This window comes from Denticeps clupeoides, chromosome 14 (genome assembly GCF_900700375.1).
Source record: "Denticeps clupeoides chromosome 14, fDenClu1.1, whole genome shotgun sequence".
Classification (NCBI taxonomy): domain Eukaryota; kingdom Metazoa; phylum Chordata; class Actinopteri; order Clupeiformes; family Denticipitidae; genus Denticeps; species Denticeps clupeoides.
In genome coordinates, this window is record NC_041720.1 from 1,607,237 (window position 1) to 1,742,236 (window position 135,000).

Consider the following 135,000-nt stretch of genomic DNA (forward strand, 5'->3'; position numbering starts at 1 on the left):
GGATAGATGAGGCGGGTGAGCAAACTGGGTGGAAAAAAAATTACATCTGTTAGAGGTCAGGCTGACATTGTGTGACAAACATATATTTAAAGAAACTCAATATGTAGATTTTGGAATTTTCCTTTCCCCAGGTTTATTTTGGGGCTCTTACTAATATTAGAATTTACATGTTGTCACGACTACGGACTTACGGGGGGAAGGAAGCGCAGAGGTCTGACATGTTGGGAAGGGGGTTTTATTATACAATAAACAATAACACAAAATAAAGACTGGCTCGGTGGCCGAAAACGATTTAACTTAAATACAGACAAACTAAAACTAACCCGTAGGCGTGTGGCGATTGCCAGAACTCAAATTACAAACACTGTTACAAAAACTGAAGTTCACTAAAATCCCGGAGACCTAGAAGGGGCGGAAACATCCGGCATTTATGGGGCGTCAGGATTTGAGTCAGGTGTGGAGCCCAGCTGCAGGCAATCCTGACACATGTGGTCAATACCTGAACACCACATATACATAAGTTGACAATTTTTGCCAAATCAGCTCAAGCATTAGAAGACTAATAAAAGAATAATAATTACAATATATGTTGAACAAAATACCACATCAGAAAAAAAACGAATGAAAACGACAAAGCAAAACACACAAAACATAATATGACACATTTAAATTTACACCATCTGGCAGGCGCTCTTATCCAGAGTGACTTACAGAAGTGGTTTTAAAATGTCCATCATTGTAATCCCTCATTTGGCTCAATAGGAACCAATCTGCAAATACTAATAATATATACAACCACACACACACACACACCACTGAGGTCCCCTTGATGAAGGTACCGTTCCTACACAATGATTATCACTGCTTAACAGATCTACCTGACAATGGGTGGGATTTCTTTTAGGTAGCAAGTGAAGCTGATGTGCTGGGAGCAGAAAAATAGGGCTGTATTATTATGACTGTTTGACAGGTGGGGTCAAAGCATCTCCAAATTGCAGCTCTTGTGGGATTTTTCTCAGTCTGCAGGACATGATATAAAATGTTATAAAATTTAAGAAGTATGCTGTGTTCCACCACATTTTGCACCAATTTTTCCAGAAACTTTATCGCGTGACCTGGCTACAACCCTTTAGGTTCTACGCTTTATTTAACCTGCACACCTTGTACAGCACACACTAAAAAATAAAATCTCAGTTATAACCGTCAGTGGGTCACCTAGATGACAACTAGGTCCAGAGGAAACTTAATAGAGCAATCTATTAAAAAATATCCACATTTCCAAAGAATTAATTGCAATTTGTTCTTACGACAAAAACATATTGGGTCAGTTAATTATCTTCCAAAGCATCTCCTGACAAAAGCATTATATTTTGTAATCATAATAATACAATCTGTATTATTTTTTAGTGTATTTTAAATCATTTTACTCTTGTTAGGACTGCCAATTGATAAAAAGGGGCTTAAAATTGATTCATCATGACTAATTGTTAAGCCTAAAGTCTGTTAAAATATTTAAAGCTGTTACAGAAAGAGAGGTACACTTGCATGTAAATATTGAAGACATCAGTGAGGTGACTATGTGCACTGCCACGAATGATGCAATTTTGCTTAATTCGGTTGGGTTTATTGCCGTGTTGACGAAAACGAGGACGAAAATGGCTGGTTGTCGCTCCTGTGCTCCCTGCATGGCAGACACGCCCACCATCGAGCATTAACAAAGCTTAGCAGTGCACATTTAGCAGTGATTTACCAAGTTCATTTGTAATATAAAATAATTGTAATGTATAAATTTGCTTTATAAGGAGTATAATAAATATGGAATTAAGAGAATTAATCAAAAATTAGGTTTGTTTTTTTCCATGGGACAGAATAGTATTTCTTAAACATGTACAGAATGTTTTTATATTTAATGTCCTTGTTAATGAGATGGAATAACTGACGTGTCTCGTGAAGTGGCTCGTGAGACCTGCTGAGGCTCGGGTGGAACCAGCTGTCAAGACTCTGTAGCAGAGACCCTTCAGGTTTTAAACTATTTAATACCTGCAGGGGCTATGGCTCATGGAGAAGAAACAGACCAGAAAAAAGACGCACGGAAATGCGTTCCTCCCCCCACCGCATCTCGAATTACCGCCCGCCTTGCTTCAATCCGCTTCAATTTCTCCAACTGAAGGTGACACCGTTCTCCGTTTATAATCACAGGCTGTATTGAAGTGCAGCTGTTGGAATTGTGCCTGGGATCAATTCCAGCTATTCGCAGGAACCCGTGTAGAGCAGCCCACTTCCTACCAGCAGACTGCCAAGCTGCTTATTTATTTCTGAATCAATCACCGCCTTCTTCAAGGGAATCCCCAGGTGTTCTCCGGATGCTTGTTTAGGATCTCCTCGTGGACCTTTTGGTCTCCTCCTAGACCCAGATGTGCCTGTGATGGGCCTCCAAAGACCCCGTGAAGTTTCTCAGAGACGCAGCTCTCAGAGAGAAGAAAAAGTTTGGTCCCCCTTTACATAATTCTGGCTACATGAACAAACCAGAGTACAATTTTGTTTTACTACAATTTTATTACAATTAGTTTGCTCTATTTATATAAGTGGAACGTTATAAATCATCTTTTTTGTTTTAAGTGGATTGTGTTTTAAACCCTCCACCCCAACATGAATTTGCTAATAATCTATAAATTTCTAATACATTTCAAAAAACGAGAACAAATTCCCTTTCTCCACACACATTATCATGAAAAGAAGGAAATTTAGGGTTTATTACATCATTCATGTTGGTTTGTATTTGTACAGTAACAGTACATACATACATACATACATGTGTATATATATATATATATATATATATACACACAACACACACACCTACTACACACACAACACACACACACCACACACTTTTTTCTTGCTAGGACAATACCTTTCATAGGAGGCCTTGGCGGATTTGTACTTTTTCTTCCTACTCGGCTAGTCAACAAAAGCTATGCTCATATCCCTCCTTGCTGAAACCTCATTAAAATGCGCCTCTGCTTATTCAGGTAGAAACAGAGACATTGTTGTATTTTTACATGGCCGCTGTTCACTCGGGGCAACACTAGACGCTTGACTCGATGCCTGAGTTGCCCATGTGCCGCCGCACAACGTTGCGAACGGGTCAGCGTGCAGGTACTGTAAACATGAAACAGCACAATGTTCTCTCTGAAGCTCCGTCTGTGGTGAATTGCATTAGTTACAGGTCTGTATAGAAGTCATGAACATAATTTCTTCGTACTTTGCTTCCAAAATGGTCAGAAAAGAGCTGCAAAGGGCTCTGCGAGTTTGAGTCTGATCACCATACAATACCGAACCTTAACTTGAAAGTTCGTGTTTTGCATGTATGCTTGCACAAAATGTAAAAAAACTACCTTCTGATACTGAAGTGGTGGCAGCTTTGAACAATTTGAGTTCACGTCTGTGGTGAAGTCACTCTACAGTCGTAGATTCTCCAGGGATCGCACCAATAACAGGGTTGAGAGGGTCAGCTCCATCAGTGGAGGGGCATCGCCAGTCCCTTTCATCAAAAATCGCTTTCCGTCTGATGGCCAAACACGAGACGAACCTGGATTGTTTTGTCCATGTTGACTGAGGTCGCTGGATATGGCTGTTAACGGATGGAAAGTGGAATTCCAGTGGAATGTTGTGTTCACTAATGTAGGTCTGTCATTTTAAAATGATCATTAATTATTAGAAAACTCCATTGCGATAATCTTCACACCACTGATGAACTGATGCACAGTACGATTACTGAAGCAATAAAACTGGTCTTCTTTCGGCTAAGTTGCATGGAGATAGTTTCGTGTTAAGATTAAAAATAAATATAACACCATTCACAAATGTATTTCCTCGACACAAAAGTCAGTGCAGTTAGATTTATTCACAAACCGAGTAAACCTGCATTTACAAACCACCATATATATTTATGATTTCCCTTACATTTATTTCCCTGATGGGTGCTCTATTCACAAATGTTGGTTTTTTTTTAGGCCAATCAAATGTTCTCCAGAGTTTACAGCCAATCACATCAACTGAAGAGCAAGGTCTCTGGAAGGAACTGCGAAAACACAAGTTTCATTCAAATGAATTGGGGGAAAATTCATAAATATAACATTAATATAACACTTTGCCTGCTGTCCTCGCTAAGGTGTCGACCTTCTCAGATCAATCTAGCTTGGGTCAACCTCGGGGTCCAGAGAGGAAATTGTGGAGCATGCGCAGAGCACCTATGGAGGCACAAATGCTTGACAGTGAAAACTTCCGAATTTTTAAAAAATGCAATGAAAATGAAGCGATGGCATCACAGCGACATGTCAGAAATAAGATGCACACTTGACCATCGCAGGACACCTACATGTGTTCTGCAGGCACAATATTAAAGGGGAATATTACAAGCCGTGACTGATCAGGACCCAATAATCGGGTGACCAGTGTCACCAGAGCATCACAGCACGGTCACATTCGTTACATTCTCCGACTCGGTGCAGGTTTCTGGCAGACAAACTCGTTTACATGTAGTCTAAAAGTCCTTTTTTTTATAAATCTATAATGCTTCCATTGTCACACTTGAAGGAGTGAACTTTAACGATAGACGATGAGTTGTTAGCCGACAGGGACTAGAAGCAGAAGGGCAGGTGATTATTAGACACACACTCAGACAGACGGACAGAGGGTGAGGTGGGCTTCAGACGCCAGGAGCGTTACATCAGTTGTACATTAAGACTACATTGCTTGTTCCTAAAAATACAGTTGCTGAAATTGTGCCAATAAATGAGCTCGTCTTCTGTCCAAATACGACAGAACATCCAGAAAAGGTTTTAAAAAAAATAAAAAAAAATGGAAAAAATGCGTAGGCAGTAAGAGTTCGCCGTGTACAACGCCAACCAACTGTCGCTAGTTATGTTCCGTTCGGATGAGTGTTTAAACGGGAAACCAGCATCGCATTTCATGCCTAATTCTGTCTGTGAAAGACTGGCTGATCATTATTTGCCATCATTACTATTGTGGGCAGAAGAGCTGTTTCTCGTCCAGTGCCCCCATCACAACCTCTAGTTCTCGGACTCCTTCAAGAACACCCGCCTGTCAATCACCGCAGCCCGGCTTGATCATCACATTGTGAGTGAAGTTAACCTTCCTGACCTCATCTCCCTCAAATCCGCCCGCGCTTTGTTCGAACTCTGTGGGAGGAGTCCGCTTGTAGAAAGAGGAAAGTCTGACCATGTTCACGTCCAGCAGAAGCATCCTGGGAAATAAGTCTCTGCTCTCTGTTGTTATTGGAGTTCTCTCGTCTTATGACCTCAGGTACATGAAATCTTGACATCTTCAGAAAAAATTGTGTGTATGGGGTCAAATACCAATTAATAAGACAGTCAGTGAAGCAAGCATGCACCGTGATTGGCAGAGAGGGATTTCATTAAATTTCATTCTGCCTCATTTGCTGCATTTTACTGGTCGCTGTGTAAAATGACAAACATCCAACGTTGCTTAGCAACAATACAAACAGTTGAATGGAGGCGCACGTTGAACTGGCACTGATTCGTAAATTTGGCATAAAAAATAATCAAGAGCAATGAAAAAGTGGTAACATTCCCTAACTCAAAGCAGCAAAATTCCGGGTGTTTTTATCAATGGTTTTAAGTGATTTATTATGAACAGGAGGAGCTGCACAAACAATGCAGGACTTCCGATGCTCATCGGGCTCATCAGATTTTAAGATCATTGGCCACCATCATGAGAACAATGAACATGACAGGACTGCATGGAGAAATGCATGATGATGATCATTTTAGAGGAGTCCTGGCAAATTGGAAAATGTTGGGGCATCTGTCTGTGAGCCAAACCTCAGTAGAAAGTGGGTCATGCAGCAAGACAATGACCGAAAGCTCACAAGTCACTCTACCAAAGACTGCTTCAAGAAGACGTAAGTTAATTTTCAGGATTTACAATTTCAGCGTTTATCAGACGCCCTTATCCAGAGCGACTCACAGTCAGTGGGGTTGAACCTGGGACTTTGTGCTCATCTGGTTCAGAGGCAAGTGTAAATCTTTCTAAAGACGTATAATGGAACAATCACAGCTGGTAAAACACAAGTCAAAAGTTCAGACACCCTTCGTCATTTATGGCTTTTGCATTTTTTACATTTGAGGTTCTTCTCTCCACTTTTCATGATGACAATAGTGATGAAAGCAGCCACTTTCTCCTCATACAACATAAGTATAAGTGAGGTGATACACAGCAGCACAGCACACAGTGCACACAGTGAAATTTGTCCTCTGCATTTAACCCATCACCCTGAGTGAGCAGTGGGCGGCCATGACAGGCGCCCGGGGAGCAGTGTGTGGGGACGGTGTTTTGCTCAGTAGCACCTCAGTGGCACCTTGGCGGATCGGGATTCGAACCGGCAACCTTCTGATTACGGGGCTGCTTAACTGCTAGGCCACCACTGACCCCCGCTAGGCCACCACTGCCATGTACTTAATATGTTTCTTGCATTGGACGGCTCCATCGTCGTCTCCATAACCACCACAGAGTAGGTGCGTCCAAACTTTTAACTGGTTGTGTGTGGTGCCAAACGCAGCATCCAGCGTGCAGCTTGTGCACATCTGCAATTATCATTAAACACTTTGTATCTTCCTTGTTTTATGCATTTAATTATGTAAATCTTGTGGACATCAAGGCCCACGCTCAAGCTGAAATGCTGTGAGTGAACAACATATGCATCTGTTATCTTCCGCTTCCCGGTTATCACTGATCCGTCCCACATGGTGATTTTAGGGAAATTTTCCTCCTAACCCTAACCCCGCTGAATGCATTTAGAATACACCACGCTCTCATCAGTGAAGGTAATTAGAAGACTGTGCTGAGTGACTTTGAAGAACAGCCAGCAGGCCAGCTTACACAAATCAGTCCCATCCAGCAGGACGTCTGTGTTCCAGCCAGCCTGGAGTGGTACTGCTAGCCCTACATGCACAGGGGGACGCCACATGAATAACGCGCTGGAAGTAGAGCTGCGGATCTCAGCCCGAGCTCGCGTGGTAACACAATCTTCTGGCCTATAGTACCTATCCTTCCATGTGATTCGATTCTTGGAAATTAGTTTTGGCCACCGTCGTCAGGTGATGCGTTTTAACCGTCGTGATAGGGATGCGAAGGAGGTGAAACGGTGCACGTTTCTTTCCCTCGTAGTCTAGCACTCGTGTCGGGTTGGGTCGGATTCTGTCAGGCTCGGAAGTGCAGGTTGCACCATTGTTGACTTTTTGTGCCTTTGACTATGTCAAGATGCACATGGTTCATTTTGGCCCACTGTGTAACATATTAGCCACAGTCCAATCTTCCCGGCATGCATATAAAATATATATTAATTTCACAGTCGCAGAAATGGTGCTGCACGTGTGGAATGGATTTTATATTGTGCACCCAGCACGGTTTCTGCTCATCCCGGGTCCCACGTCGGCCAGCCAGGAAATGTTTGTGGACACATATTGCCTTACGTGGAGCGAGCTGCAGTATGTGAAATGGAGCAGGTGAGGGTTAGTGGTCCGTCCCACCGGGATGAAAGGTGTAAATAAATAACGCCGCTGACTGGGTGGAGACGCCAGCAGCTTTGCCCTCTGAAAGTGCATTAAGAGCTTGCTGCTGTCAGCGTCCATTACCGCAGTCACTACGAACAAAAGTCCACTTCTTAAAACGTTCCAATCATATTAATAGAACAAAAAAAATACATCACATATGCTTTACATTTGGAATTTATTTTCAACTCTGTTTGTATCGTGGTTTCCAGGCACAAGATTTATTCAATGAAGTTCGTGCAAAGAAGCTCTCAGAACAGATGCAGTGTTGAGTTAACTTAATTCAAATATGACACCTATTTCCACACATTTGAATGATGCTATTTGAAACTAAATATACCAAATAGAAGCGTCCTATTTGCCTGCCTTAGTTTCAAACAGCATCATTCAAATGTGTGGAAATAGGTGCAGGACCTTTTAAACAAAGCAGTGTAATGCAGAGGGACCCAAGTGCAGATTAACAGTGACTTTCTTTACACTCAACCAAAACAGGTACCAACTAAATAACACACGGGATGTGGCTAATCGTTTTAAATCGCTTTTCAAACGAGCCTAACTGCACCGGAGCTGTAAAGAGCGATGATTACAGGTCTCACGATTCGATTTGATTCATTATTGCGATTATCAATGCCTCGATGATCGATGCATCATCCATTTCTCCAAATGTGTTTTTAAAAAAGCTCAGTGAGATGAGTTAAGTCCTGGTCACGTGCTTTCCTCCACTTCTACAGAGTCTTGTGCTACAACATTTTGTTTAGAGGTACAAAGTAAACTAAGTTCGGGAACCAATCAATGTGGCACTTTTCTTTCTTTATGAAGGCATCTCGAAGTGCAGCAAACCATACACTGTGTTGGCATGCCTAATAATAAAATTGTTAATAGCATGAATTTGTTGACATAAAAATGTGATTCCTGGATTGTTGCAAAGTGACAAAGGCCACAAACGTTTCGTTAAATTTGAAGGCGGTACAATGTGTCAATCAAATCAAATTGCACCACCTTCAAATTTAACGAAATGTTCTGATTTTATATATGTGTGTATATGATACAGTTTTTGTGTTTGGTTTACTGTACTTTTTAACATTTGGATGTGGGCGTGTCTGCCATGCACGGAACACAGGAGCAGCAGCCAGTAAACCTGACAGATTGTCCAACATGTTTGTAATCGTGAAATTGGCTGCCTCACTTTCTGCCCCAAGCAACAGACCCACAGGAATTGATCACACTTAATTGTAAATGAATGGAATGACAGCCCTAATAATAATACAATTATGGAGATAAAAGCTTGAGAATGGTTATGGTGGTGGAATAAGACGGGCGCAGGGGCGCCTCGTCTCTGTGTGGAGAGACTCATGAAATGGGATTGTGCCTGTCTTTCCGTGCACTAATGACGTCTGGGTCTGTGTTACAGTCCGAGCACGTCAGCCTCCCCTGCATTAGCATAACCTCCTCATCAATTTAACAGTAGCTGCCTGGAACCTTACGACCTTCTCTAATGGTGGAGTATTCAGCACTCAGAACACCATACAACCATATATGATATGACCATATATTTAATAACAACAATAAAGTAGTCTTTTATTGAGACACCTCCACAGATGTTATAAAGAGCTAACAAATTTGTACAATATTACTGTTGTACTGTACTGTCACAGGAGGTACCAAATAAATGGTTTTTAAACATACCTTGGCCTAAACATCATTATTAATATCTAATATCAAATAAATATGTTCTTAGTTGATGGTAAATATAACTAAAAAAGCTGTACTGTTAATGTGTTAATATATGTTATAGTAGTAATTACATGTTAAAAAGACGTAAGTGAAAAATGAACAATTGTCATTATTATTTCAGAATTATTATTACAGACCAGAACTATGCAGAAGAGTGTGCACAGGGCAAGAAGCATATCAGATACATGTTATAAGCGGTCAGGTTCTGCTTGTTATTAGGTACTGCTTTAATCATTTATAGGCCTTTTATTCAGATTTTTATTTTTTGTAGTTTCTGCGAGATGTAACTCTACTGAAAAGTCTAAAGACCCCAGTTCTGGCACTGGTTTTATAATAAAGATCACTGACTCCAAATGGTCGTCTCCCTCTTACACGGAGGCTCTGAGCTTATTTTGCTGCTCTGCTTAATGAATTAGGAGTTTTTTTTTTTTTGAGCCAGTCCACTCACACACTTCCCACTCACCACCTGTTGATGTCAGGAAGCCCTCCAGGACATCTTCTATTATGCATATGTGTGTGTGTATAGTGTGTGTGTGTGTGTGTGTGTGTGTGTGTGTGTGTGTGTTTTTGCATCATACTCTTGATGTGCTATATAAAAGCAGTCACCGGTTGATCGTGCTGTTCAAACACTCACCTCCCATCTGTTTGAATATCAATACAAATATGCTATATTCAAACTTGTTATAATTACCCGCTGCACACCACACTCCTTACCGTCAAAAATCCAAATTAAACGCCTCTTTTTTTCTATTTCACCGAGCCTCGTTTTTCTCTCATTCTGTCGCACTTGCTGTCTCTTGGAACGTGGGGAGCTTTTCCCGTGGTGTAAAGTACAAAAAAAACGTATCAATATGCCAAAAGACAACCTTCTTTATACACAACACGTTCCATAGAGATTACAATGACATCTTATTTTATGACCTGTGTCTAGAGCAACTCACAATGGTACATTTAATGTAAAAAAAAATTATAATAAATAAAGTGTTTGATACTACAGTACAGGCCAAAGTTTGGACAACCTTCTCATTCAATGTGTTTTCCTTTATTTTCATGACCATTTACGTTGGTAGATTCTCACTGAAGGCATCAAAACACATGTGGAGTTCTGTACTTAACAAAAAAAGGTGAAATAAGTGAAAACATGTTTTATATTCTAGTTTCTTGCTCTGATTACTGCTTTGCGCACTCTTGGCATTCTCTCGATGAGCTTCAAGAGGTCGTCACCTGAAATGCTTCTCCAACAGTCTTGAAGGAGTTCCCAGAGGTGTTTAGCACTTGTTGGTCCAGCTCACCCCAAACCATCTGGATTGGGTTCAGGTCCGGTGACTGTGGAGGTCAGGTCTCCACTTTTTGTTAAGTACATAACTCCACATGTGTTCATTCATAGTTTTGATGCCTTCAGTGAGAATCTACCCACGTAAATGGTCATGAATATAAAGAAAACCTGTTGAATGAGAAGGTGGTCCAAACTTTTGGTCTGTACTGTATGTATTGACAACAAAGCAACATAAAACATCCATAATTTGCTAAAGCTAATTTTACTTCGTTACCTCTGTGTTTTCTAGCAGCTAATTTTGTTCCACACCTGGTCCACAGGTGGCGCTACAAAGCCGAATCAAGTTTGTCCACGTGTCCCACACGACCCCTGCAGCTGGGCACATGCGACGCTTGACTTTATCTGCAGTTTAAAGCCACATAGACCATACATTTACACATGAACATCAACGTCAGCCATACCTGCTCTGATCGGTTAAATGAATGTGTTCTCCATCCAAGGATCCCTGAAATGACAAGACAAATGAGTCTCCGCCGAGGGAGGGATTGGTGTGAGCCGCTCGATTAATTAACCATGCAGAATTCGCTCGTTAAAAGTGGGCTAATGCTTCATTTAGCATTGGCGGGAATCCATTCTTCAGAAAGGCCTGGGCATGAAAACGTGTCCCTGTGTCCTTTGTTCGCTGGCTAATGAGTGATATAAGTACAGATATGCAGTGGCATTTATTTAATTGAATTCATGCCGCCATCCGGCGCTCGCGTTCCGTTGTTAAGAATTTCCGTAATAATCCGGGACGGATTGGGTCATTACGGCTATTTTTAGCTCACCAGAAATCATACTTTTTCAACTCGGAGGGAGGATTTTTTCCTCAAGTGGAGGAAGTTGAGGAAACGAGCGGCTGCCAAACGCCCGTGCATTAAAAATGAATCAATATTTAGACAGACATTTGCTGAAATGTTTCACACGGTGACCGACTTTTCTCAGCCTGTCACTTTAACGTTGACATTTTTTCTATTTAAAGCAGTGAAGAGCCGTTAATATTTTACAGCCCAGCAGTGTACGATGCATATTAGGAATTGAATTTAAATGGCCACGCGGGACCCTCGTAGCCAAAGAGCCCCTTGTCTTCGTGTAGGTTTTTTTTGCAGTTCGGGACGCAGCTGTGGGTCGGGTTCAGAAGTGATGTATTATGGATGTGCGGTAGATGTTCCGGCGTCTCATACTTGGAAGTGACCTTCCAGAATATCCGCCGTAATACATTTTAATTTGACTTCGCTAATCCCCGCTGTCGACAACCAACACCTTGGCAAAGTGTTCCCTTTCAATATTAAAGTGGATGCACATGTGCTTCACCAACCCAAAAGCTTTCAGACAGAGAGGGTCAGCGAACTACTTTCAGAAATATTACGTTCATGCAGTTCATAAAGTCCTAGACCAAGAGCGTGTCCATTCAGAAAGGTCTAGGAAAAATTCTGGTTTATAACTCATGAACAGGGGATTTTGAGGGACGTTTGTGGTGGTCAGGTGTGTGCATGGAGAAGACCCCCCTACGGTAATGTGCTGTTGCGCACGGTTTTATTTATTGAAAACCAAGTTTGTGAGTCTGTTTAAGAGCAGAGGATTCTGAATTTTAACTGGAAGAGGATTAAGACAGAGTATGTGTCAGAGCAAGGGACCGTCTACAAACTTCAGCAAGCTGTGCAAAAAGAGTCACATACCAATAAAACACAAGGCTGGGCTTAAGAAATATAGATTTTTTTATATCACTGGTATTTATTGTTTCTTTTTTTTTTACAAATTACAATATACAATATACAGTAAATAAAATTAAAAAAAGGAGGGACCAGGCCTGCTTTGATTCGATGGCCATTGAAAACCATTCCCATGCATATTTAACCATGCATTTCTTTCAGCTCAGCAAAACCGAAATGAAGGGAAAATGTTGTTCTGCAGGCCTAAATGGCTATAAATCCCATTAGCTTGAACATAATAATAATAATTAAACCACTTCTTACATCCTGTTGATGTTTGTATTTTATTTCTTTCTTTTTTGCACGACTTGCCCGGCAGAATTATGGCTCGGCCTGCCCCCGTTCTCGCAGGTGCCGAGCCTCCTTTTATAAACCCTCTCCTCCGGACTGCGAGGCGCTGCGCGGCGGCGAGAATGATTGCGGGCCAACAACACGTTGGCAGGTGCCACTTTGAAGGAGATTTTATTGTATGCCGAGAGTATGGTGTGACTCTTCTCTCGGCAGCGGAGATGATGAAAATAGACACGAGTGCGGGCAGAGTGTCTGACTGGGGGAGAGAAAAGGAGAATGTTTGGGAAATATTGGTAAAATCCCGCCCCCTTTTCTTTATCGGTGGTGAATTTTGATGAAACGTCACCTCAGCGATCGCCGGTACAGAGTGAATGTCAGCTCCTTACTGTGAAGCATGAATGACACGACCCATGTTTCTGAGGGACTGACCCCACACGCTGTGCCTTCAATTTTCACCCTCCTGGACTTCCAGTGGCACCGTGAACCCTCCCCCAGCCACAAAAGATCGTCCTTTAAATCGAAGCCAGCCTTTCAGACACAGAAAATTCCAGAAAATCGGAAGAATGAGCCACATCAGAGACTTTAGATTGATAGTTAACATGGAATAAGAGTAAGTGACGTTTGTGCAGCATCAATCCCCAATAAAAACAACCGTTTTTTGAACCTGAACCGGGCATGAAATAGCCGTAGAACATGACAGGCCGATTCGTGTTTTTGTTGATTGCATATTGCGGAGGTCCTTCCATGCATTTTAGCGCATTCGTTTAAATATCATTGCTCGAGCAACAGCGATGAGCAGCTGTTCTTCAAATTGCATCCTTCAGGAACAGCTGGATTAGAGATTCGTTTCGCTGCAGAAAATGACTTTGCCGCGGTGCACCGTGTTGTTCGGTGCAGTAGAAAATGGTGACATTTGTGAGGCGGTCCGGCCTGCCGCTCCCTCGCTGCAGAAGAATGAAGATCCCGTCGCTGACACGTTTTTGAACCTGCGCCGCATGAATAAAACATTGCGCGTCACCACCCGGGCTCCTGCCTTGCGGAGGACTGCGCTTTCCGCCGCGAGAACTTTTATTCTTTCCTCCGACTTGCAAATCCCAGGAATGCACATGCATCAAATCGTCCTTTCCGCTCCGAGGTCCTTATTGTGCTCGTCCGGTTTGCACGCGGTTTATGTATTATTTACTCATTTATTTGTTCCATAATGAGCCTAAAATCTACCTGAAGGGAACTTGCTGCAGTGGCATCATCTCACGGCGCCGCGTGCGATCAGCCTGAGAGTCGAGGTCATGCAGCGAGTGCGTTTTTCATTTCCCATCTCACGAGGAGGCAGGAGATTAGAAGCGAAATGCATTTTTTACACTGGATCCAGTCCTGGGCCTCTGATGCCCCTCCCTGGGTCCCGGGCCTCTCCCCCCCCCGTCTGTCGGAGACGCTGCACGTAAAAGGACGTTCTGGGAGTCAGGATTAGCGCGGGGCCTCGCTGCGAGGACTTCCGAGCTGAAGATGCGGAGGATTTGTCTCACCAGGCCGCCGGCGTGGGGCTCAGCCTACCTGACGCATGCTCCTTTATCTGAGGAACTCCAGACGGGGCCGATTAGCGATGCCGGCGCGTGAAGAATGCAACAGAGGACTTTTCACGGCCCAATGCATCTGCCATTAATTATTCTGCCAGTTTCAGGACGAACCTTGACTGTATTGAAAAAAAACGCCATTTCTGTCTGCCTGCTAATTGAAAAGAAATGCGAAACACTGCGAATTTCCATTTTAATTAAAAAGTGTGACGTCGCTACGCCCCGTGCTGTTTGTTCAGATAACTTGCTTACTCAGCGACACCCCCCCACCCAACTCCTGTGAACTGTGCGAATGGAAATCCGTTTAGCGTCGCATGATGCGCAGAATTCGTCTTCAAGCTTGAGTACGGTCTACGGGGGGGATCCATGGTTACGTGGAATACTTCTCATCAAGTGTAAATCGAGCAAAAATCCCTCGGCGCGTTGCCAAAGTCGGAGCCTGGCGTCAGTTAGCCCCAACACAGGTGCTGAAGCCAAGTACTTTACTTATTCACGCTTTTCATTTATTATCCCGCTCAGCATGACATGGTCAAGGCTGCCAATCACTTCGTTACCATCTTATGAAACGAAATGAAATTTTGCACATTTTTTAAACAATTCTTTAGATTAGAAAGAAAAAGATGGAGAAATAGTCAATATGAGAAGGTCATTGTGGAAAATGTGTTTGCTAATTTAAACACACCCGTGACTGGCAGACCGGAAATTACAGAGCGTTGGTGCCAGAGCTGTGATTTTCCACTGTGGGATGCAGCCAATTGGGAACATTTTGCAAATGTCAGAACTAAATAATAAAAGCACTGATCACCAGTCAATCAATCAATCAATCAGTTTTTATTTATATAGAGGTTTTCGGCACAAAGCACCTCGCATTTAAAAACATCGGTCAGGGTGCCTAGCCAGCGAGCAAACTGCGACAGTGACAGAAATGAAGGTATATAGAGGTTGCTGCAGTCCTGTTATGTATATGATGCATGCTATTGAGGTTTTATATTAGAGTTCGTTTATTTATGTGTTTGATAGCAAACGTGGTTCTGAAATGGACCAATTGCAGTTATGATATCTGCTGGAGTAGATAGTAGACAGGAACTTGTGCTCAACGTTGCCAGATTGGGTGGTTTTGGAGTTAATATTTCAATATTCAGTATTTTGAGTAAGTAATCAAAGAGTTTTTTTTGTTTTTTTTTTAAGATTTTGGGCTGAAACCATCGTATATCTGGCAACACTGATTGTGCAACACCTGGGTGTATGGACAGGAGGGGGTTTAAATTGTCCATCATGGTCAATCTATGACCCAAATTTCTTTGATTAAAACATCATGTTTATAGCTTATAATACATTTATAATACTTTTTTTTTCACGCCTAGATGTCAAGTTCACTTTTTTAATGACGATGGTGTGATGATGGCGTAATTATGTATCAAAGCGTGCAGGTAAAATGAAAGCCTGCGCTTTTCTCTGCGGTTTCCATGCGAACCCTGATTTGCAACAAAATCCACACCCGTTTCGGAAGGAAATTATATTATAATTACAATAATGATTTGATCAAATGGCATAATTTTGTGCCTGCATGTTCCCTTCCTAATTCCCAACACGGCGTGGCGTAACGCGGAGTGTTCATTAAAAAAATGGGACCCCAGTCGGTCGTGCGTGGACATGGCCCCCGTCTCTGCGGGCGAGTAATGAGGGCCGCAGTATAAAGTCCTGCCACTCCAGTCGACGCCGCAGAGAAGCATATGAGTCGGGTAAAGAAAGAGAAAGAGAAAATGAAAACGTGGCCAGGTTTTATCCGCTCTGCTGTCCAGGCAGGTGTGATATGCGCTACGAAAATGAAATTACAGGCCTTGTCTGGTGTTGTTACCTTCCTTATTTGTTTCAGTCTTGTTGCTGTCAGTGTTGGTCTTTTCCCCCGAGAATAGAATATTTTATTGCGCTTAAGGTGCCAAGCGGACCTTCCTGGAAATGTGATGAATATGGATCCTGACACGTTCTGTTACTAATCTGCAATTTCAAGCGTCTGGTAATAATGAGAGTGAAAAAGCCATGGTGGTCTTGAGACAAGTGTGCTCTTGGAAATGTGCAACGAATGGCTAATTTTGGAAGAAATTGATCATATTCATGTTGAGAGCTGTCACACTGACCTGGACCTTCCGGGTTTGAGTATCAGCCTGGCCGTTTCCATGTTGCGCTTCTCTACCTAGGCTTTCCTTCAGGTTATGTAGGTCTTCGGACATGCAGGTTACATACAGTGACCAGATTTAAGTTTGAGAAAACGCCCGGGTCGGGGGTGATGACTAGTGTGAGTGGGTTGTTAGGGGTACTTTGACTACAGCGAGCGGGCAGGAAAACCAATCAGCTATCGGGAATAGGCGTGAAGGATGCCCATGACGTGATGAATGCTTTAGCAGCTTGGAAAAGAGGAAGTCTGGTCACCCTAGGTTATTAAATTTGTGATGCTGGATGAACCCTTGACTTTCACTCAAACCAGCCCACGTTGCCTTGAATAGAAGAGTGGCACCATCATGTCCTAGCAGAAGGAACGAAACGCTCAAAGTCCTTGTCACTTCAGATTTTGCACTTATTCATTCATTTTTTTGGTGCCAGCTGAGACCTGACTTTTCATTTTGGGAAATAAAGCTACCTGCTGTGATTGCTCCCCACTAGTCTGGCCTGAACAGGAGTGGACGTACGTACCAGCTGAGTGGTTCTAATGCATCACGGTGATCCGAGCTCGGCACTGGGCATCCCAGGATTTTACCCATCAAAAGGGAACGCATGTCCTGCCACGTTTCATATCTGCACATCTGTGGACGCATGTGGGTGTGAGTGCGCATTTTGTCCGCCCGAGGAGAGGTGGATGCGGTAAACTGTAAGTAATGGAAGATGTCTCGGCCCTTTTAGAAGCGATATTGCCACTGGGCATTTGCTGCACACTCGTCGGTGCTCCTCAGTTCAATCTTCTCGGCTCGTTCGCAGTGTTTGTTCTCACGTCTGATGTAGGTGACATTTAAAGAACTACTGTGTATTTCACAAAAAATTGATTTGGTCAGAAATTGCCTGCGAGTCCCCTAACTGTGTCACGAGCAAATATTCAGCAACGATTAAGTGATGTGACATTAAATTGACGCTCATGAACATTCATGATTTAATATCAAAAATTTTGAAACGTACAAAATTGTTATCTTTAATTTTTTTTCTAATAAATTGTGATTAACTCCAGAGTCGGAATCAGGTTAAGATTATTACTTCTGTCATCTGCAATTACACGATTATCATTCTCAGCACAACGGAGAGAACAGACCTCATCTCTGGTTCCATTAAGGGCTTTTATAAATGTAATAAGAGGAAACACAACATGAGAAGCTAACAATTATTCATGTTTTAAAAACTTTACATGTTAATAACAGTTAAAAAAAATTCCAATCACTTGATCAGTGATGTCATGTGAACCTATGATTGATCAAGACACAGAAAAATTAATAAATTACCAGTTTCTTTTTGATGGATTTTTTATTAGATCTTTTTAGATGTATGAAATAAGTCAGACATGACACCCACTTTCATATCTATGTCAGGGTTGGAGAAGGTGGAACATAAGCACAGCACCTGGACAGGGTGCCAATCCATCCTGCACACCAGACTAGGAGGAGAGCTGGGGAATCTCGTGCTGAGCGACAGCTGTGCCATGGTGCCTGTCCACGTTCATATTCTTCCCTCAGGAAAGTGTTATAATAAGTTGTTGATAATGCAGCCCAAGGGTTCATCCTTGCTTATGCCCAAAGATCGCTAGGAGACTCCAGCTCCAGCTTCCTCCGAAGCCTGACCTGACAAACCGAAACAGGCTCGTGGTAAAGACAGTAGATGGGTGGAATTACGTAACGTTGCGGAATGAAATTTCCCTTTATTGGTGTCATTGAAGTGACCTGGACCTCCTCTGAGATGTTGAGCGTCTTGTGTCATTGGTGAGTTAAGCGATTAATGAGGAAAAAAGAACAACAGCAATCAGACGATCGCAGAAGCCAAACATCTCTGAGTTGCTTTGCATATTTAACTGTTGGGACTCACGGCTGGCAGCGTCGACGCCCTGCCTGGGTGTGATAAGCCTTCTTCTGCAGTCACTCCTGGTCCTGTACAAACCGACGGCAGTGGACCACAGTTCCAGGGGCAAAGCAATGATCATGGGAGCCAATATTCAAGCATTTAAACCCGTATTGGCTTTCATCTTCGACCTTTTATTATAAATTTTTATCTTTCGGGGGTGGGGTGTTGGTTCTGAAGGACAAAAAAAATCCATATTAACAAATTCAACACATTTAACCTTTTTAAAATAAAACCAGATATAAACTCCTTTTTTGTAGGTGTGATGTTTTATTTACAAAGTTTCGAAAGGAGAGGAGCGTGATTGACAGCTCTCATACACCCTACCTCCTCATCCTTAATGATTTAAGTCCCCTGGACAATGTCAACAGGCCGAACAGGCGTGATCAGTCTTATATAACTTCTCTGAATTCTCCCGCTAAGTCCCAGAAGGCGAGAAAGCCTTGTGCCTAATTAGGCCCACGGTCCTCGGCCTGTCACTACGTACCCATGAGTCACAGCAGAAAACATGTTAACTTAACCCCACTGGGACCCTCCTTCTCAGTTGAACGCGTTCCCGTATAACTCGAAATGAAATCGGCAGCCAAACAAACTCCTGGTTTTCATATTTGGTCGTAATTGCTTTAATTATATTAGCAGTATTCACCAATTCACAAGTTGGCGCTTGTGACGCTGTTTGAAAAGGTCTTCTCCAGCGACCGAAAAAACAAATACATAAAATAAAAGTATATAAATATTGAAAAAAGGATATAAATAGATTATAAAATACTGAAAAAATAAAAATACAATTCTAGACAGTTTTGTTTTATATTAAATTCATTTTAATACCAGCAACAGCGGTATTAAGGAGCGGTTTAAAGAAGCAGCCCCATAATCATAATCCCGGTCCGCCAATGTGCCACTGAGGTGCCACTGAGCAAAGCACCGTCCCCACACACTGCTCCCCGGGTGCCTGTCATGGCTGCCCACTGCTCACCAAGGGTGATGGTTAAACACACCTGTGTCACGGTGTGCTGTGCTGCAGTGTATCACTTCACTTTCACTTTCAACTGAGTGACCTGTTCAGCGCAAAAGTAAATGGTTCATATTTTTCTGTTTGTTAATTTATTTATTTATCAATCTCTCATTATTTAATGATTAAAAATTCAATTGAATTTTAAAATAATTGAGAATAATTTTTTATGTCAGCAGAAATACTGTGTTTCAGTTGTATGCCTGAATGAACAAATCCTATACTGGCATAATCATCATCATCCTCATCATCATTAGACCTCATGTAGGAGCTTGAAGTATGGTGTGAAGTTATGACTTGCTGATCCCCGGCCTCCCTCTTCCCATTCCAGCTGTCCTGGGATGTTACCTGTTGATGCCCACCATGGGTGATGCCCATCGTTCTGCCCTCCCTGGTCCTTCACTCTGCAACAATGGAACCCAGTACCACGCACGTCTGCGAATACGTTCTGCTTGTTTACAGCTTGTTTGGTTTCTCGGCCCCAGATGGTCTCTTTCCTGCCGCTTTTTTCTGTGTTATTTATTCCCCCCATATTTGCAAGTGGATATTTAATATGATTTAATATATGATTCATTCAGACGTGAGGTATCTGTATAAATCAAGGCGCTTGTTGATCTACTTTAACCTTGTCATGCCATTACCTGCATTTCTTACAACACATATATTGTTGTGCCGGTTGCTTGCTAATTAGCATCCTGAGCTAAATTGCTCATTTTGCAGAATAATAGGGGCATTCTCTACGGTCTGACAAGTGAAATAACTAAACATGCGCTCCGTGGCCAGGGAAGTCTCCCGGCATAACTCATATTTAATTTTCTGCCGGAGGAAGGGATGCTTGTTTTCTCAGAGTTATCAGTGAAACGTTTGCCCCTTCGGCACAGAACTCATTTGGCCTTTAATGCATTACGAGAGCGTGCTGCTCAAGACGAGTCCCGATGCTGTTGCCCTTCTTTAAAGGTTGTGATGACTGGAGTTCCTGTGTTAGACAAACTTTAATGCCAACTTTTTATTTATTTATATATATATATATATATTCTGTACCCACACACACTGGGTACAGAAAGTATTCAGTATTTTCACTCTTTGATGTATTGCAGCCATTTTTAAAATCATTTAAGTAATTTGTTTTCCTCATTAATGTACACACAGCACCCCATATTAACCGAAAAACACAGAATTGTTCACATTTTTGCTGATTTATTAACAAAGAAAAACTGAAATATCACATTGTCCTAAGTATTCGGACCTGTGACTGATATATTTAACTCAGGTTCTGTCCATTTCTTCTGATCGTCCTTGAGATGTTTCTACACCTTCATTTGATTCCAGCTGTGTTTGATTATAGTGGTTGGACTTGATTAGGAAGCCACACCCTGTCTATATAAGACCTTACAGCTCACAATGCATGTCTGAGCAAATGAGAATCATGAGGTCAAAGGACCTGCCTGAAGAACTCAGTGACAGAATAGTGGATAGGCGCAGATCTGGCCAAGGATACGAAACCATTAAGGTTCCTAAGATCACAGTGGCCTCCATATTCTTTAAATGGAAGACGTCTGGGACGACCAGAACCCTTCCTAGAGCTGGCCATCCAGGGGAGAAGAGCATCACTGTGCCTGAGCTCCAGAGATGCAGTCGGGAGATGGGAAAAGGTGTTTTTTTTTTTATTCCCCGACCCAGGCCTTCATTCAGCAGCGGTGAGTTCCCCTGACGGGATTGAGTTCAGATTCAGAAGCGGGATGCTAAATGCATGCACCTGGCCGATAAAGAATAAAGGAATATTGATTTGTGAGTAAAATCGCATTGCGTCCTGTAGGCGGCTACTTCTCTTTCACCGACAAGATGAAGAAAGCTCTCCTGCAACGTGAGGGCAGCTGATCAGAGACGACTTAAAAATGCGGTGAACATCAAAGTTCCTGGCCTTCATCTCAGCCCTGAATAGGTCCGGCCATATCTGGATCTATTACACTTCAGCAGCCAATTAACATTTAAGTGTTGTTGCTCTGTTATTGTTCCTTTCGTCAGAAATTCCCATTTTTGATGCCGAGAGGATCGGGAGTAGATGAATAAGGCTCCTTTATTGCAGAAATAGTGTACTGTATTATGCATGGGGGGGTGGGCAGCATGACGCGACGATGCAGGGCTCTTCTGAAATGTCTATTTTTGCCTCCACAAAGATCAAATGTCGGAAGCCATCAGTCGGGACAAAGAAGCTGATTTTTCAGCGGCTGTGCCATCAGCTGATGAAGCGAGATCAATAGCGACAGAGATGTACGGGGACAGGAGCTCTTCATAATGGTGGCTTCTGCCCATCAAGTTATCTTGAGTGCAGGCAGCGGCTGCATGTTTTTAGGAAAACACCCCCCCCCCCCCCCCCCCCTTCAATTCACCCTCTGGGTGAGTGGTGCCAAAGCCTTACAAGTCCATGTCTTCACAACATGAGGCCGATGCACGCCTTCAGAAATGTAATAAAGCTTTTACATTGATGACGGTGCCTGGTGCCAAGACTTGTTCTTCCAGCCCATCCCGCAAATGTTCCATCAGTCTGAGATGTTCCTCCATCCATTTCTCTACAATGTACAAGGGTCTGTTGTCCCGCTGAAAGACAGCTACCGTGGAGGAGTCTAGGTGGTCTGAAACTATCTTTAGGTCAAAGCACCCAAGGTTTCTGTGCATTCTGAGCAGATCCAGGTTTGTCGGTATCCATTTTTCCTGTTTCAGTACAAGGACTGACAGTTTATAGCACATGTGCCACTGAACATAGAGAATACACTTTGTTTTGCTTTTATATCTTTATTAATTTTGAAGGCTTTTTAACACAAACATCAAACGCGAACATCAAAAGTGAGGCAATTATAGAGATTCTTGGTGACCAAGATGAATACTGTGCTTATTTTCTTGATGTCAGGACTTTCAGCTAAAAGTTCTTCTTCCACCTGAGCATTTTGCTGACTTCTTCTCTTCATTTTGAAAATGTTTACTCTGCACTTAGCCCGGTTTGTGTGAAGATGGCCATTTCACGTCTGTGCCGAATGGTGAATAGAATTTCGTAACGCGGAGCAGAGGCTGGTCAATCATATCATAATTGGCTTCTTTCTCTCTTTCTCTCTTTCTTTCTTTCTTTCTACAAAAGACGGAGCACTTTTTCCCAACCTTTCTCACATCGGCCTGCCGGATTGTTATTTAGGGAGCACGGTTTTGAAGGCACTCATTATTGTAATTTGAATCCACTGATTACTCTGGCAAATCTTAACCGCGGTGGTCTGCATGCATTTCTGAACGGAACGACTTCTTCTCTACAGAAGAATATGGTGAACCGACTGTAGGTAAAATGAGATATGTGCTCTATTCTTTATCAAGCTCATTTCGTGTCGATCATTGTGTACATGAAAAACTAAGCCCTGCTTATTCCGCTAAGGTGTAATGTCACCTGTTTGGTTGTGGGCCAATTTTAGAAAGGTTTTTCATGTATGCCGGTTTTATCTGTGTGATTCACCATGCCAGCATCTGCCATCTGCACTTCACTACGAAGTCTGCGGAGTCTGCATTTTCAACTCATAGTTGTGTATTAACAGCAGTCTGCATTAAAACAATTTATACATTCAGTCTCCTTCATACACAACTCTACAAGGAGATGAGTGACAGCCTTCAAATAAAGATATTTACAGCAATAGAAAATATTACACAACACTTATAACATCACAGATGATAGTAAAACATTTGTTGGTCAAAAAATGTACACAAATTCCTGTTTTGGTGCTGCAGGTGCATTATGAATTCCATAAAACATTGTTACATAATTTTATTATAGGAAATAATTATAATATTTGCAAGAAATGATTATCCAAAACATTCAGAAAAATTGACAAACTAGTTGTATATACATTATATAACCTTTTTAATTAATCAAAAAGTATTTTCTGCTTTATTTACACTTGCAATAAAAATAGAGGAATACATTCAGTTAGTAATAATCACATCCTGTGGTTTTCATGGCTCTGTAGAATTTTCACTTCATCTTTGGCAAAACAGGATAAATAATACATTGTGGCGGGGAAAAGAACGATAATGGATTGGCATATTTTCTTATTAAGGAATTAATTCATTTATAAGCCATTTATTTATTCAAATTAGCCGACATAAAAATTTGGGGGGCTTTCCTCTCAAACAAGTTAATATACACGTTAAAATAGCTCTTGGAGACCATAAGGGAGCGACATGAGACCATAAACATGTTTTAAAAAAATGTAAATACGACTTAACACATTCAGGTGTTTAAAGGGGAAGCTTGAATGAGGAAGTAGTCTTCTGAATAAATGGACGATTTCCCCAAAACTACACTGACTAGTTGGCTCCAATTTACGGACGTAAACAGTGTGAATGGAGCTTCCAATAGAGTTTGATACTAAAATGATGACCACTCGTTTGCTTGGAACATTTTGTCACAGTAATCCCGATATCACACAAAGGCAACAGTAATTAAGCAGGTCCATCAAGTTGTACGTCCTTAAATGTCACTGAGAGTTTGTCCTTTTTAATCACCTACATGTCACTAGTGTGGGACCTATGAGGAACTAACTGTCTTAACGCTTTGTTCTGTGCCTTAGAATTTACAGAGCACAGGGATAATTATCTGGACATTTACTGTTTTGAGTTTATTTATGTGCTTCTAGAATAAATTGGGCACCAGATGGGGAGTAATTTATATACACACTGGATCATTTCCTTAAAACTTTAAAGGGATAAAAAAAGAATAAAACAACAACAATATAATTTATCTAAATGTGTGCTCAGAATTATTATTTGAAGAAATGTTTTTTTGTGTAAAACTTTTAAAATAATGCTTAATAATTAAAGCCTTCAGGACACAAATCTCAGAGGTCTATACATTCACACTAATGAAGGTTTTCAAATAAAACGCATATTGGTGTGCCAAATAGCGCAATAATTTCTTTAAAGAGCCTGCTATAAACACTTTAGCAGTCCAATGGGAAACTATAAAAGGGAAGTTTGTGAACAAATTGGCTCGATTTTGGCTTGGAGAGCAGTTAAAGGTTAAAAGATGAGAAGATGAAAGGACAAAAGGGAAGAGTGAAATCATTGTTAAATTACTTAATTTTGTAAAATTGGTTGAACATTTAGATTATTAAAGATTTAGTATGCATATTGGCTTATTAATGCTAATGTTCTAGCATATAATCTTAACGTCAACGATGTTAACATCAGCAATGCTGATGTTAACAATGCTCATGAAGCAGGTCCACTATGTTACGTCACATTAAATTTTGTGACATTTCGACCATGTACAGAAATTAGCATGTTAACATGCTAACATCAAAAATGCTAACGAGACATGACCACAAAGCGTCATTTGAAATTTGGGGACGTTTGGGACATTTTTCTTACTTGCAAGACTGAAAATGTGACCATTGTTGCTTTGTAAAATGGGTTTCAATAAATGTGACATTAGAGGAATAAAAAGGAGGAGTGGAGGATAGAGGGCTGAGTCAAAGAAGGTTAGCTGTAGTTGTATGAATAAAAGTAAAATATACAGTGCTAAGAAGTGTAAAAAAAAAGTGCAGGACAGTGTTCTGCAGTGTTTAACAATGACAATCACTTCACTTTCAAAGTCATGTGTGGAATCGCTTAAAAAATCACAAGCACACTTCTGTACTATGGGCTGGATAAAGGTTTGGACAACGTGCGATGAAAACGGAAGGAGTAGAAGACCAAGATTTTGGCTTTCCAGGCCAAAATAATTAGTGTGTGATGACTGGGCATCTCTTGATTCTGATTGGGTTTTCACCCTCTTTAAATAGTCTTTGTATGGAGTGGTTGGAATAGTATGTCAATGACTTCAGGTAATCAATAAAGCAATATTCATTTAAAGAAAATGCTCCCTGTCATTGTTCTCAGAGAAAAAAAAAAATAATACAAAAAACATTTATATTTCTCAAGAAATGAGAAATCTGTTTCAACCAAAATGCACACACACACACACACACACACACACACACACATATATACATAATATGTGTGTGTGTAAGTTTGTACAATGTAGATGTATATAACATATGTGAAATGATCATTCCAAGGATTCCCAAGAACACACACTCGCACACTGCTTTACAAGCTCAATGAATTCAATTGTATTAAGTAGGGAGTAAATGGTAAACTAAGGTAAGTAATAATACTGCTAGAGGTTGTTTTTTTTTATTCTATTTGATGCTCCAAATTGCATCTGTGAAAAACCAAACTCATCTGATGACCTACGGGGCAACTGCAAGCCACAATAATCAGCATGTCAGTCTGACACTCTGGCTGTTTAAGCACTTACGATATTCAGCAGCTCGGTCTTCCATGATGAGACAGATGAAGGGATGGAAGATGGAGAATGGAGACATCAGATTGGATATGCAAATACCCGCCTGTGCATCAGAAGCCCAGGTTGCTTGTGGGATTGATAAAGGTGGAGCGAACGTATAATGGCTGACAGGTGGGTAACACCGAAGCGCGCTTTGTTTAGCCGTGAAGATTGCTCTGAGGCAGTTCATTAGAGCCGCTTGGCGCACGGCGTCTTCCTTTTTAAATGGGCGGGTCACTTATGGATCATTGAGTAGATATTTAATCAAGGAAGTGCAACAGACCCTTTTCACACATCCGGGATTCGAAAAAGGATGGAGGGAAGTGTTCAAACATGCAGGGAGAAAAGCGTAGCCATATTATTTTCCCCGCAGGAGCTGGAGGAGCTACAACTAGCGAACCAGCAAGATGTTCACCTTTGTGGTCATACATGAACATACGTGAACATGAACAGAAAAATTTTTTTTTTTCATATTAATTACGTAGAAACTTTAAGAAATTTTAAAAAATCATTTCCACTGTTTGGTGTATGAATTTGGTGTCCTGTACAGTTCTATTTAATATTACTAGCAGACAATGTAGAACAATTCATAATCTGAGGTATTTATCCGGATGCGTTCTTGCCACCATGGTTTGCGTTTCGAGTATCCTAGTTTGTATTCAGTTCACGGCGTGCGATTTCGCCAATTGCCAATTTTGTGACTTTCTTTATATGCACTTTTATATCAGATTTATTTTTCCAAACACCTGCAACAATTTGGTTATTGAGGCTTTCAGATGTCAATCGAGGATAGTCAGTCCCAACAAGATGTCTTTTGGGGTCTGAAGTTGTCTTCAAGTCAGTTTGGGCGAAATGTGCATGACCTTCTGAAGTCACCAGCCGAAGCTTGGCACCAAATGCAATGTCAGGACGGATTGTGCATCAGTGTCCCCAGCCTAGAGAGACACCTCCTGCCTGGTGCCGTGACCGTTGGCTGCGGGGGGGTTCTTCTTGATGGAGGTCATGCGGACGGCGGAGGTGCTCTGGAGGAAGCTAGCGTTGCGCTCGTGGTACGGCTTCCTCTGGCACCGCAGCTGGCTGTTGAAGTGTCTTCGGAAGCTCTCGCTCAACATGTACAGAGCGAAGGGGTTGACGCAAGAGCTGGAGAAGCTCAGCACGCGGGCCAGCAGCGTGATGATGAAGTGGGACAGGGACGAGTCGATGTGGCGGTAGTTGAAGGAGCGGTACATGTAGAGCACGTGGTTGGGGAACCAGCACAGCGCGAAAAGGCCCACGAAGACCAGGACTATCTTGGCGAGCCGCTTCCGTGTCTCCATCTTAGGAATATAAACGAGAAATGAGCATCAGTCAGGTTCGCTGGAGCATGCAGTCCATTTACAGTCATCATGCCACAGCTACTCAGGACAGTGCAGAAACTGTCTAGGAGACCGAATACAACTGCACCGTAAAAAACCTGTTCTGCTAACTAAGAAGAACAAGGCAACTTATCTCACTCCAAGTTTTGAGTAAAGTCAACTTTAAGTAATAAATCAAGTAAACAAATCGAATTTAGTTGTAAATACTTAAACATTTAAGTTCTTATAACATAGCAACAGTTAATTAAACTCAACCTATTGAGTTAACGCAATTAAAATGTATTTACCGAAACTGCATACATGTGTTTAACATAGTTTAACTTAGTTAAAGTACTAAACATAGTTAACTACTAAATTCATTGCACTAGTGGTGCCCCTGGTGGGGCAGTGGTGACCTAGCGGTTAAGGAATCGGCCCCGTAATCAGAAGGTTGCCGATTCGAATCCCGATCCGCCAAGGTGCCACTGAGGTGCCACTGAGCAAAGCACCAAATTGGCATCAGTATTGGATCAATACCAGCACACTGATTTCGATATTTTCACTCTTCTATTTCTGTACCACGTTCCAACTGAAGGTTAATGTGCCAGTAGAAATACTGCTCCTCACACATCATTGTTACTCAAAGAACGAGATAGCTCCAGCCTCTTTGGTGCCTTAGGCAAGCACCAACCCTGCCCCGCCCTGAAATTCTCATGGCGCTGCAAAACACACACTTTTTGTTATATTTTCCAATCACATTTATCTTATGTATAAAGTATCTGTATCAGTATCAGTACATCCCTAGTTTTGTCACATCTCTGCAATATCAGATTTGCTATTATTTTATTTATAATAGCAGATGCTAGCAACAATTAATAACCTCCAACAAATAATTATCCTCCACAAATGAGTACACAGGCCACTTCACCATCAGGTGATTTGAATTTGTGTAGTATCGCCCCAGAGCATTCTGGGAAGCTCCGTCAGCAACTCGTAACTTGGTATCTTTTCTAAACTCTTCTCAATTACAAAGTGCTTCTCAATTATTTTCTGTTACGCCCCCCCCCCCAGGAAGAAGTAAACATTTTCTACCTCCCCCACCTGCCGCCAACATTTTACCCATAAGCGGTGTAAAAAACAGTGTTTTTTTCTTGCAGCAATTTTTTTTTTTTTTACTGTTATTTTTGCAGGTGTTGTCCTCTTGTAAGTCGCTTTGGATAAAAGTGTCTGCCAAGTAAAGTAAAGTAAAGTAAAGTAAAGTAAAGTAAAGTAAAGTAAAGTAAAAATGAACCTGTTATTGGCCCTGTTGGCATGCCGTAGTGGTCTCATGGGAAAGTTCCGTTATCATTATTGTTATTATTACTACTACTTAATAGGCTTTGCTTTGCAGGTAAATTCATGTGGGCTTGTACCTTTTTTTTATCTTCCTCCGTTTGTGGCGAGAAATGGCTTAAAATGACCGCCAATAGCTTTGCACTGAAACATTTGCGTAAAATCATCAAAAGAATGCTTGTTTGATAACCATTTTATGCAAATTGTCTTAATTGACTTCTGAAATGTACTCTAATTAACTAACTTTTTGCAAGTGACACACCAGCATCAGCGCGAGCATCTCCCTCCTCTCTTATGGCCTTTCGACCTGGAATCTTTCCCCGCATCCGTCTCGGCAGCTCGATTAGAATTCAAAAAGCACAACACCGTTTCCAGTCGTGCCGAACACTGACAAGAGCCGCGGGACTTATGGAAAGGGCTAGAACCTCGGCGTCTGGATAAACTCAGCCCAAAAAAATAACCATCCATATCCGCCCGACCTCCGGGCACCGCGGGAATCTTTCCGGCACAAATGAACTTTGGCCATCACCGGATGTTAACGGGTGAAGGTCATTACGCACTTTTAACAGCTTTAGACCGTTTGGTCCACTCCTCTCTGCAATGTTGCTTCCTTGGTGTTATTTAACCAGTGTGAGTAAAATCATCAAAAGAATGCTTGTTTGATAACCATTTTATGCAAATTGTCTTAATTGACTTCTGAAATGTACTCTAATTAACTAACTTTTTGCAAGTGGATAGAACATTATTAACAATGTTCTTAACCATATCAAAGCTCATTAATCACAAGGGTCATAATTGAAATCATTAAAACTGTTGAGGACTTCTTCACTGCATCACAGAGGGAATTATTTCTTTCCATTCCCAGTGGCTATTCAGCGGGGCCTTCAGCAACTTCAATAAATTCATCATTCAGTAACCAAAGAGAGAGAGAGAGAGAGAGAGAGAGAGAGAGAGATTATATATATCTCAACACTGATCAAAAGAGTGTATCTTCTGTGTTGCTAATGGCAACCATTGCAAGATAATGTCCCAGCTCACTCATTGAGAGCAAAGCTCCAGCATACATATAAACAAAATCATGTCTCATTCATCAGAATACTAAGAATATAGTGGCGTTTCTGCGCTTTTGTTTTGCAAGGAGGTTCGACACCTCCATTTTACATGTGTTTGTCGGACGGCATTTCAGCATTTGGCGGCCCTCCCCCGAGCCAAAGGTGCGAGGCGCCGGCCGCCGGGACCGCCTGCTCTCTTTGTCTTCCCCAGACGGGAGACACCGGGGGCGTGACGTCAGAAACAACAGGTTCTGATTGGTCTGTGACAGCTTCCTGTAGGTCAGGTGTATAAAGGATTGTTCACTTGTGGTCGGGGACTTTTTCATTTTCTTTTCTATCGGGAGCTAAGGGAAATGTTCCCATCAGTACCTGAGTCTTTCCTATTTGACCTATTTTTCTTGTGGCTTTTCTCTCTCTATCTCTCCCTTTACTCTTCCTTTTCATTTTGGTTTTTCTCTGTAACATTGGTACTTTACAATATTCACATGTAACTACAATAATAATTTACTGGTGTTAATAAATTAGAAACTTTTCATCCTTTTAACCTCTATTGTGCCACGCCTCTTTCTGCCAGGTAACATCAAGTTGGAGTGGTTTGAATGCAGTGCTTTTGTGTGTAGCGAGAGAGAGAGAGTTTTTTACTCTATTCTCCCCAGTTTTACACATGTTATCCTGTTAAACATCTATACCATTTTTGTTGCACTCCATTTAGCCCCTGGCACCCGAGAAGCTTCTACAAATCACACAAATTATTTAATATTCAATTACAGTGCTATGCGCGAATATATTATTCATGCACATTTTGGCACGCTGACCTTGTTCGCATTCATTTCACACTCCGGCTGTTGTCGTTGTTGCAGAAATCGGACAACAGTGTCAAGGCCTATAACAACTCAAATTGCTCCCCGAGACAATGAGGTGCGAGTGACTGTTCGAAACCAGCCACCACGGTAGTCTAGGGCCAATCGTCTTTAAAGTCAGCAGCCAAGCTTTTAAAAGACTCGGGGAAAATGTCCCAGGTATTAAAGCAGCGCCATGTTCGCCGCATGAGACGTCCAGGAGATTCTCTTAACCGGGTGGCATCAGGTCTAGGAATGAGCTCTTCCCCTCCAGGGCATTGTGAGCCTCCATCCTGCCACTTGAATCACTGCTGACAATCTCGAGTGTCTAATTAACCAAGGGTTGGGGCACTTCAGGATCAGAGACCCCGTGCTGTGGAAAAAAAATCCATGAATCACAGAGCACAGACCGACCTTCAGAGGTATCTGATACCCATCAGGCAGGCAGTGTTAATGTTATGGCTCATCAGTGTACGCAATAGTATAATTTTACATTTACAATTTACATTTAAAGCATTTGGCAGACGCCCTTATCCAGAGCGACTTACAACGTGCTTCCATGTCACCATGGATGAAGAGATCAGTTCTGGTTCACTAGGACCCCAACTATGAATACAATCTTTTTATTCACTCTGTTCTAGTTTCTATACAGAAGTCAGACAAGAAGAAAGTTACAAGTTCATCTAAATCTTCTCTAAAGAGGAAGGTCTTGAGCTGCCGTGTGAAGGTGCTCGGTGACTGAGCTGGAAGACGGAGAAGAGTCTAGATGAACGTCTTCCTCGTACCTTCAGAGATGGAGGGACCAGGCGAGCAGTACTGGAGGCTCGGAGTATACGAGGTGCAGTGCGAGGTGTAATAAGGGCTGTGAGGTAGGATGGTGCTACTCCATGTTTGGCTTTGTAGGCCAGCATCAGTATTTAGAACCTGATGCCTGCAGCTACTGGGAGCCAGTGGAGGGAACGTAGCAGAGGGGCGGTGTGGGAGAACTTGGGAAAGTTGAAGATCAGTCGTGCTGCTGCATCTTGTATTAGTTGTAGAGGTCGGATGGTACATAGTGGTAGACCAGCTAGAAGGGAGTTACAGTAATCCAGTCATGAGATTACTAAGGACTGAACCAGTAGTTGGGTGGCCTGGGTTGACGGATTCGTCTGCTAATTTTAAAATTACACTCTCGTAAATTAATCCCCTATAAAACACACTTAACCCAGTGTTACTAGTCTTTTAGTGTCACATTTATAGAGTATACGTCTCGCTGCAGTAACCTCCACAAGCAAGAATATGTAGGTATATACGCATTTTTTCCTCCGGCGGATGGTTGTGCACTGAAGCCTAAGAGCAACATACAGTTCCAAGCTTCGCAACAGCAGCACGGCAACCGAGTGCCGCCTGCACTCTGCCGTCACACCAGCAGACAGCAGCCTAGGGCGGTTTTGTCCCTTCTCCAAATGCCTGTGTAGAACACACTGCAGCCTCTGAGTTGTCACCCTGAGAAGAATTCAGACCATTTTCACTAGCAACTCTTGACCTGATGCATAATGGCGATGTCTCGGAAACATCCGAGAGCTGAAAAGCTTTCTGGTAAAGTGGTAATTCAACCAGTCGTTCTTCCTCCAACATGCACATCTTAGCCAGCTGCAGCTGTAACGTTGCACAGTGGACTAAACCACAAGCTAGTTGAGGTTGAGAAGGTAGTAGCCTAGTGGGTAACACACTCGCCTATGAACCAGAAGACCCGGGTTTGAATCCCACTTACTACCATTGTGTCCCTGAGCAAGACACTTAACCCTGAGTGTCTCCAGGGGGGGACTGTCCCTGTAACTACTGATTGTAAGTCGCTCTGGATAAGGTTGTCTGATAAATGCTGTAAATGTAAAATGTAAATGAGAAGGAGATTATAGTTTTTGCTTAGTTAATTAATGACAATTAAACACAAACTGGCCATCGCCGGGGTCCTTGTTCTGTTTCTGCATTAGTTTTGCCACATTTCACAGCGTTGTTTCGTACGTTGGTTAATGTGCAATGATTGCTAATCGCAACCCGTTAGCTTCATATCGGCAATTGTCCAGACTGTTTTGAAGCCAACAACCTAGATAAAGGAGGAAGAAGTTATTTCTGTTTGATTTCTGCATTAGTTTTACTCCATTTTCACAGCAGAAGTGGAAGAACCCTGTAGCTAGCCCGCAAGCCACCATTTTGGCTGCTCGTTCTCCACTCATTAAGGGGGGGGGGGCCTGGAAACATTTGCCACATTACGGACATCCTTCACCTATTCACCCCCACTTGCGCCAATGCATCGGTTCTGTGCCCGCTCGCGCTAGTGGAGTCATTGCTATTCACGGGAAAGATGTCGCTCCACTGAAAACGTCTTGAACTCGGTTTGGCGAACGCTTTTAAGACACGTCTTTTAATCCTTTTTAATACCGAGTCTCCGCCCTCCACTCTGACCAATCACTAGCGCCTCAGACCCCAACAGATCCATTTTAATGGATGTAACGCAACTGCAGTTGCTTCATGGATCTTGTTTAGTAATGAATGAGGAAAAATTCACCACTTGCTTAAACGCAACGTTATTATTTGGTATAAATAATGTTGGTGGGGTCACTGCTGAAAAAAAGGCCCATTTGGCCGTAACCGCATCGGAATGGTAACCCAGCAATGAACAGCATCGCAGACTGTGGACGAGGCTACTCTACGAGCAAATTATTTACATTTACATTTACAGCATTTACCAGACGCCCTTATCCAGAGTGACTTACAATCAGTAGTTACAGGGACAGTCTCCCCCTGGAGACACTCAGGGTTAAGTGTCTTGCTCAGGGACACGATGGTAGTAAGTGGGATTTGAACCTGGGTCTTCTGGTTCACAGGTGAGTGTCTTACCCACTAGGCTACTACCACCAAATTATAGTGGCTCTCATGCAAAATGTAGCTTCCTGTCAGTCTGTGTGGAACATCCTTCCAACATTTTGACACGTTTTTTTTTGCCTCCGCTGTGGGCAAATCGTACAAAATTTCAGCGGAACACTCCGTGGGGCATGTTTCAAGTAGTCGGCATTAACATTTATAAGGAGCTCGGAGTTATTTTATGACAAAAAAAAGAAAAAGAAAGAAGCCGGCGTCACCTGTCGTTTTGAATGCTCGCTGATCTCCCCTGGCATGTCATGGGCGCTCTTGATCAGCGTCCTGGCGATGTGATAATAGTAGACAGAGATGATTCCCAGAGGGATGAGGAAATAGACCAGGAATATCAACACGGAGTGGATTTTGGGATGCATCTCGTTCGAGAGGGGGTAGGGTACACATGCGGTGAAGGTCACGTTCTTGTCCTGGATGTGGACAACCTGGGAAAAGATGGCTTCAGGCACAGCCAGCAGGACCGAGACCAGCCATATGGACACAGCTTTCAGGCAAGTCCACAGCACAGCACTGGAGGTCTGGATGTCCATGGGGTTCACGATTGCTTTATATCTGAAATAAATAAAATACTGCCCATTAAATCCGAGCCAGATACCGATCCACAAACACCAGTGACGTCACCTTCTCCCAATTTCCTTGAATCAGATGTCCTTGACTCAATATATTATGTAATTTTTTTTCGGTAATTGAATAACGCCCACATGTTCGCTCTGATGAGCGCTGGCATTTCAGACACAAACTAGCAAATTGGCCACAAATTGGATCATTGCTGTTCTGTCCATCTGTATCAAACAAATCTGTCTATCTGTCCACATATTTTACATAGGTTTGTTGTAGATTCTTATTTCCTATTAGCTCTGTGTGTTAAAGTTATTTAAAAAAATGCATCGTCAAAGTGCATATTCCAAGTAAGGCAGTTGGTCTGAGGTCATATATATTTTAAGTAATAAATATGCTGTGGAACTGGGACATTTTGAATGAAATGTGTCCAAACACATTGAAAACTGGAGGGTTAAAGCAAAAGGCATTTCTTGGCTATAAAGGACATTACATTATCCAAGACCTTCCTCTTTAGAGAATATTTAGATGAACTTGTAACCTTCTTCTCGTCTGACTTCTGTATAGAAACTAGAACAGAGTGAATAAAAAGATTGTATTCATAGTTGGGGGTCCTAGTGAACCAGAACTGACCACTTCATCCATGGTGACATGGAAGCACGTTGTAAGTCGCTCTGGATACGGCCGTCTGCCAAATGCTGTAAATGTATTGAAATTTTCCATCTTTCAAAAGGTACGAAAAAAAAAAAAAAAAACTACGGACATAAAGTAAAATAAAATTCGATTGTTATCTATTTTCCAAGCCCGCAGAAGCCGCAGTGTACGGATTAAAAAGCCACGAGTTGCCGACCCCTGGCCTCAATCAATAGATTTTTCATGATCTCCCCCTGTCTATGCAAGGGGGCGGAGGACTCGTGTATTATGAAGTGCCGGTGTACAGAAATGCATCCCTCCATGTGAGAACAATACGTCCTAGGTGTCCCAGAAAGGCCTGTCTCGCGGACAGCCGTCATTAATGTGTAAAGAGGGTGATGACGGCTGAAGGGCCGACGGGGCCAGCGGGCAGGCGGGCAGGGGGGCGCCCGGTGAATCGTGTCGGAGAAAGCGGTCTACATTCGACCCCATTTGTGGGAATAAAGCGGCCAATCGTCCCCGTGCAGATATTCCTCCATGACAATCCGCCTCTGGAGGCGGCCCTTAACATTCCAAGCAGCGGGAGGACGTCGCCCTCAGCCAAGCACAATGCCCCCACACTGCGGCACGGAAATCAACTCCATTCCGTTTCGGACCAGGGGCCAGGCCGCCGCTAATAAGACGAAAGTCCTACGGCGCCAATGCACGGGCCGGCATACAAATGGGCCATTTTCACCACTCCTGGAGACACGCCGGCGTCAGCGCGAGCATCTCCCTCCTCTCTCATGGCCTTTCCACCTGGAATCTTTCCCCGCATCCGTCTCGGCAGCTCGATTAGAATTCAAAAAGCACAACGCCGTTTCCAGTCGTGCCGAACACGGACAAGAGCCGCGGGACTTATGGAAAGGGCTAGAACCTCGGCGTCTGGATAAACTCAGCCCCAAAAAAATAACCATCCATATCCGCCCGACCTCCGGGCACCGCGGGAATCTTTCCGGCACAAATGAACTTTGGCCATCACCGGATGTTAACGGGTGAAGGTCATTACGCACTTTTAACAGCTCCATTTAGACCGTTTGGTCCACTCCTCTCTGCAATGTTGCAATGTTGCTTCCTTGGTGTTATTTAACCAGCTTTTTTTTTTTTTTTTTTTACTTTCATTCGCGTCTCCATCTCACTCACATTCCCTCTCATTTAAATTAATTAACAAGGTCTCCTCAGCACACAGAGGTCCATTTCTTCACCACGGACGAAGACAAGTTCAGGAAACGTAATGAACCTACAACATCTTCTAGTTCCCTAATTCAACAACTAATTTACATTTTACATTTACGGCATTTACCAGACGCCCTTATCCAGAGCGACTTACAGTCAGTAGTTACAGGGACAGTCCCCCCCTGGGGACACTCAGGGTTAAGTGTCCTGCTCAGGGACACGATGGTGGTAAGTGGGGTTCGAACCTGGGTTACCACACATTCTCGTTTGCGTGCATTTCTGTACCTGTCGGCGCTCAGGGCGGTGAGGGTGAAGACCGACACGCCGACCGACGTCAGCTGGATGACCGGGATCAGCTTGCACGCCACCGTCCCGAAGATCCACTCCTCGAAGAAGTACCTGAAGGCGTCCACGGGGACGCAGGTGACCAGGAGCAGCAGGTCCCCCGCGGCCAGGCTGGAGATGAAGATGTTGGGCACGCTGCGCATGGCGCTGTTGCTGATGAAGATCTTCACCAGCGTGATGTTGCCCAGCAGACCCACCGTGATGATGACCACGTACGCGGAGAGGATCACGTAGCGCATGACGAGGTCCGTGCCGCCGTCCGGCTCCGGCTCGTCCGCGAACTTGTCCAACTCCGCCGGGTCTTCTGGGAAGGACGAGTTGCCTGGCGTGGCGTCCATGGTTTAAAAGAAAGAAAAAGAGAGAAAGAAAGGAAGAAAGGAAGGAAGGAAGGATCGGGATCGGAATCTGGAGCTGCTGGCGAGGCGCTGTCCGCCCGGCAAGTGCTGAAATGCGGAGACGCGCAACTTCACTGGCGGCTGGAGCAGGAGGCGGCGAGAGTAAAGCGTGTTGCACACACACACACACACTGACACACACACACACACACTGACACACACATTCAAACACGCACACACACACACACTCACACACACACACTGACACACACATTCACACACGCACACTCACTCACGCGCACACATTCACACACACACACACACTCACACACACACACACACACTGACACACACATTCACACACGCACACTCACTCACGCGCACACATTCACACACACACACACACACTGACACACACATTCAAACACGCACACACACACATTCACACACGCACACTCACTCACGCACACACATTCACACACGCTCACTCACACACACACACACACACACTCACACACGCCAGACCTGTTACTGGCCAGCATGCACACTGACCTCATATTAACCCTTTATGTCGGACAGAGAGCGCTGTAAACGGGTGGTAGTAGCCTAGCGGGTAACACACTCGCCTGTGATCCAGAAGACCCAGGTTCAAACCCCACTTACTACCATCGTGTCCCCGAGCAGGACACTTAACCCTGAGTGTCTCCAGGGGGGGACTGTCCCTGTAACTACTGACTGTAAGTCGCTCTGGATAAGGGCGCCTGGTAAACGCTGTAAATGTAAATGTCTGCATGAACATACAACGCTGATAACTTGTCAGAACGTCTTCATCGCCTTCTTCATCTTCTTCTTCTTCTTTTGTTTGCATGAAACACGTTGACGCTTGGTGACATAATGAGCGCAGGTGGTCCGGGGCCCCAAAAAGACGGGTGGCCCTCGAGATTCTGTGCGCATCTGACGACCGATGATCCGCACTGGACGTTTAAACCGGGAAAAAGATCGGAAAGGTGGAGTTGGCGCCACCAAACAAGGGACCGTCGACAAATCACTGCCATCTACGTAAAACGTTTACGGACTGCATTCTGATGTGCTGAAATGCTGATGTCACATAATGCAAATAAATCTGCTAATCAAGTGGAGATATTGATTTTAGTTTATTTTTTGAATTTTCTGTGAATTCAGGCAAATCCATTGATCACCTCAAGCATTTGGTGACAAATTAAAATCCCTAGAACAGCCTGCCCTGGAGATGGCCCAGGTTGGGTTTGATGAAAGGACCTCTGAAATCCCTTTTGCCCGGGGATTGAGGGATTTGTGAAGGGAAGATGTTGTTAGGATGAAACATACGGCACGAACAAGACCCAGAACAAGAGTGGAAACGATTTCATGCGTCTCGGTGAGACAGCATTCAGTGAAAAATAAAAACCCAGCGTTGGTCCCCATCGGTCTGATGGCAACGTGTGCACTGCGCACCACGGTGCTTTGGAGACGCTGGTCTGGAGCGAGAGGAGGAAATCCGATAAATACATAATCAGAGAAGTTGAAGAAACAGAGACTCCATGCTGGTTCAGCTCAGGGTTAGGTAAATGGCATTTGACCCCCTTTGATATGTAAATGTTTCCTCAGTGACATCTACTGCTAAATGCAATGTCCCAGCAGGCTTAGGATGAAGTCTGAGGACTTTACTGTCACAAAAGTGTCTTTGATAATTGACAGTATTATCTAAAAGATGCTGTTTTACTGGGACAGTGCCATTCTGTACCTGTACTCGCAGGTTCTTTTTTGTACCATAGTCGTCTGTACCATTTAACATACAATTGTGTACCTGTCATGACTGGAATTTAAAATTATATTTACATCAGCCACTTTGTGGAAAATTGGTCAGATCCACTAGCCATTCTGATTTTGGTGTCCCGGTACGTTTCTGTACATTTTTATTTCGTTTGCTCTTAGTTCACACCAAGAGGAAGACTCTTGATAATAAGAAGCTTTTTTGTATGGCTTTAACAATGCCTTTGTCCCTAGGTAGTTGTCAAAAAAAAATAATATATATATATATTAATATATGCATATTAATTTGTATTTAATAGTTTTATTTAATATGAATTTATTTTTGTCTTGTTTATAAACTATGTATCTATAGATCTATCACGTCAGACAGCGTCATCAGAGACGCTCTTTTTTCAGTTCGATTTGCGTGTGACGAAGCGCCACCAGACCACGTGGTTCTGCCCCGCAGCGGAGTCGCAGCCCGGGCCACCGCGGGCGACCCGACCCGTTCGTGCCTGGAGAAACGTTCCAGGCGGAGGAGCAGCGATCCGACTTCTGAGTGCGAGGGGGGGATGAACAACACTCCGCCTGGACTGCGGTTGGTGTGTGGACTTCCTTTTAATTCGCCATTAATTACACCGTTATTAATCTACATAATGTGCAGGATCCGAGCGGGTTAGAACGTAACTCTGCATTTCATAAAGGTACAAAACCAAATAGCGTATGATTACAGAATAAAAAGTTTTAAAATGTCCTTAAGAAACGTCACTTTTTAAAGCATTGGTGCATTTTGGCATAAAGTAGCATGTTTCTATTTGTTAATATGTCAAGATGTAATATTTATATGACTTTATCTTGTTTTTTGTACGTATATGTGTATATGTTATTTTAAAAACTGTATAGGGTTATTATAGGCCTGCCCTGGTTCTGTTTGTCACGTGTCCACCGTCCCCCCCTCGGCCCATTGTGTTTTACATGCTTTTTCGCTGACTGGGGCATTGCAGACCGGCCACATGCCCCCGCGCTTTTGTTTTTCCCCTTTTCTGTTTCCTTTTTGCGCCGAGTGAGTAAATTGATAAAAGAGAAAAAAATGCCTTGACAAGGGCTTTCCACAGCCGAGGCCGTTAGGACACGCAGGGTCGGGCTATAGGCGGCCTTTGGCCGGTGCCAGCAGACTGGTGCCATGTTGGCCTACAGTCACACTGGGACGGCAGTGGTGAGGTCCTCCCTGACTCTCAGTGAAATGGAACAGAAAACCTTTTTTTTATCACCATGCAAAAGTTTGATTGTCGCGGAGAAATGGTGCCAAGGTTAATACTTTTTCAAGGCCCACGGCCCAAAAAACTAGTTATAATTTCTATACAATATAATGTTTAATCAAGATTCCGTCTATAAATAATAAACGGGTGGGTAGTAGCCAGAAGTCCCAGGTTCAAACCCCACTTACTACCATTGTGTCCCTGAGCAAGACACTTAACCCTGAGTGTCCCCAGGGGGGGACTGTCCCTGTAACTACTGACTGTAAGTCACTCTGGATAAGGGCGCCTGGTAAAATGTAAGTAACCCTCCGTGGCCCGGACCTCAGGGTCCGTGATGAATTTCTCGCTCTTTTTTTCTCAGCTCAGGCCTCCGACAGTGACAGGCCAGTTCCACACGCTGTTCTTCGGCTCCGTGCGCATGTTCTTCCTCGGCGTCCTGGGGTTCGCCGTGTATGGCAATGAGGCCCTGCATTTCAGCTGCGACCCGGACAGGAGGGAGTTAAACCTCTACTGCTACAACCAGTTCAGACCCATAACGCCTCAGGTGACCACACCCGTCGCGACGTGACATTTCCACGGCTCTGCCCGACCATCGTCACCCAGGCTGTTCCTCCTCCTCCTCCTCCTCCTCCAGGTATTCTGGGCGCTGCAGCTGGTAACCGTCTTGGTCCCCGGCGCCGCCTTCCACCTGTACGCCGCCTGCAAGAACATCGACCAGGAGGAGATCCTCCAGCGGGCGGTGTACACCGTGTTCTACATCATCTCGGTGGTGCTGCGCATCATCCTGGAGATCGTCGCGTTCTGGCTGCAGAGCCACCTGTTCGGGTTCCGGGTGCCGGCCCTGTACGCGTGCGACGCCGGCGCCCTGGGCCCGGCCCTCGCCGCCGCCAGGTGCATGGTGCCGGAGCACTTCGAGAAGACCGTCTTCCTCAGCGCCATGTACACCTTCACCGTCATCACCGTGCTCCTCTGCGTGGCCGAGGTTTTCGAGGTACTGCACCGGCGGCTGGGCTACTCAACCAACCAGTGACCAGCACCGGCGAGAAGAACCACGTACCTCCGCGTTTCTCGGCGTCACCACGTCCATTAACGGCGGTCCAACATCCGGACGTCCAAGACATTCATCCAGTTTCAGTGGGCGGGATCCTTTCTTTTTAGCTCCTTTTTATTACCTCTTTCACTTCCTGTGTCTTCAAGGTCCTATCAGGCATCCATCCATCATTTGTAATTATTTCCAGCGAAACGTATCATCTCAGGTACAATACGGCCTTCTGTATATGCGTGTTATACGGTTACTGTGAATTTAGGGTGATTCAGAGCTCTTTTTGACGCCGAGGAGCGCACTGGCAAACAATCGACCTACAACCACACGGCCAGTGTCACGACTGGGGGCGCGCCTGACATCAGGGCTCCAGCCGTGGGGGCAGGAGGGGCTAATTGGGGACGTGGCTGGAGCCGGGTTCGATGTGGACCCTGCGACTTAGGTGTTTTCCGTTGTTTTCACTTCTGGCAATCGCCACACGCCTGTTTTTGGCCCTCGTGCCGGCTTTGTTTCCTTATATTAATAAATCATTGTTACCAGTATGTCCCGCCTCTGCGCTTCATTCCCCCGTCAGCTCGCGGACGCGAGAGCCACGTTTCACGTTGTACGTGCGCAACGGTTCTGTATTGATGAAGTCGTTTAGGGGAAATTAACCGCGGGTTTTTTCTTCTTGCAGAAAGCGGTGATTTTCAATTACATCGCACTCAAGACTTTTGAGCTTCATTTACGTACTTTTTATGACCACCTTACATGCTTTGGAAACAGCTTTGTGTATCATACTTCCTAAGTTGCATTTTATGAAGCTACGTGGTAGGAGCAATTTCCCCCCTTTTTGTAATGGCTCTTTAATCTGTATAATTAAAACCACATTTGTTATTATGTGAGTTATTCACTTGAATCGCTTGTTTGAACTGATCTGTAGCACCTACTGTAAAAATGTATAATTATAAGGTATCATTTCTGTTAAATTTATCTTTATTTTCTTGTATGTTTCTGCAGTCATGACTCCTCCTTCAGAATCAGAATATCTTTATTGTGATTGTAAGAAGTACAACTGAATTAGGTGCCGTCCCTGAGCCGGGGAGGTATCTTAAATGCTGTGTTTAAAAGCTACAACTAGAATATATCCAAAATACAATACATTGTACAACATGATATTTAACATTCTTTAAAGAAAATTGCCCAAAATGTGAATGAGCATTAAAATGCACAACATGTTTTGTATATGTAATAAAGTATTTCAACATTATTTGAAGGCTTCAGAATGTGTGAGATAAAATACAGCTGAAGGTCCAAAGTCTGGCCTAGATATATATAGTAAAAATATTGTAAAAAGGTCTCTTAATTAATCTATTATAAAATGAATGACTTAAAAATAAAAAATAAAATCTTCATTCGTTCCAGGGACAGAAAACGTCCTGCTGTTCCGCCCCAGGCCTCTAGGTGTCACCAGAGCGACTCGCGACGTGACGCGCCCGGGAATGCGGAAGAGAGGCGCGCAACGCGGGTTTGTTTTGCTCCGATGGTGACACCAAAAGCCCCGTTTCCTCCGCCGCAGTGAAAGCTCCAGCCGCAGGCCGAGTACAAGTTCGCCATGGCCGCCCCTGCGCAGCTGAAGGCCATCCAGCACCACCTGAGAACGGCCCAGGAACACGAGAAGAGGGACCCGGTCGTGGCCTACTACTGTGAGTGTGCGCTTTCCGTTGCTAGCATGCTAACGTGCTACAACAACATTTAAACAAGAGAATAAAACGTAATAATTTACAATGACTTAATGTTACGGGTCTTTTCGCGTGTCCCCGATTTTATACAGTGTTTCCATGTTGAGAGACGCTTCTCTTTTGCAGAGTTACAGAGTTATAGTGTAATATATCGTATATATGAGGTGGTGTCCTTATGTGGGCGGTTTAAACTCGAGCTAAATTACGCGATTTTACGAAAACTGGGTCCACGCCCTTTACTTTATTGACCGTAAACTCAGCTGCAGCTTTCCCTCTTATTACTCGGTAAAGTTTTAATCCGAATTGAAGTCCAAAAGTTCAAGACTAAAACCAGCCAATTAACCTGAACCCCCCAATGTTAAATAATGGAATATATGACGATGAATACTGTCGCCTGTAGGCTCCTGTTGGGGTGTTGTGTGTGTGTGTGTGTGTGTATCGCCCGTAGGGTCCTGTTGGGGTGTTTTGTGTGTTTGTGTGTGTGTGTGTGTGTGTCGCCCGTAGGGTCCTGTTGGGGTGTTTTGTGTGTTTGTGTGTGTGTGTGTGTGTCGCCCGTAGCGTCCTGTTGGGGTATTTTGTGTGAGTGTGTGTGTGTGTGTCGCCTGTAGGGTCCTGTTGGGGTGTTTTGTGTGTGTGTGTGTGTGTGTGTGTGTGTGTCGCCTGTAGGGTCCTGTTGGGGTGTTTTGTGTGTGTGTGTGTGTGTGTGTGTGTGTGTGTGTCGCCTGTAGGGTCCTGTTGGGGTGTTTTGTGTGTGTGTGTGTCACCTGTAGGGTCCTGTTGGGGTGTTTTGAGTGTGTGTGTGTGTGTCGCCTGTAGGGTCCTGTTGGGGTGTTTTGTGTGTGTGTGTGTGTCGCCTGTAGGGTCCTGTTGGAGTGTTTTTTGTGTGTCGACCGTAGGGTCCTGTTGGGGTGTGTGTGTGTGTGTGTTTGTGTGTCTGTGTGTGTGTGTGAAATTATATATAAATCTTTTTTTTATTAAAAAATACTAGGGCTGCACGATTTGGGGAAAAAGACATATTGCAATTATTGAGATCAATATTGCGATATGTGATTGCGATATGATAAAGGACACTTGCTTTTATATCAATGAAAAGTCGCTTACAAATGACTAATAGTGAAATGTTCAATTTCAAAGTGAAGCATACAAACTACTTATAACAACTTGAAATGCCCAGTGCTTTCAAAATACAATATTCTACTAAATTAAATAATTCCAAAAAAGTCTTTACTTAAAAAAACATTACTATCGAACTGTAAGGCTAAACAACTGTTTTGATTAAATTTGGCCATTATAAAATCCTGTATTATAGTTCTTACGTTTAACCAAAACGTTGTTTGGAGGCTGACTTGAACACAGGGATGCATAGCTTTGCTAGCTTAGCTAAGGTTATGATTTGTAAACTGAGGTGAATTTCTTTAGGAAACCTTCAAAGTTTGAAAAAAATTAACTTAACAGCTAAGAACAGTCTAAATAGTTAATGCCTACGTTTAGCCAAAACGTTGTTTGTAGGCTGACTTGAACACAGGAATGCATAGCTTCGCTAGCTTAGCCTAGCTAAGCTAAGGTTAAGACTTATAAACGGGATTTTATAATGGCCAAATATATTCAAAACAATTGTCCAGCCTTACCTATGAAATGTATTCCCCTGGGATCTGGTTTGGAGTGTACAGCGGTTTGTACAGCCTCAAGCAGCACAAGAGTGAGGCATTTTTATGCACTTCTCTCCATAGACATGTATATGCTTCACGCCACAGCAGAGCCTATCGCAATATGGCGGCAACGTTGACGTACGTGTACCCATATGTCTGTGAGTCATGAATCTGAGGTCTCCATTGAACCGAATCGAAAGTCATGTGACCAAACACGTCACATTTAAATCGCAGATTTTTGCGTTCATTTAATTGCACAGACTGACATCGCGATTACGATTGTGATTAGATTAATCGTGCAGCACTAAAAAATACTATTAAGTTGTCCAAAATACTATTAAGTTGTAGGGTCCGGGTGAGGGGTGGGGGTGTGTGTGTGTGTCGCCCGTAGGGTCCGGTTGGGGGGTGTGTGTGTCGCCCGTGTGTTGCCATCAGCCGTCATTGTTTATGTGGGTGCCGCTTAACATTGGTTTTTATTTTGCAGACATAGTGCGGACAGCGCAATATCGGAACAATATTTTCCAAGAAGAAGATGTCATTTTCAAGCATCATTGTAAAGATTTATAATTAGACTTGTTTATTATTATTATTTTATGGGTGTTTTTATATCATGAGACATCCGCACTGTGGACGGGCGTAACTGGGATTTTATTCTGTCCCTGATTGTGGAGCCTGTGGTTCTGTGGTTCTGCTTGTTGGTGACAGAAAACAAAAATATTTTTGTCGTGCTTAATATCCTGTCTTAATTTTCCAAGCGCATTTCTAAGTCACTGCAAATTGCAAATGGCATCTGAGAGCGAGCCTCTAGACAAAATGCAATCCATTTCTGATTTGAGCACATATCTCTATCATCAGAAAACTCAGGAATTATTATTAGCAACGCTTTTTGCCGCTAAACCCAAACAAACACGACCCATTTTAAAATGTGGGTTTTAAAGGTCTCATAATTTATTTCCACTTTTATATCGGAGTTAGTTGGTCCCCTAATTCTGTATCTGAAGTCTCTTGGTGGAGAATTTCAGCCACTTTGATCCAGTCCCACGGTGAGATTTCCCAGGACGCGCCGTCTCACCGTCTGTAGCTTTAAATGCTAATGAGGAGGAGAGAGGCGGGACCAGGAGGAGACCATCCACCAACCACAATGTTTGGTGCAGACAGGAAGTTGTGTCTGCGTTTTTAAAGAAAAAATAAAATGAACCAGCTGGTTCTTCAGAGTCTCGCGTGATTGAACTAAAAAAAAAATGAGACACTGCAGCTCAGCATACGGTTCACACAACAAAATGTGTCCTCTGCTTTTGACCCGTCACCATGCCAGGCGCTTTGCTCAGTGGCATCGCGGCGGCTCGAAATTTGAACCGACAACCTTCCTTAACCGCTCCTGCCCCAAAGTGAGCGTCCCGCAAGCCGGATTTTACGTCCAATCACCAAGCGACCTCAATGCTTCACAGCCATGACGCTCAGTGGAGACGGTTTTAGGGGAGGGGCGGGATATTCTCTGGGTGGACAAAGCATGAGACGTCATAAGGGGACAAATTCCAGATGAGCCACCGCTCTCTGGACGGTGAAGCAGAATGACGAAAACTCTCTTTACACCGATCGCCATTTCTAGCCGCTGCAGGACCACAGACAGGCTCGGGGACCTCGTATTAATGTCGTATTAAGTCCCATTTTCATGTCAGGGGACCTTTAATATTAGTGAGGGATCACCTCACTTCTTCAGGGCTGGTGTGACTCTACCCCTGCATCTCTGGTCCCACTCGGTCATGTATTTCGGCTTTTTGAATTTGCCAGCCGACGCACCGCCGGTCCGTAGCCACGCCGATAGCTTCCAGTTACAGCGTTCATGTGGCGTCCCTCATTAAGTCTATCAGGGCTCAAAATCTATAGAAACCGAACGAGAATAGCTGGTGTCTTCCTCTTGTAAGTCGCTTTGGATAAAAGCATCTGCTAAGTAAAGTAGAGTAAAGTAAAGTAAGTCATCACAGATTACTGACACGAACGGTATTTGGCGGGGTTCTGTACGCCAGACAAGCTGCTAAGGGCCACGCTTCCTTTTTCCCCGTTTTAGGGACGTTCACGGCGGCTCCAGGTATTATGGGGAGAACTTCACTATTGGTCTCCTGTTTCTATGACAACGATTGCTGTAAGCTCCTCCGGCGGCGGCCGGCTAACGTCCAGATCCGTCCTGCAGCGTCGCTTTTCATCATGATTGTATAGGCCGTGTGCGTGCATTGTTCTCATTGGTATTTATTTTTGTACTCTGTACAAAATTCGGTATGCCACTGGAGGTCAGCGTAGACGCTGCTTTCGCCGGGTAACGTGACTGGCCGAGGGAGGCAACAGCACAGCCCGGGTTCAAGTTCAAGTCTGTTCTGCACCGTTGTGTCCTGGAACGGCATCTGCTGACTTGGCCATTTCCTTACCTCCTCATGTGGTTATTCATAGATAATAATAATTACAATATTTATACCACCAACAGACCTCAGGACATTAGAATGGATGATAAGTGTTTCGTTTTTTTTTTTGTTTTTTTTTTGTCATTAGTGAGCAGTGTGCGGAGACAGTACCTTCGTCAAGGGGACCTCAGTGGCACCTCGATGGTTACGAGTCAGCTTCCGTACCCGCTAGGCCATCACTGCCTCACTGTTAAATGTTAATTGATCAATACAACAAGAGTATGGGTGGTAGTAGCCTAGCGGGTAACAAACTCGCCTATAAGAAGACCCAGGTTCAAATCCCACTTAACACCATCGTGTCCCTGAGCAAGACACTTAACCCCATTGTGTCTCCAGAGGGGGGACTGTCCCTGTAACTACTGGTTGTACTGCAAGATAGAAACTCCATAGAATTGAGTATTACATATTTTTGTTTCTATATACATTACAGCGCTGCTTGTTCTGTGCATCGAATATTGCGAGCTTTTGCAATAATTTCCACCTTCAGTTCCAGTGCAGTTTTCCACTCTGCATTTCAAAAGAGGGAGAAGAAGACAGTTCTGAAGCCATGAAAGAAACAATTATCCTGAAAAACTGAAGCTGTAGCGCTGCTATAAAAGCTGTGGCAGATGGCCACACGAAATGGCACTTTTCTTTCCCCCTCTTGTGTTTCTGTCTGTCGAATCGGAGAAAGGACGTGCTTTTAAACTGTCTCCTTACATTACCTGTCCCCAGCCCGTCGCGTCGGGTGACATTCCCCTCTGAGGTCCAGATGTTGGCCTAGTTGCAGGCGCGTCACACCCCGCGAGATCACGTGATGTAGATCTCTTATTATGGCCCAGCGGCATGAAGCGCTGACAACGCACAAACTACAGATCCCATAATGCAGCGCTTCAGTTGCCCTGCCGAGTCCAATCTTTACACCGCGGCATAATAATATGTATATATAAAGTGATCTCGCAGGATGTTGCCGGTTCGAATCCTGAACAGGCATGGTGCCACCGAGGTCCCCTTGATGAAGGTACCGTCCCCACACGCTGCTCCCCGGCCGCCTGTCATGGTGCCCACTGCTCGCCAAGGGTGACGGTTAAATACAGAGGACACGTTTCACCGTGTCACCGTGTGCTGTTCTGCAATGTTTCACAGTCACGTCACTTTTATCTTCTCGGCTTTAGAACGCTCTGCTGGTTGACATCAGCGGCTGAGGAGCCACTCCTGGTCGTGCTGGCTGCTGCGTGGGGACGGCCAGGACGCTGTAAGCCTCCTCGCTCGACGTGTTCCTTCTCTCCCGCTCCCTGGACGCCGTCCAGTCTCCCTGTTCGGGCGCCGCTGCATAATGCCGTCCTTGTAGTGGCGAAGGCGGAGCGCGGGTTGGCATTCCTGAATATACAATCCCCCCCTGCATACGCCGGTGAAGCCCTCGGCCATGCCCCCGACTGAAGATCTGGCCGTTGTTGTTCCATCAAAATCCACTGGTTTTTGCCCGTCAACCGAATTGGCTTCCAACCATCACCAGTTGTTAATAGAGTTCGACTCTATTAAACAACCGCATTTATTTCTTAATCACATTACATGTCAATGTCCTTCTGCACACAAGGAAAAACTCCACACAAATGAAGAAAAATTGGAGCGAGAAAAAAGGTGGGAAGGAGTGATAGAGAGAGGGACGCCCTTCCAGGGTAGAGTGCAGGGTCTGTGATGAAAGAAAAATGACCGCTTTACTCGTCCACGTGAAGATCCCCGGAACTGTAGGCGCTACGGTGTCGGTGGCCGAAGCAGAACAACAGAAGTACAATCTCCTTTTTTCCCTCTTCTTGGTTGGCCCACTTCCGCCTGTACCCCACATTTCCTCGTTCAATTGTGCACTGTAAAAATCTTTTTTTGCCTGTGGCCAAAGCCCTTTTCCCCCCCTCGAGCGCAGCGGATTCTGTTTTTTATTCCTTATTATTTTCCCTGGTGCATTATGAATGGCTCCAGTGTTGCATTGTTTCATATGGGGAAAATTTGAATGTTAAGCAGCATGGGCGTCACGGCGTCAACAAAGGAGCACTTTGTGACCGTCCTCTATGATCTTCTCTGACGGCCATCAGATCCCAGCAAATTGGTCCCAGTGGCCGAGGAAGTGGTCCCGTCTTAAAGCAACTGCGCCTGGGACCACTGTACGAAGACGGTACACTGTACGAAGACTGTACTTTTCCAAAGATGGCTTCACTTCATAACGGAGATGATGATGAGGCGCTCAGCAGAATCCCTGCTTGTAATGAAATATGACACAAAACTCTCACTTGATTCAATTACTATTATCGGTGGATATTACATGAATCTGCATAATGTATTATGACTATTATTATTATTATTTGTTAAATGAATTCAATAATTTAATTGTACAATAAAACATAACTGAGATTATTATTACTTTCAAGCACATTTTAACACAAAGCCTAGCAAACTATCCGAAAAAGTAGTGTGAAAGGTCTTATTTATTAAATGCCTCATTATAGAAAAGAAGTTGCAGTTATTGGGGATGACTTTGATCATGGCTCAACCAATCAGCTTGGATATGAATAAGTCATGCTTCTCGTAACGGTGTGTACGTAACACCAATGTTCTTATTGCTTATAACACTTAGCACAATATTTTGATTAATGGTTAACACTTAAAACCAATAAATATTCATAGATTGTTGTTATAATGATTTCTAGATAAATTTTGGGACATTTTGTACGAACATTTTGTTTAGCTTTAGCTTAACCCAAGGTCTCTTGGGGCTTTTATTTTCTGTTGTCATTTGAATGCAGCCGGTGATATGGCAGAGAGTGGAGTTGTTTTCCCCCGGGGCCATTCCTCCACTCTTGTCAGTCCTGAACCTGTGGCCAAAGTTGTTGTTGTTCCCCAGGCCGCCACCATCTTTGGGACACTTGTCATATACACAGCGTAACAAACATCCCCATTTCTCAACTTTCTCACATAGCGTCATATTTAAATTGATTGGTGCACATTCCACAACTCTTCTCAGGGTCAGGATCACTCCAGGTTTCAGTTGATTTGCTTTTGCCGAGATGTCAGATCTTCTCTCTCTTAGACCCTTTAAACCAGCTTTAAATGCCCCTCCATGCATGTTTCTCGCCTCACTCAGCCCTGCCTGGCGATGCTTGATTTTCTCTCGTCCCGTAGGAAGATGTAATTGGCCGCTCATTGTGCTTTACAGCTTAATGGCCTAAAAAATCATTTTGGTGAGTGATTTGAAAGGCAAAAATGTTCCCCCGCCTTACAAATGCTACATGTGACATTTGCAAATCGCACAAAAGTGGATGTGTTTGCGCCATAAAAAGCGAAAGCACCATTGATGCTTTTTTTTTTGTTTGTTTGGTAGAGTATTCATCAAGTTCTGTACGGCATTAAAAGGCACTGTCTCACACTGCAGAAGGGACTTTGACCCACTCCTTCAGATCTCCAGCTCCTCCATGGATTTCTATTGGGTTTTTCTACTGATAGCTCTACACTTGACAAAATCTACCTTTGACATACCACACGATTATTAGTCTTACACAATCCTACACTACCTTTCCAGAGGAGACAGGTACAAAGGTGGACTAGAAGCACGCTGTAGTTTCGCACCTGGTTGAACTTTGTCTGCTGCGCACCGTGGCGTATTTTCGTGCGGGAATGGAGGAAAAGCTGATCTTACCAGTCTCTTGAGAGTCCAGAAATCTACAACACGACATTATCAACCGGGGAAACCACACCTATTTTTTTGGCAACCGGCCAAACGACAAGTGCATCACGTTGAGCTAAACTTGCAAGTTGTTAAGAAGTGAAGTCTTAACACACTAATTTTTTCTACTCGTTGTAGCAAATTAAAGCATCCACATATGTGAAAACATCATGTGTAGTAATGTAGAAAAGTTCTGATGCATTGATGAACATAATCGAGTCGAATTGTGAGACCTGTGAAGGTTCAGACCTCTAACGTCCATCCTCTCCTTAATACGGTACAGTTGTAGTCCCCCCACAGAGCATGACGTTACGCCCCATGCTTCATGGGTGGGATGGTGTTCTTGGGATTGTACTCAGCCTTCTCTTTCCTCATAAAGCAGCGACCGGAGTTCATACCAAAACATTTTATTCTCACCTGACCGTTAGACCTTCTCCTTGCCTCATCGGTATCATACAGATGGCCTTTGAGTTTGGTCATCTTGAGTTTCTTCTATTTTCTAATAATTATGCCAACAGTTGTTTCTTCTCACCAACCTGTTTGCCTGTTGTGCTGTAGCCCGTCCCAGTCTTGTGCAGGTCTACAATTTTATCCCTGGTGTCCTTAGACAGCTCTTTGGTCAGAGTCATAGAGCATAGGAGGGCTTCTTAAAGACCAAATTATTATCAAATGCTTATTTCCTGAAATAAAATACATATTCTTTCAATATTTTCTCTTTCACAGTATCAAATCTTTTTAATTTTCAGCCATGTTTTCTTTTTATTATTTCTACATGGCCATTTGGAAGTGGATCAGCATGAGATCTCACCCTGGTTCTGATGAGGATAACTCGGGGCTAAGTGAGCTTTAAAGCAGGATCTTCTTCTAATTTCCTCTGGGAACGTTGCCATCAGCCTGCATGCGATTGTTAAAGTGTGGGAGGTGAAAGGTGCGATCTTCATTAGCAAAGGACGTCCGCTCGGGGGCCATGCCGACTCGCCTGTCCGCCCCTTCCTGAACGCTCCGTCAGCTTAATGGCCTTGAATGGTCGTCCTGTCTCAGAATTAAGAGCCGTCTGAGGCGCCAGGTGGGAATTCCGAGCCGTTCGTTACTGTTCTGTCGTGTTGTCCGAGCGACAGGAATTTTTTTTTTCCCCATTTCGTGAAGTCTCACTGCTGCATTGTGGGATTGTGAGGGGTTGAAATTGGAGTCGAGTTCAGCTCCTTGGCGGCTGATACGATTAACGGCCAGACAATAGTAACAATGCTAATATTTGCACTACCTTTTTACCTCAAAAGGATCAAATCATTTTTGAGGACATAATCAGAAGGTTGCTGGTTCGAATCCCGATCTGCCAAGGTGCCACTGAGGTGCCACTGAGCAAAGCACCGTCCCCACACACTGCTCCCCGGGCACCTGTCATGGCCGCCCACTGCTCACTCAGGGTGATGGGTTAGATGCAGAGGACAAATTTCACTGTGTGCACTGTGTGCTGTGCTGCTGTGTATCACGTGTGACAATCACTTCACTTTCACTTCACTTGACTTCTATTCTTTTTTTGCCGAGTATTTGCCTGGCCTGTCCACCAGTGAAGGAAAAAAGTGAAAGATCCCAAATCACCATGCCGGTGTTCACGTCCCCTCGGTTGTGTCAGAACGGCACTGCCTCGCGTTGATTAGGTGACTTAAAGGCCCCTCAAAGGCCCATTTGGTGAACCTTGATGCACAGATACACATGGCAGGATTTATTTGTGCGCTGGAATGTTTTAAACATGGCCGTGCCCAGCGAAACTGATTTAAACCTGAAGTTTTTTTTTTTTTTTATATAATCTAATCTGATCGCACATTTCCTGGCCTGCTTCACAGTTGCTTTTCTAACGGTCCTTTTCTTCCCCTCTTCTGTTTATGTGCCCTCGCAGGTCGGCTTTACGCCATGCAGACGGGTATGAAACTGGACAGCAAGACCCCGGAATGTCGGAAGTTCCTTGTCAAACTCATGGATCAGTTGGAATCGGTGAGAGATCTAACCTCCTCTTTCTCCCACCGCGGCGTTGGCTTTATAGAAATGTTTGTGTAATAATGATATTCTATAGAGGGGCAGCATGGGCGTCCTCTATAGAGGAGCATGTTTGACTACATCATTGCATCATGTGGTCAGTCAGGTTAGAATATGGTGGGAAAAGGTGGGAATTTGTCTTCGCAACTTCACCCCCAACCAAGTACTGTGCATACATGAAGGTGGCAAAGTCTGTATTTTAAGTGCCTACTTTATTTATGGTAGTAAGTAAAATTCTAGTAATTTTGATGTAGTAAATGTTTCAATCAACCACAACCAGAAAAGGAAAATGTATCATTTATAGTTTAAAAGCAAATCGTTGAATAGGTTGTCCTTCAGCGTTTTTGTTGGTTCCGGATCCGGCTGCGTGGGACTCTTTGTTGGAGTTCAGGCTGAAAGGGCGATTCAAGCGCAGGCGTGGACGCGTGTCACATCTGTAGCGGTGATTGAGCGTCCGACCTGCGTGTCCAAACACTCCCTTATCTGGACGTGTTGGCCTCCACGCCGGGTGCAAGGACGGGAGCGGGACGCTTTGTTCTGCACGCGTCCCCGTACGCCACTTTAGTGAGCGAGTATTATTTCATTTTTGTAGATTTACAGTAAATACGGTAACTGCACGTCATAAGGAACTGCTCTGCCTTTAGGTCTGGTGTGTGTGTGTGTGTGTGTGTGTGTGTGTGCGCCCTTGTTTGTCCTCTTTGCCCAATGTTTGCACTTGCAGATGAGGGGCGATTTGTGTGCGTCTCTGCCCTCTTCTGAATTAGAAACGGACAAATGTCCCCTCGCACGTCTGTTGCGTAAGAAACATTATTCACAATCTGTCCGGGGGACCGAGCGACTGATTTAAAAAAAAAAAAAAAATCTATTAATAATTTTAAGATTACACAAATATATTTGTGCAAGTGGCGAACACAACCCATGAAATGGAGGCTTTTTTTGGCCTCTCAGGAAGCAGCCACTGAGTTACAGTTCGCGTTTATGCCGACGGATTTTTATAGACCAATTAAGGGGAACTCAAGAGACCCCCGAGTCCAGCTTTTACTGTAACGGTCCTGCCATTCATTAAATGTCATAGCAACAGGAAGCCGACGGGCGCATCCGGCTGAAAGGTCTTCGAAACGGGGCAGGTCGGGGTTAACGTGACCTTCGCACTTTCGGTGCCGAGTCGCTTTTACGCCTGTATCAGCAAGAAACGCCGCTGAAAGCTTCAACTCTTTCAAAACCACTTTTTTTTTTTTTTTTTTTAACATGCATATAGTTTTTGTGCCTCTCAGGTCAAACGTTTTTGAAACGCTCAAAGTTGCGTCACAGCCGTTCATTACTACAAGTGGACGAGTGCATCTGGACCATTACAGCCCGAACTCTGCCCCCCGCGGCTCCCTGTCGGGGTTAAACCTGCCTCGCTTCTGCTTCTGTAGGAGTTTAATAGGTCTGCTCCGCGTCCTTCGTAATTAACGGCACTAGACGAACGCACAAGAGCAGTTCCTTCTTCTCCAATTTAGTTTTTCTTTTGAATGCGCCATTGCAGAAAACTTGTCTCAGAAACTAAGGAGCAGAATAACATCGTCAGAAAGTTCATTTTGTTGTCAGACTTTTAATCAGGAAGATGATACCTCTGTAAGTGCAACATTCACAATGCAAGGCATTTCCCACCTTTACAAATGACAGAAATGACGTTCGTTTTAGCCCGGTTTCCGCAGATCCCTAAAGTCCTAAATTAGATTTTTTACTAAATTAAGGCCTTAAATATCAGTAAAAGTGGCTAGTAATCCTTAGAGAGCCCACTGACTTTGGTCTAGCGGGTGCCACTGAGGTGCCCCAGGGGCCTTTCAGCGCTGCCCACTGCTCACTGGGGGTGATGGGTTAAAATCACTCAAAGGCAATTTGGAAGGGAAAATAAATATATCAAATAATAGCGTATTACCCAAGATAAAATGCAATTAATATTCAGAACGTGATGTACAGGTAATTTACTCACGCCGTGGCGTAAAATATTGCGCGACAGCCCTGTGTAACGCAATTAGATTTAAAGTTTGAAAAAACGTTCATCAATTTTTTTTTGTCTGTCACTTGTGATTGTGATTATATTGATACTGTATAGTGCATCCATAAATGTGTTGTCTCTCGAGCATGTAGAATGGCGATGTTGTAGACTGCCGCGGCACGTCGATGGCCAATTGTGTGTTCTGAGGTTCTCTTAAGCAAATCGAGACGATCCTGAGTAAAGTCGGAAGACCCAAACAAAACGACTTGGTTGTACTTTAAGGGTTACGCAATCCCTGCCTTGTTCCGCGTAGCGTTTGGGCGCTTCACCGTGTCCTCGCCTTCGACCTCGGCAGCGTTTTTGAAGCACAAGCGGCGCCCTGTGCCGCGTACGGCCCGGGGTTTCATTAAAAAATGCGAACAGTGAGCCCATTCAGCCGGCCCCGGGGTCCACCTGCCGAAATGTAACCAAGTATTATTTGCTTTACTGATTTTACAAGGAAACCCGAGGCGGCCCACCAGACCCGAACATCTCGCCGAGAGCTCCTCGCTCCGCTGCAGTGGACTGGTGGAGTGTGCAGGGTTTTTTTTTTTTTTTTTTTTTTTTTTTTTTGGGTGTCTTCCACCGCAAACAGTCCTCCGGTAACTTGGTGCCTAGTGGCAGAGCAAAGGTCAATTATGGGCATGAGAACGTGAGAACGGCCTTCGTATCTCCTCATTTGGTGGTGGTTCTGGAAACCAGAACCCTCATCCACAAGCGCCTGGAGCCTGTACATCAGGGTGTTATTGATTATGCGGGCGACCCTCAGAAGGCACCCAGTGCGCCCAAATCCATCGATCTCAAGGGTGCCGCGGAGCGCAGGCGAAGGGAATCGGTGGGTCACCGTGGAAATCATGCGGCGGCGGTTCATCGTCATTTTAACGGCTCGCATTGTTATTCATTTCACATTTATTCTGTATTCCGAGGCTTCTGCAGTTTTTTTTTTTTTTTTTTTTTTGGGCATAGTTAATATACTTTTTTTAAACTGCTTTTACCACCGGCCTCGGCCCCTTTTGCAGATGAAGAAGGAGCTGAGCGACAACGACTCCATCTCGCAGGAGCTCGTGGGCAACGCCCACATCGAGAACTACGCCTTGAAGATGTTCCTGTACGCCGACAACGAAGACCGGTCGGAGCGCTTCCACAAGTAAGCAGAGGACTGACGGTGAAAATGCCTTGATAGACGTCCGAGTCGTTCACTTTAATGTAATTATGGGTAATTATGATTGTTTCGTGGTATTTTGCTTTCTTTGCGCTTAAATTGTTGTTTGAATTTCAATGAACAAATGCCACCTTTTTTTTTTCTTTTTTTTTATGCCCCGATTTCCAGTGTGTTACCTCAATATAAACCGAAATTTTATGACTCAGTCCAGCCAGAACCTCGACTTCAACGCCAATGACATTTCCACGCCGGTTCCACTACGTCAGCCCTGCCCGATCACCGCCTCCCCTCGCCGAACCGTGACGCCAAATAATCGGCAAGCTGCCCTCGCACATGAAGGCCGGCTAGCGGCGGCTAAAATTAGCCACAAAGGCCTTTCTGTGCGAGGGTATTGCCCGGGAGAGGGATTAGCCAGGTGTAGCGTTACCCGGCCCGCCGCCATAATGGGAGTGTTGTGGGCCGCCGACGTCAGCCGGCCAGAGTCGGGGACCTCCCGCGCTCGCCGTCTTCCAGGGATTTCTGGAATGGCGCGGTCTCCGTGAGTAGACAAAAACCACGGGCCAGGCGTTTTCAAAATGGCATTCGTGCGCCGAGCGTTTCCTTGGCCGAGCGGCAGGAAAAAGCAACATGTGACTTTTATTTGATCCTGTTTAAGAACATCTCGCTTAAATTCGTGTCCTTCGCGTGCAGGAAAGACAGCTGGTCCGACTTCTTCAAAAATTCCTGCCAAGGGACTTATTTGCACCACCACCATAAAGCATATGTGTATTTTATATAAAACGCCAATACAGTGAACCAATGGTATCACAATTCTAATAAAAGATTTTTACTGTTTTTTTTAACAATGCAAAAAAGTAGTATAATTCTACTACATTATTATTATTGACGCCATCTGAACGATTGGCATCTTTAATGAAAACGAGGACCCGCTTCCCCGTGGTTCTGACCGTACGCGTGCCAACCGCCAGTATCCGCCGTTCGCTCCGCTTCAGTCGCCGTTCGCCTCAAGCCCGCCTTCGCGGGCGCGTTTTATTGCTCGGCGCACAATATTCCGTTTGTGCGACGTGTTCTGCACACCTAGCCAGTTCCAGCTCCACTGACCCGCGGTTTTATTGGCCCACTTTTATTTCCCGGAATACGACGACGTCACGTATTGGTACGACATGGTAGGCTAATACCATGCGCTGGTAGTAGCCTAGCGGGTAACACACTCGACTATGAACCAGAGGACCCGGGTTCAAACCCCACTTACTACCATCATGTCCCTGAGCAAGACACTTAACCCTGAGTGTCTCCAGGGGGGAACTGTCCCTGTAACTACTGACTGTAAGTCGCTCTGGATAAGGGCGTCTGGTAAATGCCGTAAATGTAATGATGTAAATGACTGGAACGTTGAGCGGCGAAAAGGAGTTTTCAACTTCGTGCGATCGATTATTGATGTTTCCAGTGACCTCGTCCACGTTCCGAGTTGAAAAACAAAGGCCCTGTTCACACTTCACGATTACGGGAAGCGAAGGTAGCGTTCCTAGCCTGCGCGGGGGGGGATAAAACAACACGCCCGGCCACGATTTACGAGAAACAAAACCTGTACAAACAGACGGAACGTTTCGCGGAGCGTCGAGGGCGGAGTCCGCGCCTCGAACACGAAACTTTCTCTCGCTTGATATTTTTTTGGGGAAAAAAAAAACCCGTCGCCCCAGAGGCCTTTCATGGTTGGCGAGGTCCCGCGTGACACGTCGCCCCCTCTTTAAGGCCGCCGGAAAGCCGGGGCTTTTGGGGGGTATTACTGTTCCCGCGAGCAGCAGGGGGCGGTCTGCTTTTTTACGACGTGTTTCTCGCTCCCGTCGCGATCTCAGGTACTTTTATCACGTCCACGTGCGCTCCTGTTTACGCCCCGGCGGACTCCTCCCACCCGAAGTGACGCTTGTGCTGTGTCCCCCCCCCCGCAGGAACATGATCAAGTCGTTCTACACGGCCAGCCTGCTGTTCGACGTGCTCACGGTGTTTGGCGAACTGTCGGACGAGGTAAGTCGCCAGGCCCCTTCGGGACCGGGCTCTCCCACCCCCGTCCCCCGCCCCCCCCGCCCCCCTCTGTAACACATCTGACAGCGTTTACGTTGGGTCCTGCGGCGCAGCACGTTTCCAAAGGGCCTCCAGAAATTGGATCCTCGTGCTCATCCTCCGGCAGACGTGACACGGAGGCGAACGGGGGAAAGCGGGACGATTCAGCGGTGGACGTGGGGGGGGAACAGGCAGAGCTTGCCTGGAAACTGCGCGTCACGCTGGCCCCCCGACGTTCCCTCGCTCCCTCCCAGATGGCTCCTGCTCTGCCGAGAAAAGTGACCCGTGTCACCGGAACGGACAATGTTTCATTGAGTCGCCCGCTGTCCCTCCGGGGAGGCCATTTCCCTACTCTAGACGCCTCATTGGGCAGATTTCTAGCACTCCGCCTTCCCACAATGGGCCCACTGAATAGCCCCCTTACAAGCAAGACGCGCCACAAAGGATCCGGCCATATTGGATTACTGGTAGAAAGGGGACGTTTCAGCCGCTAAACTTCTTCTTTCTTCCCTTCATCTCGCACTCTCTCTTGCGAGGATGAATGGAATGGACGGGGAAAGGAAACGCACGGTCGTATTCCGCCAAGTGCTTTTCGGTGCCACCACGGCCACCGGCGGCCATTAACTTGTCCTGTAGATGAGCGATTATTGCAATGCTAATATTTGGTCTTGTGCAGCAATTCATCGAGACCTGAAATGCCGGAGAGTTGCGGCTGAGGAGCGAGGTTCTTGTAGGTGCTCGCTGCACTTAATTGTGACTAATTCTTATGGCATACTGCATTATTAACACAGGAATTAAAACGGAGTGCAAATTGCTTACTTTCTCAGTGGGAATTTCCAACGTCTCATACGGTGGTCCCATCACGTGAGATCTTTAAATGGCCAAAGCCTCTTTCACACGCGTCAAAGAGTTTAACTGTGCGTTGGTGGCCGGTTTTAGTCATGACCGATCGCTCTTCAATCGATTCATAGCAATAATTATTGTCATTCCAGCACTTTCCGTGGCGTGCGGAAGGGCCGCAGTGTCAATATTTGGGAACGTGATGCGTCGCTGGCCGACTCGCCATTCGGCTGCGGGCGCCTGTCAGCCCCTAATCTCTGCTCTCCTTTGTGTTGGCCGGGGGCCGCGTTAATTGCTCCGCCTTATCTTCATCTCTAGAACGTCCAGCACAGGAAGTACGCGAGGTGGAAGGCGACCTACATCCACAACTGCATGAAGAACGGCGAAACGCCTCAGGCCGGCCCGATCGGAATGGAGGGGGAAATGTATGGTAGGTGCTGATACAATATCTGGAGTTTGAAAGCCACTTCCTGCTGCCCCGGCATCGCCGTGCAAAGGTTAGCACATTGTGAGCCCTTATCGGCTCTGCTGCCATCGCTGGGTCTTTACGGACCTTCTAATGATGTGAAGGCGGTTGACCGCTGGCCCAGGCGGCGCGGCAGTTCGGGAAGCGATGCTGATGCGGTTAATGACGATGTCGTATCGATAGACGTCCGTTTGATCATGTAACTTAATCGCTTTTTCTACCATTCGTCAACACTTGTTCCAAAGAAGGGGCGCTTTCAGTCCCAATGTGATTCGCTGAGCCAGGTGGACTTGTAATATTAGCGATTCATCGTTGTTTTTAATTCTCGGTGCATGGAATGAATAATAATTCAGGTTTACGTTTTATATACTTGGGTGCGACGAGCAGAAGAAGTGGACGCAACGCAGGCACAGGCACCTCGCTCCGATTAGATCACTCCAGTCCGCGGGTCGCGCGCCGAACATCTGCCGGGCGTGTTGTGGTTAACCCCCGACCCCGGCACGTCGGAAGTCGGCACGTCATCGCCGGGCTCGTCCCCGGGGACGCAGACACGCATCTGACACAAAAAACGCAATGCACCCCGTTTCCCCGTGCGACTTGGACAGGCGTCGTTTCGCCGAAGTATGAAACCCCGACGTGCCTAATTGGAGGGACCGGTGACGGCACGCCAGGACCGGGATCTTGTCGTCATATCTGCGAGCTTGGCCAAGTCTGTCAGGCCCGATCTCTCCGGGGTCCTTTACGGGAAAAAGCAGAACTGTTCCAGCATTACTTTCACCGCAGTCGGCCTGAAATCCGATATAAAGTGACGTGATTGTCACTTGTGATACACAGCAGCACAGCACACGGTGCACACAGTGAAATTTGTCCTCTGCATTTAACCCATCACCCTGAGTGAGCAGTGGGCGGCCATGACAGGCGCCCGGGGAGCAGCGTGTGGGGACGGTGCTTTGCTCAGTGGCACCTCGGCAGATCGGGATTCGAACCGGCAACGTCATGCGTTTCATATGTTTGAAATGACTTCGCCCCACCCTTGTTATTTCACCTTGCGGGGTTTTGGAAACGAGGCGCTGAGACTGCCAGACAAATGCCGAAATGGCCGGGTTCTGTGCCAGTTTTCCTTTTCCCACGTTCAGCCGATGCGAGCGGACATAATGTACTTATTGTAACAGAACACCTTTTCTAAATGAAACGAATGAAAGACCGCCATGTCGCTTTCCTTGGACCACTTGACGGCGGTCCAGGAACAAGGAGCAGGATAAAAGTCCATTAATAGACTTGTAGGGAGTCATCAAAGCAGTAAAAAAGGACTACGTTTTAGCCATTGCGTCCATGTTTCATCTATTTATTTTACTCCCAACGTCCCTACGTCAGAATGAAAATGCTATTGTGCAACTTTAAATAAAAGATATATATATATATTATTATTATTTTTTTATTTTATTTTTTTTGCAACTCTTCAAATTTGCCGAGCTTTTAAGCGCATCGTGCCAGCGCGACCTCCCCTCGCGCTGCAACTTGCAGTCCGGGCATGGAGAGGCTGACTCACTTCTCCTCCAGCGGCGTCCCGGCTCCATCATAATTAGCGATCTGCTTCGCTGGAACGCAATTTAAAAACCACATTTCTGAAAATGTGCGTACCCTGGCCAGGTGTGGTGCACCGTGAAGCTGGTCTGCCACGGAATTGGTTTGTTTCATATGAGAGGGCGGCCTATTTTAGTTAAAGTTAAAGTGTTAAAGTGTTAAAGTGAAGTGATTGTCACATGTGATACACAGCAGCACAGCACACGGTGCACACAGTGAAATCTCTCCTCTGCATTTAACCATCACCCTTGGTGAGTAGTGGGCGGCCATGACAGGCGCCCGGGGAGCAGCGTGTGGGGACGGTGCTTTGCTCAGTGGCACCTGGGCGGATCGGGGTTCGAACCAGCAACCTTCTGATTACGGGGCCGCTTCCTTAACCGCTAGGCCTTTAGCCTGTGAAGGTCCCTGCTGGACCCAGCTTGACTCGCTGCTGTTCCCTTGTTCACCCGCAGACGACGAGTTCGGGATGGAAGGCGGGGCGTCCTCTCAGGTCCAGCCCCAGCCCTCCGTCCATGGGAAGGACCAGGGACCGGGCTCTGCTCCGCCCTCGGGCTTCAACAACATCCAGATTCCGCCTGGCGCTCACGCTCCGGCCAACACCCCCGCGGAGATTCCTCCTCACGCAGGTACCGCGCGTTGCCACCTGATCCCGGGAGACAAATTCCATTTTATCCTACATTTAATATACTGTGATTTCAGTGATCAACATTTTAAAAAGTAATTTTGTGTGTAATGAGAATATTTGAAGGTTGGGCTGCTATTTTTGGCAAAAAAATTAAAAAACTATCGTGACCATTTTGGCCTGAATTTTAGTCACAATAATTTAAAACGATTAGATACTCTGTGAACTTACAAACATATTTATTGAATCAGACTTGAGCCATTTTAACATTTTTCATTTAGTACATCACATTAAAACACAGAATTTATCATATGTGGGCTGTGACAAAACAAGTAATTACAGTATTTATCACTCTTATGTTATCTAAATGAACCGAATCGCTCTTCTTGCTCTCGTCGTAATGAGAAGCCCGTCACAAAACAAGAGTCTGCTGTCTAATAGATTTTTTTGGCGGTTTGATTGTTATTGTGAACCTCGTGAACCCATTAACTCCTAAAAATGGGTTTCTCCTCCGTGGCCCCTCCGGGTTTCCGGCGTTCCCAGCTCTACCTTCATAAAGACCAGAGAGCACCTCTGATAAGCGGCCTGCTATCCCTCTGTGTTTACGGAGCTGGCCTCCAGACGCGGAGGAAATGACTAATCCTCAAGGAGGGGCTCCAGACCCCCGACTCGTAACGTACCGTAGCGTCGGTAGACCTGTGTGTTTATTTAATTTATTTTTTGGGGGGGGTTGTGTCGCTGTAGATCACAGTAAACCGGTACCTGCTCCCAGAGCGATGCCTGCCGTGGACCCGTCTCTTCTGAACGCCAACCAGGAGGGTAAGACCCCGCCCATCCCAGAAGAACACACCCCGTTACCACAAAACCCCATGCAGGGAGATGCATGCGGCCTGGGAATGTCTCCGCTCTGAAATGGGGCATAAAGAGGGGCTGGGGGGGAAAATGGAACCCTGATGTTTACCCCCCAAAAAAAATAAAATTGCGGCCAAAGCTGGAATACTCTCCAACTCTGCAAGATGAAAAGACAACCATTGGGTTGATAATCGAGGTTTCGCTTTAATGCAACTTAAATAGATATTAATTAGCAGTGGGTATGTTCACATCATTATGAATCATTCTGTTAACTTGTTAGAGCGAACTCTTTACTCAGTATACGTATGAAAAAGTTACATTTTACATTCACGCTCTAGACAAAAAAAGTGCAATATTGCAGATGGTGCCAAATACGATATTTTGTAAAAAGGGTTTTCCGATTATCTTATTTTCATGCCAACATGGCTTTATGTGAATGAAAAAGTAATATTTTACATTCACGCTCTAGACAAAAAAAACTGCGCTATTGTAAGTGGTGCCAAGAACGATCTTTTGTAAGTAGGGTTTTTCGATTGTCTATTTTCATGCCAATATGAAATTATATAAATGAAAAAAGTCATATTTTACATTCATGCTCTGTACTTAAAAACTGCACTACTGTAGATGGTGCCAAGTACGATATTTTGTAAAAAGGGTTTTTTCGATTTATCTTATTTTCATGCCAAAATGGCATTATATGAATGAGGAAAAGTAGTTAAGCAGACCATGCGGGTGGTCTATTCCCAGGCAGGATCTCCCATATCAGGATGGCATGCATAAACGTTCTGAAAATATTCCAACCCAGAATGAACACGGCGTCCGTTGCGGTAGTTTTATGTTTTTCTCACAACCCACAGCTACAGAGCTTGCTTGTGGCATCTGGTTTAAGTTAGCGTACGTGTGGAGAACGTGGCGAAACCCTGTCATTTGACTTGGTCGGTGGCAAAGAGGTGTCCCGTCTAGCGAGGGGCTCGGCGCGATTCCCTCGCCACAACGGCGGTCTTGGAAAAGCGGTGGAGATGAAATATTATTTTCCAATTAAGAAGCGTTTATCAGTTGGTCTGATACATTTGGGCTTTTACGGTTTGGCGCACGGCCTGTGAAATAGTTCGTTCGACCTACTCGCTCCAAAGGGAGATGAACGTGGAGGCGCTGGTCTAGACAGATCCTCAAATTCCGTTGACATACGCAGAACGTGTTTTCTGTTAAGATTAGACGGAACTGGAGAGTCGCTCTGGCTCCGGCTCAGGCAAACAGTGACCTAATAGGGTGGAGTCGCGAAAACCACCGATACGGTCCCGATGTCACCGATGCTCTTCTCTCGGGCTCCGCAGGTGACGTCAGGCTCACGCCGGAGGACTTCACCCGGGCTCAGAAGTACTGCAAGTACGCGGGCAGCGCCCTCCAGTACGAAGACGTCGGCACCGCCGTCCAGAACCTGCAGAAGGCCCTCAAGCTGCTCACCACCGGCAAAGAATGAGACCCTGAGCCCCTCGGCCGAGTAGAACCCCGAATCAACAAGGACGTCTGTTCCCGCTTCCGTACACGGTTCCTTTTTTCTAGAACGTGCGTTAGGGCTAGCTAGCCGAGTAACAACTTACAATTTCACGTACACGGCTCTTCCCGACCGCTTCACGTTTCCCCGCCTCATCCTTTTCTTTTGTGCTCTGATTGTCGAGTCGAAAACGGAATCACTTTTGTCGGACGAAGTTTCGGGGGAAAATTTTAGAGGTGTGAGGGTTTTTTTTTTATTTTTTATTTTTGTGCAAAACAATTAAAAGCAAAATCAACGTGTGTGCTGGATGAAAGCGAATGCAATGTTCCTTCTGTAGTCTGTCTGACATGATGCAATTTAAAATGCATTTTTTATTTTTTTTATTTTTATTTATAGTCATATTTGTTGGGTTTTAACTTTATAAATCAGAAAGAACATTTTTAATGCAAGCCTTGTGTGTGTGTGTGTGTCTTTTTGTGCCTTTTTCTTCCATGTTGTATGTTTACATTTTTCCTTTATCATCAAAAGAAATGCCAAACGTGCCAAAATCACGCAATCACGTTGCACAGATGGCTTTGGGTATTCAAAATATGCTCGGTTTATTTAACTAAATGAACTTGACCTTCCGGAACACTCTCGACCGCTTCGCCGTGGTCGCTGCGGGTAGTTAAAAGCCGGGATTTATTAAAATGACCAGATGCTGAGAGGTATTATTATAGTGTTTTTTTTTTTTAAACAACCTTTTACAAAATCATTTTGCAGGAAAATGGAATTTGATGAAATTAGAACGTGAGTTCTCTCCATTTCCAGATGTTCGGTTAGCTCGCGTAATGCTTCAGGCCCACCTTTTTGGAGAGCCTTATCTCTGGCCTGCCTGGGACATCTGCATTTGCCTGAATCCTTTCCTTCCTCCTCGCTGAACGCACATGGAAAATCTCCCCACCTTCACCTTCACCCAACCGCAGGATCACCTGGCGCCGGGGGCACAATAAAGCCACCAGGCGTGAAGGCTGGTCCTTGCCGAGATGCTCATCAAGCCCGGCCTGCCCCTGTAGGACACACCTAAGACGAGATGTTGGCGAGGAACCTCACGGAGCTCCGCCAGAAAGAGATCTAAAGGAATGTTTTCAGGGTTTGCGTGGTTCTAGATCGGTTGCCGCGTGGATTGTGAAGGACCGTGGGGTTTGGGGGCGGGGCTCGGCCGCGGGGGCGCGCAGCGGTGGCGCGCCGCCGAGTCGAGGAGCAGCTCCGCCGTCGGATCCAGCATCTTCTGTCGAGTCGCGACGCGCCTTCCACCGACAATTATTACACACGAAGACAAAGAAAAACTTTTACATTTTGTTTTTCTTTTCACACTCACGCTGTTGTTTTACTCAGCGGTTCGTCGGGCGGAGAAGTTCTTGGGGTTTTTTTGCGCAGGACGGACGCCGAGCGACGAGATAATGGTTCTCCGAGGAGACGTGCTGCAGTAAAAACGATGTAAGTAAAGAAAAAAAAAACTCTTCTGCTCATGGAACGTTTTAAAAGTGCAGCAATATTTCAACTTTAACCCCAGAAAGTGCGTTTTTTTTTTTTTTTTTTGGGGGGGGGGTGGTGTCCCCCTTTCTGAACTTGCTGCTGCTCATGTTAAGAAAGACCCCTCTGTCTCTTTATCTCCAACTTTGAAAGCGGAAAAAAGTCTGCGATTCCCACACAGGGAATGGCCACCAGGTTTTGGGGGCTCCCGAACCCCTCTACCTGCAGGGCTCTGGTGAGGAACTCCGTCCTGAATGTTCAGTGTTTTTTTTTTTTTTTGTCGGGAATGCCGGCAGAAAAGAGCTGCGGGGTCCATGAATCGGGCTCTTCATGCCGCTGACCCCGCAGAGAGGCCGATATGCATGATCATTTCCATACTTCCAGGGGTGAAGATCATTCCCAACAATGCTCCGGCTCTTCTCGGAGGAGGGGGTTCTCATTTCTGCAGCAGCCGTGTACTTATTCGGTGAAGCACAGCGAGGCCTGCGATTCCGGATAAAAATTGACCGTGAGGCGGCCAAACTCTGATCTGTTGGGGCCTCCAGTCTTCCGTCTGGGGGTTGAGGGTTTAATTCAGCCAACAGAACAGGATCGTCGCAACATGAAACGCCTTCATGCTTCCAAAATTTCATTTTTAGAACCTCACTGGAGACCTTCAAAGTGAAGCTGTGTAGTGGAAGTAGCCTGGTGCCTTCAAACCTGGAGACCACAAAGACCCGGGTTCGAACCCCACTTACTACCATCGTGTCCCTGAGCAGGACACGTCACCCTGAGTGTCTCTAGGGGGGGACTGTCCCCATCACTACTGACTGTAAGTCGCTCTGGCTAAGGGCGCCTGGTTAGTGCCGTAAATGTCTGGTGTCGTATCTGAGGCCCACGAAACTCAAGATCTTTTGGGGTGTAGTAACCTAGTGGGGTAACACACTCGCCTATGAACCAGAAGACCCAGGTTCAAACCCCACTTACTACCATCGTGTCCCTGAGCAAGACACTTAACCCTGAGTGTCTCCAGGGGGCGGCTGTCCCTGTAACTACTGATTGTAAGTCGCTCTGGATAAGGGGGCGTCTGGTAAATGCTGGAAATGTAAATGTGTTTGTCTGGTGTCGTATCTGAGGCTTGACAAAACTCAAGATCTTTTGGGTAGTAGTAACCTAGTGGGGTAACACACTCGCCTATGAACCAGAAGACCCCACTTACTACCATGGTGTGGTGTCGTATCTGAGGCCCCCCAAAACTCAAGATCTTTTGGGTAGTAGTAACCTAGTGGGGTAACACACTCGCCTATGAACCAGAAGACCCCACTTACTACCATGGTGTGGTGTCGTATCTGAGGCCCCCCAAAACTCAAGATCCTTTTCTGTGACGACAGCATCTCACGCTCTTGGCTCTCCAACGGCCCTGAAAGAGTCGCTGTGTTAAGATCTTCACTCATGAACCTGCTTATGATGATGACGGTGGACTCCACGTTTTTCAAGATAGCCTCCGTAGAGTAGGCGTGTCCCAATGTTTTCCTGGCATCGGCGGACCGGCATTATACCAATAAACGTCACTTATCCGTCCCGTTTCCTTGAATCCGATGGACGATGGAGACCTCAGCACCACCGGCTGATCTTCTACACAGAACCAGATTTAACGGGGTGGAAGGAGCTGCTTTTTTAGGTTTATCATTTACCGGCACACGGAGCTATATCTCACGGGAGAGCGAGGACAGTTTACCGCGGATTCTTTCCGCCGAGGCATGACTGTCGTGAGGCACGTTTCGCCAGGCCGCCGCCATCTTGCCGCGAACGAGCCTGCTTCTCCGCCGCCAGATAACCGATAATGGCAGCCCGGCGTCGGGAAGTAAGTGGCCTTTTCCCGCACGGATCGGCCTGGGACCGCAGTCGGTGGCGGGGCGGAGTCTCGCAGTCCTCGGCGTCACAGTCAAACAGAGACGCCGGGCATGGTTTGCCCGAGATTGTTTGCGTTGCACTTCTCTTTCTTTCCCTTCATTACATTTTCATTTTTCAAGGCCCTTTTCAAGTCTCATTCGTCCAGATTTATTACCTATGATGTGGGAGAATGATTTACGAGTGCAAACTGGCAACGCAAGGAGAAGAAAAGCTGTTTCCACGCCGCAGAGCCAGAATTTCTACGTTCAGATTGTTCCAAAGTTGCGGACGCATCAGAATGAATGAAGATATTGTGTTCCCCTGCGTCACTCTCTCTTCCTCCCTCGCTCGCGCAGACTCGCACAAACGCACCAGGACGTGCGGTTACTGAGCGTCAAATACTGCGTTAAATTAGAGGCCATTCCACCCGCAACGTACACGTTTCACGTTGGACTCATGGGCCCATGAATGACGCAGCGTTTCTGTTGTGCAGGGTGTTGTACATCAGAAGCAGATGGTTGAGATGGAAGTTCCGGCTCTTTCTCCCCGTCGCCCTGCTGCTCACAGGCCTGGAGGAGTCAGGTACAAGCCAGCATACTATATGTTTATTATATATACAATATATACAGTACAGTCTGGACACGCCTTCTCATTCAACGTGTTTTCTTTACCTTCATGACCATTTACGTTGGTAGATTCTCACTGAAGGCATCAAAACTATGAATGAACACATGTGGAGTTATGAACTTAACAAAAAAAGGTGAAATAAGTGAAAACATGTTTTATATTCTAGTTTCTTTGCTCTGATTACTGCTTTGCACACTCTTGGCATTCTCTCGATGAGCTTCAAGAGGTCGTCACCTGAAATGCTTCTCCAACAGTCTTGAAGGAGTTCCCAGAGGTGTTTAGCACTTGTTGGTCCAGCTTCACCCCAAACCATCTGGATGGGGTTCAGGTCCGGTGACCTGAAGGCCAGGTCTCCACTTTTTGTTAAGTACAGAACTCAAATTCATATGTGTAACAGGTAGGGTGAAGGTGTGCCAATGGGTGGAGTAAAGTATAAAGTGACAAAGTATAACAGGAAAAAAAAAATTGTGCACGGTAAAAAAAAAAAAAGAGTTAAAAGTTTGACTCCAGAAGTGATTGAACTTGAACTCCTCATGTGTTCATTCATAGTTTTGATGCCTTCAGTGAGAATTTAGTCCGTTTTCCATGAAAACAGCACGTAAATGGTCCTTAAAATAAAGAAAACACGTTGAATGAGAAGGTGTCCAAACTTTTGGCCTGTACGGTATATATATATATATATATATTTTTTTTTTTTTAAATGTTTATACCATTTTGCATGCATCCTGTCAGCAGCACCCCTCTGTCCAATTCCGGTCTTATTTCTGCTTTTACTCGTCCACGCTCGCTCTGCCTGGTCCTGCGTTACTAACTCTTTACGGCGCCTGGGATTCCTCATGCTGTTTTCATGGAAACGGACTAAATAATAACTCCGCCTCGCGGTGGTAGGTAACCACCCCCGTAAGTAAAGCCCCGCTGCTTTGACTGTATTGCCATTGGCAGGTAAAACCACACAAATCTGCGTTTTGTGGGTTTGCAAGGAACCAAAGACTGTTCTGTTTCACAAGGGCGCGGCCCCTGGACTTGGCCTCGCTCCACCGCTGGCCCCCGGCCCTAGAAATGAGTGAACTAATTCCACAGCTATCTCTCGGCGTTAAAAGACGCGCCTGGAACCGTCCCACCAAATTAAAGCGGCCGCGAAAGATGGACGTGGCGGGGCGCACCTGAGCCGCGGACACTGCAGGTGAGCGGGGGGGGGGGGGGGCCGGGGTCCAGGTGGCGAAGGGATGAAAGGCGCCTCTGATGGCGTCCTGCTGAAAGAGTGTCTCCGTAACCAGCACATTCCTTCACGGCTGGCCCCGTCCCGGTTGGGAAAAAAGGAGGACATTTTTCACGTCTCGTATTGTTTATTGTCGGATGACCTTTTGTGGCGCGCACCATTAACCCGGCTATCAGTGCATGTCTTCGTTTGGTGTTCGTCAAAAGGACAGGGCGACACCCCAACCGTTGTCCCTCGGTAATTACGGTCCCGGGGGAGGGCGGGGCGCCGAAATGCTCTGGACACCCCTGTCTTCCGGCCGTGAGCGGCAGGTAACAAGCCGCTGCTCGACTTCACAAACAGCGCATTAGAGCAATTAAGAAAGCGAAGCGAGGCCCTGCCAAGAGGCTCTAATTGGGGTGTCCGAGGGGACCGCGGTGGCGGGGGTCAGCCACCGCCACGCAACTGCTCGGCCAGCGGTGACTTCAGCCGTCCAGCGCTGGTCCCATTTGCTTGTTTGCTTCGTTTTTATGACTTGTTCTCAGGTCCTTGCCAGGCATTTTTTCTGCGTGGTTTTGTGAATACTGTATTTTCTCAACGCCCAGTGCCTGGGGCCAAATCCGGCGTCACCATTTGCCCCTTTTTAGGGCAATTAAGTTACAAACATTTTTTTTTTTTTTTTGCCTCAGGATCACGTTTCTTACAGACAAACTGGATTCATTTTATTTGTCGTGCAATTCATAATTCATTAATTTTGTACCAACGTTGTTATGCCAGTTTGTTATGCCCAGAACTTCATGATGGGCTAAAGAGTCCTCGTAGTGACAATATCTGACAAATTTGTCACTGTGCTTACTGTCACTGCTCTGAATAATATGAGCGAGATTCTTTGTCACAAAATCCATGAACGAACATGACCGGTGAAGTGGGATGTGACCTCACGAATACCAGATACCCACAAAGTCCCGTGTTCAAACCCCACTTATTTCCACTGTGTCCCTGAGCAAGGCTCTTAACCCCGAGTGTCTCCAGGTGGACTGTCCCTGTCACTCCGGATATGTGCGGCTCCTAAACGCTGTAAATGTAAAATGTAAATCGCAGAGGAGACATTAGTCCTGGTGTCAACGGACACATCTCACATCTCGTTACACAAACTCTGGTCTCGGTTTTAGACGAAGTAGACGGGTGGGTTTGGAGAATCGCGCCAGTTCTTTGCCCTCCACGCGGTCTCTGGCGCTGGCGAGGCGTTATCGACATGCATTTTCCATGCTGGACGACGTCCCCATGTTACGGATACTCATCCTACATCGTTGCCATTTATACCATCGTGCAGCAGCTCCACTTATGGGAGCAGTCTGCCTTGAATTAGCTGCCTTTTAGTGTTGCGCTGGGCCTGGAAAAATGCTGAAGCTCCTCTGGACGTTTAATGGAAACTGAGAGCATTCGGTCCTGTTTCAGGGACAAACACCGGCGGCTACGCCTGGAGTTCCACGGCTTGCTCCAAGAGCAGCGTTTTACCCCACGTGCTTATTACTTTGGTCCCATTTACGTTGCCAGAGTCAGAGATTCAATAAGTACGTGGAAGTTAAACACCGTCGAGCGTGTTTAAATTAGTGGCTCAAGCAGCGCTAATCCCGCCAAAATCCATTTAGACTCGTCGTTCGTGGCGGTGATGCAAGAGAAGATGGCCGGGTTGCCAGAAGAGTCTGGCCTCTTGCTTAAAACGATCCATATCTTTGCAATTATTTCTAGCCTGCGGCGTTAGCTGTGGCCACCGTCGCAATCGTACGCGTCCAAGTCGTTTTCCCCGCATTAGCCCCACAAAGATGTGGGGAAATACATTTTTCAGCGGCAATACCCCCCGGGCTGTGCTTTTGCACCACGATTAACATCGTGGGCACATTTGCATGGGAGTTAACTTCCTCTCGGAGTGCAAATCACCTCCCCTGGTTTTCCCGTGGAAGTAACCTTTCAAACGGTGAATTAGGCAGGGCCATGCGTGAAATTTATGCGAGGATGGACAACTTTTTTTCTTCTCGTTCCTGATTAATAAACTGGGTTTGCTGGTGGCGTCATAAGCTTCATGAGTCTCCTTCGCCCTGGAGTATTCCCCTCGAGGAAACTCCAGACACAGTCAAGCAACAGCCTTATTATATTTGAAAGCAGTGCATGGTACTGAGAGCATTTGGTCCATTTTAAGTACAGTATTTAATTTTTCTCTACAGTATTTAAGTTTTAGTTAGTATAGTTTATATATTTATATACAGTACGGGCCAAAAGTGTGGACACCTTCTCATTCAGCGTGTTTTCTTTATCTTCATGACCATTTACGTTGGTAGATTCTCACTGAAGGCATCAAAACTATGAATGAACACATGTGGAGTTCTGTACTTAACAAAAAAAGGTGAAATATTCTAGTTTCTTTGCTCTGATTACTGCTTTACACACTCTTGGCATTCTCTCGATGAGCTTCAAGAGGTCGTCACCTGAAATGCTTCTCCAACAGTCTTGAAGGAGTTCCCAGAGGTGTTTAGCACTTGTTGGTCCAGCTCACCCCAAACCATCTGGACTGGGTTCAGGTCCGGTGACTGTGGAGGTCAGGTCTCCACTTTTTGTTAAGTACAGAACTCCACATGTGTTCATTCATAGTTTTGATGTCTTCAGTGAGAATCTACCAACGTAAATGGTCATGAAGATAAAGAAAACACATTGAAGGAGAAGGCGTGTCCAGACTTTTGTCCTGTACTGTATATGTTATATATTTTTCTTTCTTTTATGATTGGCGGGGTCTGTGTGAGACATTATTTCAGTACACGGTATACTGTCTATAGTGTTGTACTGACAATAAACCAATCTTGAATCTTGAGTGCTACACAGAAATTCTGATGCCAATTGAAATGTTGATTTTTTCGTTTAAAGTGCTTTTCCGAGTTTGACACAAAATGCAATCTGTTGTGTGAGGCGGTTCAAATTGAGTCCTGGATTGAGTACGTGCGAAACGGCGAAGGAATCGCGCCAACCTACCTTCATAGCTCCCAATCCCTTCCAGTTTTTACAGCACCATCGGAGGATCAGCCTGAAATCCAATCCCCATATCAGCCACCCATTGTAGGACCACAAGGCGTCTAATGAGTCCGATTCCTGAGGTGGGAACGGCCCTGGCTGAGGCTCAGCTGGACAACAAAAACGTGTGGTTTTCACTGGCTTTGTCGCCAGTAATTCGAGAAGCGGAATTCCCTCGACCCCTGCCACAGGACTAGAAGCCGCCCGGCTTCCCCTGATCCCCCCATTTTTTACTCTGTTTGCTCCCATTGTTTCGTCCCACAAGCTATCGAACACAAGGATTGAAGTCAAATTTCTGGTGTCTAATCCAATTGCGTCTGGCGCAAAGTTTAAAAATACGTAGCCGTCAAAGTACAAACTCGAGTGAAAAATAATGTTGCTTTGTTTTGCTTTGTATGAAGTGCCGTTTGTTCCTCATCATTCACAATAAAATGTTTGTTTATGCTGAACTAGCCACGCTTTGTCTTGGACGCTGCTGAAGGGTGTGGTCATTTTATGTTTTTTATTGGACTTTTAGCTCTCTGGGTATTTTGGCACTTTGATTCCAGTGTTTGCTGCGGCTTTGGCTCCGCCGTTGTTGTTCTTTTCTTCCGAGAACCAGATATTTTTTCCCGATATTGAATCGCCACGCACTCTGGGGTTTTGGTTGGTGAAGATCGCTTTTCAGCTGCGACCTTTTCCATTCCAGGGGATGCCGGGCCTGGCCTCCTCCCTCTGCTGCCCCCTGTCTGACTAACCTCAGCCCTCCTCTCCGCCTTTTTACTGGCCTTCGCGGCGTCTGCCTGACCTCACCCGGCTTCCCCCTCTCGCCGTGACTATCTGCTGTCCTGCGTCACCTTCATTGTCCCCTGTTTTGGTCCAGCAGTCCTGAGCTGTCAGAGCTGCAATCTGGTACTGACCGACCCCGAGGGAGGCTTTACGTCCCCGTGCTACCCGCAGAACTACCCCCCGAGCCAGTCCTGCAAGTGGACCTTACAGGCCCCGGCCGGCTTCGTGGTGCAAATAACCTTCCTCGACTTCGACCTCGAGGAGGCCATGGGGTGCATCTATGACAAGGTCATCGTGAACATGGGGAGCAGCGAGAAGAAATTCTGTGGCCTCACGGCCAACGGACTGACTCTGAACTCCACTGGCAATGTGATGGAGGTGACGTTTAGCTCAGATTTTAGCGTCCAAAAGAAAGGATTCCGAATCTCGTACAAGCAAGGTATGGTTTTGTTTGTTTGTTTGTTTGTTTATGTCTGTATTTGTTCTGTTTCTTATTTTAAAACGCGCTCTCACGCCATTTCATTATTTAAACCTTATTTATTCGGTTTAATTTCTGTTTATATCGGAAGGTAGATACTGACGTGGGCGAGTTGCACCCCAATTATGCAAATCTTCGCCCCGTGTGTCTCCAGACTCCTCCGGGGGTCCTCCTTTAAATAAAGTTCCCCGGCAGCTGCCCCGGTACCATGCGCTCAGCGGACTGGCATCTGGAAGGGAGCCGATGGAGCCCTAGATGTAAAGCCCCCTTTCCAGATGGGTGCCCACCACCTGCATGGGGGGGGGGTCGGCTTCCAAGTTCCTCGCCCCAAACACCTCATCAAGGTCTGGGGCCTGCGCGCCGGCTCCAGCGCCGGGAGGAAGCCGAGAGTTTTTCCATCGCAAATTGGCTGTCGCCCCCGCGCTCGGGCCGCCAACAGCAACAATCTCGGGGACCGGCTCTGCGCTCCATTAAAATGAAATGTGTCAGCGAAACGTGGTGCGGCGCATAACGGAGGGAAATGAAACGCCGCCGTGCTGCCTTGACTACCGTTCAGCCGGGCGTCCTCCATTCACCCGGTGGAAAGTTATTGCCCATAACGCCACGTAAAGTGACACGCTTTGTCGAAATAAAAAGTTAAAGTTAAAGTGAAGTGATGGTCACATGTGATACGCAGCAGCACAGCACACGGTGCACACAGTGAAATGTGTCCTCTGCATTTAACCATCACCCTGAGTGAGCAGTGGGCAGCCATGACAGGCGCCCGGGGAGCAGTGTGTGGGGCACCTCGGCGGATCGGGATTGGAACCGGCAACCTTCTGATTACGGGGCCACTTCCTCAACCGCTCGGCCACCGCCGCCCCCTTAAAGAAATGGCTTAACGAGTGAGATGAACAGGTTAATTATGAGATATCACGCAGGCCTCTGAGCTTTTCTTCTTCTTCCCACCCATGCAGTTGCCGTGTCACTAAGAAACCAGAAGGTCACCCTGCCGCAGAACAATAAGGACATTGTGAAGGTGGCCAGCCAGGTAACCTTGCCCACCATCAACCACCTCACCGTGTGCTTCGAGATCGCTCGGTCTTCTGTGAAGGACGTGGAGATGATCTTCACGCTCGGCAACGGCAACGGGGGCTTTGCCCTGGGCTTCGGCAAAACGCTGACCGGCATGCTGCTCTACTTGGACGGCCTGGAGTGCAACCTGGACGGCGTGATCAGCGGCTCCGACTTCACCTCCTCCATGAAGCCCTTCTGCCTGACGTGGACCAAATCCACGGGCCAGGTGGCCCTGCAGTTCGACGGAAGCTACAGGACCAAGACGTGCAGTGACACCAAAGGGCACATGGTGAAGGCCAGCAGCGTGTTTCAGTTGGGCGGGGGAACCGGGAGCTTTGACGGCGTCATCTACAACTTCCGGCTGTGGAGTAAGGCCATGACGACAACAGATCTGTCCACCTTGTCCTGTGACGTAGTTGGGGACGCGATCGATTGGGACAATACCTTCTGGGACATCCCTTCCGGCTACGCCCAGACAGACAGCACGCTGAGCTGCAGTAAGTAAAAAAAGTCGGTGTTCTGTGGTATACATCGCTGGACGGGCCATTCAGGAACGGTCACTAGATCCAGCACAATAACATCATAACAGGAAACCCATATATACCATGAACCAGAAGACCCAGGTTCGAATCCCACTTACTACCATTGTGTCCCTGAGCAAGACACTTAACCCTGAGTGTCTCCAGGGGGGGACTGTCCCTGTAACTACTGATTGTAAGTCGCTGTGGACAAGGACGTCTGATAAATGCTGTAAATGTAAATGTAAACATTTACGTTGGTAGATTCTCACTGAAGGCATCAAAACTATGAATGAACTCATGTGGAGTTCTGTACTTAACAAAAAAAGGTGAAATAAGTGAAAACATGTTTTATATTCTAGTTTCTTTGCTCTGGTTACTGCTTTGCACACTCTTGGCATTCTCTCGATGAGCTTCAAGAGGTCGTCACCTGAAATGCTTCTCCAACAGTCTTGAAGGAGTTCCCAGAGGTGTTTAGCACTTGTTGGTCCAGCTCACCCCAAACCATCTGGATTGGGTTCAGGTCCGGTGACTGTGGAGGCCAGGTCTCCACTTTTTGTTAAGTACATAACTCCACATGTGTTCATTCATAGTTTAGATGCCTTCAGAGAGAAAACACATTGAATGAGAAGGTGTCCAAACATTTGGCCGGTACTGTACGTTCTTAAAATGTAATCATAGAAACTCTATCACAGCATTAAACGCTACCACCATGTGAAGTTTAGAACATATTTATTTAGATTTGAACCCTCGCTGTGTAAAAGCTCCTACTTAAGCCCGTAAGCTCTCTGTTGTAAAGTAATATTGTGTTGTGTGAAATCGACACAGTATCGCGAAATACAAGTACGTCGTTTCAGAGTTCTGACACATGGCAGCTTTTGACAGTTTGGGGGCAGGATCATGGTCGTTTCAGGCGGTGAATGCTGATTGGCTGATGACTCCTGGTTTTGTGTGTTTATGTTTCTGTGCTAGTCTTGAAGCCACCAAACTGCTAGAGCTTTTTTGGTTTTTCTTACCTAAAATGTTTCTCGGTAAACTGATCAAGCTTGTTGAGATGTCTGAATATGCCATCACTGTGCCGCCATAGAGAGAGCTGCGGGCGATAAGATGTCCGTCTGTCCTCCTGTTGCTAAGGGTTGCATGCGATGCATGTGTGATTATGATTAATCTGTCATTAGTCTCGCGCCCTGCATGTCTGCTTTGCATTAAACGCCCGGGCGGACGCGAGGAGCCTCCCTGGAACCTCCTGAAATGAATAACCTTCTGTTTTTTACAGCATGCGCTCCAAATTGCATACCTGCTCCACCTAGTGGTGAGTGTGCTGCTAACCAACTGACGGCTGTGGGGAGGGTATGCATGCAGGAGTGTGTGTGTGTGTGTGTGTGTGTGTGTGTGTGTGTGTGTGTGTGTCCCATTTATCCACAAATGATTTGGTCAAATGTTCCAGAAACAGACATTAACATACTGAGTGTGTCTGACTAATAACAGAACGGGTTCAGGGTGGTAGTAGCCGAGTGGTTAACAGAACCAGAAGACCCAGGTTCGAACCCCACGTACTACCATCGTGTCCCTGAGCGAGACACTTAACCCTGAGTGTCTCCAGGGGGGGACTGTCCCTGTAACTACTGACTTTGAATAAGGGCGTCTGGTAAATGCTGTAAATGTAAATGTAAATGTAATCAGGCGATGGAATAATTCCATGTTCCTAATGGTGGCAACTGGAATTTTCTCTACCGCGGACACAATGTCCTCGTCTCCAGCCTTTTTACCCACGGCGCCCTTTAAACGTTCTGCTCGTTCGCAGTGTACGTAACCCGCGGAGTCGTGGCCCGACCGGCCCGGCGATGCTGCCTCCCCATAATGCCAGAAAGAATCGCAAATAAGTATGGTGGCATTTTCCACCGTCTACGCACACGCAATGTAAAATGTCCGGTTCTTCATAGACCATGTTCTGCAATATGATCATTATTATTACTGTATTTGAAAACGCCGATTCTCAGAGCGAAGCCGGCAGTAAGTTCCCGGGATTGGCGCTCATCCGTTGGACCGAGCAGCTGGAGACATGTCCCCTGATCGCTCGGATGCACGTCCTCGGATGCACGCTTCCTGCTCCAAGTTCCTTTCCGGGGGCCATTTTAATGCGGCCTGAGAGCAAACCACGCTCCTACTGACCAGACAGTTTACTCTCATGCCACGCTGGCACTGCCGAGGCGGCTGTGAAAACACTGGGGACAAAATCGATGTCCAAACGTCCGGTGCGCTAGAAAAGCCCGGATCTTGTAGGAGCGGATTCAGCCGCCGCCCGGCGGGTAAAAGCCCAACATGACTAGGCCTGTCCAGGACGATTCAAGTCCAACCGATGCCGGTTCCTGACTGATGGATTCAGGTCCTCCGGGACATACAACAATTTTATGTTGTGTCTACACTGCATGGAGTAACTTTTTACCACTCATTTACCACGCTGTCCTATACGGTGCTTTTTTTTATCTACTGAAAGGTACCGCAATTTCCTCGGTGAGCTCTGAAACAACCAGCTGCACCTCCCCTGGACTTGGCTGCCCAGGTAAGAAACACCTTTTTATTTCTCCTCCTGAAATGCACATACGTGACCTCGTGCGGGTTTTTCAAACCTCTTCTCTCTTGTTTAAGCTCCAATGTGCAAACTTCTCACACCCCTCTTGAGGTAAATGACTGCGGGAGCTTTTAGAGTTTCAGGTTTTGGTTTTCATCCATGTCGATTCTTCTCTAACATGCAGAGCTGAGCTTGTGTGTCGCACCTCTGACCAATTGTGCGATCGCATTACAATTATGACGATTGACAGTGCGGCCCCTCCCCCATCCCTCGTTCTGCATAACCGGAGCACAACGGCCAACAGAACAGATATTTATCATGATGTTGTGCAGGGTTTTATTGACCTCGGAGCCAACCGCGAGAAAGATGGTAGTAGCCTAGCGGGTTATGAACCAGAAGACCCAGGTTCAAACCCCACTTACTACCATCGTGTCCCTGAGCAGGACACCTAACCCTGAGTGTCTCCAGGGGGGGACTGTCCCTGTCACTACTCACTATAAGTCGCTCTGGATAAGGGCGTCTGGTAAATGCCGTAAATGTAAATGGAAAGGATGGCACCAACATATTGATTGTTTAGCCGTAAAACTCTGGGGTTAAAAGCATGTCGGTTTTTGGTTCATTTATTGATCACTGGGCTCTTCTTTTTTTATATATATTTTGTCTAAAATTGTCTCTTTCAGGTCTGCAAGACCCTTAGATACCTGTCTGCTTTTCATTATTTATAGAAGGAAGTAAACTGGTAGAAGAGTTAAAGAGCCTTGTTTGGCGGCAGGTGACCCCACATAGCCATCTCCCCCTCCCATAACCCCCAGTTCGCCGCGCAGCCGCTCCATCGATGTTCTGACCATGTGATGTTGCACACGGCATCCGTCTGATGCACATTTAACCTCTTTCCATCGCAGCAGCATTAACCTCCACCGTGCCATCCCCTGTCACCACTAACACGATCGCTACTAACGCAGCGGGCCACGGTAAGCACCCTCCACGCCTTCTAAAACCGCATCGTCCTAGAATTAGCTGGTTCAGATGGTCCAAAAAGGGCAGGTGGGTCCTCAAACCAAACCCTTTCCATTCAGATGATGACCTGCCTGCCCTGAAACCACGCTTGTCTTCCATGCTGGACGTGGACCATATTAGAAGCAGGAAAAAGGGCCAAAGCTACTTTTTTTTTTTTTTTTTTTTAAATGACCCGTATCCCTCCTAGCGCAGTATGCACCTGCAGACCGACCTCAGCAAGGTCCCTCGCGCCATCCATCCGCCGTACTAACCGTTCCCTTCGCAGCCGGCGCCAGCATGCGTCTAACATGCGGACGTGGTCGTTGTGTGTTTATTAAAACCGCTTCCCCGTGTGCCGTCTGCAGCGGCGTCCACGTCGCTCTCAGCCACTACTAGCACGCCGGCCACACCCAGCACCGCAACTGGTAAGGCGTCCCCGCTTGCAAACGTCTAACGCCGTTCTCACCATTGCAACTGCATGCATTTCTGTCCAAAAGGAGTAATAATAACTTGTTATTTCGCTTTCTGGTCACCAGCTTTAACCGCTACGACTACGCATGCCCCCACCACCCCCGTGTCCGTAACTACAAGTACTGGTAAAGCCACTCTTTTCCCTCTGACATGATAACAGTGTTTATGTACGAAATCCATCCAGCGGCGGCCATTTTTCCTCCCATTTTCGTCCATTTTCATCAAAAAAAACCCCCACGAACCCCCAGCCGCCACACGCTCATCTATTCAGCCATAACCCGGAGCCCCTGGCCGCTGCTTCACTGTTTGTGTGTCCATTTGCTCTTTCAAACCATTTAGTTCACATTTGCTTGTCCTTGTCACCAGTTATTCAATCCATTGCTTCATCTGCACCAGCCGCTACTAACACACCTCCGTTCAGCCTCGCAGCCAATGGTAAGCCAGATTTGTTTTCTCTCGCCGTACGCCGCGGCCGAGGGGGACGCGTCAGTCACAGGCTTCCTGTCGAGGGCATCTGGGGATGCGGGGGGGGGGGGGGGTATTTTGACAGGTGATGCAGTTTCTTTGTGTGCAACTTCCTCTTGAACATTTGTAGCGCTTCGATATCTTCCTTTGCCGACAGTTTCTGCTACAGACACGGTGTGTTCCACCGATACTAACTGGCCCACTTCTCCCAGTGACCAGCCCGCGTCGATATCACACTCGCTGCCTTATGCAGAAGAACACTGTCTAGTACATGCTTTAATGGTGCTTTATTGGTAATGCTTTAACAATGCCATAAAAACAGAATTGACATTAATTTATGTAAAAAAAAAATTAATTAATTCACAGTACCTTGTAAATAGTTACTTTTAATTATTGTTAACCCATGTTCTTATTACTAAATAACCAATGCTGTTAGCATATGTTACATTTGTCAAATGTTTAAAAAGGTGATAAAAGGTGAAAAATACCTTTTATGTAGCATTAATAAATCTATATTGCTACAATTTATTGTACCGACAGCAGAAGAGATGACGTTGCAGCTTTTTTTATGAATTCATTTCCTCTGTGTGAATCACAAGTCTTCATTCAAGTCAAAATCTTTCAAATTTCCAAGTTGACGAAAGACGCAATTTAACATGCAAAATGTACTTTTCATCCTCCGCTGCAGTTTCTTCAGCCGCTCCTCTTTCTGCAACTGAAGCTACTAGCGTGCCTTCTGGAACGTTTCCTTTCCTTACTCCACCGCCGGCATATTCCACAACTCCTCCTCTCTATGCCTCTTCAGCTTTTAACACGCCTTCTACTAACGTCCTTTCGTGCGGTAAGATAACACCGTTACTTCTGGGTGTCTGTTTCAGTGAGGGAATGAAATGAAGCTATTCAACCAGCAGACAGAATAACATGCCTGTGTGTCCTGTACACATGCTGTTCTAATGTTCTGATGTTCTAATGTTCTGCCGGTGTGAAGTATGAGTAACGCTCAGAGAACGCTGAATAACTTGTTGTCACCTCTCCATTTGCACAATGGATAAATCTGGGCTGGGGAAGAGAAGGACAGGGCTGTGTACATGTGGTCCCTGCTCCGGCTCACGGCGCGTCCCATCACCCCGCCCGCCCCGCCACGCCCACCCCGCCCTCGAGCCGGTCCTCCTTCCAGGCGTGCCAAAACCTCGCTGGGCTTCATTTCCACCCCCCTCATTTGGCCAGTGAGAAAGAAGCCAGATGCAGCCGTCACTCGTCCCCACGAGTGGCCACCGCTCATCCATCTGACTAAGGCGCCGGCCCCAATAAGCCCGACTAATGACTCTCCGAAGCCCCAGGTGGCCTCCACCCCGGTCGTCACCGGGAAAACAAGCTTGACGTCGGCGGGACCTGCTTTCTCCCCGGTCGAGCTGCCACGGCAACGGCCGGACACGGACGCGGAGCCCTTCCAGGCGTCGTCACTCAGCAATCGGAAGAACAAGCCGCTGGCACCCCGCCGGGGTCTGAGTGGAGGCGGTGAGAACGGCACGCTGGCGAACTGGACCGAGTCCCTGGAGTATGCGTCCGGAGCCGGGCCTTTCGTTTACGACCTTGACCTGGGAGGTGACCCCTTTGCCCTCTATGACTTTGACCCGTCTTATTTGCTCGACGAGGCCCCCACGGAGACACTAAGGGAGAGTGGGGAGACGGGCCGTGGCCCGGTGACCGAGCCTGTTAGGGACAATCAGTCAGAGCATTTTCCGACCTGGCCCGCGGTCTGGGGCGCGACCGAGAACGACTGGCCTCAAATCCCTCCCGCCACACAAACGCATCCCCCCGAGCGGACGCCACGGGCAAATTATATCCCAGAAGGCCCTGGGCTAACGAGCACCACGCCCCCGTCGGCCTCGGTCGCCGCTGTCTCCGGGGCCGCGCCTCTGGAAGTGGAGCCGACGCCCGGCCCCGCCTCCCCTGACAGCCGGCAGACCCTCGCCGCCATGACACACGCTTCCCGGGATAAGACGGCGGCTCTTACGAATGCCGCGCACGGTTCGAGTTCAGAGGCTCCTCTGGCGCCTTCCATCCACGTTCAAAGTGACTTGTTGATAACAGGAGCTGCGAGGCCGTCTCCGCCGTCCGCCACAGATCTCACCGACGTCCCTGGCGCCGCTCTCGCCGAGGACCTGTTCAGGGACGTGAGCAGCTCCGACCGGGACGTCACGACCGCTGTAATCACGCCAGAGCCGCCCAGGGCGTCCGAGTTCGATTCACCTCCGGCTTTGCAGCCGTCACATGTAAACAGCTTCCCGGCGAACCTATTCCCCGGCGTAGAGCAGCGGCAGGACCGCAGTCCCTCGGAGGCAGATGTGACGGCCGTGACGGCCACTTCTGACGCCGCACCCATGACAGGCGTCCAGTCCTCTGAAATGGAGGCGGAATGGATGGAAGAGTTTCCTACATTTGGCGCGGCCTCTCCGGAGCAGTTGAATACCTCTCCGTCACCGGCGAGTCTGCGGGAGAGTCGGCGGGACGCTGCCAACTTACCGCAAGGGCCGGCTGCACCTCGCGTGTCCCCGTCACGACTGCCACAGCCAGAGGGCACTCTCGGCAGCCTGATAGGACATGGCACTATGTCGGCCCTCGGGGAACGCCGCACGTCCTTCATCACCGCTCCTGGCACCGGCGCGCCCACCAGTGGACACGCCCGCCCGGCCACAGACGAACTGAGGACGCCTGAGCCGTCCTCCCACGACCGGGCTGCGACGCTCTCAGGAGGATTCGCTCCGATGACAACGACCCCGGACGTTGGCACGGCACGCGTGGCCGCGTTCCGCCCGAGCCCCTCTCGCCCTGGCAGCCAGTCCGTTGAAGAGGACCCGCCTGGGCCTGGAACCCACGCGCACGCTGCCCCGCCCCGAGTTCACGCCGCCGCGGAGCACCCCGAGTTCCTCCCGGCCAGGGGAGAGCGGCCGTGGGCCAGCGGACCTGGACAAGTCGCTGATGGGTCCGCGAGCGCGCCCACTCCCGGCAACAACGCCGCCACTGTTCAGACTCGGGGGACGCGTCCGTCTCCCCCGGCTGCTGACGAGCGGCCATTTGTCCCGACAGAGGGCCCGGCCCTCCCGCCCTCTCGGCCCGACACGGTCGGGTCTACGGGTGGCTCAGTCGGCCCCCGCGCCACACCCTGGACCGCAGCGGGCCCCTCTGAACTTGCACCGTGCACGTGTAAAGCTCGCTTTCATTTTACATGTCTGTGTGGACTTTCGGCCTGGAACAGTATGTCTTCCAATAACCACGTAGATGTAGAGAAAAAGAGAGAGAGAGAGGGAGGGAGATAGCTCCTTCCTAGATCAGTAGTCACAAAGTAGCTCTATCAGGGGTTCAAATCACTTGGTGCTACCAGATAGTTCCAGAGAAAGCTGCTTATTTGTGCTTCGTGTGATTACTTCGTGTGAGTTAGCCTCATGTAGCTAACCCTTAGCAAGGAATAATCAACGGCTGGCCGAGATTGGGGACTTTTTTTCGCGTCATTGTGTGCAGGAATGAAGCGCCGCCTTGCCTTGTGATTTCGCTTTCTCCAATTGTGCCTTCTTAGGAGACTTAACGGTCAAAAGCTCCCTGCCTGGGCAGTTCTCCTGGACGGAAAAAACGGCAAACATCACAGCTGCAAATGCCTTTTTTACGGAGATCAAAAGCCACTTGTCCTCCATTCCCTCTGCAGCTACTCAGGCATAATGCTTTAGAAAAGTCTCCTAAGAAGAGTGGTGGCGTAGAATAGAAATAGTTTTTAATGCATTTTAATGTAGTGGAGCACTAACCAAGGCACGTGGGAGCCATCTTCTGGTGAACGTGGGGCATAGCAGTAGAAAACCTCCATCACTCAAATGGGCTGCACTCCTAAAGTATATTTATATTTATACGTTATATTTGAGTATATATATTAATGACACGTGAACATTCAAACCTCTATTCGTTTTAGGGGACATAATTTAGGGATGTATTGACCTTTTGGTTCGTCTCTACTGCTATGCACCACAGAAAAGTAAGTCTTCTGATAATGCGCTGAAAGTCGGACTTGAAATTGGAGAAAGGGATGCACATCTCCCTCCGTTTCCATTGCAGAGGTGGTGTTCTACCGGATCTCCCTGGCTGTGAACGACGCCCAGAGCGCCATGAACGAGACGGATGTGGAGGAAGCCGTCTTGCGATGGGTAAGGGGACGACTCCCGTCACTCAGGTCGCTTGCCAGCGTGGACGCGAGTCCGTAGACTGATGGACGCTTGTTGTTATTGTCTGTTTTGCAGCTCGATCTCACATTTCAGGGCTGGACCTACAGTGTCTATATCGATAATGTCAGGTGAGTGGCGGCCGAGTGCAACTTTAGTCGGTGTACTCGCCCTCTCCGAAGCATTCTGAGCTCTGTCGTTTGTCACCATCTCCAGAGTCCAGTCAGGCGTCGTGGCCCAGACGAAGAGCTCTGGCAGAAGGTAAAGGGTGATAACCGACGTCCGGCAATCTCCCAAGGCCGTGGCTTTAAATCTTTTATTAATATTTTAATGGTCTGGTCCCGCGTCCAGGTTCAACTGCCAGGCGCTCTTGGCTTATAAGAATACCAGCGACACCAGCCTCGCAGAAGCTGAGATCGAATCGAGGATGAAGGGCGCCCAGCCTATCGGGAATGGACTGGTGCTGGACTGGAGCACGGTTGACGTGCAGGCTCTGGGTACGAACAGAACAATCACAGCCCCTTTTTTTCTGGTTGCAGTTTTGGCCGATATCATGGATTTTATTTAGTTTAGAATAGAATCAGAATTTCCATGTCCTGTTATTGGGCTCCAACTCATCTAATTAATTAAAACCATTGAGATATAACATACTGGATTAGACAACACTACTGTGTGTGTATATAATAAATTGTTAATAATTGTATATAATAAATACTATTTATATTAAATAAGTACTTTTAGATGTGCATTATATCAAGTTTTAGTGCTCATTTAATCATGATACATATGATATATTTATCTTTTTTTTTAAATAAACAACAGTGAGCCAACACCCTAACCTGGCTGCATTGTCTTTGTGTCCCCATAGGTTATTTCTTATTAATAATATGTAATTGTTAATAGTAATGCAGCTACGAGTATAGTACGATGATAGTTAATTCATGTTCTGTCACATTAGAAAACTGCCAGCTAGAAGAAACCCCTCTACATTACAAGTGGCCTGAGAGCAGGCCGACCATCACCCAGTACGTCCCCTGCTTCCCGTACAAAGACCAGCGGGCGTCCAGAAACTGGTGAGCGGAAATGTGTCTCCCGTACTCCGCGCCCGCACCGCTCTACCTGCGCTCATGTGCATCGGTGTGTCCCCGTTTCAGTTCCATCAATCTGCAGAATTACACGTCGTTTTGGAGCGCCCCAGACCTCAGTAACTGCCAAGACATCATAGACATTGAGGTGTCGCCAGGTAAGCTCGGGGACACTTCTGTCCTTGCTTTGTGACACCATTGAGATGATAATAATGTGCTCAGCGCACGGTCTGCCATCTTCCCTCATGCAGAAAATGCTGCGGAGGTGGCTGTGCAGCTGAAGGACATAACCAACAGTGAGCTGTCACCTGTCGAGGTGTCCAAGGTGGTGACAAAAGTGAAGGAGCTGGTTAACGTGGCCAGGATCAACGCCACTCTGGCCACGACCGTGGTCAGCATCATCTCCAACGTGATGACCAGCTCTGACTCCGCCCAGGCAGCTGCTTCGAGAATGTTAGTTCACAGATTCCATATATTATATTGTTTACGTCACGGGCCACTCGGTCGTTGTGACGTTCAACTGGGTGGTCAGCGATGTGACCCCAAGGTTGTGCGTTGCAATCCTGGCTCGAACCTTCTCCCCGTGTCAGCGGGGGTTTCCTTAAGGATCTCCAGTTCCCTCTCGCCATAAAAAGTCAGTCGACTCAGACTCATTCGTAGGTGTGTGTGTGTGTGTGTGTGTGTGTGTGAGACCCGACCTGCGCTCAGTGGGCTCCGACAGCCATGACCCTAATTAACAGGAAGTTAAAGCGTGAGTGTAAACAGAACCGGCGAATAGTTGCCTTGTAATAAGCCTTGTCACAATTTATTTAACAGTCAATGACACTCGCTCGTGCGTTGACCAATCGAATGATTTAAATGACTGAGAATAGACGATGAAATATCTGTTTGTATTTCTACGCAATTTCTCTGGTGCAGCGCTCTGACTGCCATGGACGACCTGGTCCAGAAAGTCGAGTTCGAGGGGCCCTCAGTGACCATCTTCTCCAAGAACCTGGCTGTGGGCATCACCGCCCTCAACTCCAGCCAGTTCAACGGCACGAGCTTCAGCGCCTTCATCCCACCCAACACTACCGACCCACAGGTATTCATAAGCCACTGACATTCATATACCAGGAATTTTGGTGAATATCGAATGGCTGAACACCTCGTTACATTGACATATTGAACCGAATATGAGATTTTTTATATAGCGTGTAAATGTTTATATACGGAAATATTAAAAAGTAGCACAGTGGAAAATAAAGTGATTTTCTCTAATCTGACGATGTTGGTGGCTGCTATTGGTTGTTTAGAGTCCATATATAAAAGTACACAGAAATTCTCATAGTTTTCCCAAAACTTCAGAGCCATCTTTCATATCCTAGCCGCTTCTTTCCAAAACACGTGTGAGTGAAGTGATTGTCACTTGTGATACACAGCAGCACAGCACACGGTGAGCACAGTGAAACTTGTCCTCTGCATTTAACCATCACCCTTGGTGAGCAGTGGGCACCATGACAGGCGCCCGGGGAGCAGTGTGTGGGGACGGTGGTTCGAACCTTCTGATTACGGGGCCGCTTACTTAACCGCTGGGCCACCACTGCCCCGTGTGGACTGATCTGTGAGCCTTCAGCATCTGTGAACATCTTAAACCGCCCTGTACGGTGTCCAGGTTTATCCCTGCTGGTGCCGAAATCGCCGGTAAACCTGAGAAGTGGCACTGTGTTCCCGCAGGTTGACTTCGAGTCGGAGTGGCAGAACCCCCTGGCCGTGGTCTCGCTGCCGGCCACTTTACTGCATAACCTCAGCAGCGCAGACGCCGGGTCGGCCTCCAGGATAAACTTCATGTTCTTCACCCGCACCGGCTTGTTCCAGGTCAGACCCGCTTTTAAAGGAAACGTCCCTTTTTCTTGTATTCGTTTTTCCGGTGGCCGCGATGATCCGTGTTGTGTGATTGACGTCTGACAGGACAACCAGAGCAATGGCTACACTCTGAACAGCTACGTGGTGGCCAGCAGTGTGGGCAATTTATCAATCACGAACCTTCAGGATCCCGTCGTCATCACCATCACTCACCTGGACCAGCAGGAATCTGTGGTAGTTCTGAGGAATCAGTGCATGCGTTTATTAATCAGGCATTTCTGGAGATTAAAAAACACTTTGACTGCCTTTCCGACGTTAGGGCAACATTATTATGCTGTTAACATTTTACATTTTACACTCTCATCCAGAGAGACTTCCATTGAAAACCACTAGGACCCGCTCTGTAAATACAGATAGAAATAAAAAAAATACTTTTCCAAATTTAGGGAAGAATTGATCAAAATGTATACTGTCACGAGTTTAGATGTCAAATATGATCAAATTGTCACTTTTTCTCACCCCTCCCACTGATCTGAGAACAGTCCTTAACCGCTTGCACTCTGCTCGTGCCTTTCAGTACCAATCGAAGCGCACGTGCGTGTTCTGGGATTTCACCGTTAACAGTAAGTGTGAGTCTCGCTCCGTTCCTCTCCGAAATGTGTGGATGGTGGGAGGCCAGTGCCGGCGTCTGACTGTGTTCCTCTCTGCAAGACGGCACGGGAGGCTGGAACAGCGAGGGCTGCAGAGTCAGCGGCGAGTCCAACGCCAACCACACCGTCTGTCTGTGTGACCACCTGACTCATTTCGGGATATTAATGGTGAGATTTGCCCATGAAAAAAAAAACTTAAGTGCCAACCAGTCCTATCTTTTAGAAAAAGTTCTAGTATTAAAATTATCGTCTTATGACTGTGGGACCGAGGTTACGAAATGGAATTCAATTTTATATTTGCATTTGCATTTGACTGTCACACAAAATTCCAGATTTTCAAGCATTTAAAAAAATGCCAGATTTCTTGAGACCTTCCATAGCTGCACCACCGCACTTTACTAGGTTGATTCATACAGTCCATGTTGTGGCTCGCGTTCCCTCCTCATTCTTCTCTCCGCTCTGGCAGGACATCTCTGGCATGGCCGCGCAGATAGATGAGAAGAACACCAGAATTCTCACCTTCATCACCTACATCGGATGTGGAGTCTCCGCGATTTTCTCGGCCGCGACTCTCCTGACCTACATCGCCTTTGAGTCAGTTGTTTTCACGTCGACGATTTTACGCTAATGAAATATGGGCTTTAATGTCAGAGAGAACATACTTAATATTCACTGTCAGTGTCCTGGAGGAACTAAGTGTGTCTTAAACTGAATAATGAATGGATTCTAGGTTTGGGGCTAGTGCATCTTTAAGTGCAGAAGTGAACATGCATGAATAAAGTGATTAAATTGCTTCTGCAGAGCATTGGAAGGAAGTGCTGCTGGATTAGAGGATCGGCTGTGTTTACAGCGCCACCTAGTGGTGTCCAGAAGCTTGTCCTCCAGACTACTCGGGCCGATAGTGATATTTTATCGTGCGTGTTGCAGGAAGCTGCGTCGCGATTATCCCTCCAAAATCCTGATGAACCTCAGCACCTCGCTGCTGTTCCTCAACATGGTCTTCCTGCTGGACAGCTGGCTGGCCTCCTTCGGAATCGAGAGCGTCTGCGTCGCCGCGGCCGTTTTCCTGCACTTCTTCCTGCTCACGTCCTTCACCTGGATGGGCCTGGAGTCCATTCACATGTACATTGCTTTGGTCAAGGTCTTCAACACCTACATCAGGAGATACATCCTCAAGTTCTGCCTGGTTGGATGGGGTGAGCCACGTCTATTTGAAACATTAGCAAATTACCTGTGTGTGTTTTCATTAATACCAAAATTCTTGCTGGTGTTCAGGACTTCCGGCCGCCATAGTTGGCACAGTGGTGGCAATAAACAAGGATTTCTATGGGAAGGAGTACTACGGGAAGAGCGGTGATGGAAAGGGAGCCTCAGAATTGTAAGGAAGAATTGTATTTGCCTCCGAATTGTAATCGTAAGAATTGAATAATTTCCGGCCTCTTGAGAACCAAGAGATGACGTTCCGCGCCTTTTCCCGCACAGTTGCTGGATCAAAAGCGCCATGGTGTTCTACGTGACGTGCGTGACCTACTTCTCCATCATTTTCCTGGTGAACGTGGCCATGTTCATTGTGGTCATGATGCAGATCTGCGGGCGCAACGGCAAGCGGAGCAACCGGACGCTGCGGGAGGAGATCCTGCGGAACCTCCGCAGCGTCTTCAGCCTCACCTTCCTGCTGGGCATGACCTGGGGCTTCGCCTTCTTCGCCTGGGGGCCCGTAAATTTGGCCTTCATGTATCTCTTCTCCATCTTCAATTCGCTGCAAGGTGACAAAGGGGACGCCGCACTCATAACAACAAACCTATTAACATTTTCCAAAAATTTGGTTGTTGCAGTAAAATTATTTACAAAACCGCTGAAACTCTATGTGCTAATAATGACCAATATATACACATACATTCATACAAGTGGCAGGTAAGTGCAGAGGGAAAGTGAAGTGATTGTCATTGTGATACACAGCAGCACAGCACACGGTGCACACAGTGAAATTTGTCCTCTGCATTTAACCATCACAGATTATATTTAACTGCTGCCTTACTGTAGCCTATAAATGTCATGAAATGTGCAAAATAACAATATCCAGGGCCGCCCTTATTTTTGACAGAGGCGTCTGTCTCCATGCTGTTACCGAATAACACGCAGGGCAGGCTGTGTCTGTGTCTTCACGATGGCCACTAGGTGTCCCCCTGATTGCCGCTCATTGTCCACCGCAGGGCTCTTCGTTTTCGTGTTTCACTGCGCCCTGAAAGAGAACGTGCAGAAGCAGTGGAGACGGTACCTGTGCTGCGGAAAGTTCCAGCTGGCAGACAACTCAGGTAATGCATCGGCGTCGTTGTCAGACATCCCCTCTGGACGTTATTGCGGCCGCGTCCTCTGCCTGGCAACGAGGTTTTAATTTCAGCGGCGCTGGAATCCTACAAATCCCAAATAACATTTAAAAAAAAAAATGTTCCCAGATGGGATTTTTGCTGCTAATAAGCTTTTCAGGATGATTGCCGCCATGCCTCAGTGTTTCCGGTACACTTTCAGATTGGAGCAAGACAGCCACGAACAACACCAAAAAGGTCAGCTCCGACAACCTTGGGAAGTCTCTGTCCTCCAGCTCCTTCGGGTCCAGTACGGCCAACTGGACGTCCAAAGCCAAAGCCACTTTAAACCCATTTGCCAAGCGGAGCAGCAATGCAGGTAAGAAGGTCATTATCACCTTTCGCATTTGCATAATGCGCCACACCCACCGCACCACGATCTGGATCACAATCTAATTTAAATTCCTCCGATTCCATCATGCTAATTGTAGACGGGCTCATCACAATTCCGCCTGCACACGTCCCTCAAACGGTCCAACCAGTTCCAAAATTCCAGTTTTACTCTTTACCAAAGATCTATGTTTCACCATAATGTGCTCCATAAAGACCATCAAGTCCCAGATTAAAACCCCACTTTGTCATGGCGGCTGCAGGGACGGGACAGAGCAGGAAGGACGCATTCGCACGACTTTGACAGTACAGGGGATTTACTCACCACAGCAAACGAAACGACTCGGCGAAGGCTACACACGATAGGACCGCATTTATACACACACGCACGCTTAGGGCAATCAGGGCGTCAACATTAACACCTCAGGAGTCAAGCATTGACTAACCTGCCACCATTGTGTCCTTGAGCAAGTCACTGTCCCTGTAACTGTAAGTGGCCCTGGATAAGGACGTCTGGTAAATGTAAATGTAATTATGACTTTTTGTGTGTCCATTTACAACATTGTAGTATCGTATAAAGTCTCTAGGATAAAAGGAAATTGTATTTGTGCTCTCTGTTAAGAATTTAAAATTGACCCCTTTAGTGGTCTCAGTTTGCGCTTTAAAATAATAAAAAGCTGAGACTGCAGACGAGAACATTCCACTCTAATCTTTTCAAACCTCCTCTGACAGCACAGTTTATCCCCACGTCTCCAAGAGCTGGCTGGCCGGGCACCCCGTTATTGACCAATGGCAGGGCACGCCGCCATGCCTGGCCTGGGCAACGCTGTTCATTTGTTATGCTGCCCTCTGTGTGTGTGTGTGTGTGTGTGTGTGTGTGTGTATGTTGGCCAGCTCCTGTGGTGGCTGATCCTTGTGTTTATGTTTGTGGTGTAGATAATGGCCACCGGTAATGCGAAGGAGAGCCTTTCTGAGGTAAAACCATCATAGCCAGTAGGACCCGACTGGATTCAGTCTACCAGCTATAATTAACTCGTAACAAGTCCTTTCAGCTAACACCTCAAATTTAACACAATTTTAACCGTTTGGTTTGCCCAAATTAACATTCAACCAAGATTTCAAGTTAAATTGCTATAAGAATATACCTGTTGGTGTGTGTTATGGGTTAGAGCTACGCTGGCTAGATTGAGTCCAGATATTCATGACAGTGACACCCAGACACCGACGTCATTTGGCCTGCCAGCAGGACGATTTGGCCGGTCTGCAGTGCTGATTGTCACTCTCACTCGTCTGACACTAATTTTCACGCTCAGGAGGTTTCTGTTTCCTGCTCACCAGTGGCGATGCCTTAGAAAGCTGTGGCCAGCTGACCCTCCATCTCCACTGCTTGCAAAAGGGACCTTTCCTGCGGTTTCCGCTCACTGCTCCATGTGGAGTTCAGGCAGTTTATAAAGCCAGCTGGCTTCCGGCAGGACTGCTCTCTCAGACTTCAAGCATATGGAGACATATGATTACTAAAAGGGGGAAAATCGATTAAAAGATTAGAAGCTGCTCGAATATGAGCAGATCAATGATGACAGTAACTTGGTAGTAACTACTGTAGGTCAGCGCTTATTCCACTGACTCTACTGAGAAATCAGATATTATTAATATTTTGTAGGACGTTATATTGTTCACTAATTTCATATTTGCTAGTTCAGCTACTAGGAAGATATGTATTTGGTAGTAAAGTGCCTTATGAATTATGAATAAACAACTCCATCTTTTGGAGTCGATTGAAAAACCCCAATCTTGTCTTCCTAGAAAAAAAAAATCTTTTATCGACACATTTTCCAGTATTTCTTACATTAGTAGTATCTATAGCATCCATATTTCAACATTGCAGGAGACAAACGTGGCGGCGTTTGTCCTAGTGCTTTCATGCATCCCCCCAAAAAACCCATAAATAGTACATAAAAGGATGATATACTGGAAAACTGGCCAAAGCTGGATATGTTCTGAATGCATGTCTAATGAGTGAATACGCCGAGGCATGGGATCAGGTCTTTTTCCACAGAATCTATTGGAACTCATTTTAAATCAAATGAACGCCGCAATCCGTGTTCAGGGATTGTTTAAAATGGGTGCCAATCCTTTCCCGTGTGGACGATCGCGTGTGTTTGTGCTTGTTCTACATCTGAGATTTCATCTCTAACTCTTACCTGCTCACAACAACATTAGCGGCAGAAAAGCCGGCACAATGAACTAGTACTTTTTTTTATTTGCTTCACCAGGTAAAAATTTCTCCAGCCAAACTAGCCCCAAATGTAGCCCGTCGGACGGGGACGGATCCTCCATCATTCCTGTGCACCAGGTCCTGGACAAGGTGAAAGGCTACTGCTCCGTGCACTCCGACAACTTCTACAAGAACATCATCATGTCCGAGAGTTTCAGCCACAGCACCAAGTTCTAGCCGGGAAAATCGATCCGTGTAGAGCTCTGTAGGATTTTAGTATACTGTGATGTGAGTCTGGCGACGTCTTCTGTAAATACATCTTTTTTTATTCAAATTTCTCACACCTTTTTAAAACTCCTTTTCTTTTCTGTCTTCCTTTATTTTTTGCACATATTTCTAGTCCCCTCCCCGGCCTGTATATAGATATGCAAAAATTACTCTATGTAAATTGTTTACGTGCAGATTGTCTTTGTGGACAAGTCAGAGGTCAGACATTTTATTTTTACGGCTCATTATTGGCCTGTTTTGCCTGTATGTGTGTGTTCGGAATCTCTACTTTTGTTTTGTTGTTATTACTGGAAAGGACTATGTGCACCGTTGGTCATCGTCATCATCATCCTCATCCTCATTTTATTTATATTTGCATCACATGCTCTACTACTGAAAACTCGCTTGCAGACGGCTGTAAGGCACCGTTGCTTTCTGTGCTGCGCCATTTGACGGTCGGGGCAGAGCGTCCACTCAAAGGGAATTTTTCTTTTTTAATAAATTGCAGGCTGTGTTGGTTTTCAGTACAGTAGCTACATACCAAACCTGTTCCTGGTTTACGGTGATTGTAATTTAATCCAGACATGCTATTTATTCTTTACCGCCTGGAAGGAGCATAAAGGATTTGGCTGGGGGCAAGATGCGATAAAGATTGTGAAAATGACGTGCTCATTAAAGTTATGTGTTAAATGGCCTGGTGTGTCGACATGATCCTTTTGGCTGTGAGTGTCAGAGGTTCTGCATGTGCGGCCGCTGCTCTGTTCCAGTGCGACCGGTCGGGTTCTCAGACGGAACCGTCCCACGTGGCTTTAATGTGCGAGTCTCAAGAAGTCCTCTCACTGCGCCCCAAAATCGCTGCAGTTGAGCTTGAAAGCAGCAGGAGGCTCAAGGAACGTCCAGGTTGGCACCACAAACAAAGGGAATATGTACTCAAGCAGGAAAAAGACTTCATTTGTCTTCATTTGTGTTTCTATTTCCATAAATGGTCAGATTTGCAGTGTCAGAAATGCTTGCAGCCTGGACTGAATATAGCTGGTGTCGTAAAAAAAATAAAAGTTGAGACCAGAATCCACCACACAGTTCAGTTTCAGTCTGTATACATTTATTATTTATTTATAAAGTGATTGTCACATTGTGATACACAGCAGCACAGCACACGGTGCACACAGTGAAATGTGTCCTCTGCATTTAACCATCACCCTGAGTGAGCAGTGGGCAGCCATGACAGGCGCCTGGGGAGCAGTGTGTGGGGACGGTGCTTTGCTCAGTGGCACCTCGGTGGCACCTTGGCGGACCGGGATTCGAACCGGCAACCTTCTGATTATGGGGCCGCTTCCTTAACTGCAAGACGTTTATTTAGGAATTTACTGAAAGGTGCATGTATGTCTGGTGAAACAAGGGATCAGCATCAATCTGCAGAAATCATATCTTCATTTAACGACTAAGGCCCAGTCCACACGACAACGTTTTTTACATTTCTATTCAATCTGGCCTTGTGTCCACATGGACACGGCACTTTAAGGGACCCAGAATGGTTATTTTCTAAAACGAGTGAATTTCTCTTTTCCATGTGGATGGCAAAGCGGCTTTTTTTTTGTGAAATTGCTGACGTAGCCTCCAACTTGACCTCTAACCCCGAACACGTCCTGCATACGACAATGGTGGATAACACGTCGGCGGTCGGGCTGCAGCAGCTACAAGAAATCCTCTTTACGGTGTACATTTCCAATAAAAAGACGTGTTTAACTCACCGCGGAGGAGAACAGGGGCAGTGGTTGCCAAGCGGTTAAGGAAGTGGCCCCGTAATCAGAAGGTTGCCGGTTCGAATCCCGATCCGCCAAGGTGCCACTGAGCAAAGCACCGTCCCCACACACTGCTCCCCGGGCGCCTGTCATGGCTGCCCACTGCTCACTCAGGGTGATGGGTTAAATGCAGAGGACAAATTTCACTGTGTGCACCATGTGCTGTGCTGCTGTGTATCACATGTGACAATCACTTCACTTTACTTACTTTTAACTAGACGAGTTACAGCACCACCTGTTTGGACGCAGGTTGTAGAGAAAAGTGTTCTCATGTGGTAGACAGCACAAACAGCATCGATGGGCGTGTTCCTTTTGTTGTTTCAGAAGTGACCAATCAGAATGATTCTTCGTCTCACCTTTAAAGACACGTCCGGCTGCACCTGCTGTATTTTGGTGTTTGTCCAACACAAGATTTCAATGAAATATCCTGTTTTCATTGGTCAAGAATGTCATTTCACATCAATGTGCCAACAATGTTAGAGGTGGACAGCCACGCCTCAAAAAATGGTGGAAAGTGCCTCTGGAAGTTTGATGGACTCTACAAAGCAAATTGGGAAAAACTATGTTAAATCCTCAAAAGAAAATCGTAATTCTACAAGCATGAGGGAGACCGATAGGACGGACTTCCAGATGTTGCAGAGCCAATAAGAGCCTCACATCAGCAGAACCAATCAGAGGATGGGTAATAATTGGACGAATCTGTCAACAGCAGTGACTTCATGCTCTCCGGCGTCCTGGAAGACTTGCTGAAAGATCAGGATCCTTGACCTTGAGCACGGGCCACCAAAAATCTACTCATCTGAATGCTCATTTCCAAATTTTTAGGAATGCCTGAATTATTAAGTCCACCTTTGACCATGAAATCAGCTCATCATTCAGCTTAAAATAAAACATTTTGAACATTTGAAGAAGTTCCCTCAAAATGGTATTGAGTTGACAATAATTGAACATGTCTGGCTCGCAGTCTGACTTTATTCATTGGTTTATATTTTCCTCTTATTGGTTCCTCAAATTCCTACAGATGATCGTCTGTCTGTTTCGAATGCATCCATTCCCCTCCTGGACAACTGTCCACTTTGTGGCTTTTCCCCGACATTCCAATGGAAGAAATATTCATCTGTCACATTCCTGCTCTGGGGTCTAAATCTGAACCCGTCATCCATCCCAGATACTTGACCAGACCAGCTGTGTTCCAAGGCGTTTTATATAATGCCTCGCTTGCCAGCCTCCCGTCAGTCGAAGAATGAGACATAAATTTCCTAAATGATATGAGCTCCTCATGGCTATCACCCCGGGAAAGATGAAATTTAGATTTATTATATAAGCTCTTTAATGAAGTATGTTTTAATATATGCTATATTTTAGGCATTCTTCATTGTCAGAACTATTTAGATGGTGAGAAAAAAATGGCCTTTGATGCAGTAGTTGCCCTGAGGATGCCACCTTCATCAGGGTATGATTTATCAGGGGTTTTTTGGCGCACATATTTCACCTTTTCCATAAACCAGTGAGTTCAAATGCAGATGGGGATCCTAAAGCTCCAGAAAAGCCATTCGGTTGCTGCGCTACAGGCCTGCTGAGGTTTGCGGGCTGCTGGTTCAACCTCGCTCGAAGCAGGGTGGCCTTCCTGTGAGGTAAACCACCAATCATTGGCCATCAAACTGGGCATGAGGGTAGACCGAGCTTCACGTGGAGACCAGGAATGAAGGTTTCTCACGCTACAACAGCTAAACTCCACTACACTGGAGGATACTGTGGAAAATGGACAAACGATGAGGACATTCCAGCTTATTTTATCCCAGCTGAACACAATATCTTGACACTCCTGTGTGATATTTTGTGTTAAGTTCTAGTGTTCCTTGCTGTTTCAATCACAATCAAGCGTGGTGTAGGACCGGTACCTGCACTGTGACCCGACAGCAGCTCAATCACGCCTGATTCGAATTTTTACACGCCTGATTCGAATGTGGCGTCACCAACTAAATTCCAACAAATGGCCTGAGGCCGTGTGGGAATGGTATTGTTTTCTGAGACAAAGCAAGCTTCCCCTCCACAGCCTGGCATTCAGCCGTGGAGATTAGGGTCCGAGCCATAATTATTCTCACCAGCAAACGGGTCATCATCGCGGTTTTTGGGTTGAAACGAGTACACGGGTGATTCCTTCACACCACGGACACGTCACTAAACCGGCTCGTAACTGATGAATTCATATGATTCTCTATTTAACATGTACACAGTCAGACAGTACCATCTAATGGTGCTTCCTTATACGGCAATGAAGACTGATAAACCTCTCCAATATGAGGTATTACCATATAGAGAGCAAGTATTCACAGCACGTCATAAAATGTACTTGAGGTTTTGGCAAATTTATAAGAAAAGGAACCACATCTACATATGTATTCACAGTCTTTTTTTTAATACTTTGTCGATGCACCTTTGCCAGCAAATCTTTTTGAATATGATGCCACAAGCTTGGTAGACCTATCTTTGGTCAGTTTGGCCCATTCATCTTTGCAGCACCTCTCAAGGGGTTGGATGGAAGCGTTGGTGCACAGCCATTTTAAGATCTCCAGAGAGGTTTCGCATTCAGGTCTGGGCTCTGGCTGGGCCACTCAAGGACATTAACAGAGTTGTCCCGAAGCCACTCCTTTGATATCTTGACTGTGTTCTTAGGGTTGTTGTCCTGCTGAAAAATTAACACTCCGGAACAGGTTTTCATCCAGGATGTCTCTGTACATTGCAGCTGTCATCTTCCCCTCTATCCTGACTAGTGTCCCAGTTCCTGTAGCTGAAAAGCATCCCACAGCATGATGCTGCCACCACCATGCTTCACTGTAGGGAGGGTATTGACCTGGTGATGAGCGGCGCCTGGGTTCCTCCTGGCAGTTTTTTTCCACAAAAGGCCACCAATTAAGCTGCAGAAACATCGGGGGGAACAGGAGGCACCTCATGGCAAAGGATGTGAACACTTATGTACAAGGGATTTTTTTTTTTTTAATACAATTTCTAAAACCTCAATTTTCTAAAACCTTTTTCGTGTTGTCATTACGGGGTGTAGAGATTTAATCCATGTTGGAATTAGGCATCACATGTGGAAAAAGTGATACTTTCCAGATGTACTGTAAGACGACCCAAAAAGACAACACAAAATACTGTTACATAAAATTGGATAATATTGTTACAAAATATCATATTGGTTATCATACTGCACAGGTAAGATGACCCCACTTAAATAAAGTCTTACAATAGGGACGATATACTGATCCGTATTGAAAATGATGGGGAAGGATTACCTGATGATTACATCCCAAGATATAATCTGTTTCTCAGATATAAAGTTACTAGAAGAGATTTCATAACATGCATTACCAAGACAACAAGGCAAACCCTGTATAAACTTTATTTTAATGGTTAATAAAAAAAAACACTCAGTCAAAATAAATATATAAAAATGAAATAAAACGAATAAAATTTTCAGCTTCATTGCCTAACTCTATAAATCCCAGTGACAATGACAACGTTTGCGAGACTCCTTCAACATTTTTGAGAGTTAATACAGCTAAAAAATTCACACACAATTCTAACTGAGTATTCTATATTCATTTATACATTCATTTACAAGTTACCTGGGACAGGGACGGATTATGGGTCGTGTGGGCCCCTGGGCAAAACGTTCGTCCCCCTCAAAAAAAAAAAAAAAACGCCAGCATTGTCTGGATGGCTAGTTGCCACTTGTGGGTCCAAACTAGTGCGGTGTACCGTGTTGTAAAAGCAGAATGTTGCTGACAAAATCTTTTGCCGCTTTTTACCTCGGAAAAGGTGAAAAGAAGGTGACTTAAGTTGATACGGTAAATTGGATCTCAGATTATAATCAGTACAGCCTCACGTTAATGTTCCCCATCTCTGGTTATAGAGACAGGCAGCAACGTAGCACAACCAGATCGTACCGTAACAAACATTATTTAAATGTCATACAATTCATGCTCTAAATCAAAGCACTTTTGCTAATCATCCCATTGCAAGTTCTCCGATGTGAAAAAAACTTGTTTGCGCTGGCCCGGTCCGTAATCCGTCCCTGACCCGGGGTATAAAAGGAATATGCTGCAACTGAAACAATGTAGGAGAGGAAGTAGATAAAGTGCAGTTAAATCAACACACTGTCGTAAAATTGCATTTAAACTATATTATGTCATTCATAAATGTTTGAAAAGTAATAATAACCTTTAATAAACCTCGATTGCATTATCCGCTTTGCTAGTTATGTGGTAGGTTGCATGGGGTCAAGTGAAAACATTTGCAACCAAAACATTAAAGGCATTATTATGAATGTTTTTATGAACACTACGAACATCTGCCTTTTATCTGAACATTGTTTTCATCGTCGTGCGAGTTTCAGTTTATGGTGGTTGCATCATATCTGACTGGATTCCTCCTTGTATCGTTCTTTATGTCTTCTGGAAAGGTGCCTCTTCATGGACGCATCTTCTCCTCTGGGGAGGGAACAGATTAGATATGAAGCATCTGCGTGTTCGTCGAACGACAAGAAGGTCGAGGGCGGAACGCACTTTTGCTCGGGATTTCGCCGCGAGCAGAACCTCTGGCAGTCGGCGTCGTTCTCCTGCTCGCACAGACAGCGGGGCGCGCCTCGTTTCAGGCGGAGGGATCCCACGCCGTACGGGACCACCTGACTGAGAGGGAGCACATAACAGAAATATGCTGACATTTCACAAACGTTCCATCTTCTAGGTGCCCGTCCGGGGGGGGGTAGTAGCCTAGAGGCTCCGAAACTCAACTATGAAGAGCACAAAGTCCCAGGTTCAAACCCCACCTACTACCCTGTCCCTGTCCCTGTAACTACTGCCCTGGATGACTATAAACTCAGGCAGAACAGGCCTGTCCTCCGTTTGAGGTCCTCCGGCGTCTCTCATTCCTCGTTCTTCGTAAAAGGTGCCTTTTACGGACCAGAAAAGATGTCAAACGCGCCCCCCCCGTTCCTGCACCCCTCAGCCTGAGTTAATGAGACCGCAGGCTTTAAACGCTAGCAGACACCGACTGCCGCTCCACGTCTCCGCACACATCGGTGTGGCATCCGATGAAAAGCGAAGGTTGCCATTTTTTGGGGGTTCCCATCCTGTTTCTGTTATAAATTTTATGGTGCTTGGATGAAAAACATTTTTTTTTTTTATGTTGGTGACGCATAGCTGCTTGAGCCCCATCAAAGTGCTGCGGACCACGGCAATGCTGGCTTTATCAACCTCTAAAAGTCCTTTAGAGACTCAGCGAATCCCAGCAAGCAAAGCAAATATGGAAGAAGCCATTTCAAGTCACAGTTCAAAGTTCTGGCATAAGCCTGGATCATATTCATTTAATTTTATAATTCCACACCAATCAGGAGGCTCCAAAAAGGAAACTTGGACCTCATACAAGCATAAGTGAGTGAGGCGTTGTCCAAAAAAAACATTTAGAATTTCATTTAGACTAATGGAAATAAATTGGGATTCCTTTTCAATTTTAAGGAGCAGACCTGCTAAAGATCATGCAAAATGAGCAACCACAGCTGTAATTGAACTCCTCCATGCTGTAAAGGTCATCCATTGAAATCTGCGAGGAACGTTGTGGAACCCTGTATTTTCATTTTCCCTCTGCTGTGTAAATTCCAAATGACACCATTTCAATAAAAAGTGTAAAAATCCCACCACTTTCGTCTATTTGCAGCCTATGGAGGAGCCAAATCACCGGTGGGTAGGGTTCTACGCTGAGGGAGAAATTACAGCCTTGACTAACCTGGGTGTGTTGACCCACACGATCCCGATGTGGCAGTAGAACACGCACTCCTTGTCCTTGAGGTTCTCGCAGGAGCAGCGCTTGGCCCGCTGGTGGACCTGACTGCTGAAGGGACCGAGCGGCTGGTTCTGCAGCTGGGCGCCAGGGTCCGGGACTGATGCCGTATGAACTGAAAAAGAGGGTGAAGTGAGTCAGTGGTCTGGCAGCGTAGCACGATTTAGCCCTGAACTTTGTCCATGCCTTAAATCCACTTACGTTCCATTATCAGAAGATTTAAGTTCAACTTCAAGTTGAGCTTTATTGTCATTTCAGCTACATACGTGTTAGACAGAACATACACGTAACATTTAAACAACGTTACATACTGACATAAAGTGTACATGTCCAACAAAGACAATCCAGGACAATGTAACATATAATATTATAAGACAACCGACAAAGCTAAAAAATCAGTGAAAGGCACCATTTTGGATCCGGACAGGCCACTGCTAGCTAGTGCGTGCCGCCATCTTGGTTTTGGCGCTTTTTGATTTGATTGCGACAACTGATGCAAATTCCGAATCCGAATTCGACGTCATTCGACTTCCACAACCTTCCTGTATCGCTTGAGAGTTTGAAACGTCAGAGCTCACCGCGACTACTATTACTGCTGACATGCTGTTAAAAAATGTGATTCCCTACACGTGCACATACCCTGGAACACAGCACGTTCGCTGCAAAAAAATAACAACAACGTGGGTTATTTTGCAAAATTAAGCCTTTTAGGCCACAGCAGTCCCCTAAATAACCTGATTATACAACTTATACGACATTAAGAAACACCTTATTTGCAACACTGCTTATTACTTTTTCTAGTACATTTACTTGTATATATTAAGAAAAATACTCTGAAATAATGGAAATCACTTCTCCGCCAGGAATTCTCACCAAATTCATAATGCACACTTAAGTCTGTTTTGTATGGTGCAGAAAAACTTTTAAGAATAATCGTAATTCATTTTATTTAATTTCTTTTTGAAAGAAACTGAAGTCAACGTCAACGTTCTCAATTTAGCCAAAATTTTTCTTCTTTAGTTTCCTAATTTCCTTCTGAGGAGTTATTGCATCAGTTATTATATATAATTTGTATTTTTTTTTTTCACTAGCTTTACCATTTTCTTACAATTTTGCTTTTAGTAAAGCGATCCAGTTCTTTTTAAATCTCTGACATCTTATTCCAAAACAACTGAGTTTATTATGTCTCACACGACTCATATAAAGAGGCCAGAAAACCGCGAGGAGCGTGTTTAACGCCGGCAGTAAATACGAATTCAAGGCCGACCGCATTTTATTCTCCTCGGATTCCTCTAGACGTCTGCTACAAAGCAAACCGCGATGACAGCTTCCGATGGTTTGGGTTTTAGAACGTGGAACTTGGCTGAAAACAGAATTCCCACTTCCCCAGCACATTCCCATCTGGGCCGTTGTAGTCCCTGCACCCAAGTGAGGCGAGGAGAGGCTCCAGGTGTCACCCATTTGGTTGCTCCTCCTGGTTGTTGGAGCCAAGTCTTTTCAAAGAATAGTCAAACTATAACCTAGAACATGGATCTTCTGCTCCCCTTTGGAGTCAAAAGCCGTTCAAATCAGTTCGAATTCGGACAAACGGTACCAGGTGGAAAGTAGCCAACATTTTTTGGGCCGTGTCAAACAAAAGCACTGAGCTGCGGTTGTCTGCCAAGGAAAACTTGCTTGGGTCGGTGTAGCCGGGGTGACCCATCGTCGGACATTACGGGTTAATCTCCGGACTCTCTCTCCCCGTCCTCTCCTGCTCGGAGCTCCAGGCCTCAGGTTGTTTTCAGAAGATTTGGGTTTTGGTACGTGAGGATTCCGCGCCACTGATGCGCAGACGTCTGATTGTGCTTATTAAAATAAAGTCCGAAGCTTTCCCACCTGCCAAACGGGAACGAGGCTTTCCCTCCCAAGAATTCCAATCACTGCTGAACCAAAAAAAAAGCAATAATATTGTGTTGTTGCAGCATAGATACACATGAAGGGATGCTTTAAAGATGGTAATCTCGGTCAAATGATGTTTTGACTGCGATCGTGGAGCAATCCGGAGTAATCCTGCCTTTCCCGCGTGAACCCGACTCCCATATCCGCGGGTTTCCCTCCCCTTTCCTGCTTTTCCCGCGTGTGCTGTGTGGTCCCTGCGAGCTGTTCATGTTCTCCACATGCGGGGGCTGCACATGCATGCATATACAGGAACCCGGCTGCATTTAATAGCGCATTTAACTCTAATTCCAGAATTAGTGCCATGCATGACTAGAAACAAGCATGAAAACCAGGTCGAACGTAACGCATCAAAACCACAAGGTACAGACGTGTTGCACCTAATTTGTGTTCCCCAAGTAAAAAAAAAAAAAAACAGAGAAAATACTGTATCTGAAATACTTGAATAATATTTGAAATAAAATGTAGATTATTTACATATGGGTGGTAGTAGCCTAGTGTGTAACACACTCGCCTATGAACCAGAAGACCCGGGTTCGAATCCCACTTACTACCATCGTGTCCCTGAGCAAGACACTTAACCCTAAATTGCTCCAGGGAGACTGTCCCTGTAACTACTGATTGTAAGTCGCTCTGGATAAGGGCGTCTGATAAATGCTGTAAATGTAATGTAAATGTACATAACATTATCATTATAGAACGATGCTCTGCGCCATCATAAATTAAATATTTAGTCATCGGTGACTAAATTAGTCATTTTTAGAGAAAAAGTAATAACACACATGGTGTGTTGGTTATGGTGCAGGTGAATATTATTATATATGTTGTTATTATTATTATTATTAAGGCGAATTCTAGTTACCTCTGTGATCCAGCATAGCAGCCAGTCCACTCAGCAGGAGACAGAACGTGGCGAGCTCCATCGTTGCTCCGTCCCCCCAGGTTGGAGACTGAGGAGGCAGTGCTGTGGTCCTGCAGACAAACCGTGGGGGACTGGGGAGGTGCCGCCGGAGCCCTCCGGACTTCTCCTCCCGCACCGCCGGCACCTGGAGCCGCACCACACCCACCAGGGATCCCCTCACCGAGGCCCGCACGTGGAGCACAGGCCTGTGCGTAGGACGAGTCGTCGCTTTCCACACTGTCCCCAGGATCCGGTGAACCCACCAAAGTCTGACCTGCACGGTCGACGCCGCGATTGAAGTTCGGAGCCGAAAAAAATTGTCAGTGAGGAAATACCCAAGATGGGGAGCTGTCTAGCGCCGCGTCTTTTACCGCGACCACAGGAAAGCCGTTGCGGTGAACCTACGTCTTAATTAACACAATAAAGAGCCAATTGAACCATGGCAGTCCAGGCATGTGCACGCCAGGCCGTCTCGGCTGCTTCTTCGGGTTTCTAGAAGGAAAAACGGCTGGATGTGTCAGGAATTCCCGATTCCACTGCTGTCCCAGGACAGACCAGGGGCAGGATGTGCTGTGTAGCGGGAGGGACGTTACGGGGGGTGGGGAGCAGTCCTCAATGGGGCCTGTAATCTCTCCCCAGTAGGTGCAGGCCGGAATATTCCACGCCGCACCGCAGGGGCTATTTTCTCCCGTTTGGCCGGCGTTCTCGACTTCTCATTAGTCGAGATTAGGCTTCGCCTCGGCGCTCAGGAGTGATAATTAAAGAGCTGCAGGAACACAGAACAACATCCTCGCTCGCTGAGCCGCTGGCAACGCCAATTAGACCGTGGAGGTGAGGCAGGGGACTGGAGGAAGACGGGGGACTGTGGGCTGGACGTAATTAGCAGGTTTGTCGCTGGATGTCAGTAAATACGACCGCGTGTATAAATACGGTGACAGGAAGACATTCAGGGACCCTTTTAAAAGCAGAATTCTTCCTCTCTTTGGTAATACTTTTAGAAACAACGTGGAATAAAAATGCTTTTAAATGATTTCTCGTTCGTGGGTTATGCCGAGACTAAAAGCGGTTTTAAAATGGAGAACTTCTTCTGGGACCAGGAACGGGAAACTGGACCATGATGGGTGGTAGTGGCCTGGCCAGCAGCGGAGATACCGAGGTTCACTCCATTGCACTCTGGCTGTGCTGACCCCGGCGAGTTCCCCAAATGTGGGGAACTATTGGGGCAGTGGTGGCCTCGCGGTTAAGGAGGCGGCCCTGTTATCAGGTGCCGCTGAGCAAAGGTGACTGTCATGGCTGCCCACTGCTCACCAAGGGTGATGGTTAAATACAGAGGACACATTTCGTTGTGTGCACCATGTGCTGTGCCGTGTATCACAATCACTTCACTTTCAATTTAGTGGGTAAGACACTTATCTATGAACCTGAACGCCCAGGTTCAAACCCCACTTACCATAGTGTCCCTGAGCAAGACACTTTCACTAAGACACTAAGTGTCCCTGTAACTACCGATTGTAAATCGCTCTGGACAAGGTCGTCCGGTAAAGGCCGTAAATGTAAACGGTGTTTACTTTTCCTGACAAGTTCGGCCTTATCAGGGATCTTAGTTTTGTAACTCAAAATCTATAAAAACCGAATGAGAATTGCTGCCGCCGTCCTCTTGTAAGTCACTTTGGATAAAAGCATCTGCCAAGTAAAGTAAAGTAAAGTAAAGTAAAGTAAAGTAAAGTAAAGATGTACTCCACTCTAAGCAGGAAAACTGTAATACATCTTTTGGCCACTGGTGACAAGTTTGGCGCTTTTTGGTTTTTAAATGTTCACACCGCACAACAACATGTTAAAATAAGATGTTATGCTTGTTCTGTTATATTTTTTTTATATTTTAACAACTATTGATAATAATCTAAGTGTCCATGAAAAGAAAAGTTCATCTGTAAATGAGTGCTAAGTGTTTCAATAATCGTTATACTCATGACCTTATTAGTCAACAATTAACACTGGTTACATGATGGCAATATAAAAACACAAATAAAACAATCAAATCGCCTTTGCCTAAATCATTGATGGGTGGATCAACAATGACTAAATATTAATTAGCTTAAACAGCCACAGACTTTTTAAAGGTTTTTTTTTTCATTAAGCGACTTCAAACTGTTGATGAAGGATGAAAACCCTCTAAAACATACAATATGAAAGATTAAAAAAAGCAACATGATTCCCACCGTTTATTCATGTATGATGAATGTCGGTTGACACCTCTTTGTGGCTAATTCTGTTCCTGGTATTTCATCTGCTTTATTTGATCCTCCTTCCCTTCAGCAGGAAGATGTATATGTGATAATTAGAGGGCTCTGGTGAGGACGGGCTCGCGTTTCACACTCATTAATTACTCCATTGACCCGAGAGCACCGTTACCTGACCTCTGGACCTTCAGGCACTTTCCACTGTGCAAATGATAATTCCACCAAATCGGAAGCACCGATCTTTACTGTCGGCACCACAGCCGAAACAGTCGAAGGAGAAGCGTCTGGAGGCCGGAAAGAGGAACGTTCTCTGGACGTCTGGTCTGATAATGAAATTAAACAGAACAGGAGGAAGTTCTCAGTGGTCAGTTGATAAATAACGTCATCTTACGAAAGAGCTCCAGCAGTTGCTTGAAGAGACAGCGCGGGTCAGTCCTTCGGTCAGCGTATGGTGACATTTTCGAGCAGCATGAACTCTCCAGGTAAACATGCGATTATTCCATGAGGCATTAATTATGCGTCATTATGATGAAGACAAGCTGTTCCGCTGATTCCTGATGGAAGAGTGAATGAATTCGGTTCAGAATTCTGCCTTGTAAAAAATGTCACTTGGACTTTCATTTGATCAATGTTTTCAGCTTTAGTCACCTCGCAGTTAATGACCCGCACCCTGCAAACGAGTTAAAAATGTCACACATCAATTAAAAGGAGCTTTCAGCCTGTCAAATGCACACGATCTATCAGGCGTGTCTTTCTGTTGGGATCCCGGACGTGTCCCGGTCCTCCATGTTTGCTGTGTCTTGTCCTCCCCCCATTGCCAGAATAAATGCCGTATCCAGTCCTCGCTCCGTTCTGCCTCCTTTTTTACTCTTCTGTGCCCCGTTATGATTTATTACATCCCCGTGGTTGTGATCTATGTGCGCCATGCATTCCTGACATCCTGGCATGTTCAAGCACAATCGATTGTTCAAACTGTTTTTTCTTTATTCATGTTTCGGGGAAAATATGCCCATTTCATTTCATTTGTCACGGTAACAGACTTTTATGACGCCACAGAAGGCTAAAAGGGACGTGATGGGAAACTTCCATAGCATTTCATTTGATTCTAGGTGCAGATCATTTGGCGTCAGCGTGGCCTTTATCATGCAGAAGTTTGTCAAAGGTCAAATGCACTGACGTCTCAAGACAGGTCTTGCAAACAGTTATGTTTGTAGAAAGGAGACATTTTGTGGCGAATGTCACAGTTTCACCATCGCTTCAGATGTTCTTTCCAGTCTCCCCCTAGTGGGAGCGTTTTCAACGTGCAGTTTTACCAAAACAAAAAATGGTTTAAACCTTTCCTGCACAAATGAGGCGTATAATATAATAAAAATATCACCTATAACATAATAAAATATGTGTCTGTACTTTCATTAGTTTATTTTAATAAAGAAGACATAATGGATGACGGAGAGGTTATTTTAATGGTCCTGGTCGGGCTTCCAGGACTGGTGAAGACCGCTGGAGCTGTGCGGCCGGGCTTCCTTGCCGCAATTAAACACAACATCTCGAGCCCACATGATAACCCCCTCGCGAAGAAACAGGGCCCACCACATCCTGCAGGTGATTATTCTGCCGCGAGGAGAGGTCCTTCCAGCTCTTTGTTGGTGGCTCTTGTGTGAAGCACGAGGCACTTAGTCTGAGCAAAAGAGCACGTAATTTGGACGCGTGTAAATCCCGGGCCGGCTCAGGCTTTATAAAAAGCCGCACATCTGGGAGCGCGCCGAGAGCCATTTTGATGTCAGGTGAGTGTGTATCACATAATCACATGCTCCACTTTTAGCCTCCCTGTAAATGCTTATTCTCGGCCTCGGAAATTACAGCGTTAAAAGTGGAAGGGGGGTGAGAAATTTGAAAAAGACAAAAAAAAAAAAACGTGTTTCGCCCTTCATTTGCTGTCCAAACTCCTTAGCAGACCCACCGCTTGGTGCATTTACGGCGAAACGACCTCGGGGTCACCGGAGACCGCTGCGCTTATTTCCGTGCCCGATCTTGTAATTACAGGGAAAACACACCTTCGGGAATTACGACTTTTTAACGTTTTTTTACAGTTTTTGAGGCTAAATTTAGGGGTTGCTTGTCTGGATGCTACTTGGGGGGCTATTTTTGGACCAATTTTAAGGCTGTCTGGGAATTTTCGTCACAGTCTGTTCACAACACAAATTAGAATTGCACAAGGTTGGGAGATGCTTCCTTCCTTGTAATAATTTGTTAACGTGTCAAAATACATATTTGCCGTTATTTCCACACATTTAAAATGATGGTAATTTTCCCTGGAAATTTACCATCAAACAACCATCAGGTCGTTGGCCTAGCGGTCTTGCCAGATTGGACGGTTTTGAGCAAGGAATTTTGGGTAATGTTGCCTGTCATGAGACGATATTGCATAAGCCATTTTTCAAGTGGTTAAGTCAGTTAAAACCTTTTGTCGGGTATTTTGGTCAGTTTTGTGTGTTCTGGCACACAAAACTTGTTTAACATCTATGATACGAAACTGAAGAAAATAAATTGTACAAAACAATTATTTTCAGTGCAAATCTCCACAAGCCATGTATGAGAAACACGTATTAAGGGACGACCCATTCCACTGGCTGGAAGAGAGACCAGATTGTTGACCTAAATATTTTATATCGCCCCCTTGTGGTCTCCAAACTGAAAGCAGTTTAGGGCACATTTTAGGACTGCCGATTAATTTAAATACTGGCTATTTTTGGACCAATTTTAAGGCTGTCTGGGAATTTTCATCACAGTCTTTTCACAACACAAATTAGAATTGCACAAGGTTGGGAGATGGCAAAATGCAAAAACAACACACACCACTCTGAAGTGCTGTTGGAAACGGCCCATTGGCTTACATGTGAGGATGAACATGTAAATGTAATTCGTGTGACATTTGGGCCTAATGATGGCAATCAGCGGGGCCTGCCCCGGCGCAGCGCCCCCTCCCTGCCGAGCCTGCGTCAGCGCGGCCCGCTCACCGCGCGGGGCCTTCCGATGTAACGGCGAGCAGGTCCACGCCATATGTCCGCCAGGCCTCGTCCTCCCCGCTGTTCTGTCCTCTGGCCCCCGCTGCCTTCCCTTGCACGTGCATCTTGTTTTGTTAAGCTCGGTTGCTGCCTGCATGCCCGTCCACCTCCCCGAGGCTCCTGACCGCCATCCTTCCTCCTGAACCACAGGAATGAATTTGTATGCTGCATGAATATGAATTATTTTGTGAGAAAATGCTGATCCAGATGCTAGAGGGGTGCAAGAGGACATTGTTTTTCTCACAGTCTTATTGGCTCGGAGCGAGGGCCTGATGGACGAGGTATTAGCTTCTGAGACCCCGGGGGGTCCTATTTTAATCCTTGTCATAGGCGCAACACTGGGCGCAATGATCATTCAGGAAGCACAGAGCATGTCAGCGCACAAAAAGGTGGGAGGTTCATGCAAATGAGAAAGTGAACGAACTCACTGCATGGCCAGCTTTGGTATTTTGTGTCTGTTGTCACCACAACACGGTCAGTATTCAAGCAGACTTAAATAAATGAAACATCTTTAGGGGAAAAAAGAGCAAATTTTAGTGTGTTTTGGCGTGCCTTGTGGTTTTGCCAGATTGGACAATTTTGAGCATGGAATTTTGGGTAATGTTGCCTGTCACGAGACAGACATTTTTCAAGTGGTTAAGTCAGTTAAATCCTTTTGTCGGGGAATTTTGGACAGTTTTGTGTGTTCTGGCACACTAAAATTGTTTAACATTTATGATATGAAACTGAAGAAAAGAAATTGTACAAAACAATTATTTTCAGTGCAAATCTCAACAAGCCATTTATGAGAAATCGTGAGAACATTGTACAAAGAATAACACGTATTAAGGGACAACCCATTCCACTGGCTGGAAGAGAAACAAGATTGCTGGCCAAAAGATTTCGTATCGCCCCCTTGTGGTCTCCAAACAGAAAGCAGTTTAGGGCACATTTTAGGACAGGCGATTAATTTAAATTCTGGCTAATTTTAACACACTGATTTATCATCTTTATTGTGCAATCAACTCTTCCAAACTCCAGGGCTGTTTTTTTCCCCAGTACACCCGGTACTGTCATTATTATGACTTCTTAACAGGGCCGAGCTGATATTGCGCCCTCTGGAGGAGCAAGCCGGCAATATTTGAACCATGATGAGTGTTTCAGTACTAGTTTTGATGCCGTTGAGAGCGCAAAATGCGATTTGTGTTTCTCATTCAGGCTGTTGCCTGGGTGTAGACCGTAGAAGGTATCTCACAAAACCAGTGCAGTTTGATAAACTATCATCTAGTGACCCGTGAACTCCTCAGTGATGCTCACTATCTTTAGCCTGGTCTAGATCGCTGGCGGTGATAACACGTGCCACACATATTCAGATACCACAGGACCTCGGCCCGTGGACCACACAAACGGCGAATTGTAAGACTCATATTTTAGTCTGGTACGTAACAGGATGAGCTCGGCGGTTTTGCAGGCCCTGGAATGCGAAGGATTACAACAAACATGAACATCTCCACTATCTCCACTGCATCTGCTTCTGGTTCTGACTCACAGTTCCCATGACAGGATGCATGTGGTGGCAGTTCCCTCTGTGCGTTTGGGGCCTGGCCTTATAAAAAGTGAACATTACATCACAATCACACGAAACAGCATTTTATTTGATGCTCTTATCCAGAGCCACTGATGGGGCCGGATGATTTTGGGCCTTGCCCAGGGACACAATGGTTGCAAGTGAGCCTCAAACTATTGTTTAAATAATTTCATTTGCGCAATATTACAATTATATAATATAATATGGATAGTATTCATCTCATTGAGAAGTAAATCATTCTTCGGAAGGTCCACCAAAATGAGCCTTAAAAATAAACCAAAATGTTTTGTGCCGATGGATTGTTAAAGAACAATATTCTTAATTCAGTAATAATTAAAACAATAATAATAATTATAACTACAACAATTCTAATGTATGTGTAGTTATTTGAATAATAATAATAATAATTATTATTATTATTACTAGGAATCATAAAAATAACGATCTGTGCAGTGCTCCGAGGAAAACAGTGAAAATGCCACCAACAGATGGCAGCATGTCTCCATCACCAGGCCCCTCTCTGGTCACCGGCGGCAGAATTAACAAGCTCTACATGGAATGAGGGTGAGAACATACAGAGGAAGGCCCTCCTTCATACTTCCAGCTGGTGGGCATTGGTGCTGTTTCCAATGCGAGATTGCATTACTCATTTTCATTTTATTTTTTACATATTTTCCTAAATGTGCTTTTTGACGTCAGTATGAAAGATGTATGAAGAAAACAAGTTCAAATTCTTAGACGGTTTCTCACCAGGTCACATTGGTTGGTGTCAGGTGATTCATTGCAGGGTTTTGGGTCGCCCACAGAACATCAGAGTGTGTGTGTGTGTGTGTGTGTGTGTGTGCATGTGTCGATTAGGATGGAAAAAAATCCTGGCACAAATCTGGTCCAGGCATGGAAAACACAGGTCTGCACTTTCATTTTTGTTTCTTGGCAAGAGTTCACTTGCAAAAAACAGATATAAAAAACTGAGATTTTTTTTTACAAACCGATGCAGAACAATGAACCACAAGTCAACAAAACGTGGTGCATAGGGCGTGTTCACTAAACATTCACGGCATTTATCATCAGACGGCCTTATCCAGAGCGACTCACAACCAGTAGTTACAGGGACAGTCCCCCCTGGAGACACTCATGGTCAGGTGTCCCGCTCAGTCTTGCTCAGGGACACGATGGTATTAAGTGGGGTTTGTTAGCCACTAGGCTTCGCCCAGCCAATCAGAACACTTAATGTTGGTGTTGGTGGTGGGCGTGGTCACGTTGGTGTACTAGGGGGAATAGGAGTGTAGAGAGCAGAGAAAGGGGGGAGGCCATGTCACGTATTGACAGGATGAGCTAAAATCATCTAGAATAAGGAACCAGGGTGTGTGAGAGCTGTCAATCATGCCAACAGGCTCCTCCCCTTTGAAACTTTGTTCATTAAAACATCATTAATGTTCATCTTCTGCGTGTCAGAAGTAATGACACACCAACAGAAACCACAGTTTAATTCTGTCAACCCCGAAGACAAACTTGATGCCACTGATGAATCCGGCCTGGAAGGAGTCCTGAAAAAGCCGGAATCGCCGCTTTTTCCACACCAGAGCTCCCGGACGGTCCTCTCTAGATGGGACTTGACACGGAAAGACGGCACAAGGGCGAAGTGGTGGCAGGTGTCCGTGTGACGGGGGCCCTGTTGCCCGCCGGCCGTGAACCGACTGCCACTCAGCAGGAGGTGTGAAGACGCTGCCAGGGAAAAGAGCAGAGCGAACATCTGCACGCCCGCCGCCGGACCACGCCGATAATGACCCGCGTGGCGCCAATCAAGATGGCTCAGTACCGTACCAGAGAAATTTAACACAGCAACGCAGCCGACCACAGTTCTGTACATTCAAATAAAAATACGTTCAATTACCAGGAACGGGACAGACAGGGACAAGAAGTCCATTAAAAATTAAGAAAGCAGAATAAAATAAAATGAGAGAAACATGCAGCAATTTGAATTAAACACGGGCTTGAATAAAACAGAGAATATTAAAAGGAACCACATAAATCACCGCATAAGAACATCGTACGAGAACCCCGTCACACTGGGTTCGAAGCCAGGGTGTAAAAATGACTTTTTAAACGCGGTGATTGACGGCCCGTCTAAACCCGATTGGCAGGTCGTCCCATAGACGTGGTCCTGAAGGACAATAGCTTCTGGCCTGAGAGAAGCTCAATAAGCTCCTCCCACTTCCTGCATAGCCAAATTACCAGAAAGTGCTCCATTGAGACGTGACCTTTCGACACGCGAACGCCAACGCAGGTGAACGATGAGCATACGGACGGCCTTTTTCGCCGATCAGAGAGCCAATCAACCTACTTGTGTCACAGTTGGGGTGTGGACGGCACCCACTCCGCACGGCGTAGATGAAACGAGCGACGCGGCTAAAATTATCCCGGCGACGTCTCCGCCGCGTCTTCGGCGAGGCGTGCGTGTCAGCTTGTCGTTTCGGGGACGTTGATTAGACTGCTTCATGAGAGGGGTGGGCCAGTGGTGTCAGGATTAAAGCCGAGTGCTTAAAATAGTGTGTGAGAAACTCTGTATTTATATTCGAAAAAAACTCATACGGCCGTAATTATGAAGCGCCTCTACGTTGTTTCAAAGGGTCCTGTTTGATTTTATTGTATCAGATTCGGATTTTTAAAAGTTGTACTTTGAGTGAAACTATAAAGATAATGACATTGCGACTGAGCCTCTTCTTAGTACATATTATTTACATTTACAGCATTTATCAGACGCCCTTATCCAGAGCGACTTACAACCAGTAGTTACAGGGACAGTCTCCCCCTGGAGACACTCAGGGTTAAGTGTCTTGCTCAGGGACACGATGGTAGTAAGTGGGGTTTGAACCTGGGTCTCCTGGTTCATAGGCGAGTGTGTTACCCACTAGTTTACTACCAACCTATATTGACGTGTCAGAGCAAGTGGCTCTGTTCTACACCATTATACCAACAATTAGGATGACAATAGACTCATTCTATAATGGACTAATTCTTTTTTAAAGATTGTCATTGTGATCCACTGCAGCACAGCACACAATGACACAGTGAAACGTGTCCTCTGTATTTAACCATCACCATGACAGGTGCCCGGGGAGCAGTGTGTGGGGACGGTGCTTTGCTCGGTGGCACCACAGTGGCACCTTGGCAGATAAGGACTCCAACCGGCAACCTTCTGATTACGGGGCCGCTTCCTTAACTGCTAAGCCACCGCTGCACCAATTTGTGTTCATTTTTAACTTTGATTGGTTAATTACTACAATGATGAATATGTTTCCAATGCTAAGATGATATTTAACCTTAAGTGAAGACCTTCTTTTTTTATTAAATTCAGGAATCGGAAGATCCCAAGATCCCATGGTGGTGAAAAAACATCACTCTAATTAATCAAATATTTAGGAGTCCCCTAAAAAGGAATAAAACTGAATTTTATTCCGGGTCTAACGCTGTATATAATGGAGAACTAGCATCTCAGTGGAAAAAAAAAGCCTGGTTGAAGAACGGACATTCGAGCTCACAGCTCTGTTTAAATGAGAAAGTGAAAGTAATTCACTTACTTTCGAGGATTGGGACGAAGCAGCAGAGGCAAATTGTCAAGAAAGGCTTCGGCTGTCCATGAAGCGCAAAGACTGGATCGATGGAGGAAGGTCATGTGGTCAGATGAGCCCAGATTGACCCTGTTCCCGCGTGATGGACACCTCGCGTAAGACGGGAGGAGGATGACGTGATGAAGGCAGCACCATGCACCAGTAAAATGAAGCCACCGGACGACATGACAAATGTCACCCATGGATTTTTTTGGCCCTCCCAGGCGCGATGGTCACCATTTAAATCAGTCTTATCGGCAAGATAAATACTGTGCTTCATTGTGTTTGTTCCTTCTTATCGAATAAGTACACAACAAAAACGTATTGTATTTAGATTTTATTTGAAAACAACAATCCGTTTTTTTTTTTTTTATCATCTGTACTGTGATTTGTTATCTAAACCAGGGCTCGACATGATATTTTCCACTGAACATCACAAACTTACCCTTTTTATACGTTTTATGCGTCGTGTATGGGTTTTTTTTTTTTTTTTTTAATTCCTTTTCTGTTGTTTCTATACAATGATTTGTGCTTTGATACCTTAGATTTTAAAGACAAGTTAATACAGTTAAGTGAATACCAGGGAACTACTGACAGGAGTAAATTACACAGATTTTTATACACACGATACAAAATACAGATATACACACGAGAGTGCACTGGATTCACACTCCAGCTGCGTTCCTTTTCACTGCAGAGCAAAAAGAACCAAAAAAAAATTATAATAATAATCGAACAAAGCTTCTGGATTCTGAATCCCGCTTCCAAAACTAACATGTGCTGGGATTCCACCCCCGAGTTTTCGGAAACGTAAGGTGCGCAGTTCTTTCTGAGATCTTTTTTTTTTTAATAAGTAATTTGACCCCCTCTTAAAAAAAAAAAAAAAATGGTGGCAAACCGATGAGCCTTGGCCGACACGTTCTCCATTACGAAGTGTGCGGCGACTGGCTGTACGCGTGTTGGAATGTCCCCCCGGACCGAATCGACAAAAAAAAAAAAAAAAAAACCCCGACAATCAAGTACTTCAAGCGACAGGATTCACAGACGATTCCAAAAGAAACGTGCAAACGGCGCCGTACACCTCCCTCAGGAAGGTCGGGCCCAAACGGGCAGTTCGCTTAATGCTGAAGTTTTAGCGAGGGGGGGGGTCAAGGAGCCGAAAATAAAACGTAAAAAGGACGTGAAAGACACAACTAGTGTAGCCAATCCAGCAACGAGGCGCGCAGAAAGGTTCCAAGCACTTAGCGCTAACTACCGTACTGTAAGTGGGAGTTGATTTAAACATAAGTGCAGATATATGCTCTCTAGGCTAGTTATATAAACTTGTACATTTACTTAAATTATGCGTATTGTCCTAAGTAAACCGGGGTCACCCAGACGTACGTGTTATACATACTATAAAGCCATTTATACAGTGTACATAGTTTTGCTCTAATTATGCGATAGCAAAAAACCCATGCTTTACATAGAAAAAGGCATCCACGACATTAAGAAAAAAATGTACAATTTATGAAACATGATACAATAAATAGTATTATAGAATTGCTGCTGTACACAAAAAAGCCATTTAATTTCACTCATATAAAAATATGTTTTAGTGCAACCTTAACGTATAATCGATACTTCACATAGTTCAGACTCCAATGTCCAAAAGAGACAGGAAATTGCATTGTTACAAAGCCGATACACAAACTTGACATATTTACACGTCTTCCTGCTAAATATGCTTATAAGAATATAAGCAAAAATGTAAAGAAAAGGCACACACATCTGTACATTTTTTTAAAAGTACCAGACTGGAGTCCATAAGCAATTTTGGTCAGGCTCATATATAAGTTAACATGTATCATCCTCTCAAACTTTAAATAAGAAAGTAAATTGTTTTAAAATAGCAAACCATGTTATAAAAGGCATGCTATGCACATGACGTTGAAACTACGAGAATAGAGAGAGAGAGAAAAAAAAAGCTTGTTTTTAAAGGCTAATCGTCTGTGTGTGTGTGTGTGTTCATGTGTAAACGTGTGTGTACGATGCTTGTGCTCCACTTGTCTCCCTTATTATTTTTACCGATTTAAAAAGCCATATTTGTGTGTATATATATATATATGTATTTATATTATATGCTGTTGAAGATGTTCACCTGTTGTCTATAGTGTCCTTTTTCGAATCTTTCGCCCACTTGGCGTTTCCGGGTCGTTCTCGCTCGGCCCGGCTCTGCTGACTGGCCGCTCTGTCGGGGTTGCCGGCGGCAGGAGTCTCCGTCGCAGCAGGGCTGCCGGCCAGCGACCGCCTGGCGTCGGCGTCGCTAAAGTGCTGAATCCTGGTTGGGACGTTCTCCTGGGGGCCCTTGGCGTGCGGGGGAGATGTTGGGCGCTGGTGGTGCGGCTCTTTCTCCGGCGGCTCCTCGATGCGGAGCGAGGCGATGGCCTTGGTGCAGGTGTGGATGCTCTCCTCCTGCGGCTTCTGGGACGGGGGGCCCGGCGAAGGGGCCGAGGGAGGGTCGCCTCTCGCGCCCGTCGTCTGGAAGGACGCCTCGCTGGTGCCGGACTCCTCGGACGTGCTCTTCTGCAGCGGCAGGCGGGCGGGGTGGGCGAGGCCGGTTACGGAGGCGGGGACGGAGTGCACCATCTGGATGCCCCCGATGGGGATCATGGGGAAGGGCGCGTGTACTTGCAGCTGGGAGTGCAGGGGCAGGTGGCTGAAAAGGCCTTGACGGGAGCCGGCCACCTCCAGGCTGCTGCTGTCCAACGGGAGCTGCTGGGTCTTCTTCTGATCCTGAAACAAGACAGCGGGACACCAGTGGTCAGCGAGACCCAAATCCTGCTACCATCAGTGGAAAACAAGGTCTCCTTAGATCGGACATTTGGCACACGTGTGCGATCCATTTCAAGTTCATTCATTTGAAGACAAGAGTTCATTTATTTCTCTTCCGTGGTCCAGTTTTAACCAAAACATGGATTTGCCGTTATACCCTTACTGGATTAATAGAATCATTTCCTAAGGAGACTGAATGGGTTGAACTAAAATAAAGTGACTGGAATTGTAAGGTATGATATGCAGGAAGTAAGAAAACAAAATCTTCAGGAGCCAAAAAAAAATAATAATTATATTCGAAAGACAGCCATTATTAATATCTGCAAAAATACTCCACTAGACCAGTCTTCCATTAAACTTTAACAAGACGTTTAAGAGGAAAACCAGAAGTTGTTAAAAGCCACGCATGGAGCCAAGCGCTCTATTATGGACACTGTTCCCTTATCTGTAATATTTCCCTCAGTCTCAGGGACGTAAGCCATATGGCGCAGAAACAAATGATTCCGCAGTAAAATATGAGCGCCGCATTCCCCCCCCCTTGTCCCCCAGTGGCTCTTAATTAGCTGGGTATAAATAGAAATGTCCCTTCTAATATAATAAAGGAGAGGTACGGGAAAGCACAGGGCTGTGTGCAGTCGACATTACTGTGGCTCATGATTTATTCATTTATCTTTCAGATTTTTTTTTTTGGTGATGGGATGTGTATTAAAGTCTATAACAAGGCAAACTTGTACTTTTAACTATAAAATATGAAGCTTCAGACAAGCTGAAATACATAAATCCAGCCTTTTCAAGAATCTCTTTTGAGAAATCACCTTTTCGTTTTGAAAAAAAAATCGTATTTCTGTACAGAAAATCATATTATTATTATTTTCTATTATTATTATGATTATTTTATTAGATATTTAGTTATTATTCTATTGTGTTGTGTTTGGCAACACTAAAGCACTCTTTAAGATTCCTTTGTCACATGAATTGATGCTAATTTAAAGAGGTGTAAAAGTGCAGAATCTGGCAACGCAGGTGGCCAGCACACAGATACCATAGATCGGTGTTCCCTTTTTTCTGCCCAGACCCTAAATGTAAGACAACACAGCTGTTTCAGATGTGTTTTGAATAAAAAAACAAAGACGTCAGGACTCACTGTCTCCAGTTCTGACGAGTTCCTGCTCCTTTGGCTCAGTTCTGCCTGTGGGCTCTGCCCGAGGCTCCATGGAGAAGTGTGATGGTGCAAAGCTCTCCTGGGGGACACTGGCCTGATCATGCCCCTGTGGCGGCCCCTGGGGGACAGCTCTCTCCCCGGAGACATGGGCCGGCCAGCGTGGGAGATGGGCGAGAGGTGGCCTCGTGGAGAGAGGTCTCTGTCCTTGCGGAAGATGTCCCTCTTGGGTGAGATGTGTCGGAGAGGAGAGCCCTCTCTTCCGGGTGACAGACGGCCCCTGGCCGAGGTGTCCCGCCCTGGAGAGAGGTACCAGCGAGACGTGGGCGAGGACTCTCTGAGGGGGGAGGAGTCGCAACCTGGCGAAGACAAGCGGGATGGGGAGAGGTCAGCCGAGGACGAGCTGTGCTCTGGGGACAGAACAAAGTCTTCTTCCATTGAGCTGGGCACGTCCAGGCGACTCTTGGTGTCTTCGCCCAGTGCCCCTCGAAGGAGCTTCTGGTATTCAGCCACCTGGGTGATCTGTATGCTGGGCAAGCTGGTGATGTAGCTGAGCAGCGGCGCTTTGGACGACGAACCCAGGATGTCCGCAGAGGAGCCGTGGGAGGCGGCGACCGCCGTGACGGAGACCGAAGGGACGTAGGGCTGTGGGCTGGTGCTCCTGGAGCGCGTCTTTGGCGTGGAGTCGCCATCGTACTCCTCATCGTCGTCCTCATCGTCGTCCACCTCGTCTCCGTCCTCTTCTGGCCCTTCAGAGTCATCGGCATCAGAGAACTGGTGTTCAGCCATGATCTCCGACATGCCCAGTTTTCCAGAGTCCCGCTGTCCCTCTTCAGCAGCATCTGAAATGAACCAAAAAGAGCTAAAACTTGTCCAGAGCAAACAAGGTACTGGTCACAATTACTGTGCTATATATTGTCTCCCAAGTCCTTTTAAAACAATGGACATATGCTGAATTCTGTTCTACAGATCTGAATGCTACAGGTGATGTTGTTTGTCCAGAGAACTGGGTTCATCTCCCACTCTGTTGTTGAGGGAATCGGTCCATATAGGATTTAATTTTTTTTTTTTTTATCGTGAACCTAATTGAATAACCTGGCCAAGGCTCACAGGGCCGGGATTCATCACAGCATGGCTGTGGTTTGCACAGTGTGCTCTGAGTCTGATTCATACCAGCTTCCTCTGCCTCCGCATCGTCCACAGATGTCACTGACACCCCAAGCTCCAGACATTTCTTCATGTGGGCTTTTGACTTCATGTGTTTTGTCAGGTTTCCTGAAATCAGAATGAAAAAAGCCTTAACATGCTTGGTCTGGTGAGAATATGCAAATGATCTCCATTTCCAGACTAACATGAATACTTTATTACTGGCGCAGACTCCCAAAAAATGTATTTACTTATTTATTTGATAACATATTTTATTATGCTTGCTATGTCTGTTAAGCTGTGTATTTTTTTACATTGCATGTGTAAGGTTATTTGAATGAAAGAAACCCAACCTTTCGTTTTAAAAGCGAAGTTGCAGAACTTGCAGACGTATGGCCTGACGTCCGTGTGCGTGCGGATGTGTTTCTTCAGCATGCTCGGCTTCTTGCAGCGGATCCCGCACTCCTCGCAGATGTACTTCCCTCTTCCTCTGCCCCTCACATAAACATAGTCTTCATTTGATTTGTACCTGGAACAAAAACAGGCCAGGCTTACTCACGTTACTGGAGGGTATCGGGTGCGGAGGTGCATGCATCAAACGCATCAGGCAGGCCACGTTACACACACGTAAAAAGTACGATTGCGAGAAAAGCGACTCCGTGTTTTTCAACTGAAACATTTTTACAGCTGTGTCTATTTATGGCCTTCTGCTTGGCCCTCACACTGACGCTTAACATTGTATATGAAGTATTTCAGACGCAGTAGGTTACAGCTCCATAGTATTCCCTCATAAAAAGGATTTGACCAGTTAATTTAACATACGTGTAATCTGATGGATACAAATCACACTGCTCCCCGGGCGCCCGTCATGGCTGCCCACTGCTCATTCAGGGTGATGGGTTAAATGCAGAGGACAAATTTCACTGTGTGCACCGTGCGCTGTGCTGCTGTGTATCACAAGTGACAATCACTTCACTTTCACATCAAATTTAATGCCGAATAAACATATAAAACAAAGCCATAATTATTTTTCTTAAATATTTACAAAATCCTCCCATTAATTGTTTCCTGAGTCACGACAGTACTAAAAATGTATCTCGATTTTTTAAGTACATCAAAAGGCAGACAGTTAAATTTTCATGATGGAAGACAGCCATGCACACGTACCCTCCTTCAAAGATTTTGATGCGAGTCGGCTCAGCCGGCTTTGGGGCCTCCTTCTCTCCGGAATCCTCCTTCCCCCTCTCTCTGGAGCTAATGCCCTTCATTTTCTTCCCAAACTTGCTTACATCTAACTGCATGAGTTCTGGCTTCATCTAAAAATGTAAAAATAGTATTAATTAATTAAAAAAAAAAAAGAAATCTGAAAGCCAAAAGCATTAATGACAAAATAAGCAAGTAAGGGCGGCCAAATCCATGTACAATTTTTTAAATAATGCAAATAATAACAATTCAAATGCGACCTACAGACATTTTATAGCCGTTCCATTTCACCTGTTCAAACTTCTGCTTCCAGAAGAGGGATGACACCAGCTTTCCAGTCCCAGGTTGGTACATAGCAGCCATCGAATAGGTTTCAGTGTTCTTCCTCTGTTTGGAGCGGAGCAGCGCTAGGGTCGCCTTTGTGCTAAGGCTAAGAGGGTTGGGGTTGTAAGAGCTGACACACCATGAGCCGTAAACAGAAGTCAGGGGATTTGTCTGGGCGTAGTTTGGCTTGGTGTAATTTAGGAAGCACCAGCTGACACTTGTTGTTGTGCGGAGGCTTGGAAACTGAAAGAACTGCTGCACGTCTGCTAGGTCGGTGAGCAAAAATGTGCTCCCGACAGCATTCCCACCCTGGTTGGCAGCGAGTTGCACAAGCATGTTTATGGGGATCTTACTTCCCACGGTTGGTTTGGCCTCCTCTTGTGTATCACTGGAAGAGACCATTGACTGTGGACTTGAGCTTGCCTCTGGGGTCGATTCATCTACATCAAGCTCTTCTGGTGACTCTGTACCATCCCGGCTATCTGTCACAATCTGCAATGGTGGAGTAAAGCTTTCGGCTGGTGGCACATCAGGTAGATGAGGGTTTGATGAGCGTACAGGTACCTTGGTTGGAGGGTAGTCAGCTGGTGGAGATGAAGACATCCTCTCTTGATCATCAATAGAATCATCACTCTTTGGAAAGTCTGGCTTTGGCGACTTGCAGTTGACTTTAGATGCACTTGAGTTGCTAAGCTCAACTGCACTGAGCTCCTTTACTATCTGGCCATACATTTTTTCCTCCTTGACCCGTTTCTGTTGTTTGGTCTCAATGAAGAGCTCTAAACTACTGGCTGGCGACAGCATTCGTTTGCTTCCACCAATACTGGAGGACGCGTCTGTGGTAGAAATAGTCCCAGATGTCAAAGACAGAGGTATTCCTGTATTCAGTCTCCCAGGTAGCAGTTCTGGAACCTTCCAGAGAGGATATCGTAAAGATCCTTCTGGACTGCCCAAGATCTGAGATAAATTGAAGCCTAATTGACTCTTTGAGGCAGTTGCTGTGAGTGAGCTTGGATATGTATTGTCTGTGCACATGACCCTTGAAATGGTGCTTTGCGCATGAGTAACCAGGATCTGTGAAACACTAGTATACATAACACTACCGAAAGATGGCACATTGGTCTGGATCCTGACCGGAACCAGCATTCCGGGGCCAGATGGCTGTGAACCTACATTCTGAGTGGCAAAAATTGGCTGGACTTGCTGCAAGAAAACTGAGCTTGTTGAGAGCACCTTGGAAGGAGTGGGGCCAAGTTGTGGAGCAAAAGCCCTCGACAGATACGGATAGCTCTGCCCGTCAGACTTTGAATCACACTGTTCCTGCATCTGACCAAAAGGCTGCTGTGGTTTCTGGTGTCCTGGGGGCTGCCTGATATGTCCCTTCTGCAACTGATGTGTCTGGAAGGCCAAGTTCTGTGTTTGTCTTTGCGTTGGATCTGCATGCCAGTATTGGAATGGCATGAAGGGTGCTGATGGTAAGCTGCTTTGGAGAGAGTGCTGTACTGCCTCTTGGCCCATAATCTCATGTGATAAGTGCTCAGTCTCCAAAGACTGTTGACCTGGCAACCGTGATGTTTTCTGGAAAGGAGGCTCTTCTGGCTGGCTGTCTTCACTGATGCTATGTTGGAGCAGTGGATGATGTGATCCAAGGACAGGCTGGACACCTCTCCTGGGTCTTGCTACTTCGCTGCCAGTTGCACCATGAGAAGTTAATGAAGAAGCACCATGCCAAGATAGATGTGAATGATGTGGGGCATGTTCAGGATGTTCTTGCTTGATATTTATGTCTGCACCTTGATCTGGCACAGCAGTTTCAGGGTAGACACTTAAGGAAGCCTGCCTCATGAGGTAACCCCGTCTACGTTCCTTCATAGACGAGGCACTGGCATAGACCTCTCCTTGTCTGGAAGAGGTTGAAAGACTCCCGTAATCAAATGACTTGCTACGGATCTCTGGAACCTCAGTAGGCAGAGCACATGGTGCTTGTTCAGAAGATGAGCGTCGCATCTCTCGCTGGTGGTGACCTGGAATAGAGAGAGAATGCCCACTGCCTGGGACAGTCAAAAACTCTGACTGCTTGCCAAAGTCATCCTGTTTGGTTGGCGACACTGATTTCAGGTTTTCCTCTCTGTCAAATGAGATGGAGAAACTGGAGCTGTGAGACAGGTTGCTTTCTTGGCTAGGACTCCTAGAGAGACTGGTGCAGGTGGACTCAAAGCTGGACTCTCCAGATGAGTGCTCCATGTCTGCCAGACGCAGACGTTTCTTCTTTGGAGGCAGTTTCTCTGCGGGGAGCTGGGACAATGTTTCGCTTCTCTGAGGCCACTGGAATTCCTCCACATGTGGTTTCTCCGGTTCTTTAGGTGGCACCTCTGGTTCTTTCTCTGGTTTGTCTGGCTCCTCTGTAACCCTTATCTCAGGCACTTGAATGTTGGGCTGCCGTACAAGTTTATGTGGCATGTGGTACTGCTGGTTTGGTGACAGAGCAGCAACCTCGGTGTCACTTTGTTGCTGTTGCTCCATGCTCTCAGACTTCGGGACAGAACCTGGGCTTTGCACGTCCTCAATATTTTCTGTGTCGGACTGCTCAGAAAACTGACTTGGGGTTTTCTCCTGATAAGACGGATGGTCGATGGACTCTGACTTCTCAAATGAGCTCGGCCTGCTGAGCGAGTTCGTGTGCTGAATTACAGAGATCACGTTGCCGCCAGCCTTTCTCTCAAGGTCCGGCATGAGCACAACATCCTCGGAGCACATACTAGTCCCGGTGTCAAAACTATCCGAATGGCTGTGTGAGCTGTATAACTGTCCTTTTGCAGTGGGTGTAGTCCGTGAGGCTTCTTGTCCAATTTTTGGATCATAGTCACCAACCATTTCAATAGAGCCACTCCTACTACTGTCGTATTGCCCAAGGCAGTCCTCTTCATCTCCCACACTCTTTTCCTTTCTACGCTTCCGCGTGGTCATTTCTGTATTTCCCATTTTAGTACCATATGAGCCGTGTGCGGTGCGTATTTCAGAACCTGCAATCTCTAGACCTGAACACTTGAAGTCAGGCATTAGTGGGACTCTTTCTCCAGGTTTTAATGCTGGGACTGTATGCTTTGGGGCAATACCATAGCTGTCTGGCTCAACGTGTCCCTCGTGCATGGATTGCTCGAAAGCACCTTGTCGTTTCAGCCTCCTGACAGCACCTTGGTAGAACACCTCGTCAGAAGTCATCATCTCATCAAAGGAATGGCTGCCTTTCAAATTTTGCGGGACATTCAGGTTGGTTGGGGAAGGTGTTGGCATTGAATTGCTCCTGGTGAGTGGCCCGGAATCAGAAGGAGCTTCTAAGAGACTTGTGCTACTTTGGCAAGGGCCAGAGGAATACTGCTTGGGGTCACAGCCAGGTACCATTTGTGACTCTCTACAATCACTCCTGTAAAATATGTGTTCTTGTGATCCCATTCCCACATCCAACATGGCACTAGACCTATTTGCTGTGTTAGTGTCTTGACCGGTTGCCATTGCTACAGTGAAAGATTGTCGTGACCGAGAGTTTGGTTTGTAATACCAGGTTCTGCCAAACATGATCTCCTCGTAGGACTTTGCATTGGTGTTGGGTGGGCTAATTTGCTGCTCTGCGCTCTCAGAGCGGGAGAAGTAACCCGAATCTGTACTGCCTTTGCTATGAGGACTCAAGAGGTTCAGAGACTGTTCTGAGTCCTGGCCCATTTTCTCAGTAAGTCGTAAAGCAAGTCTCTGTTTGATTGTGTGCGAATCATCCCCTCGGCCCATTTGAGAACTGATGTGACCCTTCATTTCTGGGAACGCGGGACACTCCATGGCTGTCGACGGGATGCCTTGTTTGGGAACAATTAAGATAGGCACTTTCATCGATGCCATGGCTTGCTCTTCTGCTGGGTCTGCATATGCTGGCTCGCCTCCCTTTTCCATTGTGCTTTTATTTGATTCAAAGGATATCTGTGGAATAGGGCTACCTTTGTCCGGATACATTGTGTCATCGACAGCCTCCTCGTCTGTGTCCGTGCTCTGTTCACCATCTGAGTGTACCTCCGTGTCTCCCACTGAAGAGGCCTGGTCCATGTCCGCGCGCGTAGCTGCCAGTTCAGAGAACGGAACAAGTCCAGCTTTAATAGCGTGGGCATGTGATTTTCTGTGTTTATACAAATTGCTCTTGGTTTTAAAGGAAAAGCCACATGGACCACAGGGATATGGACGTTCTCCGGTGTGCGAGCGGATGTGTTTCTTCAGCACGCTGGGTTTAGCACAAGCCCTTCCGCAGTAGTCACAAATGTACTTCCCGGGCTTCTTGGGTTTCTGTTCTTTCTTGTGTCCTTCCTCGTGCGGTTCAGGCCCCGACTGAGAATACTGGGAGAAAGCCGCTGGTAAACTGGGAGACTTCTGACGTGGAAAGACCCCATGGGCACGGGACTGTCCAGGGAATATGTCTTCAGGGGGAAGAGACTGCAGCTGACTGGCAAAGGGCCATGCGTGTGTTTTCAAGTCTGGAGGCTTCGTCCCAGGTAAGAAGGGCTCTTGCAGGGGCTGTTGGGCAAATGAATGTGCTAACTGGTACGGGTAAGATGGGGAGAAAACCTGTGGGAAGGGATTCTCTTGAGATGACTGACTCCTTGCAGAAGACAGCAACTTCCTTGGGCCATATGCTTGTGCCGAACCTTTAATGCTGCTTCCAGTAGCTCCAATTTGAACGCCTTCATGATGCGAGTGCCTCTTTCCCTCTGGGTCTGCAAAAGTGCTTCTTTTTGTGTCAGGTGAGGGCTCCGAAACCCATTTCCTCTGTAGCATGCTCTTCTCCCTGGGCTCCTTGCATTTTTGTCCTACAGCAGGATCCTGTGAATCCATTTTACTCTTTATTTCACTTGGGTTCTTTAAACAGTGATGCCTATTAGTGCAGATGTTTGCCCATCAGCAGTACTTAAACAAAAGGTCCTTCCATGGCTGCTCTGTTTGGGTCGTTCCACATTTGATGCAAATGTCTTTCTCGGAGCATCAGTCCACTGTCCTTATATCAATCATCCTTATGCTTGCAACCATGAAATCAAGTTTCCGTTTGCCGGATTTATGCTGCTGTCACTTTTCTGTCAACGTCATCAAATGCGTGGTCGCTGCCTGTAAAAAAAATGTGTTAATATCCAAACTTCACCGTAACGTTACATTAATAGTATTGTAATTGTTCATAACAGAACGCATATGTACACCCTTACCTTCAGAAGCTCTCAGTGATATTTTCACATTAGATGTCCACGTATGTCCTGTAAAACAGACGGATGGCCCGTTGTATTACACATGTTATTTGTTTTCTCCCTTCCTGTCTTTTTGGTGCCATAACTGCAACCCGTTAATCATTCGCGGTCCACGTAACCAGCTCACTGCATCACAGTACAGATACTTCTCATTGATCAAACGCAGAAGACGCTCCCCTTCTCACTCGAACCGTGAGTCATCATTAGCAACCAGGCCCACGCAGTTCCTAAAAAGACACAAACGGTTTAAAAATAGCCGGGCGGAACGCGAGTGACGTTCGGTGTCAAATGTGCGTGGGCGTTCAAAGGGCAAGCGGTAGAGGGACTGCTGGTGTTTTCTTTTGCTCCGACCTTCTTTACATGCTCCACGTACGATACAGGAAAAAGCCGGGCACCGTACGACATAACGTCACGTGCCTGTACAGGCCTGTCGTATGCATTACGGACGCCGCTGCAGTTTGCTGTTCTGGCGTTGCGCTCGGAACTCTTGTCTTCAGGGTTTTGGTGGTTGCGACAGACGGCCTCGTGCTGCCTGGGTGCGAGTGAGGAAACTGTGTGACGTGCACGTCTGGAGTGCTAAAAATAGCTCTGCAGAGAACCACAGATATTTTTAGCACCTGAAACAGTAACATTGTTTCCTCTTTTAAATTATTTTTTTTTCTTTCATTCTTCCACGTCTTACACAGAAGAGAGAATTGATCCATATCGAACAGCGCCTATTGACCACCGAGAGCCGATATGTACAACCGGCATTGCAATGACACAACTCTCGCAAATTAAGAAGGTTCAAAATCTGGACACCTACTCACACGTTGTAATGTTATGGTGGAAGCCTCTGAGCCCGGCAACGACGGAGCCGACCCCTCGCATCTTTGCAGTCAGCCGCGAGGCTCGACAATGTCTTCCCTCCCCGAGTTAATCCCCCCGAGCAGGGCAGCACAAGGCCCCGGCACCGTGACGGCGGCCAAACAAAGCTCTTTTCCGGCACCTTCTGAACGAACGATCCCTCGGCGGGTGCCTAATCTCCCCTGCGTCCGATGATCTTGGTGACACGGGACCATAAATATGAGGCACCAAATATACAGATAATGCACCTTTCTGTCCTCCTCCGCCTGCGAGTTATGTAACTTGTGGCATTTTTAAGTCGTGATAAACGCGCTGAATGAATTATATAAAGCGCTTTACTCATAAAAGGCAAAGAGTGTCCTACTTTTTTTTTTTGAAGAGCTGAACAAAAATGTTCCACGGCATCCTTTCCAGAGAGCAGGAGGAAGCTCATGTGTGGGCTAGGCATTGTTGAGAGTGCAAGGGGCCGGTCCTCTGCTGAACATATTCAAAGAAACACCGGGCTGAATTATATAAGGGTTTTTTTACCCGATGAAACCCCATATAAATAAAGCAGAAAACATGCTATAAAACGTGGGTGTTTGCGAATCTCACGTCCTTTAGTTTGCCAATCTGAATTATTGAATGTATTGACAGGAGGCTCTTTAAATGGTCCAGAATGCGAGAGCTGTCAATCATGCCCACAGGCTCCTCCCCTTTTGAAACGTATCTAACATTTAACATTTCTAACATTTTCAGCATTTACCAGACGCCCTTATCCAGAGCGACTTACAATCAGTAGTTACAGGGACAGTCCCCCCCTGGAGACACTCAGGGTTAAGTGTCCTGCTCAGGAACACGATGGTAGTACGTGGGATTTGAACCCGGGTCTTCTGGTTCACAGGCGAGTGTGTTACCCGCTCGGCCACTACCGCCCCTAACCACGAATTTATTATGACTGGTATCTCCGCGCGTCCTGGATATTCCCTTCTACCGTCACTGCGAGTCCTGCCCGCCACTCTCCGCTGTGTCCCAGTCCTCAGTCCGGATCTTCGGTTGTGAAAGAGCGGGGGCCTCACAAGGGCCCTTTTCTCTGGGGTTAAAATTAGGGGATTAAGCATTTGGCATTTTGCTGCCGGAGCCCCGCGAGGGGATTAACGACGGTCCCCTGCACTCGTGTGTCAATGAACGCTGTGTGCTGCATCTATCCTAAAGGGATTTGGCCCGGCATTATGTCACATTTTAATCCGGTTGGAAATCCCCTAATCTGCGGAATGAAGTAAGTTCCCGGCTTTTTTTTTTTTGTTGTTTGTTTTGCTTTGCCCGGCCGAGGGCGTCTTTCTCGAGTGCGACGCCCGGAGTTCACCGCGGGACAACGAGGGCTGCGGAGTAAAAAAAAAATAATAACAGCACATAAAACGGAGCCAGGCCAGGTAATGTTCCAGAAGTATTCCGACTCACGGTCCTTAACGCGGCCATTATCAGCTGCTTGGCTGTCCCTGCCTCGCCAAACTCGCAGGGCCATTGCAATAAACAGATTGCGGTAATTCAATCAACCTCATCTGTTTCCAGTTCCAACTTCCCCTCTTCTCCCCCCGTCTCTGCACATTCGGGGTTTTTTTTTTTTTGGCCAATTCGCCGGGCTCGCGTTGGAACGCACCGGTCGGCGTCGTGAGCGATTTCGGGCCTGGACTCTCGAGGGCACGCCTGTGCTCCCGGGCTCATTAGAGGGCATTCCCGGGCGCGGTGACAGGGTTTCGCGGATCGCCTTACAGCCTTCGTCTGCCCCCGTGGTGACGTCGCATCGGCCGTTTGTTGTTTCCTTGATTCTATCCCGGACGGGGCCTAAATAATTCACAAGGCGACTAATCGTTTCCATTCTGCGTGTTTATGGGACAAAATCCAGTACGGGGCTAGGTAGCGGCCCGGGACCCCCGACTGCGTGTACCTTCTTCTGTGTTTGTTGGTTTCAGCGTGGGGTTTGTTTGGGGTTTTTTTGGGCCTGAAAGAGCACATAAAAAGTCCCAACCAAAAAAAAAATCTGCATTTATATGCTGCAAAAAGTAAAAAGTCTTTGGTTGGGCTCATTAGTGACGGGTGGAATTTTTACAGCCCCCATTGGCTTTATCTACTGGAAAACATCAAATATGAGAATAGGTTGAAAATAGGACTTACGTAAAGTTCCCACAGTAAACGAGTCCCGTTTAAGAGGAGCTGGCAGTGTGGTAAGTGTTTACCTGAACTTTTATAATGTGATAAACTGTACTAGTGCAGGTTTTTATTATTCGTTGTTTATGTACAAGTGACTGGTGTAACTCTACTCAGAGCGAATTCAACTCATTTAAATTGATTTCTGTCGATTTTTCTTTATGCGGATTATGATAAAGATGATTGTTGTATTAGTAGTAGTATAAAAATCCTTTTAGTTCTTTTAATTAGTGGCCTAGCCAGTACCACTCTGGATAAGGACGTCTGATAAATGACACAAATGTAAATGCATAAATGTACTATAGTAATAATAATAATAATAAACATTATTATTATTATTATTGTTAATAATAATAATTATTATTATTATTGTTATAAATACTATTATTATTAAACCTTAGTGGGCTTTATTTGTGTGTGTGTGTGTGTGTGTGTGTGTGTGTGTGTGTGTGTATATATATATATATATATATTTTTTTTTTTTTTTTTTTCACCATGTAATGAAAGGGCGATAGACTGATTTTATTAAAAATTTTTTGTCATTTGCCGTTTCTGTACAATGTGGCTGGTGTAATTATTATCCTTCAACCCAGCGATTTGGATCCCTCTTCCCATTCGTACCCCGGCTCCCTGGAAGATCCGTCTTTTGCACACGTTGCAAGTCTGCAGAAATGGGGAATTTTATTTTGCCCGCATAAGCAAGTTAGCTGGATGGATCACCGGGAGCAGGCCGTGAGTCAGCCCCCCAGAGGGTCCCACCAACTCCTGATTAGGTTCCCACAGATGAAGCACAGGTGGGACCGAGTCCACAGACGTGCTCAGCGGCACAATGCAAACCTCCAGAATCTACTCGATAAAGACAAAAGCGCCTGTAGGCGCCGGTGAAGAGAAGGTGATTCTTTCTGTGAATTCGGCAGGAGCTGCACGAATACGGACCGTGAATTCATAGCAGCACAAAGGCCTGGATTGAGACGGAAGCGCGGTATTTTTAAACGCCGCATGCGTGTAAGGGCGCTGGAACGGGAACGCGAGCGTGGGAGGCAGCATCCACGGCCATCTCGAGACGGGGTTAGCAGCGTGGGTGACGGTTCCTGTGTGGGAGGAGAAAGCATGAATGCCACGCGGAGCCACGCCGCCGCCGAGCCGCGTTATGAAAGGGCCCCGGTTACACAACGTGGCGGCGCTGCGGCGCCGGAACCATCCGGCAGCTGGGATCCGAGCCGACTTCACGCCTCCGGAAGAGAGATGGCTGGAAGGAATAAAAGGCCTTGGATGCAAACGCTAAATCGAGGCGCGAGATTTCGGGACCCTGACCCCATATTCCATCCATCCCTATTATCACGTTACCGGGAAATATTGGGGTGACGCTCTGGCAAAATCTCTCAACCATGAAATGCAACGTCAGCTACAGCCTTGCGGCGTCCAGTTACAGTCGCAGCGATTTACGGGCAGCGGTGACCTAGTAGGCGACCTAAGCAAAGGGTTGCCGGTTCGAATCCCGCGAAGTCCCCTTGGTGAAGGTAGCGTCCCCACACGCCGCTCCCCGGGCGCCTGTCATGGCTGCCCGCTGCTGGGTGATGCAAGGTCAAATGCAAAGAACACGTTTCACAGTTAAATTGATGTGATACACAGCAGCACAGCACACGGTGCACGCAGTGACATTTGTCCTCTGTATTTAGCCATCACCCTTGGCGAGCAGTGGGCAGCCATGACAGACGCCCGGGGAGCAGTGTGTGGGGACGGTGCTTTGCTCAGTGGCACCTCGGCGGATCGGGATTCGAACCGGCAACCTCCTGATTACGGGGCCACTTCCTTAACCGCTAGGCCACCACTGCCCAGTGTCACCATGTGCTTGCTACATCTCACGAACCCATATTCTAAGAAATAAAATTAATCATACTATATTTGGTGGCATCTACAGGTGTCAACTTAGGCTAAGATAAAACACTGAGGCTAATCCGATATTGTTACTCAAAAATATGAAAATTGTGAATTTGTTTAATCATTCTTTGCCGTTTTCATCCAATCTGTCAGCCTTTACATTTGCATTTTTCTGGTATTTTTGTTGCATTGATTTACTGCTATTTCTGACCAAACGATTGATTGATCTGATTCCTACTGCCCTGTAAATGTTTTTTTTCCGTTATGCCATCAGGCCCACCTGACCAACGTGGAGCGGCGCCACCCCGAGGCGCCCGGAGGCGTCGCCCGTCTGTTGTATTTTTGTTTACATGCCTTTTTGACTCGTGCGCTTGTCCACGTCTCCCCAGCGCGGAAACTGAGCTTTCCCCTGGCTCCAGCCCAGCCCGTTCAGCTCGCTCCATCGCTGTTGTTGGAAATAGCCCAAGATGCATTGCACTCCGCAAACGAATGTCCCCGCGAGACAAGAAGGGGGGGGGGGAATAAATAAATAAGTCGCCGCTATCACTTCGCGTGTTGTTTGCGAGAGGCTGCGGCGCAGGAAGTCTCGGGCCGTGACAATGAATGAGCGTCCAGCCATCTGTGGACTTTGGAAAGACATGACAGGGAGCAGAGGTGACATCATTTCCCAGACCGGCCAGTCGACCCCTTTCCCTGTCCGCCCTCGCTCCCAGCGTCCCCCGCCAGACGTCCTTCTTTCCCTCCGATAAGGCAGCCGTGGACCTCCGTGGATCGCTCTGGCGACCCAACACAGGGCGATTATGGGATGGCCTCGTAGAAAAACACGACAAACAAAATTCCCGAGAGATGTTCCCAGGGCGGGCCGTTTACGCGCCGTCGTTGAGGTATGCATTTTAAAGCGTGGCCCTAACAAGCCTGGGCCCTCCGTGCAACCGTTCTGCGTGCGTGTTTCCGTTTAGTGCCGGGCGGAACGCGCCGCGCTGCCCTACGGAACGAGGCTGCCTCTCGTTGGCCTTAATTGTCTGTGGAAAGACCGTCATATTTTCCACTTGAACCCATTACGGCGCGAGCCCTCATTACATTTTCCACCACATTTAGCAGAAACGTCAGGAAGCGGCTGCACAGCTGCGCTGATTAATTGTCTTTTTTCCCCGGACCCCCCCGTCCCGTCCCGCCTCCGTCCCAACTCCTCCTTTCCACCTACGTTAGAACTCCATGAGGTGCAGCAGAACATAAAAACCTGCGTTCGGTCGTTAACTTTTTAACGGCCCACGACTGGAGGGGAAAGCGGCAGATGCCCAAAAAAATGCATCTAGAACCTGCATCTACATCTCGGCACCTCCAACCTCAGCCCCTTCGCCACACCCCTCGGCCCTCCTTCCCAAACGTATCAAAAAGGACATTGTGAGGTTTTTTTGGCTGGAGCCGGAGTGGAAACTGTATACCTCATGGGTTCCAGGCGTCCAGGCCGCCTAAATTCTATAAAGACGAGGTCCAAAAGCGCGGTGGGGGCAGAGGGGCCCATCTGGAGGCCATGATGGCGGGCTGGAGAGCCGGAGGAGCCAAAACATCTGCTGCAAATGTGCCCGGGCCTCCTTCGCAGAGCAGACCAAATAAATGGGACCCTAGACGCTGTCCAAGGTTAACAGCTCGGTTCTAAGGTGGGCAAACAGACGCGAGCGGGGTGCCGGACCACCGTGGTTTAAAAAAAACGGGTTAGCTGCGGCTAACGAAGCTAGCGGCTCGGTGAGGCCGGGGTCGGGGCCCAGAGAGCATTCCGGGACATTACGGGTGGATCGTCACCCAGAATTCCATATTCATTTCAAGGGGGCCTTGACCACCACAGCTGCCCTAAATCCAAACCCCAAAACTCGGTTAAGACTCGGTTTTCAGTAAATAACACTTATCATCATTTATCAAGTGGCCCAGAATGAAAGACAATGACTCTCTATTGCAAGAATAATTTAAAATATTGTATTTCCTGGTCATATTGCACTTTTTGACCCCAAATGTGAGACACCACCATTTTTTTTTTTACATTTACATTTACATATAGAGCATTTACCAGACCCCCTTATCCAGAGCGACTTACAGTCAGTAGTTACAGGGACAGTCCCCCCCTGGAGAGACTCGGGGTTTAGTGTCTTGCTCAGGGACACGATGGTAGTAAGTGGGGTTTGAACCCGGGTCTTTTTACCCACCAGGCTACTTCCACCATTGACATATTTGGACATATTTTAGTAGTATAGGCAATAGGTCCACAGGCCATTTAATAAAACCGGGACAGCTATATAGCACGAACGATAGATTTTCTGCTAAAATATACATTTTAATATTTACTAATTAAACCACTGAATTCAATTTAAAATGATGAATGTTAAAACTGCAAAAGCGGGAAGCGGAGCGTAAATCAGCGGCCCATCAGCCGGCGCTCTTTCATCTCCCATCTGCAGCCGCAGCCTCCCCCCGCAGGGCCGCAGCCAGATGCGCCGGCCGCAGGACACGTGTCCCCCCCCCCGGCCCTGCTCTCTCACGTCCACGCCATTCGTGCGGTGAACTCACCGGCCGGGGGCCGCGCGGCGTGGGCCGGCTGCGTGGCGTACGGGCGGGAGAGGGGGGTCGGGGTGGGGCTCGGGAGATGCGCCTGGCACCGTCTGAGGGTCGCTGAGGTCAGGCCGGTGGGCGGGGGGGGGGGCACTGGGTCGATCAGAGAGGGACCCCTTGGCCAAGAGACCACTGTGGAAAAAGAAGAGGCAGAAAGAGAGAGAGAGAGAGAGAGAGAGAGACAGCGTTCAGTGATGATTCCCGAACACGGAACGTATAATCGGCGGTAAAAAGGACGGATGAATGGAGCGAGACGCGCTGCGATGTCGCAACGAGCGCAGCATCTGCTAGAACAATAGCCGCCCTCTCTCTGAGGAGCGCTCTCGGGGTCCGTGGATGAAGACTCGGAGATGAATGCACCGCGCACGACGCCACTTCCAACCAAACACGAGCGCACGAGTCCCGTCCCCAGATGTTCCACAAGACCCTCCGCTTCTTTTTCCCGCGAGAAAAGACGCAGCTTCTCGGCGGAGGGGGGGACCGACCAAGCTCCTCCCCTCAGGCCCCGCAGCACCTGACAAATGGCAGAGATCTCATCGCCGACCAAGACAGGTCATCTAGCAGGAAGAGATTTCCTTCATCGTCCTGAGAACGGTTAGTACTGATACCGGATGATACCGTGGTGGTTGGAGCCTAGTGGGTAACACACTCGCCTATGAACCAGAAGACCCGGGTTCGAATCCCACTTACTACCATTGTGTCCCTGAGCAAGACACTTAACCCTGAGTGTCTCCAGGGGGACTGTCCCTGTAACTACTGGTTGTATGGGTGCTAGTAGCCTGGTGGGTAACACACTCGCCTATGAACCAGAAGACCCGGGTTCGAACCCCACTTACTACCATTGTGTCCCTGAGCAAGACACTTAACACTGAGTGTCTCCAGGGGGGGACTGTCCCTGTAACTACTGACTCTAAGTCGTGTCTGATAAACACCGTAAATGTAAACGTACTGGAGATGTAATGTCACTACGCTACAACTGTAAATTCAAATTATCTGCTATTCTACCAACGTTCTGCAAAAGACTGTGTGTGGGCGTGGCTGCAGGCAGACCTTAGATCAATTATGTTATCAAAAAACGTATTCACGCCAACGTTCCATTCCACAGCATGTCTTCGTCCCCGACTCTTCTGAGTAAACGATGCGTGACACGTTTCTGTTTGGTTGTCGTCATTTTCCTCCAGAGCGGCTGGCGTTCCTGCGGTTTGAGAGAAGGGTCCTGTCTGGGGGTCGGAGGGGGTTCGAGCACCACCCCCCCCCAAATAATGCCTCTTTAACACCTCAGTCACGCCCGGAGGCTCAGGACGCTACGCCAACGCGAGGCGATCCGGCCCAGAACATTTTACATTTACATTTACAGCATTTATCAGATGTTCTTATCCAGAGCGACTTACAATCAGTAGTTACAGGGACAGTCTCCCTGAAGACACTCAGGGTTAAGTGTCTTGCTCAGGGACACAATGGTAGTAAGTGGGATTCGAACCCGGGTCTTCTGGTTCACTAGGCTACTACCACCCAGAAAAGCCGTGTTTCTGCCGGGTTGCATCAGAATCTACAGCGCCGGCAAACGCACCAAAACCTGGCCACGCTGGAGAGGAACGAGGATTCGCGAATAATAACCACACGTGTCCCGGTGTGTGATTTTCGGCGCTCTTTCGACGAGCCCGGTGTGCACGCGCACCAGCGGCCTAGTAATGGCGCGCCGCGAGTGGCGGGACACGCGGGCCCGCCTTTTCCGCGGAAAAGAGCTGCGATCGCCGACTCCTGTGGGACGAGCGGCCGGGCGCGATTATTACCGCCAAAAATCACACGCCGGGACACGTCAGTCAACGCGCGCGGCCTGGAATAAACACGGCTCGCGGGACGGCTGAAAGATAAAAGGTTAAAGCAATTTGAGGCTTTATTAAAATGTCCCCGAGTCTGTTTGGACTACGTTAACTTTTGCCGACTGGGAAGATTTGCGATAAATAATCCCCCCCCGAAAAAAAAAAAAGTCCAGGGACGGGGACGGGCTGCATTCTTCCTCCGCTCCGGAGACGAATCCGATTGGAGGGAGAGGCCTCGGAAATCTGCACGCGACCATTCCGACGGCCTGGCCAGGATACTTTGGAAAATGTTCCGGTGTTTCACGGTCCCCCTTCGTACGCACCCGCATTCACCGTCTCATCCTGGACACCTCCACGGCCGCCAAAGAAGGGACGCTTTTATCCCGCCTCACAATAACTGTCTTTAGGCGAACGGGATTGAAGTGCGAAGCACGTCAATACCACGTTTTTCCTTTCTAATCCCGCTTCGTATCGCTGCGTTACGTGCGTTAAAACGTCAAGCTGGTTCAGGCGAAACGGCGTATAGCGATTTGTTATGCAATTACAACATGGACAACAATAGAAGGAGCCCACAAAGCATTTTTTGGTTGATGATTTTGGGACAAATGTGCAAGGAACAGGTCCCCCTTTCGTCCGTCCCCCTCCACTCCCACAACATTATTCGGGTGATGAAATTTTCATGGCAAGTAATACCGGGAAGTTAGCAGGATCATTCGGCGGGGCATTAAGCAGCTAAATGCATCACGGCGCGAAAAAGCCCCCGGGGCTCCCGAGCCTGCCGCCGTCCTCGTGTCCCGCCGAAACCATGGGAACCAACGACCGTCCCGTCAGGTGCACCTGCTTCCGCCTGTCACCCCGTCTTCTGTCCTCTTCCTCCCCCTCTCTCTTGTAAAGCCATCGCGTAATGCGGCCCAATCGCAATGGCGAAGGAACGCAACGGCGAAAACGATAAAAACGGTAAAAATTCAGAAAAAATGACCCACTCGCTGCGTCTCTGACTTTAGTTTCTACGTCTCACTAGTCTCGTTCACGTTAACCGCCACATTTTGGAAATGCTAATGTGTTTAATGGAAATGCAATAAATTTAAAGCCTTACTAATGATAAAAAAAGTAATGATAAATAAACTGATTGATTGACGCAGTTTGCAGAACTGTGAAACACTTTTGTTCGGACAGACGAAGAACGACTTTTTTGCGAGAGGCGTGAACATGTTCGCTTTCGTTTAGCTACTGGG

At 46.3% G+C, this 135,000-nt stretch overlaps 6 protein-coding genes across 24 annotated transcripts in view; 3 read left to right on the plus strand and 3 right to left on the minus strand.

Moving 5' to 3' along the window:
* Positions 1–26,210: 26,210 nt before the first annotated feature.
* On the minus strand, positions 26,211–36,340 carry nmbr (neuromedin B receptor). The gene is made up of 3 exons (XM_028953293.1): positions 35,854–36,340; positions 33,369–33,714; positions 26,211–27,005 (listed from the first exon to the last, which is right to left on the minus strand). Exons 1-3 carry the CDS (start codon positions 36,249–36,251, stop codon positions 26,625–26,627), a joined length of 1,125 nt encoding a protein of 374 aa, XP_028809126.1. The 5' UTR covers positions 36,252–36,340; the 3' UTR covers positions 26,211–26,624.
* A 2,147-nt stretch (positions 36,341–38,487) lies between these two features.
* Positions 38,488–40,633, plus strand: LOC114763732 (gap junction epsilon-1 protein-like). The gene is made up of 3 exons (XM_028953484.1): positions 38,488–38,620; positions 39,639–39,821; positions 39,912–40,633. Exons 1-3 carry the CDS (start codon positions 38,591–38,593, stop codon positions 40,305–40,307), a joined length of 609 nt encoding a protein of 202 aa, XP_028809317.1. The 5' UTR covers positions 38,488–38,590; the 3' UTR covers positions 40,308–40,633.
* A 1,148-nt stretch (positions 40,634–41,781) lies between these two features.
* vta1 (vesicle (multivesicular body) trafficking 1) lies at positions 41,782–63,427 on the plus strand. Its single transcript, XM_029002813.1, has 8 exons — positions 41,782–42,004; positions 51,737–51,831; positions 54,916–55,043; positions 57,008–57,083; positions 58,278–58,389; positions 60,462–60,635; positions 61,376–61,450; positions 62,818–63,427. Exons 1-8 carry the CDS (start codon positions 41,914–41,916, stop codon positions 62,961–62,963), a joined length of 897 nt encoding a protein of 298 aa, XP_028858646.1. The 5' UTR covers positions 41,782–41,913; the 3' UTR covers positions 62,964–63,427.
* A 336-nt stretch (positions 63,428–63,763) lies between these two features.
* On the plus strand, positions 63,764–92,248 carry LOC114803450 (adhesion G-protein coupled receptor G6-like). 14 transcript variants are annotated; one of them, XM_029003003.1, is made up of 31 exons: positions 63,764–64,457; positions 66,859–66,947; positions 72,116–72,460; positions 73,456–74,052; positions 75,350–75,385; positions 76,571–76,636; positions 77,548–77,616; positions 78,007–78,066; positions 78,178–78,237; positions 78,479–78,547; positions 79,266–79,418; positions 82,682–82,770; positions 82,864–82,916; positions 83,002–83,046; positions 83,137–83,282; positions 83,744–83,858; positions 83,940–84,028; positions 84,122–84,323; positions 84,789–84,954; positions 85,587–85,727; positions 85,821–85,949; positions 86,293–86,338; positions 86,427–86,533; positions 86,832–86,959; positions 87,293–87,561; positions 87,641–87,743; positions 87,848–88,131; positions 88,579–88,680; positions 88,895–89,050; positions 89,998–90,036; positions 91,335–91,471. In XM_029003003.1, coding segments are annotated over exons 1-30 (3,933 nt in total). In that variant the 5' UTR covers positions 63,764–64,455; the 3' UTR covers positions 90,015–90,036; positions 91,335–91,471. The 14 variants fall into 14 exon arrangements, with proteins under 14 accessions (XP_028858836.1, XP_028858828.1, XP_028858829.1 ...); XM_029002995.1 differs by lacking the exon at positions 89,998–90,036 and having other exon boundaries at positions 63,766–64,457; positions 91,335–92,248; XM_029002996.1 differs by lacking the exon at positions 89,998–90,036 and having other exon boundaries at positions 63,766–64,457; positions 72,119–72,460; positions 91,335–92,248.
* Positions 92,249–96,026: 3,778 nt separating this feature from the next.
* LOC114763448 (endothelin-3-like) lies at positions 96,027–112,552 on the minus strand. 2 transcript variants are annotated; one of them, XM_028953156.1, is made up of 5 exons: positions 112,476–112,552; positions 101,984–102,296; positions 99,133–99,301; positions 97,914–98,036; positions 96,027–97,838 (listed from the first exon to the last, which is right to left on the minus strand). In XM_028953156.1, exons 2-5 carry the CDS (start codon positions 102,042–102,044, stop codon positions 97,760–97,762), a joined length of 432 nt encoding a protein of 143 aa, XP_028808989.1. In that variant the 5' UTR covers positions 102,045–102,296; positions 112,476–112,552; the 3' UTR covers positions 96,027–97,759. The 2 variants fall into 2 exon arrangements, with proteins under 2 accessions (XP_028808989.1, XP_028808988.1); XM_028953155.1 differs by having other exon boundaries at positions 101,984–102,514; positions 112,476–112,551.
* A 430-nt stretch (positions 112,553–112,982) lies between these two features.
* Positions 112,983–135,000, minus strand: part of LOC114803356 (transcription factor HIVEP2-like) — a 61,756-nt gene continuing 39,738 nt past the window's right edge. For 3 of the 5 annotated variants that reach the window (XM_029002873.1, XM_029002874.1, XM_029002872.1), the window contains 7 exons: positions 124,386–124,433; positions 119,119–124,290; positions 118,792–118,940; positions 117,978–118,153; positions 117,652–117,753; positions 116,464–117,320; positions 112,983–115,280 (listed from right to left, as the gene is read on the minus strand). In XM_029002873.1, coding sequence (XP_028858706.1) covers positions 114,642–115,280; positions 116,464–117,320; positions 117,652–117,753; positions 117,978–118,153; positions 118,792–118,940; positions 119,119–124,023 — 6,828 coding nt within the window. In that variant the 5' untranslated portion in view covers positions 124,024–124,290; positions 124,386–124,433 and the 3' untranslated portion in view covers positions 112,983–114,641. Of the gene's footprint in view, positions 115,281–116,463; positions 117,321–117,651; positions 117,754–117,977; positions 118,154–118,791; positions 118,941–119,118; positions 124,291–124,385; positions 124,434–131,900; positions 132,075–135,000 lie in introns of all 5 variants that reach the window. The other 2 variants (XM_029002870.1, XM_029002871.1) reach the window with 1 other exon arrangement.

What these genes read in the sequence shown, in the direction of transcription:
- nmbr (XM_028953293.1), bottom strand. Translation starts at nt 36,251, where the DNA reads ATGGACGCCACGCCAGGCAACTCGTCCTTCCCAGAAGACCCGGCGGAG. An exon ending in ACCGCCCTGAGCGCCGACAG is followed by an intron (nt 33,715 to 35,853) that starts GTACAGAAATGC and finishes TATTTATTTCAG; the next exon opens with ATATAAAGCAATCGTGAACC. An exon ending in GCGAGCATTCAAAACGACAG is followed by an intron (nt 27,006 to 33,368) that starts GTGACGCCGGCT and finishes TATATTCCTAAG; the next exon opens with ATGGAGACACGGAAGCGGCT.
- LOC114763732 (XM_028953484.1), top strand. Translation starts at nt 38,591, where the DNA reads ATGAACAACACTCCGCCTGGACTGCGGTTG. An exon ending in CTCCGCCTGGACTGCGGTTG is followed by an intron (nt 38,621 to 39,638) that starts GTGTGTGGACTT and finishes TTTTTTTCTCAG; the next exon opens with CTCAGGCCTCCGACAGTGAC. An exon ending in TCAGACCCATAACGCCTCAG is followed by an intron (nt 39,822 to 39,911) that starts GTGACCACACCC and finishes CTCCTCCTCCAG; the next exon opens with GTATTCTGGGCGCTGCAGCT.
- vta1 (XM_029002813.1), top strand. Translation starts at nt 41,914, where the DNA reads ATGGCCGCCCCTGCGCAGCTGAAGGCCATCCAGCACCACCTGAGAACG. An exon ending in AATGGAGGGGGAAATGTATG is followed by an intron (nt 58,390 to 60,461) that starts GTAGGTGCTGAT and finishes GTTCACCCGCAG; the next exon opens with ACGACGAGTTCGGGATGGAA. An exon ending in GGAGATTCCTCCTCACGCAG is followed by an intron (nt 60,636 to 61,375) that starts GTACCGCGCGTT and finishes GTGTCGCTGTAG; the next exon opens with ATCACAGTAAACCGGTACCT.
- LOC114803450 (XM_029002995.1), top strand. An exon ending in CATACCTGCTCCACCTAGTG is followed by an intron (nt 75,386 to 76,570) that starts GTGAGTGTGCTG and finishes ATCTACTGAAAG; the next exon opens with GTACCGCAATTTCCTCGGTG. An exon ending in GTCCGTAACTACAAGTACTG is followed by an intron (nt 78,238 to 78,478) that starts GTAAAGCCACTC and finishes CCTTGTCACCAG; the next exon opens with TTATTCAATCCATTGCTTCA.
- LOC114763448 (XM_028953156.1), bottom strand. Translation starts at nt 102,044, where the DNA reads ATGGAGCTCGCCACGTTCTGTCTCCTGCTGAGTGGACTGGCTGCTATG. An exon ending in GTGTGGGTCAACACACCCAG is followed by an intron (nt 98,037 to 99,132) that starts GTTAGTCAAGGC and finishes GCTCCCTCTCAG; the next exon opens with TCAGGTGGTCCCGTACGGCG. An exon ending in CGGCGAAATCCCGAGCAAAA is followed by an intron (nt 97,839 to 97,913) that starts GTGCGTTCCGCC and finishes TTCCCTCCCCAG; the next exon opens with AGGAGAAGATGCGTCCATGA.